This window comes from Lissotriton vulgaris, chromosome 1_2 (assembly GCF_964263255.1).
Source record: "Lissotriton vulgaris chromosome 1_2, aLisVul1.2, whole genome shotgun sequence".
In the NCBI taxonomy this organism is placed as follows: Eukaryota; Metazoa; Chordata; class Amphibia; order Caudata; family Salamandridae; genus Lissotriton; species Lissotriton vulgaris.
In genome coordinates, this window is record NC_141686.1 from 368,169,418 (window position 1) to 368,313,596 (window position 144,179).

Below are 144,179 nucleotides of genomic sequence, written 5' to 3' on the forward strand. Positions count from 1 at the left end.
CTCTGAAGCCGACTGGATTAACCATTTTTCCAACATATATGGTTCAAATGAAACCGTTGAGGCGTTTAAAATACCCCACTCCTTATCGTCACCAACTAAATTAAATTTTAGCAAATCAGAAGTAGAGCTGGCAATTCTAGGCTCTGCTGCAAATAAAGCCCCGGGCCCAGATGGGGTACCCCTGGACCTATACAAACTTAACTCTGAGATGTGGGCTGAGATTTTAGCTAATGTTTTTAATTGTGTGTATGAGGGGGGTCTGCCAAAAACGTGGGCTTGTTCTATTATTGTACCCATTTTTAAAAAGGGGCAACGATCAGACCCTAAGTGCTTTCGACCAATCTCGTTATTGGATTCTTCTATGAAGATTTTGGGCAAAGTCCTACTAGCTAGAATTAACACCTGGTCCCTAGATAATGATATTCTAGTAGATGCTCAGTATGGGTTCCGTGCTGGTAGGGGGACTGAAGACCAATGCTTAAATCTTCATATGTTAATCTCGAAATACACATCTGTTAAAAAAGGGTCAATTTTTGTTGCTTTCATGGACCTGTCCACGGCTTTTGATTTGGTGAACAGAGCCCGGCTGTGGAATATGCTATTGAAGTTGGGTCTTGATCCTCCCCTTGTATATTTTTTGGCAGAACTACATAAGGACCTAAAAGCCTCAATTAGAATGGATCAAGATGGCAATTGTACTGCCTGGTTTACATCCAGTAGGGGCGTGCGGCAGGGCTGCATCCTTGCCCCCATGCTGTTTACTCTGTATATAAATTCACTTGAGGAGACGCTTTTAACTGCTACCTTGGACATTCCGCGTGCAGGGGACACTAGAATTCCCGTTCTCCTGTACGCGGATGACGCAGCTTTAATAGCTCGGACTCCCATAGGTTTGCAAAAACTTTTAAATGCTTTTAATGATTTTATGTCATCATTAGACTTAGTGATAAACAACTCCAAATCTCACGTCATGGCTTTTGGAGCTGGTAAAAATAATTCTAAACAGTTCTACTGCAATGGTGACGTCATCACTAATGTAAAAAAATTTACGTACCTGGGTGTAATTTTTGACACTAAGGGGAGCTGGGCTCCACAAGTTGTAGCCAAAACTAAAGCGGCCAGGAGCTCAGCCAATGCCATTTTAAGTTTTTCCAAGAGACTGGGCGGGAAGCCAACGGGTGCCTTAATTAACTTGTACAGGGCGAAATCAGTAGCAATAGCCAGGTACGGCTCGGGGTTGTGGGGCTATGTAAATAGTGATTCGGTCCAAAGGGAAGAAAATAAGTTTCTGCGTTCCACCTTAGGGCTTCCCCAATCGACAGCCACGTTCTCAGTTCACCAGGAAGTTGGTCTTGGGTACATATCTGACATCCTTCAAATGGCCCCTATCCTGTTATGGATAAGGCTCTGGACCAATAATAGCCTAGGTCTGAATCACAAAATATTGGTGGACTGTCTAAAATTGGACAATTACAAAAACATCACTTGGCTCTCATACATTCAAAAGTGTTCCCTGGACCTGGGACGTCCTGACATTTTCTGGGCCCCTCAGGGTCTAAAGAAATCGGATCTAAATTGGGTGAAGGTCAATTTTATTAAACTTAAAAATGTGGGGAGGGAGGAACGTCAATTACTTAAGCCCACGGTCAGAGCCCATTACCTGACTATTACCAGCCTTACTATACAATCGTATCTTACCATCGTCAATATCCCCTTTCATAGGTGGCTCCTGGTTAAACTTCGGTTTAACCAGATTTACACAGTTCTGTGTGATAGTCAAGGCTGGTATAAGGAGGAGGACGCCCCTGTCTGTAATTGCGATAATTTCTCTTCGCAAGATAATATGCACTTTATGTTGTTTTGTAATTTTTATATTGCGCCCAGACAGAAATACCTGATACCATTATTGAAGGATAAAGCCTTCCATCAGGCAAAACCTGCCCTCCTGTATCTTCAATTATTGGATTCGGCGTTGGCTATGTTTAGCGTGGCCAGCTATCTAGTTGCCGCTGTTAGGATCAGGAGGAGAAGACTTAAAAATGTAACACTAGGGTTTTGTACAGAAGACTGAAATGGAAATGTTGTTTTAAATTACAAACTTCGTTTTTATTGAATATTTATTCTTTTTATGAAGTATTTTTTATACATTGTATATTAATTAATTATTATTGATGTTTCCTCATATCATCTTTTCCACCTTGAATATGTAAATAGTAATGATTAATGATTATTGTATTTTCCTATGAATTTGCATTGCCCTTTTTGTGATTGTAGAATGCTTTTATGATTTTTAACTAAATCGAATAAAGTGGTTTTGACTTGACTTGACTTCTTTTGCATTAGTGAGACCCCTGAGAATGAAGACTTGAGTTTCTTCACCACCCCCTTCCCAGGTCCACTCATAGGAGGGACCTAGCAGGTAATCCAGCCCCTAAAATCAGTATAAAGATAGGAGTTGTGTCCCCAGGACTTTAGATTATCCTGGAATGAAACTCTGATATGAAACTCTTGGACCTTCGACGTTCTATTTCGACCAGAAGACTGAAGACATCTCCCTTGTGGTCAAGGAGTGACCATCCTGTGCAAACAGGCACCACCAGTAACTTGCCGGTTTGCTTTCTCGATGTTCCTACTGGAACACGAAGACTCAGTGACACAGGAACTGGACTTCCAGACTTCTCTGACTTTGATCCACCTCTACAGAAAAGCTGAGACCCGTGACAGACGCGAGAGACGTGGGGCCAGACACCATGGACTTCCTGCATTTTGCTAACTTCATTGACTCCTGAGGTAACTCGCAGTTGTGCAGTGGGGTACAAGAAGCCCCAGACCAGAGCGCCATTTGCACCAAAGCTCAGCCCTCCACAATCCATGAGTGCCGCGTGGGGCCTGCTCCTGCATTTCAGCTCGATACGTCTTCCCGGTTGCTAGCCCGCTGGCTAGTTAGCCCTCTGAAGACTTCTTTTTGAATTTACACCACAGGCCTAGTTGCTCCAGGCTTGCTCCAGCTTCCCTCCAAAGGAGAAGCTCCCCAGACCTTGCTGGTCTCACTCGAAGCCAATCTTCACTTCCTGCGTGGGTTGTGTTTGCCAAGGCTTGTTGGGTCCAATCCGGATACTGATGCAGCAGTCAACTAGATCCTTCATGGGCAGCTCGAACCCAGCTCCTGGTCATCGTTGACGTCTCCTGGTCCTCGTGGCTGCAGAGACAAGCTTCACCTCTTCACCTGAAATCGACTCGACATTGCCTGGTTCCTTCCTGGTTTCTTCCTGGTCACTGGCTAGTGACCCAGACTCTGTCCCCTCTGCTTTCAGGTTCTTCAGTTCCTCCATCCACCCTTGGATCCACCCGGACACTTTTCATCTGGTCGCCTGCAGCACTTCTTTGCAGATCTCCATTGAAACGATCGACAAAACCCAACATCAAAAGGCACCTATGCACCCGGCTTCCCTGGGTGAGGTAACACGAGTACTCCGGTGCTCCCGTGGATCTTGACTCTCGAAGTGTCCTACTTTAAAGTGGTTTTGTTGTAGGCCATCCGGAAGTGCCCTAAATCTTTAACTTTGTAACTTTTACGTTCCCATTATAAGTCAATGGTATCTCGCGACTGTGTTTCTGTGGGAGTCGACCTGAGGGCTCAGTCAGAGCGAGCAGCTGGAGAGGCACACTGACAGGAAGACTGTGTGCAGCTGAAAGATTAGTTAGAGCAACTCTGCCACGTGAAACAGCGGCCAGGAAGTCATTGCGGGCGGTGAAGTGTGGTCTGAGAAATAGCTCATGTAAGGCATCGCCACGAAGTGAGGAGCCACCTGGAGTGATCCTGTAGGCTCCAAAGTAACCCAAGAGATACGCGACCCAGGAGATATGGATGCAAAGGAGAAATCCCATGCAGTGCGGTCTGTGAGTATGAGGTGAAGCAGCGGTGGAACCAACATCGGAGTATAAGCAGGGCACGGATCGCAGGCAAAGCCCTACACGACAGACATATGCTTAGTGAATTGAGCAGTTGGTTTCTCCACGCGCGACGCTACACGCGGCGGCTGATAGGTACAAGGTGGGAAAATAACTGGACAGTACATTGCGTCTGCAAAGGTCACTGCATGAATGCATGGAGAAATCAGAATTGCAGCCCGGAATTTCTGATCTGTGGATTGAGCAAATATACGCCCAGTGGCAGAGGAACATAATTTTTCAAACAACAGTGGTCCCGTACACAGGCGATGTTAAAAATAAATAAATATAGACACAGTGGATTCTATATTAGTTTAGACATGTCCAGCCGAACAGGGGTCGCAATCTTTACTTTATGATAAATGACAGAGGAACAGCCTGGGGAAAGCAGATAAGGCACAGGCCAAGTTGCAATTTGAACCACAAAAGTCTAAAAAGCAGATACACCAATTCTGATGCTGCTGGCTCCAGGCCTGAAGTTAGTGACCTCCTGCGGATGCAGATCTTCAAACAAATATTGGTAGCCATGCAACACAGTTCAACAAAAATAGATGGGAAAATAGGCACGCTTACTAACCGTATGGACAGAATGGTGGAAAGACTAGACAAAACATGCAGAGAGACTTGACACTGTAGAAAGAAGAGTCTCTGACATGGAAGATACGATCAGCGAAGAAGTGACTAGGAACAAGGTAATGGATGGAATACTCCACACCCTGCAAGCAAAGACAGAGGATCTAGAAGCACACTCCAGGCGGTGCAATATACGTATAGTGGGTGTTGCGGAAACAGCCAATATAATGAATATTGAGGAATTTGTGGAAAGCACACTGGTGAGCATAATGGGCAGGGACACTTTTTCAGAGATCTTTAGTATGGAGTGGGCTCACAGTGCCTTGGCCCCGAAGCCGGTCCAGGGGGCCGCCCCATACCCAATAATTGTCAAACTTTTAAACTATGGGACCAGGGATGGCGGCCGAGTGGCACACGACACAGCGAGGGGACGCGACGTAGCAGTGATCCCCAGAGTAGGACAAGGCGTTTGGAATCCTTGCCCCCCTGGTATGTGCCGGTGTGGTGTGCTGCTCTCTCCGGTGCTGCGGTGAGTGGGCTGGTCCCCCGGGGAGTGGATGCAGAGAGGGCAGGCCAGTATGGCGGCGCCCCTACCACGTGGTGGAACAAGGCGGCGGAGAGGACTTAGAATCCTTGCCTGCGGGCCCAGGATATGGAGGCAGTGGGGCGCACTAATTAGTGGAGGTAGCAGCGGCAGAGGCCCTTGGTGACCACTGTGCCGAGGCCGGGGGCGACAACAGACGATGGACCGGTGGGAGAGGTGTGGGGTCCCTGCCGGGCGGCACTAACGATTGGCAGACGACCGGCCGGCATCAGTGGGCTTGTGCTGAACTGACAGGGGCCACCCCTGCCTTTCCAGGGCGAGGTGGGATGCGGACGGAGGTCAGAGGGCCCAGTGGCATGCGCCCTATATCACACACTGCCATGAGAAACAAGAAGTCCACGGTGACCCAATCCAACACTATGGACAACTACGAGGCGGAACAAGGAGGGGGAGCCGAACCCCACCCCGGGACTTCGGAGGAGCCCCGTGAGCCATCCTGTCCTCCATTAAGTAGGTCATACAATCTTTAGGCACCACTCTGGAGACCAAAATAGATAAAATGTCTATCGAACTGAAGCTTCAATGGGCGGACTTGAACAAGACGTCCAAGAAAGCTACACAGAACGCCGCCGCCATTACGGAACTACATGGTGCTACCAAGAAGTTACAACAACAGGTCCAACAGCTCACACACCAACAGAGACAGATGGCGGCACAGCTGGAGGACCAGGAAGGGAGGGCTCAAAGAAACAACCTGTGGGTGGTGGGAGCGCCAGAGAAAATGGAAGGGGCTAGCATGGAACTGTTTTTGGAAGATCTCATTTTAAAACGCCTGCAACCCAAAAGACTGTCTAAATTCTTCGTCATAGAGCGGGCACATAGGGCACCGATCCCGCCGCCACGCCCGGAGGCCCCACCGCGCACCATCAACGCGCGGATTCTCAACTACAGAGACAGGGATGCAATCGTAAAGGCGGCCTGGCAACATGGGGACAACGCCAGGATACGTTTCTTCCCAGACTTCACACTTAAGGTCCAGCAGGAGCGCCGTTCGTTTGACGCCACCAAGAGGGAACTCTGGGAACGCGGAGTCAAGACATGATGTTCTTCCTGGCGTGGCTCAAGGTCTTGGCGGAAGGGAAATCCTTTTTCTTCACCACCTGAAGGTACATACCTGGCTTGAAGAGCGTGGCCAGCAGCAGAGGGGCCCGGAGCATGGGGGAAGTTGGAGAAGCGCGGCGCCCCAGTCTCCGGCCTCATTTGTGGGATCAGCGGGGTGAGCACGACAATGGCAGGAGAGCCAGCACCAAGCTGACAGGCGGAGGACCCGCAGCCTTTCGGCGTCTCCGGACCAGGGGTGACAAGAAGGAATACATTGGTTTGGACTGGCCGGAAATCGTGGACATGTAATGTATACGGGGGCTATTGATACTGGTCCTACAGGGTCACTGAGGGATGGGGGGTCTCAGAATGTATGGGGGTCCTGCGAGGGACAGATTTGAAGGCCCGAACATTATTTGCTGTTACTCCTATACCGTACGGGCAGTGAGACCCCGGTTGAGTCTCTTGGAAGTACTCTTTCATAATGGGACGCTGCTCCAGATCAGGGCAAATGGTGGAGTACATAATGAACTGTAGGAAAGGGTCGGATGGGAGCCCCGGATGCTGGACCTGGTTGCACCACTCGCCCCTGAGTTTTTCGTTTTAAGGGCTACAGGCGCTCTGCTTGTAGGGGATGTCTGGCGCGGTTGGCCGGCGTAGCAGGGTAGCAAGGTGAGGGGCTGATGATGGGGGGAATGGGGGTTTTGTTCTAGTTCTTACTGTTTGTTTTTATGCTATATGTCTGTTCTGACTCCATTGACACAATCAGCTGGCAGGTGAGAGGGGGTGGAGGGGAGATTTGGTTGCTCACCCTTATACTTGGCGGGAACGATGGCTGTGTTACACACGACACGGACTCAACACATTGATATAGTATCCTGGAATGTGAACGGCCTGCAAAACAAGATCAAACGCACTGTGGTCCTTCAATACCTTCGCAGGCACACCCCTCATGTCGTACTCCTACAAGAGACGCATCTGTTAGGGAATCGCTGCAAGGCCCTAGACAGATTTGGTTACACCTGACGTGCCCACTCTGGCTTTACTACGGGCTCCAGGGGGGTAGGGATCCTTGTCAAAAACTCCCTGCCACTGGTCCTGGGGCAGTGTTGGTTGGATCCCCTGGGTCACTTTGCGGCGTTGTCTGCACAATGGGAGGGCCGAACTCCGAACCTATGCTCACTTTACATTCCTCCAAAGCTCCACACGACTACTCTCCCCGATAATGGAAAGTTGGTGTTGGAAATGCCCACGGGGACACTGATCCTGGGAGGGGATATGAACAACGTGAAGATTAGCGAACTGGACCTGTTGCCGCCTCAACTGAGTAAGGGAGGTCAAACCACCTTAGGGACTTTGCACAAGCGCTGGGTTTGGTGGATCTCTGGAGGACACATAACTCGCAGGCTAAACAATACACACATGTCTCCGCGGCCCATGGATCGTCCTCCAGGATCGATTACATATTCACACGGACAGACTGCATGAGCCTCTTTAGGGACGGACATCATAAAGCTAGAGGGATATCTGACTATTCACCGGTGGGGGTTCAGATGGTGGGTCCCAGGCGAGATTGGAGTGTCCCCCCTTGGCTCAATACCTTTTTATTTAAGGACAGGGAGTTCCAGGAGAGTTTACGGGAGAGGGTAGATCATTATTTCGAGGACAATGTAGGCTCGGTGAGCTCCCTCGGGTTAGTCTGGGAGGCGTACAAGACAGTGGCTAGGGATTTCGTGCAGGCCGAGGTGGGGAGACGGCGCAAAGAAAAACATGCACAGGTGGAAAAACTGGAATTGGAGCTTCGTGCTCTGGTGGATAAGACGGGGCTTACCCAGGAACAGGAGCAGGACAGGCAGCATAAGGCACGCCTCCTAAGCAAAGAGTTAAGGGACGTTCTGATGGAACAGGCACAATCACATGCACTTGCTACCCAGCGGAGGGTGTACCACTTGGGAGACAAGGCAAACAAAATGATAGCCTGACTGGAGAAGAGAGATCGGGAGCGCAGTTGGGTACCGGGAATAGAGCGACCGGACGGGTCGGTGAGCACCACGAGTGTGGCGATTGCAGAGGAATTCACACGCTATTATGAGGAGGTCTACCGATCTCAAACGGCTAGGGAGGTGCGGGAGTGTCGCGATTTCCTAGCCCCCTTGCGGTTGCCCCTATTGGAGTCTGCTGACAGGGATATTCTGGAAGCAGATATCACGGTCAAAGAAGTGGAGGAGGCCATGGGGGACCTGCCGGCGGGAAAGGCCCCAGGACCCAATGGGTTCCCAGCAGAAGCGTTTGGGTGTGTGGCAAGTCGCACTGCACCACACATGTGCAATATGTTCCTCGAGGCGCGGGATACTGGACAGCTTCCGAGGGATTTACGGCTGGCAACGATCGTAGTGATCCATAAGGCCGGTAAGCCACAGGTGGAATGCAGCTCATACAGACCTATGTCCCTCCTTAACTATGAGATGAAGGTCCTCGGGAAGATCCTGGCCACACGCCTGGGTGCGGTGGTACAATCACTGGTCCATCCGGACCAGTCGGACTTTATGCCCCATAGAAGCACGTGGCTCAATCTGCGATGCCTGTTTGGGGTCCTGCAAGCAGTAACTAAGCGCCCGGGAGTGCCGGCGGCATTGCTATCTCTTGATGCCCATATGGCCTGGATAGCATTGAATGGTGTTACATATATGCAGTTTTGCGGAAGCTAGGCTTTGGAGACAACTTCTGCGCATGGATGAAGCTACTATACACAGAGCCACTGGCGAGAGTCCGGGTTAATGGGGCTATGTCGCGGGAATTCCAACTGGGGCGCGGCACGAGGCAGGGATGTCCCCTTTCCCCAACTCTCTTTGCCCTAGCACTGGAGCCACTGGCGCATTAGGTTTGAACAGACCCTGGGGTATGGGGCATAGACCTGGGGGGAGGATGGGAGGAACGAATACCGTTATATACCGATATTTTGCTGTATGCCCAGCGACCGCCTGAGTCCATACGAAGGCTGATGGTCATACTACGCACATTTGGGGAATACTCCGGATATCACATCAACTGGAGCAAATCCCTGGGCTATGTTCTGGCGGGACCCCAGCCTCAAATCATGGACGAATGCGAGGGCCTCGTCTTACGTACGGAGTTGCGGTACCTGGGAATATGGGTCACACCATTTGACACTGAATTCCTCTGTTTAAATGTGCAGACGCAACTGGAGCGCCTTCACAGCAACGTGATGCACTGGAGGACCCTCCCGGTCTCCCTAATGGGACGTGCCGTATTATTCAAAATGATGGCCCTGCCTCGGTTGCTCTATGTACTGCAGAGCTCGCCCTTCCCGATCCCGGAGCACATCTTTAAAACAGTGGAGTCAGAGCAACGCTCCTTATTGTGGAGTGGAAGGTGCCCGAGAATAGCTCTTAAAAAACTGCAGCGGGGACCATATGAGGGAGGGCTGGCGGTGGCCGACATTCATCTATACTACTGGGCGACACAGCTGGTCAAACCCGCATATCAGGTGGACCATATGGCCCTGAGGGAAGAATCCTACTTGGCGGCTCTATACCAGAAGCAGCCAGACCTTGCCTCCCCAGACAGCGGTGGTACTAGGGGTGTAGAAACGGGCAACGAAGTTGCTGAGGTGGGAGGCGAAACGTACAGACCATATGCCTTTGTGGAAAGGCGACTTCCTTTGGGAGGTTGTGAAGCTACGAGATCTGCGCCAGTGGAGTCTGATAGGCATAGACACGCTGGGGGATGTATGGAAGAGGGGAAAATTGGTGGATTTCGCGACCCTACAGACGGAGTTCCATATGAGTGATGGTGAATTCTTGCACTACCAACAAATCAAACACGCTTTACACGCACATCTGACGCAGGGGAAACAACTACCTGAGTATGCCCCACTGGAGGATAGGCTACTGTTAGACCCTATGATTGATAAAGCTATCTCCCTTACCTATAAAAAGCTCATTAATAACCTTCCGGACACACTGGGACCATTGAGGGAAAAATGGGAGTCAGATCTTGGCCTATTGGAAGACGATGACTGGAACGAGGCCTTGCAGTGCCCTAGAGAGGTTGCGATCCGGGCTAGATTCAGGCTGGTCCAGCTGCGTATCCTCCATAGGTCTTACACCCCACGGATGGCGCAATATAAGATGGGGTTTGCGGCTTCACAGTTCTGCTTGCGGGGTTGCGGGGAGGAGGGCACCTTCTTTCAAATTCTATGGGACTGCCCCAAAATCCGCACGTATTGGTTTAGACGGAAAGAAATCATAGAAGAAGTGATTGGGGCAGAGGTGCCGCTGGAGGCCTGATGGCACGTTCTGGGGGTGACGAGTGACGTTACCTGGCCCAAGTGGGGCAAGATATGGCTAGCTCTTGCAAGTATGGTGGCCAAGAGGAACATAGCCCAGCTCTGGGGGAAGTGACCTGTCATCAACGGTGGAGGAATGGGAGCGGGACCTGGACTGGTGCCAAAGGGCAGAGAAAGTTATTTATAATAGCCGGGGCTGCCCCAAGAAATGGGAGAAGATATGGCTGTCATGGAGAAGATACAGGGGGGACTGGCTGAATACCTCAGATGGATCACCACTGGGTTGAGGGAGGCCCTTATTGGAATTCCCCCTCTGGTCGGCACGCTCTGCGTGAATTTAATGAACCCCACTCTCTGGGGGACCACTCATGCATGGTCGCAAAAGGGAATGGTCACGAAGCAGGGAGGGGGGGTGGAGGGATGGGTAGGGGCACAGATCGGGGAGGGGGTTCTAGACAGGGAGGGTAAGGGTGCCTAAGCATAGAATGTTGAATTCTGCTAGGGGTACGCTGTGGGGGTAGGCCACAATGGATTTCGCCAAATGGTTTTTGTATCTGTGTGTTGTAACTTTACCAATGAACTTCCACTGCTATCTGATGTGTATTTTGATGGAGCTGTTATGTTTCTATAAAAAGATTTTTTTTTTAAAATAACTATAGGGACCGGGATGCTATATATATATATATATATATATATATATATATATATATATATATATGCTCGAAGGTTGTCCACCATGTTGGGAAGCACTTTGGGACCAGCAATACCTCTTGGACTGAGCAGCTCCTGTAATGCGGCATAAGGAGGATCTTACAATGTGCTGTGTCCGGGGCTCATTGGAAGCTTAAAATGCATTGATTATTGGGCACCGTTTTAAGATGGACTTCATCATCCATAATGCAACGCATAGACTTATAACTGAGCAGCCAATCATGGCGTGCGATCGAGCATAACAGAGAAGGTGGGGCTCCGATGGTGTCCACGAACTGCAATGCCGCCGAAGAAGGGAGAGACCCGAAACACGTCCGGATGTGCAGCCCGATGCTGAATTTACTGGCGAGAGCTATTGTTGACCTAATAAAAGCCTATGGGGAAAAGCTCTTGTGTGCCTGAGTGCCTCTCGTTTGTTGGACATCCCCACGAGCATGAATGTTAAGCGGCCATCCTGCCGCTGAGGGGCACCACTTCGAAAACCAAAAGGCCACGAAGTCACGAAGTAAGTGGCTCCACTGTGGGGCACATAAGGAGGATCTTACAATGTGCTGTGTCCGGGGCTCATTGGAAGCTTAAAATGCATTGATTATTGGGCACCGTTTTAAGAAGGACTTCATCATCCATGATGCAACGCATAGACTCATAACTGAGCAGCCAATCATGGCGTGCGATCGAGTATAACAGAGAAGGTGGGGTTCCGATGGTGTTCACGGACTGCAATGCCGCCGAAGAAGGGAGAGACCCGAAACGCGTCCGGATGTGCAGCCCGATGCTGAATTTACTGGCGAGAGCTATTGTTGACCTAATAAAACCCTATGGGGAAAAGCTCTTGTGTGCCTGAGGTGCCTCTCGTTTGTTGGACATCCCCACGAACATGAATATATATATATATATATATATATATATACATTTCTATATTTATATATATATCATATATATATATCAGACAAGGAATGATTGATCCACACACAAAGCCGCAGATTAGACTCCATACATTGAATGTTAGAGGGTTGAATGACCACAGGAGAATACGGAGGTGATAGAATATCTCAAGCGCTACAGTGTAGATGGAGCAATATTACAGGAGACGCACCTGGCCCCCAATAGTGATGAATTGACGCAACGTAGATTGCAAGGTCAATCAATCAATCAAAATACTTTATTCAGCTTTTGTATAAAAAACATAAAAGTCCAAGTTACATTGTAGCGTACGGATCCCGTCCATGAATATCTTTGGTCAATGGTTACAATTCATTATAAAGTAGATTTAAAAAGTACATAAAAAAGGTATCTACATCATATATAAAAATCAAGAATGATCACACTTTCAGGACTACATCATATATGAAATGTAATCTCAGCTAGATCTAAGCTTAACTGTTAACTTTAAAAAGCTGAGAACGTGCCATAAAGTGGACCCCGAAAGCATGGCTAAAAAGGTAAAAGCAGGGCACACTTACGTAAAGTTAGCTTGTTTTAAAACGAAGATTACAAACATCTTCCTCAGCACCTCATAATAACTATAAAACATTAAAAAAAATTGTCATATCCTGAGGGGATTTGCCATCGCAACCACATGGCAACAGAGTCTCACCTTTTCTACTCACCCGCGGGTCGGCAAGGAGAAGGTGAAATAAATCAAAACGTAATCTTGATAACCTCTTCGCTGCTGGCGTTGGACAATGGCCGTCGAGCGCACAACCTTCGTAGTGCTGTGCACGTCCGTTGGCTGCCGCGGACCCGCCCACTGCGCAAAACCGCTGCACCGCGGCTGAATTGCCGCCGGGGTTAAGCAGTTCATAAAAAACGGTTATGCGTTTTGGGAAGCCCTACGAGATACGGTTCTATTGTGGGGACATCTACGTGGTTAAACCAGGAGCATGGCGTTTATAAATCCTTGTTTACATGAGTAATAATATGATAAAACCTAAAGACAAATCCCTGATAAGAATGCTGTTGTAATTTTAAAAAATAACAGCACTAGGTGGTAGATTACAATAAAGACCACTGAGAGAATGTCAATAAATAGAAGTAAGCTTTTTTATAAATGACAGAGAAACCATAATCAATACTCTTTCTTTTTCCACCAGACAATGTGAAAGAAAAACCATGCTTAACAGATATATGAGCAAAGAAAGCCAATTTAAAGGGCGTTTGTCAACTATGTGCCAGTCAATAAAATCTGGGTAAGAGGATTCATAATTATCCATGTAGACCACTAGGAATCACTCCAGCTAAAATATTATAGTTATATTTCGCATTTTTTTCGCAGCAAATTTTACTAAACAATATCGGTGGTTCCTATTACCAGAGCGTGAGCCCCATTACCAATAAGCAGAAGGTATGGGTATTATTTATTTACCAATTTTTGTAAACACCTCCAGACTTTTTTTCCCCTAATGGAATGAATCAAAAGAATAGTCATGATACTTGAATATGTTGTTGTCATTGACCTACAGATACCAGAATTCCTTCAATCATATTGAGAATTCTTAAAGCAAGCAGTACACCTAAACACGGATCATACAATCGGGCCCCTGTTCTTCCCTGATTAATCTGGAGGAAACATATAATCTCAGGTAAAAATGCAATTGATATATGTCACAATATAGCTGAGTGACAACACTATGGAGATATACTATTAGAATTACACAATCTGGGATTTAGGAATTGTGCCTTTTAGTATAAATGTTTGTTTTTGATGATACCAATACAGAAAACACTGGTCCTGAAGAAGGTTGTTCATTAGTTTCTCCAAACCAAAACGCTGCGTCGACCCCTGTTCTTGTGAACATTTTAACCAAAATTGTCTTTTTTTGTGTATATGTTTTGACTTTATATGGTTTTAATCAACTGAATTTTTTTTTTTAATTAATGTAAGAATATTTCTCTTTTGAATAAACGCACATATGTATTTTTGATAACACCTCTGCCTGTCTTGTCTAAATTTCATTAATAATGAGTAATTCTATGTGATATGTATTAATTGCTTTACTGTGTGGGTATATATTGAGTTGGATGTCTCTGTAAATTGTGAGGTTTTGATCCATTGTGAGATTGGTATTCTCAAAAACAGTTTGGGGGCACTGCCAGATTAACAATAACCATCTTTATGGTTAGCCAAGGGGACTCTTCTTGTTCCTCATATTCTTGAGAGCAACCTTGTGACGGATTGGAGTGGGAGAAGTATTTCAAAAATTGGTTAGGACACTGCAACACAAACCGGTGGCACATATTCATATTGGTGCAACAACCACGTCCCAAAGTCCAATTACAAGAGGCACCCGTTAGGGCTGCCCACTATTGCGCCTGCTATAGGCTCTCAAAGTCGAGCTTCTGGCGTGCGTGCTCCGAGAATATCATGGTCACAGAGGGCCGCGATCCCCGAACTACAGACTAGTCATATCAGCATACGCTGACAACATGTTGCTGTATGTTCGGGAACCAGGGAAGAATCTTACGCTTATGTTAAGAGAAGTGGTACAATTTGGGGGTCTTTCAGAGCTAAAGGTTAACTGAGATAAGTCCATCATTTTTCCACTTACCCCCATCCACGACACCACCAGTATTGGAATTCCCCTTACGATAGACGACAGAAGCAGTACGGTATTTGGGAATACAGATTCATACAGACCCAGCAATAGGTATACTTGAGAACTATGGTAAGGCAATACAAATGTTAGAAGATGTGAACCGCTGGGTCAAACCACCACTCTCTCTCATTGGGTGCATAGCTCTTATGAAAATGGTAGTCCTCCCTAGATTTCTGTTTCTGAACATACCTATTCTCCTGCCTAAAGCGATTTTTGCGACATTATGCAGTTTTCCTACAAAATTAGCATGGGCGGGAAAGCAGCCAAAGGTTCGGTGAGAGGTCCTCACTCTAACTTATGACATGGGGGGTCTTAAAGCGCCAGACCTAGAATTGTACTATAAAGTGGTGCAAAGCTCCTTCGCCTACTACTGGATTCATGGCCCACACGATCTGCCTAATCAGTGCCTGGAGAGAGACGCCGCACACCCCCAAACACTCCCACAGAAACTTTCAAGGCTCCAACCCGCCAAATTGGAGTCTTTGATCTACTGAACACTACATCACATGCACGGTGGAGCTTGTGAGAAAAACAAGCGGGCACACTCTTGTATTCCCGCATGTTGAACTGGAGCGGTGCACCTGGGTCTCGTTAGTACTGGTAACAAATACGAGAACTGCCCTGCAAACGCAAGGGGTAACAAAGATGGGAGATCTTTTTGACAAAGTAAAGGTTGAGAATCGGAGGAATATTCCTGAGCAAATCCAGAGCGGTCAATCACATCCCATCATAATCACACACCCACAATTTCTACTCAATAGAACACCTGGATGCAGTACAGTTTACAGTATACACTGCACACGTGCCATGTGTTGCATACTATACTACTACACAACATTTGGAAACACAAATCCTCTAAGGTAAAGCAGGATGAAATAATGTGTCACGCATCCAGTGTATTTTCTTTTCGGAGGACTGGTAATGGTGAGCCGCAGCACAGTGAACATGAAATGCAAAGTGCAAAGTGCTACAGAAAGAAAGTGCTTGTAGCTACTAAACAAAAAGGTTAAGACGGCCCTCTAAACCAAAACGTTTGTTGATCCTCAGTTACAATTGACAAACATACAGCATTGTTCCTGTGTCTTAGTAAGCATGTAAGGTAGCGCAGATGGTTAACGCATCCACTGCGGACATCTGCAGCATGCAGAGCACAGGCTTGAAGCCTTTTAAGATGCAACACGTCCTCGACCCTTCTTTTGTGAAGGCGTCCCCTCCCTGTGATGGGGAATGCTATAAAACACGTGGAGTGGAGTATAATGGACATAAGGTGTGCATATTCTTAAAAGGGTTGATGCGTGTGTGTGTCTGTTTTGTATTTCCAAAACGCTTGCAGGTATAATCCTATGTGCTGTTTATCCCACTAAAATCTAACTTTGCCATTGTATTTAGGAAGCAAACTGTGTTGTTAAATGAAACATACAGGAAACTTGTTTTAGGTAGAATGAAGTCCTGCATGAACCAAGAAGAGGTAGACGAAGGGTTCCTGCTGCTTAGGCGTCGGTGCTGCAGTGACTCGTAATAATGATCGTTTTATCTGAACATGGTCCTGAGAGATCGACTCTCCTTCCAAAACGTACAGCCCTCCATCAGTGCTAGCAGTGACGCCCAGCTCGGGTTTATGCATATTTTTGGAAAGATCAGGATGCCATGAGCCCAGGTGCAAGCGAAGGAAATCACCTATTTGACTATTGTTGGGCGGCTAATATACAGTAATTTACAAGGTTCAACGGGCCCCTCACAGCCCTGGGCCCTGTGCCACTACACCTGCTGCAACAATGGTAAAGTGCACAGAAGCATAAAGAGTCAGCAAGCACCAGCAGGAGTGTGTGATGGATGGACCAAGTACAGCAGGAGCTTCCAGCCCGGAGGTGGAGATTCCAGCCCGGTGGTGGGGATTCCGGGCCGGAGATTCTGGCCCGTTTGTAGAGATTTCAGCCGTGGCTAAGTCTCTGCCACCAGCCGGAATCACTGGCCCGAGTGGGGACATAAAGTTAGTAGTTGTAAATCTATTCTGTGAATATTGAAAGTAGTAAGTTTAGGATAATGTCTGAAGTTAGTTCTGTGAATCAGGCCCATTATCTCCAAGCCTAAGGCTGAAAGTGACATCTTCAATCATGAGAGCACAAATAAATAAATGATTGCAGTGATGAATTATGTTAGACCTGACCTCATTGGCGTGGGCCCCCTTACATCCTTTTCCCCTAAACCCCCGTGTAGGCCCCATTCTCCCCGCTAAAACTCCCTCATGCTCCACCCCAGAATACTGTGTGAGGCCTCACGCTAGTAAGTTAACCCCTGTCCCCACAGATTTACCAGACCCTGTGGAAGCAACCGAAACTCCAGAGAAGCGCCCCCATCCCCCGGGACCCTGAGACCCACAACCAGTAAAGAACCGTAGCGCCCCCCCAGTGTAGGACAAGCCTGGTCCTGTAGGATCCCTGACTCCCTACCCCCAACACCAAACCATGGGAGCCCGAAACCTCCTGCCAAGTGATCTCCCCGCCTGGTGTTAGCCTGCAGGCGCTAAGTGAGGTGGGTGGAGGAGTTTCGGCAAAACGTCCTGTCTCCCCCGAGGCCGAATCCACTCCCCGCTGGTCGTCTGATGACCCTGCCACCAATGTGAGGGATGTGAGGTGCCAGCTGGCAGGAAGCCCAGACAATCAGGACGAGAACCCCCAGGAACCCCCTGGCCCGATCAAAGGACTTCAAAGAGGGGGAGGCCCTATAACTGAAGGCCCTTCCCCACTGACTGCAGCTGTCTTTTCGGAACCTGGAGAGCCCTGCTGACCTCGTCGCGGCTCGGTTGCCTCGGACCCCCAGAGCCCTGCTGACGTTGTCGCGGCTCTGCAACTCGGACCCCCATAGCCCGGCTGACATTGTCGCGGCTCTGCCACTTGAACCCCCCAGAGCCCTGCTGACATTGTCACGGCTCTGCCTTGTGAGTACGGCTCGGACCCGTGCCCGCACCCGCTGGTGCGCCTCGTGGATTCGCAGCTGCTGGTACGCTCTGTACCCCTGCAAGCACCCGCTGGTGCGAACCGTGATTTCCAGCTTGTGAGTACGGCTCGTACTCGTGGCCGCACCCGCTGGTGTGCCTCGTGGATTCGCAGCCGCTGGTACGCTCTGTACCCCTGTACGCACCCGCTGGTGCGCAACTGTGATTTTCAGCTTGCGAGTACGGTTCGTACTCTTGGTCGCACCCGCTGGTGCGCCTCCGTGATCCGCATCCTGCGAGTACGGTTCGTACTCGTGCCCGCACCCGCTGGTGCGCCTCTGTGATCCGCATCCTGCGAGTACGGTTCGTTCTCTTGGTCGCACCCGCTGGTGCGCATCCATGACCTTCACCCGGCAAGTACGCCTCGTACTCCCGGACGCACCCTCCGGTACGCAGCGCGGCTGCCCAGTTAGCCTGAAGGATTACCCCGACCAAGGAGTGCGGGCTGTACACTGGGTACGCCTCACCCGTGGGCACCTTCGTATCACGCGGCTCAAGGATTGGGAGCCGTAAGCCTGATACGCCTGCAGCAGCATTCCATCAATACCCCCATGGTTCAAGGATTGAGGGCCAGCCGCCAGCCGGCCCCACCACTGCTGATCTTCACGGTCTTGTGAGACCAACCCGGGCGAGAGACTTTCGGCCCGTGGACTGTGAGCACTGAGAACCTATCGCAGCTATATCCTGTCCAGACTATCCCCTGGATCCTTCGGGCCGAGGGAGGCCCCCACCCCTATCCTGACAACGTAGTGTACTTGTGGACCTTTTGATCTCGAAGACAACTGTTATATAAAGAACCTCTTTGACCTATAATTAACTGGTGTGTTGTTCTTCTGTGGTATAGTGGGATCTCTCTGTGTGCAACTATAAATGCCTAACACTCACATCTGAGGGTCAGACCCCAAACGCTTAGCAACGTTCCTGGGAGGGAGAGGCCCCTGTGTGGTCAGCAGTACCTATCACTGCCACCCAGGGACCACCCCCATCCAACAAATTATTATTTAATTTTTTTAACTAAGTGGCAGTGCTCAAGCCACCGCTGTTGCTGCACACGTGCAAAGTTGACGCTGCACCATTAGTTTAGTGCCCTATTGGCTAGTTCTGCTGCTGGGGTAGTAAATCATTAGGGGCCACTTGTGCGAAGCATTTTTGCAGTCGGAAACATCCAACCGCAAAAATGCTTTTACAAATGTACCAAATACAAATTGTGATTCTGTAACACGCTACCTACTCGCAATTTACGTCTGCGATTTGTCATTTAAAAGGGGCGTGTTTACAGCATTTCTCCCAATTACTGAATCCAAATGGGCTGTATGAAAGTTTTGCGACCGAATTAAGGTCACATTTTACTGACTACTTGAAGGAGGTGGTAACCCATTTGCAAATAGATAGAGGTCCTTTGAAGAATGGAAAACAAATATTTTTAGCAGGCAGCTGTCCCACGGACCCCACTGTCTACTCTTAAAAAATTAAACGAAAAAACTTATTTTTTTTCTTTTTAAATGCATCCCATTATCCTTTAAGGCAGGGGTCTCCAAACCGGTCCTGAAGGGCTGGATCCATGCCACAATTTTAAAATTACTACATGTATCTCAGTGGGGATATCCAAAAAATCTGGCATGGATCCGGCCCTCCAGGACCGGTTTGGAGACCCCTGCTTCAAGGAAAACGGGCTGCATTAAAAAAAAAAACTGACTGCTTTATTAAAAACCAATCATAGACATGGTGGTCTGCTGTGCTCAGTAGGCTGCCATCTCTGTGATGGCTGTGATTCCTAATGGGTCTCAAATTGCGACCTACCACACTAATATGCATGAGGTAGGTCTATTTGTCACTCCCTAGCAATCGCTAATGAAACTCAAAAGAGTTTCCTACATTAGGAATTCCGATTTCCAAATTGTGACTCAAGGAGAATCACAATTAGGAAATCGGCATTCCTGATGCTAGTACATCCTGCCCTAAGTCTTGTTGTATTTTGCATTCTTCGAATGAGGAAAGCAAAAAAGGGCTTGGATGAAAAAAATTAATTAAAAAATCAGTCTGGACACAGTACTAACTTCTTACAAGAGGTAAATGAACTTATACCTGGTGGTACACATAGATACGGAGCTGCTTGGTGGGTTCGCTGCTTTCCAGTTGGTTGCGGCAGAACTCTTCACTACCGAAGCCTGAGCGCTGTAGAGCTTACAGAGCGACACAAAAATAAATGCTGACTCAAACCATTTAAAATGAAAGATACAGCAGGATTTATTTAGGAAAAGATGTCTACATACATCTGCAATAAACACAGTTCAACTACTAACTCTTAAACATATGTGGTAAAAGGTATGATGGGAAGGGAAAAGAGCCCACGTTTTTTTCTGCAGCTCCAACGTTAATCAGGCACCACAAAGAGCGAGCAGCACCTGGGCTGAGGATGGAAGCAAGTCCGTTCCGCGAGGCGAGTACCTCTGTGCGCTGCAGAGGGGATACGGGCTTCGATTTGTTAGGACTTTGGCATCTGCGAATAGGGCGCTGTGCTGAGAGCCCTAGCTGTGAGCTCAAAGTTGTTGTGACGTGTAAGTAGTTGTTTAGTGTGCATTTTGTAAGACGGCGTGAGAGCGTTGCGGCTGTGCCCTCATGTAATGCATGAGAGAGGTGGTAAATGAATCCTATATTTGGTTGGTGCAATAGAATCAACTAGCAGTGAGAAACGCTCAGCACATTTATAAAGAAATTAGATTAGTTGGTGCGTTTGTAGATTTTCCTTTTGATTGAAGGTCTTCTCGCACACAGTACAGCGAAAAGGCTTTTCTCCTGTGTGTGTTCCCTTATAAGCAAAGCGCTGGGAACACTCAGTGCAGTGATAAAGCTTCTTTCCTGTGTGTACGATTTGATGCCGTACAAGGGATCCCTTATGAGCAAAGCGCTTTGAACACTCAGTGCAGTGATAAAGCTTCTTTCCTGTGTGTACGATTTGATGCCGTACAAGGGATCCCTTAACAGCAAAGCGCTTGGAACACAGAGTGCAGTGATAAGGCCGCTCTCCTGTGTGCGCTCTTTGATGCCGTACGAGGCCTTCCTTTTGAGAAAAGCGCTTTGAACACACAGTGCACTGATAAGGTCCCTCTCCGGTGTGTATTAGTTTGTGCTTTAGTAGAGTTGTCTTTTTATTGAAGCTCTTCTCACACAAGGTGCAGTGATAAGGCTTTTCTTCTGTGTGTATGCGTTGATGCTCATGGAGATTATGCTTTTGAGTGAAGCTCTTTGCACATACAGAGCAGTGATAAGGCCTCTCTCCACTGTGTGTTCCTTGATGCTCTACAAGGTTACCCTTATGAGCAAAGCGCTTTGAACACAGAGTGCAGTGATAAGGCCTCTCTCCTGTGTGTGTTCTTTGATGCAACACAAGGGTTGCCTTCTGAGAAAAGCGCTTTGAACACACGGTGCAATGATGAAGTCTCTCTCCAGTGTGTACACTTTGATGCCGTACAAGGTTTCCCTTCCGAGAGAAGCTTTTTGAACAGACAGTGCAGTGATAAGGTCTCTCTCCAGTGTGTATTAGTTCGTGCTTTAGTAGATATGCCTTGTGATTGAAGCTCTTCTCACACATGGTGCAGCGATAAGGACTCTCCCTCATGTGCATTCTGTGCCGTTTTTTTAAGTAGATATTTTGAGTAAAATTCATCTTGCCTCCGGAACCTTTAAGGCTTTCTTTCCCATTCATACTTTCTAGATGTGTTTGTTGTGCTGCAGAAATAGAAAAAATATTGAAAATTACACATCGAAAATATTTCTTGAAAAAGCTGCATTGTTATAATATGGAGAAGTGAACAGTTACAATTCAGGGAAAAAAATTATGTTCTAAGAAGAAGAGTCAACTTCCCTTAGAGGCACAAATGGTCGCTAGCCCTCCTACACAGTGCAGTGACATAGTTCTGCAGCAGGAGCATGCTGGGAAATCAAGTGATTCACAAGAACCACTGTTGGACATGGGGTTTCTGGTTGGCTAGGGTAGGCAACTAAGCCAGGCAGAATCCACCACTTTAGTCAGGGTAAGTCAAATACACACCTGAGATAATCTGCGCTCACCCTCTGGTAGCTTCGCACAGAGCAGTCAGGCTAGTTTAAAGAGGCAATGTGCAAAGCATTTGTGCAACACACTCGTACAGCAACACAGTGCGTAAACCACAAAAGGGACTCCACGGAGGATTAAATAAAAATAAATTCTATATTGTACATCAAACAAGACTAAAATGACTTAAATCAAACTGTTAGTGCAAATAATGCAGGTTTGTCAGGGAAAAACACATAAATTACTATGAAAACATAGGTCACAGCACACCTGCGCTCCTATTACACTTCATATGGTAACTGTAGTGAACGTGGTTGAAGTGATTGCATTTAGAAACCAAACGTAGGGCGCAGGAGCACCTACTAAACGCTAAACAGTAATTGAGCTTGAGTCTTCCATCAGTTCTCCTCTATGGACGGCCCTGCGCCATTCTTGCGGTCATCTCCAGAGCAGAGACAATGCTGAACAAGAAATGCCCCTCACGCTCTTGCGAATTTGGAGCCCGCCGGGGCTGCTTGAATCGCGTCTCTTTTCCCAAGGGTAACAAAGCCACCCTTGAAGGAGAGTAGGGCGGCTTTATTATTATTAAAAAAATTTTAGAGCGCGTAGTCACCCGGAGGTATCCCAGCGCTAAGATCCCTACGTCTGCGGGTCCGGAAGCAAAAAAAAAGGGGGGGGGGGAAAGCAGGATTAGGGGGGAGAGAGTTAAGTTAAGGGAACAGGTGAGTTTTTAGCCGTTTCCTAAAACGTAAGTAGTTAGGTTCCGTTCTCAGGTCTCGGGGGAGAGCGTTCCAGAGGCGTGCGGTGTGGACCGAGAAGCGTCTTCCACCCAAGTGAGCTTTCTTGAATCTGGGGAGGATGATAAGAGCCTCCTTGTCCGATCGGAGGGATCTTGAGGCTTTGTACGGTCTGATAAATTTTCTTAGAATAGGGGGGCCTTGGTTCTGCAGTACTTTGTGTGCCAGACACAGGGCTTTAAATATCACTTGTTCCCTCACTGGGAGCCAGTGAAGGAGCTTCAATGCTGGTTTAGCTGAGGCTCTGGCAGGAGTGTTAGTGAGGATCCGGGCAGCGACATTTTGGATTCTCTGCAACTTGTTCAGAGTTGCCTCGGGTGCGCCCGAGTAGATTGAGTTGCTATAATCAAGCCTGGAAGTACTGAAGCAAGTCCCAGCTACTTTTTTTGCTTGCGTGGTGAACGACAGGTCGGTTTCAATCCATACACCAAGGCTTTTTACTTCCTGTTTTGGGTCTGGGGGGGGGCCAGACAGGGTGGCCAGATATTCTGAGGGTAGGTGAGCCCTTTCTGACCAAGGAGGAGAATGTCCGTCTTTGAACCATTCAGTTTTAAGGCTGAACTGTTCATCCACCCTTGTATCTGCGTCAGGCAGTTGAATAAGTCCACAGGTTGTTGGCTAGGGTGGGATACGGAGACAACTAGTTGTGTGTCATCCGCATAGCTGACGATGCTCACTCCGAACGGGGTGACAACCTCCTCCAATGGGGACATGTAGATGTTAAACAATGTGGGGCTCAGGGAGGAGCCCTGAGGCACCCCACATTGGAGGGGTGTTTCGGAGGAGCGGGTGTTATTCTCCCAGATCTGGAAGGAACGTTGGGCCAGAAAGGAAGAAAGCCAGGATAGAGCGGTACCTTCCACACCGACCCTCTTGAGCCGTTTGATCTGGAGTTGGTGGTTGACGGTGTCGAAGGCCGCGCTAAGGTCGAGGAGGATCACTGCCACTGATCCTCCTTCGTCTAAGAGCGCTCTGGCCTCTTCCACCGCTGCCAGGAGGGCGATGTCAGTGCCCTGCCCTGGGCGGAAACCTGTCTGTGAGTTTTTTAACCGGTTATTGGATTCCAGAAACTGGGATAGTTTCTTATTCACCAGTTTCTCAGCAATCTTGCTGGTCCCGGGGAGAAGGGAAATTGGTCTGTAGTTGGGCAATTCCGTAGGGTCCAAGGAGGGTTTCTTTAGTAGCGCTTTGACAACAGCCGCTTTCCAGCTAGGGGGGACAACTCCCTGTTGGAGAGAGGCGTTGATCAGATGGGTGAGGGGAGGGATGATTATGGGAGCCACTTCCTTGAGGGTCTGTAGCGGGGCGGGGTCCCTAGGCGAGCCGCTTTTGATGGTTTTTAGCGTATTTCTGACTTCTTCGGTGGTTATTAGTCCCCAGGAGGATAGGCGGGGGGAGGTAGGAGTGTCGGGGGGGTCGTTTTTCTAGGTCGAGTTTGTAGGGGGGATCGAGTCGAGGATTTTTTGAATCTTTTCTTGGAAAAAGCTGGCTAGCTGCTGGCATTTTTCCTGATCTGCTTTAGGGTCTGGGGGGTTTCTAGGGCCGGGGTCTGGGACCTTAAGAAGATTCTTTGCTAGAGCAAGCGGACTTTTCTGTTCTTTCCTGAAAGAATAGACTTTTTGTCTTGCCAATAGTAGGGAGGAGCGATAGGCATCCTTGTTTGTTTTGGATTTCTCCTTCCTTTACCACTCTTCTGGGCCCAACCCGCCTCACAGTATCTTTGTGGGTGCAGGGTCACTGTCCTCAGGGCATCTGTAACTTGCTAACAATGTTGTCATGTCTCCGGAGTGGGACCCGACATTGGGAGCTTTGTGCAGTATACGCATTAAAACCAGGGGGCGAGGCTGGCTGGAATGAGCATCAGAATGCTGGGCCGCCACATGTTACAGAACAACGTGTCGTCGAAATGCCTGCCTTAAAGGGTATGTACAGCTCCTGTAGCTCTGCCGCCTTAGACGCTGCACTGTACCACCTCAGAGCAGTACAAGTCTTACGGGGGCTGTTCCTCGAGTCCCACAACCAGAGGGGCCACACTAGTTTGTTCTTGGTGGCATCTGACGGTGGCAATATCTTGCCAGACTCCGGGGGGGAGGTTCACAATCCAATGCAGCTGCAGTGAGCACGCTGGCTCAAAGACGTGGTTGTTTCTCAGGTAATGACTCCAGGCGAAACAACATTGTTCTAGCTAATCTTAAACATGCAATGATAATCCTGCCTTCATAGCCAGACACTCCTGCCAACGCGGCCGGCCCGACGGGTTGTAGGCGGCATGCTGTGTACTCCCCTGCCCTCATACTGCGTGATTCTTGCATATTCGCTATGCCGGCCAATTTCTGGTTGTAGGCAGTAAACGTAACTGTAATCTCAAGTTGGTCTTGAGTAAAGGTTTTATTAAAAAAAACACTAAAAAAAACGTTGTTCTAGCTAGAGAAAAAAACGCTCACCACATGCTGGGTTGTAAAACATGGAGCATTTCCCTAGAATGCACAAAGGCACTCCCCTGGAGAGCGCTGCACTGTAGGCCCGTGGTGCACTGTCCTGTAATGCACAAAGTTTTAACTTGGCGCAGAAGGGAGCACTGGCGACATGCTAGCCATTGAAAAATGGGCTCTCCTAGCAGAAGTCTTGGAGAAAAGAGGCAACAAAGTCTTTGACGGCCCTGAGACCACGAGAGAACAGGGGGAAAGCAAACAAGGCGGGTTGTTGTCAGATTTTAACATTGCAGGTACAAGTCATGACGCAAAGATGCCATCTAGTTTTTGAATAACCCTGCTCATGTGTAGTGGATGAAAGGTCTTCTACTAACAGAAAATGGGAGTATTGATCAACAATAACTAGAAGATGATGTCCATTCTCTGGAGGGCCATAAAAAATAAATAGTAATTATCTCCCAAGCATGATGTGGCAATTCTGACATAATCAAAGGTTGCTGACTAACTTGAGATGAAAGACAGTTGCATATGTGACAAGTCTTCAATTCTTTTTTGACCCTTTTGTCAAGGTACGGAAACTAGACTCGATCACGGAGAGCTCGCTTACTGGCAACTTTTCTTCCATCTCCTTGGGAAAATGTGACTACTTGTTGTCAGAGACTTTGGTGAATAACAATCCCTGTACCTTGCAGAATGAGGCCTTCCTGCGTTACTGAAAGTTAATCTCTTACATTTCTGAACTTCATATACTCGCTGTCATTAGTGAGAGGTCTAGAATACTGGTTCCACAACTTTTAATCTTGACATGCCACTACCTCGGCTCGAGGCAGTGACAATTTGCTCTAAAGACATGGCAGTTGGTGTGCTCGATTTCACAGTAAATTTGATGTAATTCTCCACCGTCTTAGATGGGGTTCCAGGGCAAATCAGCCCGTGTCTGATCTTTCCCTGGACGAGGAAGAATTGTGTAGTTCTACTCTTGTAACCTCAAACCCCTGCGCTCAATTCTAGAAGGCATTTTTGCCGTGGGATTGCCAAATACCACCAACATTGCTTGGTGATCGGCCACTAATGTGAAGGGCTTTCCATACACAAACACATGGAAATTATTCACAAGCCCAAACAAGTGCCAAACTTTCTTTCACAGTTTTTATTAGCATGTACCACGATATGTCTCGGGGAATTTGGTTACTTTATTCCCCTGTGAGCAGAGTCTTCTCGGAGCCCCCCTCGTCTTGCTGCCGGGCTGCTTCTTAACACCTGCCCGGGATTTGTTTGGTTCCGTGGGTTCCGCACGGCGCTCTGGGCAGCACACACACAGCGGTCAGCGGTATCTGGAGCCGCGCAGCCGTGTGGCCGTGGAGAGCTGCGGTGTGTTGGTGAGAGGCGGGGTGGAAACCGCAGGAACCGTAGAGAGCGGCGAGAGTGAAAGCCGCTGAGAATATCATACCGGGGCAGAGGCGGAGGCGGAGGCAGAATGCAGAGGGAGCGGAGGTGTGCGAAGGTTTGGAAACGCTGAAGACGCTGGTTTGAAGGCGCTGGTTTGCTGGAATCTGCCTCTTAGAGCTGCAGGGCTGCAGCGGGGTGTGCGGAGAGCCTTTTCGCCGGCAGAAATGGAAGCAGCTGAATGAAGGGCAAGAGTGAGAAGCTGGGATACATTGATACAAAGACTCAGGCGGTATTGCTACTTGAGCAGGATTGCTATTACTTCTCGCATTTATGTCATATGGATGGAATATCGGTTCAGAACCTCTCTAGTGGCATTAAGTAGCTGCAATAAGTCTCAAATAATAATTTGCTGTTACTGCTGATTTCTTTATCTGACTGTTTCTCGGTGCTGCTATATATTATCATAAACTGTAAACTGTTATATGCTGCTATATATCCATTCTAAGCAACAAGCAGGCAGCAAGAAATTCAAAACCTCTAAAAACTTCAAAAATTTTGCGAAACAGCAACTTATAACAACTAATTCATTCTTGTTGCTCCTATCGGCTTAAGGACATCTGATATAGCTACTTGTCTAGGGTGTGAAGAACTCATTTTCTACTTTGCCTGCCACCATACCGGAGAACCTAGCCCTGACCTAGCCCTGAACCTGACCTGACTTTTGGGGTCGGCGGAGCCGCGAGGCATACGGCGGCGGCTGCTTCATTCACCAATTGCAGAGCGGGAGCGCTGGGAGATTCCCAGCCCCGCAGGACCACATCCCCCAGCAGCCTCTGGGGCGGCGCGCTCGTGACGCGCAGAGAGCGCCCGGAGGCGCCACTTAAGGACAGTCCGCCCTCTCGCCCCGCGAGTCGCGCGCTGGAGCGCCCGGGCTAAGCCCGGGACAAGGGCGGGACAGTCTGTGACAGTCCGGCACTGGACTGGGCCAAGGAGTCTGCTCAACTCTTCACTTGTGAGTCTCCATTTCCATTTCTATTAAGCATTGTCACGTAATACCTGTCTAACTTTGGACAAAAAGTCATCCTTACTGATACATTCAAGGGTTATAACTTAGGTAACATAGAGACACATCTGTCGAAAATGTCAAAACCTAAAACACCCCAAACTGTCAATACTATTGACAATATCTCGTTCAAGTTGTCGCAAAAATAAATCACGATAGGAGATCTTCCCTGAGTCTGAGTTTAAGCCCCCAAGCACCATCATTAGAAATTATGCCCCTTGTTACACCTAACCTTAACACTAGTAGTGAGGCACTCCACCAGCCATCCCAGGAGAATAGCTCTTTAACACAGCTAGTAGCGGTCCTAGCTGAGGTAGATGCTGATGCTATACCAGATGAAGAAATCATACTACTAGAAGACGAGCCCCCAGTACCGGTACCAGCCCCTAGAGGCTCTAAGGGGGGAGACAAAAATCTGCCAAAGAGGGGTGGGCTCCGCTCAGGCAAAAACGTCTTGACACCTCCCCAGGTAAAAAGAGTAGTGAAGATGAAAGGGGTCGTATTGAAGGGAAGGTAACACTGGACGAGGATCAATTCAAGAGGATGGTAAGCACCCTAGAAACCAAAATTAAGAATATAACTAAACCCCTCCAGACTAAAATTGACTACCTAACCGAAGAGGTAACTAGACTAGGGGGCCTCCTGGAAAAAGCTACTCAGGAAAAGGAAAATCCTCCTAGACAGGAGATCCTGAGAGTTGAGTCGAAAGAAACTTAGACACCACACAGGCTAGAACCCTTGGTTAACATCCCCCTCACTTCTACGCTGGGCAATGCTCTTGGAGGGGGGGACCCGGGAGGACTGGGTGAAAGCGGGGCTTCTGAAGGGTTGGGGAGAAGGAACAGATCCGAAGAGGGTAATATAGAAAAGGGCCCAGTAGAATTGATCGTTGAGGCATCGCCACTTGTACTGGTCCTAGCCAATGTCCCTCATTTGGAACCTGGGCACATAGAGAATTCATCTTCCCTGATTAATAAATCATTGTACTGGCTTTCGCGTAATATGGCCTTTTGGGGGGTATGGATCAACTGGCCCAAGAGGTGGTAAAGGCTAGAAGAGTAGAGTGGATCGGGGGAAGTAACAAAAAATTTAGAGGGGCCTGTGTGATTTTGCACTTCACCGATCCAGAGGTGTTGCCAAATGTCCTGGCTAATATATATCCCCCACAGCGTAGATCCACAGAGATAGTCCCACTGACTTTGGACTTCTTTTATGCAAGGACACGGAATAAGCTTAATCCTTCTGTGCTTAGAACGAAATGGAACACGGTGGTACGGAGAGGAAAGCCCTCTGACGCCAAAAGTAGCTGGGGTATGCCCTTGGACAACAGATTCTCAGCTCTATCAGGCCTAAACGAGTGTGATTGACTGCATGAGGAGAGTGCCTTGAAGGACCGCGCAGCCAACATTCCTTCTGAAGAAACTGTCATTGCAGAGAGGAGAGTACCAAAATTTATCCCCCTACTTGCCACCAAATCAGCAGAAGGGAGTAAACACTCTCGGGGTATGGTGGTGCATGGCCCAGCTAGGCACCCAGCCTCTGCTGCCAGCGGTTCCAATGATCGTAAGGCGTGTAGTCCTCCACTTAATTCACAAAATCCTCTTTGTAGTCAAAATTTGTTCTCATCAGAAGAGAGGGTTGCCTTAGCTAACGAGGGCCTCCAACTTCTATCATGGAACCTGGCGGGAATTTTGAGCAAATTAGAGTCCCCAGAATGGGGGGAGTTCATTCAGCCCCATGATATATTCATGTTACAGGAAACCTGGGCAGTGCTCCCTGTTCATCAGCAAGGGTTTCTAAACTTCTTTATTCCCGCAAAAAAGAATCCCAAGGGGCGCCCTTCAGGGGGCCTAATTATATGGGTACGGCAAACTCTGCAATGCACCATAAGAGTAAGGCCCGTGAATAACTGCGACATACTGGCAATTGTGATTACTTTGGGGGATGGATATGAGATGGCCCTTTTTAATATTTATGCTAGGGGAGTTCCTGGGGGTAAAGGTTCTGATGTGGTAACAGTACTAGATAACAACATGGAAGCCCTGCCACAGCACATTACAATCATGGTGGGGGGTGATGTGAATACCACATTTGAACCTTTGGGTCCTGAAGATAGTGAACTATCCCGAGAAGAGGATGCCAAATGGGGAATACCGCAGCTAGACTTACCTCCGATAAATAAGTGGTCTGAGACAGCCGTTCAATTGAAGAGTATGTGCTTATCCAGGGGATTGAGGGCTGCAAATGGACGCACTCTTTCTGATCTACATGGTGCTCCTACTTTTGACAACCTCAGGGCAAGTAGCAGGATTGATTACATCCTTGTAGATGTCAGAGCCTGGAACAGGGTTAGGGACATGAGGGTCACCCCTAGAGTGGAGAGTGACCATAACCCGTTGTGTTTGCTCTTCCAACTAGATCATGGGATAACAGTGCCAGGCTTGGGTATGGGTTTCCTGACCCTCGACCTAATCTCCACTAACAACTTACGCCATATAAAGTGGGCTGTACTGCTAGATAGGCCTGAAAAACTGCATGATTTAAAAGAGGTGGTGGCAAATGAAGTGAGTGGACTGCAGGACCGATGCAACGATACTGATTTCTATAAATTAATTAAAGAGGCACATCCCAAATTCTTCTTAAAGATTCAAGGGTTCTTCTTAAAGGAAGCCAAGCAGAAAAAGGGTGTGTATCCTTTGAAAACGGCAGGATGGTATGACCAAGCCTGCAGAAAGGCGAGACAGAACCTAAGCGTGGTACTAAGAAGCAAAAATAGAGGAGAAGTCCTGAAGGCTAGGGACGAGTATAGAAAAGCCCAGACTAGGGCAAAACGATCATGGGATGAAAGCCAGTGGCAGGAATTAAAGAATGCTTGTGCAGCCAAACAACAAAAAGAATTTTGGGCAATCATAAAATGGGATAGGGGCGGAACAGCTGAATGCCCAAAAAACCATGTGGCAAAAGAATGCTGGGTTGACTTCTTTAAGCCGCAATATTCCTGTACAATGCCCCTTGAGTGCCAACCCACGCCGCCCATAGTATTTTATAAAGAGGACGTATTCACAAAAAATGATGTAAGTGTAGCACTGGACGGGGTGACAAGAGGGAGGGCGCCGGGCATTGATGGCATACTGGCCGACGTACTTTTATCGGACCGGGACAATTGGTGCCTGTACTTTGCCTGGCTCCGAAACTCTATAGCACAAGGAGCAGCAATACCGGCCTCGCGGAAAGGCGCAGAGATCATTCCAGTCTATAAAAAGGGAGATAAGGCCCTACCATCTAATTACAGACCCATCAGACTTATCGACGCAGCGCAAAAACTGATGGGTAGAATGATTCAAAATAAAATGCAAGACTGGATAGATGAAAATAGAGTCCTCTCGCCATACCAAGCTGGTTTTCACCCCCTAACCAGCTCTATTGATCAGGTTTTCCACTTTCTAACCCTGTATTGGAAAAATGTCACCCTTGCAGATGGCCCACTGTTTGCTGTCTTTGTAGACTTAAAACAGGCATTTGATTTAGTTCCTAGGCAAAAACCAAGGAATTTGCTAGGTGAACTTGGAATTATCCCTGAACTGTTGTCACTACTAGTGCGTTTGCATGAGGGCAACTACGCCAAGATTAGATGGGGGACACAGGGCGAAGTCACTAATTCCTTCCCCGTAGAGCGTGGGGTGAGACAGGGATGTGTCCTGGCCCCCACCTTATTCTCTCTTTATATTAATGGAGTAGTGGACCATCTTAGGAAATCACCAACCGATGCCCCTATCCTAGATGGGGTGCGGGTCCCGGTACTCATGTTCGCGGATGATACCCTGCTCATATCGCGAACGCCTAGTGGGCTACAAAAGACAATTAACGCCTTTGGGGACTTTTGTAGGATTTGGGGCTTGGAAATAAATACTGCAAAAACCAAGTTCATGAATATGAACCCTGCTAAATCGTTTAAGGGGGCTATGTACTTTAATGGGTCAGCTCTAGAAGAGGTGGATGCCTTCACATATTTGGGTATCAACCTGCAGGGGAACATGCAGTGGAAATCGCATATTATTTCCACGGTCCTAAAGTTCCATCAGTTGTCGGGGGCCATTGCTCTGAAGCATAAATCTTCATTGACAAAACCTATTCAACCTGTTATGGAGATTTATAGCATGAAAGTTCTTGGTGCATGTCTTTATGGAGCAGAACTATGGGGGTTCGCCAACATCAATGAGTTGACAGTTGCAGAGAATAAATTTCTACGTAGGCTGATTGGCGTTCCACAGAGCACTCCATCCATTCCTCTCCTCTATGACTTAGGGAGGAAAAAAATCGAGGACCAGGCTCGGCTGCGCCCACTATTGTTTTGGAGGCGCATAAGGACTACGCCTGAACTGGGCCACTACGCTGCTGCACTGACGGACATTGCCAACTCTGATCGGTTCCATAAGATTACGTGGTTAAAAGAAATCAGGAATCTATTAAACAAGCTGCATCTTGATCACTTATGGACTATTACTGACCCTGCAGCTTTTCCTTCCAAGGACTTGTTAAAGAAAATGTACTGGGATATGATATACAGCTCGGCTTTGTCATCTAACCAGTCTTCGGAGTTAACATCCCAGTATTTGGAACATAAATTAGTTCCAACCTTTGAACATTACTTGGACTTGATCACTAAACCATTGGACAGAAAGTTGTATTTTCAGTTAAGGGTGGGCTGTCTACCGCTCAATGTATTTACATCAAAATGGTCTCCGGGTAATTTTAACACCTGTGCTCACTGCAAGGATCTTGTTGAGGACATTCCACATTTTCTGTTCGCCTGCCCCCTTTATGTGGCTCCAAGGCAAAGATGGTTAAAACCTGCATGTAGAAATCTAGGGACTAGAATACACCAAGAAGCGCTTAGAATCTTAAGAACAAATTGTTCCCCATGCCTCGCCATTGCACTAGACAAATATTTGGGCTAGGCTTGGATTATACGCACCCGCACTTTATCTTAATGAATTGTGTCCAAAGAAAGCAGAATGTTTTTAGATGATGTTTTATTCACTTTTTGTAACAGGTTTTCATTTCTAATGCAATCGTATATTTTAAATATGTTTCCGACAGCACTTCATGTTTAATGAGTATTTTAATTGTTGTAAAATAGAATAGTATTTATTATGTATAGAGTAGGGTAAAATGCTTTTATGACACTGCTGTCTAATAAAGCTTTGAAACTTGAAAACTTGAATGCCACTCTCAATGGCTTGCTTGTTGGCCTTTACCAAGCTCCTGAAAACCCATCTCTTCAAGGGATCGCTCTAACATTGCTGTTCCTCTGTCGCTCGGTTCATAAGCGCTAGGAGGCCCAAGGGTAACTACACGCTATGTAAACTTAAATTCATTCATTCATTCATTCTTCTCACACTCATGTGACCAATGAAAGGACACATACATTTTGGTTAGTTCTGGTGCAATGAACATAGCAAAGTCTTGTATGTATCTAGAACAGTATTTGACCATTCCAAGAAATGATCGTATCATAGAAATGGGGGATTTGCAGTAGACAATGCTTGTACTCTAGATGGATCAGGTTTCATACCCCCATCAGAAAAGACATGGCTGTAGAATTTCAAGCTTTTCTTGTGGAATTCTCATTTGTCGGCATTCAGAGTTAAGGCTGCATCATTCAGCAAACGACATACTTGCATAAGAGCTTTGCAATGCTCTTCATGTGCAGCCCCAAAATACCAATATATCACTATAGTTAAATGCTTTTACTACAGGCTATATGATACGTCAAATGAAGTCTTGGAAAAGTTCTGCAGCAGAGGATATACCAAAACTCAATTGCTTTTAGCAAAACAAACCAATATGCGTAGAAAAGGTTGCAATCGATTTTTCTTCAAGTTCCAATTGGTAAAATCCTTTAATTAGGTTGAGTCGAAAGAAGAACTCTGCACCATTCAAATTAGTGATTATATCAGCAATGTGCGGACTGTGAGGTTTCTCTCACTCAGTTGCCTTGTTGACCTGACGCATGTCAACACTTATGCGTACAGCTTCTTCACTGTTTCTTTTAGGTACTGTTACAATGGGAGAAATGCAGGGTGCCGGACCAATGGAGCGTTCAATGATATCACGTATAAGTAAAAAATTATGTTCTTCAACAGATTTTTGCAATTGAAACGCGACCCGTCTGTGTCTTTGATGAAAATTCTCATTTATGTGTAACCTTACTTTCATTGTTTGAGTTTTCCTAACCAATGAAATAATGAAGGAAAATGACTTACAATTTCATGATGAGCATTCACAGTGTAGTTTGCGGATAACAGTCCCATATCAGCAGCCCTGTGGAAACAGCAAACACAAAGCTGTTCCTTGAAGTACATGAATAGGCGCATTCACCACAGTTTCCTTATGTTTCATCATGGCTACAAATTTTTAATTTGACTTTTTAAGGGGCGTTGAGGCAGCCCATGAGTATACTTTAGTCTTTGACTTTGTAAGTTGTGGTACCGGAGATAATTTGTGATACATCTCCAGAGGCATAATATTTATCAATGTACAGCTATCTTCATGTTGAATTCTCTTCAATTTGGATTTGTACGACTAGCCAGCCATATGTGTGCATGCCTTTTTGAAGTAAAAATCGATATTGCACAATTTTCATTGTCGGTTTCATTGTGAACAGAAACGGAGGAATTCATTCTCGATGATTTAGACGATTATCAACTTCATTTTGCGTCGATTTGCCTCAATTGATGTGACCGCTTATCCTTGTGGGAATACATCGAATGTCATTGATGTAGCGTTTGGTCAGCCATATTGTCTTCATGCTGCAATGCACTTACTTTTATCTTCGCTCTGCAAGTCGTCACAAAATGATTAGCTTTACCGCAGTCTATGCATATATGTCCAATTGTGGGACATTTACCTTTGCGTGGAAATAACAGTCCATATCTGTAACACGTTTCCTTTTCTGTGGAGACAGGACATTGTGTCCCTCGGCCTTGTACCTTGGCTTACTTTTCGTGCTCATGACCGACGCACTTTGGGCGCCCACGGCCTCCATGTCAGTCACTTGGCGATAGGCACGCTTGTCAGCGCAAGCAGCCTTGAGGACTTCATACAAGCTCGGTTTCCATCAACATTCATCGTTGAAAGGCATGCGACAGACATCCATTGATTACTCCGAGTTAATTGAATTTACAGTGCTTTACCAAACATCCAGTCTTTCAACAAACTCATCAATGGTCTTACATGGTCTTTGGCATTCTTTTTTTTAATCCTCATTTGCCTTTTTGCCACCCATTACTCAGCGAAACCACCCCATGCTTTTTTTACCTCATTTACTGGCTTTAAAGGGAGGGCATACGCAATGCTATTTAGATCTGAGACACCCCTCCGGGAATAGCCCACCATATGAGAGGGACAGGAAGTCTTCCTACAGAGCGTGTCAACCCTTACCCCAAATCTTCACGGTGACTGAGAAGACTTTGACCAGCCGAGGTAGGCGAAGGCTTAATCATTGAATTTGTAGTCTATCAAAAGCAAAACACCCTAACCTTCACCCAAAACACACCAAAAAAGGAGCCCAAAATGTATATCTCTTCTTAGTCTGATCCGAAATATCCAATTTCGCAATGAATCTCGTAACTCGTAACCAATCCAGTTCTGTTGAGGGGACGGTGAAACCCACAATTTACAAATCTCTCTTCGTGCAAAAAGTATAGCATAAAAAATAAGCTTTGCATTATAGTCTATGCCCTTACTTTGCAGGTCAAGTCTTCCTAATATAACTAGCTCCGGACTCACCTTGATCTGCAGGCCTAGGGCCCTCGACAAACAGCTACTCAGGCCTCCCAAATCTCTTTGATCTTCGGACATAGCAGAAACATGTGCAGGTCATCTTCATTGGGGCTCTTGCACTTGGGACACACCACCACACCACCTGAGCCAAATTTGGAAAGTCTTCGAGGAAACCAATACGCCCTATGGATCGTAAAAAAGTGATTACGCCTTAAATTTGCAGGCTTCACTATTTTATAAAGCATAGACATTGTTACTTGCCATTGGTCTTCTGTAGCAATCTCCGGCAAGGAATCTCCCCACAGGATCTCGGGTAACTTGAAAGGGCTGTCCTCCATCTCTAACATCAGCCAGAACCACAACGAAACTTCTTTTTAAATGCATAATTTGAGAAAAAATTCTCCTCCAACTCGTTTTACATTCCAATTTGATCCTCCACTTCCGCCAGACAGCTCTGAATCTGCAGGTATTTTAATCTGGAAAAGCTACTGCCCCATTCTTGTTCGCAATATCCCCAGGAGACCAACTTCCCATCCGGAAATAGCTCCTTCTCTCTCTGAGGACCCATCTCCTTTAAAGGTCGAGCCAGCGTGTCCTTTCACCAGAGGGGAGAACCTGACGCATCCCAAATCAAGGTCATCTGGCTATAGTAAGTGATCTTTAATGCCCTCATAATTCTAAACCAAGTTTCTGCTAAGTCCCTTAAAACCTTTAACTTGACCTTTTTAAACAATTTCGGATCAGCAAATTTGTATAACAAAACATTTTCATTAAGGTTTTGCTTTCTGAGCATTGCATAGAACATTTTCCCAATCACCGTGTTAGTCGGAATCTCCAACAGCATTCTGCTGTTTTTCAACAAAAAGGCCCATGAATAAAATTTCAAGTCCGGGAACGATAAACCTCTTTTAACAAGTCTTCTCCTAAGCTTCTTCCAAGACAAATGCGGACCTTTTGATGCCCACAGGAAGGAACTGATCTCACTCTGTAAACTTGCAAACCATTCCTTCTTAAATTTCAGAGGAACGGTTTCAAACAAAAACGTTAACTTCGGCAAAATCATCATTTTCACCAAGTTTGTCCGACCAAACAACGTAAGTGGTAAATATGCCCAACCTCGCAAACTAGCACTTATATCCTTTTTAAGCTTAGTGAAATTGACTTTAGTGAGTACCCCAATATTCTGAGTTATCCTAACTCCAAGATATCTCATCTCATTTTTGCATACAATTCCCTCCGGATTTATGTTCCAGGCCATAACTTCTGTTTTCTCCTTATTTATATCATATCCTGAAACGGCCCGAACCCTTTGGTTATATCTAGAAGACATTCCATTGAATTGTCTAAATTAGAGGTATAAATAATTATATTGTCAGTGTACAGTCCGATCTTTTTAGACCAACCTTCAAATTCAAAAGTGTGGAAATCTAGTTTGTAGCATGAACATTACCAGCACCATCTTGTCCCTTCCTAGGCCTGTACGAGCGCGTAAGCGGCAGCCATTTTGTGCACCATGGCCTCTTTGTCCTTTTGCCGATCGCAAGCACGTCTCTCTGACCCTGCCTGCATCCCTTGTGCGCTGACAACCTGGAGTTCTGGACTTTTTGGTTCCGTCCAGAGGTGTCAGGGTACAACACCCAAAGACCCCGGAGTTCCACCTGCCTTGGTGCACAAATGAACAGAAACACGGGCTTCTCGATGGTGGCGTCAAAGACCAAAGGTTTATTACTGCAGGGACACAGAAGTCACAGAATCTACACACGGGCAGAAACTAGGAGCCTGTTCGATTTGTACAAAGTGGGTTGCTCCTTATATACGAAATTTTAAGCTGGGGGCGAATTCTTTACATGTAATACATTCCCAAAACCTTTGTGTCTAAAACAATAAATATTTGGTGTTACACAGGAACCGTCGATAATATCTGAGGCCAAACATTGCGAAGAGAGGGGTTCCCACTAGTTTGTCACAATTCCCTGACAATATTGCATTCAGGACCCGGACCGCCTCATCGTAAAGTTCGTTACCTCCCCCTAATAAAGATTCAGAAAGAAAGAAACAGAGCCAGGTGTGGAAGATAGAAAAGCGGGATAAGGGATGTTTGTGGGTTGTAAATGGGCAAGGCTACCGGCTTCGGCCGCCTAATCATGATCAGATACAATGGACACGAAGACCAGTTTGGCAGGGCTGGCCTCGGGCAGAGGAGGCAGCCTTTGTCGAGTCATGCAGCTACAGCGTGATCTGGTTTAAGGTGCACGTGTCATGTAAGAGGTGAATCTCCGGTTAAGGCTACGTGTCCTTAATCAAAGTGGAGTGAATGAAGTGATCCGAGGCTATTGCATATGTGAGGGCAAGGAAACACAAAATGGCGGCCATGGTCTAAGATGGATGCCGTGGGTATATCAGAAATATGTCAATGGAAGGAGTGCTCTTGCTCGTAGCGTAGCGAAAACACTAGGATATACTAAATGGATCATTTGCGGTTCACTGATACCAATATTAGGTATTTCCGACAAACTTAAAAACACGGGTTCAAGTCGTCACAGAACCGTCACGGAACCTCAGACCCTCCTTTTGCCCTTACATAGGCAATTACTCAGTCTATGTCAGAATCTAGTTCTATGCTCATCAGGTCAGTGACATGTTGTTGTATCATCATCCTTTCTCGTGTCTTTTCTCCAAACGCAGGTGGTTTTCTGAGACAAGTCGCAGCACAAAGACTACACAGAGCAGGACCACACTGGATAATCAGACAACATGAGAATAGGAATACTAGGATGACACCAATGACCATTAGAACCTTCCATCCCCACGCTGAGATCAGAGTCCAAAACCACTCCATGAAGGACCAGTTTCCCTTGTCTACATGTATGGAGTCTGAAATCTTGTGCAACTTAGAGATCGCCTCATAGACTGTTGGAGCATTATTAGGAATAAAGACACAGCAGCTCGATTGGATCATTCTGCATACCCCACCTCGATCTGCAAGTATAACGTCTAGAACCATACGGTTCTGCAACGTCATGAGCCTATCCGCCTGAAGCTCAGCTGTCAGATTGCTAAGGGCACCAGCAGTTTCAGTAATAGTAGATTCAACTACCCGTGTTAGCTGACGTATGTTTCTACTATTGGCCATAGGTCCCCAGAACGGAAGGAAGCCTTTGAAGAAGTCTCCGGCTTCCTGACCAGCGGTATCTTCCTTGCTGAAGACACCTCTCGCTACTCTTGTTCTGTGGTAATCAGGTGAAGCAGTGTATGTCGGAGGCAATAATCGAGCAATATAACATGATCCTGAGAAGTCGGCAGGCAACCATGTATAAGCTCTGTCTCGACAAATGAAATAGGTACCCCTAGCAGTAAGAAAGGCAGGGGAAGAGTTAGCCGGAAACACATAAGTCTCTACGCACTCACTCCTCCCTAGCTGAGCTCTCGGATTTCTCCCATTACCTTGCAAACAGACCTGACCTCGGTGAGGTACGACCCAGATTGGAGTTGAGCTTTTACGCTTGCTTTCTCCTAAACTAAGGCGATACTCTGAAGTATTCCAACTTAAATATACTCGCAATTCGTCTCTAGGGTATGATGGAGTATTATTGACGTCCTTGACCATGTCAATAATTCCCTGGACTAAAGCTTTGTTAGCAGAGTTATATTTAGTGGAACGTGGTGGACGTGGAGGATAGGTTTCAAGGGCATAAGCAAAGATGGTTTGGAAGGCCTGAAATGATCCATTATAGCTGTAAGGCAAAACCAGATATGGAATACCTTTATCCATAGTGTGAGGTATCAAGCCACACACCCAGCAGTCTGTAGTGTTAACTACCAGTTGGTGTTGGTGCAAGAGCTGTACAAAAGTGTTGTTGGTGAATTCTGAGCGTCTGGCTTGCTCATGTTCCGGAAAAGGGTGAAAAGAGTGTATAGAGGAAACAGTAGAAATAGCAGGGTCAAGGGGAGGTACTGTAGAAACTGGAACAAAAATCAAATTTATGCTAAAGACGATTCCACCCACCAATGTTGCTAAAACAATCAAAAATGTAACAGCACATTGCATCAAGAAACATTTGCTGTGAAGAATTCTATTAAGTCTGTTTCTGCGAACGTAAATCACATTCTTTCGTTGCAGCGCAGGAAGCTCCATCTTCTACAATCCGCTCGCGACCACTGATGATGTGTACGTAGATGAAAATGCCTCTATCAGCCCTGGGAGTTCCCAGAACTAACAGAAAGATCGACCTTGTGTCAGACCCCTGCAAATTCAAACTAGGCACACAGCCACGACCCTACGGCTACCCAGACGGCAAGGCAATTTTAAAAAACAATAAACAATAGCAAACTTCCTGGCTGAAGGCAAAAGGTTCAATATATCAAAAATCACAATATGCAGTTGCCTGCTTTATTTGTCCTTTTTATGGCTTCTAAGGTTGTATCTCTTCTTCGCTGGTACTGTCTGATCGGAAAATAGTGTATTACTAGCAGTTGTTGCAGTGTTTAAGTTCGCAGATAGCAAAGTTTCTTCTGATGCCGGAGTCAAATGTTCAGTGTTCAAAGGAGTTTTTTCAGGAGGAGAGTCAGGTTTCAAAGTGTCAGTAATCAAATCGGCATCGCTGAAAGGGATAAATTTCGGAGTTATTTCAGATTCGGAGGCACCAATTCCCTTCTTCACCCAGTTGTCGTAGGGCAGCGGCAAAGGAACACGCTTTACGTGAGAGGCGTGAATCCAATGCTTACGGCCAGCGACACGTACGGCTGTCCTCGTTGCCAGTAGGACCTGGAAGGGGCCGATGTAGCGAGGTTGAAGATTCTTTGTCCTCGCAAAATTTCTGACCACCACGTGGTCGCCGGGTTTCAGCTGATGCCCTGGACTCTCCGGAGGTTTTGGCAAAGCATCGAAGACCTGTTGATGAATAAGACTCAATTTAGCAGTCAAGTCGTAAAGGTAGTCTATCAACATAGGATATTCAATGGAGCACAATTGTTTAGGCCTTGGCACACCCCAGATATTTGCCGGGCGGCCAAACACAATCTCATATGGAGAAAGCCCTATTCTAGAATGCACTGTTGCTCTTGTTGATAACAAGGCCAAAGGAAGTGCGTCTGGCCAGGCTAAACCTGTGGATGCTTGTATTTTGGCTATCTTAAGCTTCAGAGTGCCATTATAACCCTCGACTAAACCAGCAGACTGGGGATGGTTTGCACTGTGGAATTTTTGTTTCACTCCTAGACCAGCACACACACTCTGCATAACTTTCCCTATAAACTCACTTCCGTTATCTGACCATACAATCCGTGGCATTCCAAACCTAGGGAAAAATTCCTTGAGAAGAATTTTGGCAGTTGATAGGGCAGTGTTGTCTTTTAGTGGGTATGCTTCTATCCACCTGGAAAAAGCACAAACTACCACCAGGACGTACTTTAAATTGTTGCAGCGTTCCATGTGAATGAAGTCTAACTGAATCACTTCGAAGGGGCAGGAAGGAGGAGCGAAATGGCCAGCTGGAGTTGGAGTTCCCTTGCCAGGATTATGCATCACGCACACCATGCAGTTTTTCACCACTCTCTCTGCACACTTACTGATTCCCTCATTCTTCCAGACCGGAGCTAACATCTTACATATCCCTTTAGAACTTATGTGCGCAACTCCATGTGCCATCGTCACTACTGCAAGTACATATGCATCAGGCAACATCCAACGCTGCTGTTCTGTCAAATCAATCCAACATCCATTTGAGTCCAATTTGCCCGTACTTTCTCTCCATACACGTTTCTCTTCCTCAGTCGCTTCTTTCTGAATCTCTTTCACACTTTCCATAGTGTCCTCACACATTCCAGACTCAGCAATCCATCTTGCAGACGTAGCAACGTACATTCTACTCATCGTGTCTCTAGCTGTCTGCTTAGCAGTTTCATCAGCAAAGGCATTCCCACGACCAACATCATCCGTGATTGCTTTATGAGCACTGCACTTCACAATCGCAACTTCAGTCGGCAAGGTTAGAGATTCCAACAAGTCGTTAACTAGCTGACCATGTTGGATCTTAGTCCCATGGGACGTAATGAAACCTCTTTCTCTCCACAACCGGCCAAAACTATGGGCCACGCCAAATGCGTACTGACTATCTGTAAACACATTCACTCTCTTTCCCTTAGCTAAAACACACGCTCTCGTTAGAGCTATTAATTCTGCAGCTTGGGCAGAATTCTGACTCACTCTCGCAGTCTCCACAATCGTCTTCAAAGTCGTTACCGCATAAGCAGCAGTCACATCACCATTCTCCAATTTAAAACATGACCCGTCCACATACAGCGTACCATCTGGGTTGGATAGAGGAGTATCTTTTAAATCGATACGTCCTTTTGTCTCTTCCTCCGTTTTGAAATAACAGTCATGTGGCTCAGAATCACTCGACTCTTGATCAGTCGGCAACAATGTTGCTGGATTCAATACATTGCATCTTTTGATCTGAATATGACTCGCTAATAATGTCAGCTCGTAACCAGATAATCTCGCACTAGTAAGGTGTTGTGTCTTCGTTCGGTTCATGAGTGTATCCACTGCATGAGGAACCATGACCACTAACATATTGTTCATCACCAAACCAGCAGATTGTCGAATGGAAGCTGCAGCTGCCGCTGTAGCCCTCAAACAACTAGGTAACGCTCTGGCTACCGGATCTAATGTTGATGAAAAATACGCACAAGGGCGTTGTTTATCACCAAATTTCTGTGTCAGAACACTCAACGCGCAACCTTCTCTTTCGTGAACGTAGAGCGTGAATGGCTTGCTGTAATCAGGTGTACCCAATACAGGAGCTGAACACAATGCTTTTCGCAATTCAGTAAAACTCTCTTGACATTCATCAGACCATGGCACCGGACTCGGAACATTTTTCCCAGTCAAAGCTACCAACGGTTTTGCTAACAGAGAAAAATTTGGGATCCACTGCCTACAGTAAGAGGTAATACCTAGGAAGGCACGTACTTCTCTCTGTGTGCGTGGAACACTCATCTGCGTAATTGCTTTTATTCTTTCTGGGGTCAACTTTCTTCCCTCCTTTGACAAGAGATGACCTAGGTAGGTCACTTCTTGGCAGCAGTATTGCATTTTTGAAGGTGACACCTTATGATTCAAATTAGACAAATGATGCAATAGGGAAATTGTAGCTGCTTTGCAAGTTTCCTTGTCATCTGCAGCCACTAAAAGATCGTCTACATACTGCACTAGAGCCGAACCTGGAGGAAGGACAAAAGAATCTAACTGACTTTTTAAAGCTTGACTGTAAATGGATGGACTTTCACAATAGCCTTGTGGAGCGCGTTTGAATCTGAAACTGCGACCTCCTAGACAGAAGCCGAAAATATCCCTACTTTCTTCGGCTATCGGAATGCTAAAGAAAGCATTCTTTAGGTCTATAACTGAGAACCATGTAGCTGTAGCAGGTATCAATGTTAACAAGGCAGTAATGTCTGGCACTACAGGAAACTGCGGAATTACAATCTTATTAACTTCTCTAAGGTCTATGACAAATCTATAAACTGGAGGTTTTGTAGGGTCAGTTCGCTTCAGAATCGGTAATACAGGACTGTTACAGACATTTCCTCTAGTTTCCTCAACCACACCCTTCTTGATCAAATCTTGCACAATCAATAAAAGTGCACGCTCACCTTCACTCGATATTTTATACTGGGGAATTCTTGGAAATTTCACGTTTGCTTTCAAAGTTACCACATATGGTGGAATTTCTAGGAGACCTACATCATTAGGACCAGTCGCCCAAAGAGAATCAGGGAGTGAACGTAGCTCCGGCGGGAGTGCGTCCATTGACAGGTACATCGGAGAGGTGATATTTTTACCCAGTGTAAGCTGTACCCCTTCCGGAGAACAGTACAATGTCGCATATAGTCGTTTTAACAAATCTAAACCAAGCAGATTTTCATTACAACCTGTCGTCAAAATCAGGGGTGCTTTCAATTGGCACGGTCCAACAGAAATAGACAAAGGACCAGATATCGGGTTGTACACAGGGGCGCCTGAAAAACCTACGGAAACATTTGTTGAGCCAGACAAAGGTGCGCCAGGGAGTTTCGCATGCATGATAGAACTTTTTGCGGCACCAGTATCCAACAGAAACGGTTCGACCACACCTGATGTTGCTACTGCGACATAAGGCCCACTCTGATCCACTGGAACTGATACTACTCCCTCTCTCTGTCCATGGCTGTCCTAGTACCCATTTTGTTGAAAACCCTCTTCTACTTCACAATAATCTTCAACAAGATATTGCTGAGATCTATTTTGCTGAACAGATTGTCCATTTCGCTGATCAAAGTGATTGGAGGGACGATCATTCGTTTGTGGAGGCATAGCACCTCGTCCTCGACCTCTAGAATTCTGCACAAAACCACCACGACCTCTTTGAGCTGCTGCTGCATTATTCTGCGCTAAGATCGGACATTCATTTTTATAGTGACCCTCTTTCTTGCAGTACGCGCATTGATTCCACTGATATTGAGGTCTTGATGTACTATAATCTGTCCTTTGGTATGAGTTTTGCTGCGTATTAGTCTGATTCGTGCGAGGCGGATACGCCTGCTGCAAAAGAACTTTAGTTTTTAAATCTTTCGTTTTCTTTTCTGATTTTTCCTTTTCCTCTTTATCCCTATTTTCGTAGTACTGCGCAGTCGCAAGAATTTGCGCTGTCGTAGATACAGCCCACGCACTTTCTGAGTCTTTTAATTTATTGCATAATTCAGGTAACAAATTATGCACAAATTTATCGACAAACAATCTTTGTCCTCCTTCTGTACTCATGTCCTGACCACTATGATCCACAAAAGTCTCTTCGAACCTCGTGAAGAAGTCCGAGACACTTTCGTCTTTCTTTTGCTTACATGCTGACAACTTGTCCCAATTAACACGCAATGCTGGCATCAGAGTCTTCATTAGATCAATTATTCTACCTGGCAGATTAGCGATCAAAGGTTCAGGTTTCGCACCACCTATTTGTTGACCATCTGCTGCAGTGATAGCTGCCCAATCACCACCTAAAGCAGCCTGATGATCTTCTCTACGAATTTTAGCCCACACTGGTTGCGGAACTACATTACCAAACAACATATCAATGTCGGCTAAGTTCATTATACAAGCCTCAGCTGTCTGTGTTAATTCTTTGTAATATCCGGCTGGATTCTTACGCGGATCTGGCAAGGCCTGTTTCACTGCTAACACTTCTGCTCGCTTCCATGGAATGTGTATCCACACTCGTTGGAACTGCGCTGGAGCACCTGCAATACCAGCATTATCATCACGTGCCACTGCTTCGCGCCAGATTGGAGGAACTTCCCTCATAGGATATTGGCGACTTAGCTTCATTTTACCTTTCTCTAAATCTCTTGGTGAACGAAGAGATGGTTCATTCCTAAAACTTAGAATGAGTTCCATCGCTTGTTTTATTTTCTCACCCACTATCATTCCAGCAGCAAACTCCTTTTGAACCCTAATTAAATCTTCCAAATCTGATTCGACATCGTCTTCTTCTATCTCTTCACGTAACAACGAGCACATCTCATCAAAGACGTATCGCTGCGTTGGTTCTCCCCACTGCATAAATGTGTCTAGCACATCTCTCGTACTATATCTTCTACCCTTCGAAATCCATCTGAGAGCCGTGGAGTCTAAAACTCCCCGTTCTTCAGTACTCGGAAGCTGACTCCGTCTCTGTACAGAGTCAGGAGTAGGAGTCTTAATCAAAGTTTTATATATAGGAGACAGCATATTAGTAACTGAATCAGTGATTCTTCGACGAACAGAAAGTGGAGTTAGTACACTCGCAGACATAGAGAATGCAGTAGAGGTAGGAATAGATGAGGAAGCAGTAGGAGTATCGAGGAAAATAGTTTCTGGAGCAGTAGGTACAGAGGTAGGTATAGTGGCTGGCAGTGTAGGAAGAGGAGGAGCTGTAGGAACATTCACATTCATCACAGGAAGTACAGGAACTTGATTCTGAGGGATAGGAGCAGGAGCACCAGGTTGTCCAGCAACCGGCAATTGAACATTCGGGACGAGTGGAGTCGTAGCACCTTGTGCATACGGTGGAGGTGACCGTAACAGATAAGATAGCAGAGGATCGTTTTCGGAGTCCTCCAGTATCTTAGCCATTTTCGATGGCAAGACAGGATAGCACTTGTCAATCGCTAAGTTATGTTCTCTAATGGCTACATCTATGACCTTCTCACACTCGTTAGCTTGCAACTGTTTAGTCGCTTGCTCTAGAGTTAACTCTTCTTGTTCTTTCTGCTCTTTCTTCAACCTTCTCATTTCTCTCTGTTTGGATTCTTTCCGCCAATAACGGAAGGAATCAAACATTGCCGGCCGGGCTTTCTTCTTGAACAATTTCGCTTCCAAATTGTCGAGAATCTCTTGCTCAAAACTACCATGCAGTGGCCAACTAAGGACACCATCCTTCTTACAATAGCGAACCCATATCTCATTATAAGTTATAGGACCCACGCCATACTTACAATATAAATCATATAGGGGAGTCCCAATCGGAGGAACCAGACAAGAGTCCTCCAATCGTGAGTCACTGTTGCAACTAAAACAAGACAACATTTTCCGACTTACCATTTTCAGTCCGGAACACAAAACAAACAAAACACGGAACAAATATGTGCACTCGAACCAAGAACTTAGGCCTACCAAAACGAACTGATGTATCGATACCCAAAACTAAACCAAATAGATTATCGTAACTAGAACAACCAGTGATAATCTGACAAAATCAAACCAAACCAAGAACCGATCAAGGATTTTTAACAATCCTCACAAAAAGTAACCAGCTAGCTATCACTAAATACTTAACTGAGTCACTGAAGACGTCACCAAGGAGAAACCCGTCACGTTTCGCCGTACTAAGGACTGCACCACTTCGGGTCCAAGACAGGGCGACGGTCAAGGCAACGGCCCACTGCAGCCGTCCTGAACGGGAAACCCTCGTGGAAGAGAACTTCGGGCCACTTTTGCGATATGCCGGGATCGATGAAGTGGGGCGCCTCCCTCAGGAATCTTCACACGAAGCTTCTCGAACTCTTCAGGCTTTTGGACCGGTACCGAATGACGTCGCCCCACGTTGGGCGCCAATTGGAGTTCTGGACTTTTTGGTTCCGTCCAGAGGTGTCAGGGTACAACACCCAAAGACCCCGGAGTTCCACCTGCCTTGGTGCACAAATGAACAGAAACACGGGCTTCTCGATGGTGGCGTCAAAGACCAAAGGTTTATTACTGCAGGGACACAGAAGTCACAGAATCTACACACGGGCAGAAACTAGGAGCCTGTTCGATTTGTACAAAGTGGGTTGCTCCTTATATACGAAATTTTAAGCTGGGGGCGAATTCTTTACATGTAATACATTCCCAAAACCTTTGTGTCTAAAACAATAAATATTTGGTGTTACACAGGAACCGTCGATAATATCTGAGGCCAAACATTGCGAAGAGAGGGGTTCCCACTAGTTTGTCACAATTCCCTGTCAATATTGCATTCAGGACCCGGACCGCCTCATCGTAAAGTTCGTTACCTCCCCCTAATAAAGATTCAGAAAGAAAGAAACAGAGCCAGGTGTGGAAGATAGAAAAGCGGGATAAGGGATGTTTGTGGGTTGTAAATGGGCAAGGCTACCGGCTTCGGCCGCCTAATCATGATCAGATACAATGGACACGAAGACCAGTTTGGCAGGGCTGGCCTCGGGCAGAGGAGGCAGCCTTTGTCGAGTCATGCAGCTACAGCGTGATCTGGTTTAAGGTGCACGTGTCATGTAAGAGGTGAATCTCCGGTTAAGGCTACGTGTCCTTAATCAAAGTGGAGTGAATGAAGTGATCCGAGGCTATTGCATATGTGAGGGCAAGGAAACACAAAATGGCGGCCATGGTCTAAGATGGATGCCGTGGGTATATCAGAAATATGTCAATGGAAGGAGTGCTCTTGCTCGTAGCGTAGCGAAAACACTAGGATATACTAAATGGATCATTTGCGGTTCACTGATACCAATATTAGGTATTTCCGACAAACTTAAAAACACGGGTTCAAGTCGTCACAGAACCGTCACGGAACCTCAAACCCCCGCACCCACCCGCTTGAGCCATAAACCTACTCTTCAGCATGTCCTTGCCTCGAAGCCATATCCCGTGCCGAACTCACATACCCTTTCATCCCTTTGATACGAACTGGCCCTTTGATAACCTATTCCTCCCTGCCCGATTGTCCGAGCTGATCCCAGGCCATCACCTAGCCCTGCGGATGCAGTTTATTGCCCCCTACAGTAGAAACTCGCCCTCTTCAAAGGAGCTGAGGTTAATCAATGTCTTCACACCACGAGATCCGACCGATCGCACACATTTCTGTTCCCAGCGGAATGTCCAGCTGTGCGATAGCCATCACCTGCTGAGATTGGGGTGGGGAATTCTACTGTAGATATTTGTGGGAACGGGCCTGAAGTGGGGATTCCAAGGATGTCTTTCCGTACTTCAAAGAATCATTAAGAATGTGTTGTATGTAATAAAGCAATAAACCTGTGTATAAGAGGCCAGGCCACAGAGATGCAGTTAGAGCACCCCAAGACGATACCCTGTTTGTCTGATCTGACGTGTTCTGCTCCGGAGAGAATTAAAACCTGTTTCCTGCTTTCCAATTTCCAGCGCCTGCCTCTTTATTTGGTAATCATCAAGTGGTTTAGAGACGGCTAACGCCGGGCAGTGTTCAAAAGGGTTGACGAGAGAAACTGCTTTTTCCACAATTTGGCGTCCCAAACGTGGGGCCCATCGGCGACACGTGGATCCAGTGGGAGAGGTCCTGACGACAAAGTGAACAACTGCAACGATCGGGAAAGTGCACCTACCTGAAAGAGACCCTCGTCTGGCAGCCAATCATCCGAACTTCACTGGTTCCGAGCAGACCTCTCTCGAGTGATCTACGGTCCTGACTGGGAACCCTCAGGAGTGCCGCGGCCATAACGGAGAGTAGATGACGATCGGGCGCTGGAAGTGGAAGACGAGAAACTGTCCATACAGTCCGGGTAAGGTCGTGCAGCACGACTCTTTTTGTTCGATTGATTGTTTGAAAATACTAGTTAAATTGTTTGAATCGCTTAACCTCGGTTGTTAAGAGAGATTGGTTCTTTTTGAGACATTCTCTGCTTACAAACGGTGAAGAATAGAAATATTCTCTCTCCCTTTGCAGGTAGTGAAAGATAGGTAGCACGTACTTTTTGTCCATATCGGTAAGGGCTGATAATACGCTGCGCCTATCTTCTCCCCACTGATTGTTTGGTTCTATTGGTTCTCTTGAGATATTCCCTATTTGCAAATAACGTAAAATAGAAATATTTTGTCTAGTCTTTGCAAGTAGCGAAGGATAGGTAGTGCGGACCTTTGTCCACCATTGTTTGAAATCTTCTTTTGACCGCTATACGCCATGCCTATCGTCTCCCCACTGATTGGTAGTTGGTTTAGCCCGGACCGTTTATTAGAGGTAGATCATCCAGCTCCACTGGAAGGCACCCCTAATAAGGACATGTTCACGAAATATGGATTAGTTGCTGTAGCCTATTGTAAGCTATGGCATAAAAATACCAAGAAAGATCGAGAAAATCAGTGGCCACTGATATGATCTTTTAATATGAATAAAATAGAAGCACTAGAAATAGCCTTTCGTAAACATAAAACCACGCCAACCATGCTTGATAGTCTTGGCATGTGGCGCAAAAAAGCAACGCAACGTAGAAAGAGAGACAAAGCAAAAGCAGATAAAGAACTACGAAAGGCAGCTCACCTAGCTGGTAAAAAGCTAGAAGAAGAGACCAAAGAAAGAGAGAAAGTAAAGAAAGAATTAGAGTCAGAAACATCGGGCCAATGCCCTGTTAGAACACCCTCCGTGCTCTACCCTGAGCTACCTTCAAAGCAAAAGGCAAACGATGATTTACTCTTAGGTTCCCCAATCATCTATATGCCCCCTCCATATGCCGCCTCCCATCCTGTAGCACAGCACCAACTACCCCCGAACTTAAACGAAGATAGTGCCAGGGCCTCGGTACCCACGGCCTCCGCGCCGACCGAGCCTCTCGTACTAAATAGCACATCTACGGAACCCTAGAAAAAGAAACTACAAGATCAAACCGCTTGAACAGCCATGAACGAGCGGGTATCGACAATATAGTAAAAACGTTAATAGAACGAAAGGAAACGGAAGAACATATTTCAGAACTATGCAACTCATACACCAACAGCCATAGACGACACTTTGTTGTGCGCTTTTGCTACCGCACCCTCACAGCCTATTAGGAGAGGTACCAAGGCAAGAGACCTGAATGCCTTGCAGACTTGTACAGGAAGGTAGACATCAGGACGCGAGGGGAAGGGTGGTTTATAACTGGGTGTATCAACCCTGGGATCGACAAGACATCCTGACCTTCCGAAAATCCTTGCCGGATCTACGGAAGAACCCTACTGCCTTTTATACGGAACTAGGCACTGCCTTAGGATCAACAATCATGACTTTAGCAGACATCGACTTGTTTTTCTGGTTGTGTCTACCAGCTGATGTGTGGAAGCAAATCCAGAAAGTCAACCACTTTGAGCTGTTTGGACATACCTGGATACAACTCGATGGCATAGATAAACAGCGAGAGCCCGGACAGAAACCCCTTAAAGTTATTCTATAACTCCCAGACAAAATTGTTCAGAAATTGAAGACACTAATCCCTGAGAAAAAGGTAGATTGGTCGATTGTAACGGCTTGCCGTCAGAAACCCCAAGAAGATGTCTCTGCATACTTTTCTCGATTCAAGACGGTGTTTTCTGACTACAGTGGTCAGGATACGACTACTGCAACCGGACATCACTTGTTTATCCAAAATTATGTTAAAGGTCTGTTGCAGGAAGTCTCACAGAAACTGCAGGCCAGCGAGAGTAGTTGGGCGGCCTCCAAACCTGCGGCTATCCTTCAGATGGCCCAGTACTATGAGCATCAAAAGAACGAAAATGATAGGGCATCGGAGAAAAAGAAGAAAGACCTAAAAGAAAGGGTTATGATCGCACAGTTGCAGGGAGTAACTATAGGAAAGGAGCCCTACAAAGCAAACTACCAACCGAATGCCCCTAGAAACCCGCCCCCTAGAGATAATACACCCACATCCTACACTGGACGTAGGGATTTGGGCGAGAATCAATGTGCGTTCTGTAAAGGACTCGGACATTGGAAGTTTCAGTGCCCGATCCTGCAAGAAATGATCAAAAATAAAGACACAAGAGACTCAACGAATGGACCGAGAAATAGAGGACGTAGACGAGGGTACACAAACGACACTAGCGAAGAAAGGCCCGGTAAAACGAACACATTTGACCGTCCCCGACAGAACCATTGCCAACAGACTGACTAAGACAACACATACGACTTTGCATAGGACTGCGGAAGGCAAGGGAGGGATCCAGTCGAGCTCTATGTTGACCAACAAGGCCCTTATGTCACCGCTAAGGTCCGAGGCACGAAGTCTCCATTTTTGGTAGACACAGGAGCAACACGTAGGGCTTTATTTAAACGACTGATTCCAAGGGCACCCTTGTCTGGCTCACATATAACATTGATAGGTTTCGATGGAACACCCTCCACTAATCCCTTGTCCACTCCGATCCCCTTCGACTTGGAAAACAACACCATTGATACAACATTTCTTCTCTCCTCCAACACCCCCGATGCCATTATGGGTCTTGACTTGTTGAAACATTTCCGAGCCACCATTAGGTGCTCGCCGAACGGAGTACGAGTCATTTTATATGACAACCCCAATCTGCTCAGACCTTGTCCCACACAACACATGTTCTCTGTGTCTGACGCCGACATATCACTGCTTGACAACTTGCCCCTGTACCTATGGGCAAAAACTGATTCGGATGTAGGGCGGATGATGATCGATCCTGTGCGCATAACTGTGCGGCAGGACGCAACACTCCCAAAACTCCCACAATATAGGATATCACCCGAAGGGGAGAAGGCATTGGTAGAGATTATTCAATCCTTAGTAGATGCAGGAGTGGTGGAGGAAGTGGTCAGCAACGTCTGTAACAGCCCAATCTTACCGATCATCAAGAAACAAGGAGGAGATGAGAAAGCGTACCGCTTCATCATCGACCTGCGGGAGGTTAATAAAGTAGTTGTACCGCAATACCCCGTGGTCTCTGACATCACCAGCATTCTGACCCTGATCCCGTCCACTGCCACCACTTTCACTGTCATTGACCTTAAAAACGCCTTCTTCTCTATCCCTATCCACCCAGACAGCCGCTACTTTTTCGGATTTACCCTAAAATCCCGCTCTCACAGATTTTGTCGTGCACCTCAAGGCTACATTGAGTCTCCCAGCATCTATAGCCAGACCCTCAAGAGACAGCTAGACGCAGTCCAGTTGCCAGACGGAGTAGTGCTGATACAATATGTTGATGACATCCTCCTAGCAGCTGACACCACTCCCCTTGCAGTCACGGCCACCATCCAGCTTCTACACTACCTTGCGGAGAACGGTCACAAGGTCTCCAAGAAGAAATTGCAGTTCTGCCAACCCCAGGTTACATACCTAGGCCACCTCTTATAGAAAGAAGGGAGGAAACTTACGCCCAATAGAATTCAGACCATTTTGGAAACTCCTGTCCCTAAAACCCAGAAGCAGGTCCGCTCTCTGATAGGCCTCACCTGATTCTGTCGACAATGGTTGCCAAACTTCATCCTTATTGTTAAGCCATTGCTTTCCCTCCTGGCCAAAGATGTCCCCTCCCCACTCCCCTGGACCCCTGAATGTCAATCTTCCTTCAAAGAATTACGAGATGCCCTTTGCTCAGCTCCCATCCTAGGAACCCCAGACTATTCCAAGCCCTTTTCCCTTTTCGCCCACGAAAGAGAGGGATGCGCTTTATCTGTCCTAACACAATCCATTGGCTTTAACCAACGCCCTTGTGCCTACTTCTCTGCCACTCTTGACCCCGTAGCCAGAGCCTTGCCTGCCTGCCTCCGAGCTGTCGCTGCTGTCTCCATACGACAGAGTGAAGGAATTGTACTTTCTAATTCCCTCACCGTGCTAGTATCCCATTCTGTTGACACCCTTCTGAACCAAACCAAAACTCAACATCTGACTAGCATGCGACTGACTGGGTACGAACTGACTTTACTGGCACCCCACATATCTTTGAAAACAATGCACCACTCTGAATCCATCGACCTTGCTACCCTTACCAGAGGATGACCCCAATATCGTTCCCCTCCACGACTGTGTGACCCTCACTGACGAACAGACTAGGAGCAGAGTAGACCTCCGAGATATTGCCTTCCCAGAACCCGACGGAGAACTTTGGGTAGATGGTTCATGCATTAAACTCCCCGACGGCACCACCTCCGCCGCATACGCCGTCACCACAGCCCGAACTATTATCGAGACAGCCCGCATCACACAGCGATCCGCACAAGCGGTGGAACTGATTGCCCTCACGCGAACGTGCATCCTAGCAGCAGGGACGACCGCTACCATCTACACAGACAGACAGTATGCCTTCGGGGTGGTTCATCACTTTGGGCTCCTTTGGAAGGAGAGGGATTCCTGACCTCACATGGCACACCGATTCTGCATGGAGATCTAGTCTCCGCCCTGACTGAAGCAGTCCTCCTCCCCAAACAGCTGGCTGTAATCAAGTGCCAGGCACACAAGAAAGTCACTGACATTGTAGGACAAGGAAACGCACTAGCCGACATCACTGCCGAACCACAGCTCAAAATAGGACGACAACCCGCATGTACGTGACCAGGTCACAAGCAGAAAAGTGGATGAACGCTAGGGAGACCATAAAGGATATACAAACGACTAGCACACCACAAGAATTGACTGAATGGGTACGGGTGGGACTAAAAGACGATGAAGGCTGCTGGCGGACGAAAGACTCAAACAAATGGCTGTTACCCAATTCCTATCTGATCCCCATACTGACCATGGCACACTCCCCTGCGCACATAGGATCTGCCCCCATGGCTGAGCTCGTTTCTAGAGTTTGGCACAATGACAAAATAGCAGACACAGCGAAACGACTGGTTTAACAATGCTTGATATGCTTACGACAACCCCGGGAAAGGAACTGTAGTACCCAGGGAAGGGTTTGGAGTCCCTGATCACCCCTTCAAAGTCCTTCAAATGGACTACATTCAGATAGAAAGGTGCCTTGGTCTGAAATACGTGCTTGTCATTGTATGCGCGTTCAGCAAATGGGTGGAAGCCTATCCCACTCGAGACAACACTGCCATCACTACTGCTAAGGTGTTGTTGAAGGAATTCTTCCCGCACTACGGCCTTTGTCAAATTTTATGGAGCGACAACGGCCCCCACTTCGTAGCCGAAGTTATCCAACTCATATTGAAAGGGTTGGGTGTAAAACAAAAATGTCATGCAGTCTTCCACCCTCAATCTGCAGGCTTAGTAGAACAACATAACGCCACACTGAAACTCAAACTAGCAAAGATAGTTGCCACCACAGGACTGAAGTGGCCAGACGCCCTCCCACTGGGGTTACTATCAATGCGCTCCACTCCTACCAAGCACCACTTGACACCCTATGAAGTCGTTTTTGGCCGACCCATGAACCTCTGTGCCGCGCCAAAACCGGCTTCCATCCATGATGTCCCGGATATCCTGATGTCTGACTATTTGTGCCAATTAACCAAGACATTGTCTGCCATTCATCAACAGGTGCAGCAGGCCATCCCCGACACTTCCAGGGGCCCCGGACACGATATCCAACCTGGTGACTATGTCCTCGTGAAGAACTCCCAGCGTGCGAAGAGTCTGGAACCCAGGTGAGGTTCCGTGACAATTGTAAGTGGTGTTTCCGACTCGCACGAATATGGTCGAGTCTGGTATCTATGAACCGCAAATGACGAGTTTAGTAAGTATGCGCAGTTTCGCTGTGCTAACTTAAACCGTTCGTCTGTTACGTGGGTATTTCTACTAGTACCCACGGGTTCCATCTTAGATACGGCATCCATTTTGTCTCTTGCCCTCAAGTAGCCAGCGAACGGACGTTGTCCGCTTCGCGACCCTGGGACTCCCAAGATATTTGCGGAAGACACATGTCCTTTGTAAGTGTCTTTATGACGAGGGGGATGCTACTGTAAAGCAGATGGCGCCGCTCGAGGCTCATCTTGCCGCACGGACTTATTGTCTCAGCCGTGCATCTCATTAGGCACGTCCCTTTGATGCCTGTATCTCGTGTTTCCCGATACCTCCCCTTTTACACCCTTTCCGATCTCCCCACTGTCTCCGTCTTCCTCTGCACCTGTCCTTGTTCCTATTTCGATCTGTTTTATTGCTGATTGGAATTCGCTAATGGTGGGAAGATGGGTTTTTACAGTTGGGAATCACCAAATGTTTCCGCACTTATGTTCCGGACCTCATGTGTATCAAAGTGACCAAAGCGACCCCTCTGGGGGATAATGGTGGGAACCGGGTTGTAAACTTTTGTGTGCCATGTTGTTCTATGGGTAAAAACTGTATAAAAGGAGCGATCCACAGAACCAATTTGAAGCAGTCTCCCCGAACTACACTCGATGTACTTCCTGTGATTTCTGTGTTCCCTGCAGCAAATAAACCTTGAATCTTTGACGCCGAAGGAAGTGTCCCGTGTCTTTGTCATTCGTACGCCGGAGCAGGTTACCCATGAAGGTTTCAGGTGTTGTGCCCTGGCACCGCTGGGTCTTAAAGAACCCAGTCCTTCAGTTGGCGCCCAACGTGGGGCTGCATCAGTGGTACCGGTCCAAGCCCGACGATCGTGAGGAACTTCGTGTGAAATCTCCGAGGGAAGGTGCACTCCGCTTCATCGATCCTGTTGTCGAAACAAGTGGCCCGAAGACTTTTCCCGCGAAGATTCCCGCCTCCTGACGGCTGCGACGGACTGCTGCCCTGACTGTAGACCTGTTTTGGCGCCTGGCGTAGACCTTGGTATAGCGAGACGATTGACGGGCCTTCCTGGTGACGCCATCGATCTTTGAGTTAAGTATTTGTGGGTCGCTCCCAGAGTTCTTGGTTGTTGACACTTTCGCAAGTGTTTTTGTTGTTAACGCTGTGTGAGTGTTTTTGTCGGTGACACTTTGCTAGCGTACTTTGTTGTGTTGTTTGACGACTGCAGCCGCCAAAAAACGAGGGTTTTGTTCTTTGCTGGGACTTGGTAAATCCCGTAACCCTTGAAGTTTGTGAAACTCGGCTAGTGTGCAAGATGCCTGGCCGCAGTACTTTGTTTAGTTGTTTCAGGCCTTGTGGTACGGATTCCCGACTGGAGGACTCGTGTCCGAAACCTCCGGTTGGAACTCCCACGTATGAACTATATAGCAAACATGGGCTAGGCCCGATTACTTTTAATGAATACTGGATCAAATATACGAAGAAAGATGGTGACCTTCGCTGGCCACCACATGGTAGCTTCGAGGCACCGATCTTAGATAATCTAGAGGTTAAATTGTTCGCGAAAAAGTCAAGGCCGGCCATGTTTGATGCCTTTCGGTTGTGGCGTAAAGAAGCCCGACAGAAAGAAATCAGACAGACTAAACGAAATCAGCGAGATAGTGCTGGTACCATTGTAAAGAAAGCAGAGCAGTTCCAGCATGATAAGGAGGTTAGGGAAAAGGAAGTGTTTGACAGATTACAGCGTATGACTATAGATAAATGTTATCCTACTTTGCCTACGGAGTCGGAAAAGAAGGATGAGTCAGTTGAGGATCCTTTAATGTCCTATCTTATGAAATCGCCACCTCCGTACGTACAGGGTACCACAGCCCCTGTGATTCCCCCTGTACCTGTTCCTGCACCTATTCTTCCTTTGCCTGTTCCTCAACCTGCACCCGTTCTTCCGACTGTTCCTGCTCCTTTATCTGTTTCTATTCCTACTGCTCCTCCGCTTCCACATACTCCTGCTCACGCTACTGCTCCTGTTTTGTTAACCCCTGCTGTTGTTTCTGCCTCTACCCCTTCACTTGTTAGTCCTGTGTCCTATGCTTCTCCCTCTACTCGTAGTCGTAATTCTCCTCTTGCGGCTAGCTTCTTTCATTCACTCGGACCTGTTCTTGGGTCCGCTGGTTCAGATGGTCCTCAGAGACGTAGTCAGCTTCCTGGTAATAGGGAACGTGCTTCGCTATACAATATGGCGATGGGTTGGATGACGCACCCCCTTAGAAATCCACCACATGTTCTACTCGACACATTTTGCCAGTTCAATATACCAACCCAGAGATTTGTGTTCGAGGAAATGTGTAAGGTTCTTCGTGATCAGATATCGGCCGACGCGCCTGACGAGGTGCTGACCGCTTTGTCTGATCTACAGCTTCAGTTCTCGACTGGACTGATAGTGGATACTAATGTTCGACGTGCTGTTGAACGGTTACTGTCTTTTCGTCCCACTCCTATACCTCAAGCCTTGTTTGTTGAGGATGTTGAAAGACAATCAGATGAGTCTGGTCAATTTCTTATGCGTGAAGTTCCGCCAGTTTGGATGCCAGGTAATCCTGCAGCTAACCCTCCGATCCCGCCGTTTTTCCAGAGAGTATGGATACATCTCCCATGGAAAAGATCGGAAGTGTTACAGGTTAAGCAATCTTTGCCTGACCCTCGCAAGAATCCTGCAGGGTATTACAAAGAATTATCGCAGCTCGTAGATGCTACGGTAATGAATCTTGCCGATATCGATATGTTGTTCGGCAATGTCGTACCGCAACCGGTATGGGCTAAGATTCGTCAGGAAAATCACGCAAACGAATTAGGTGGTGCTTGGGCTGCCATTGTAGCGGCGGATGCTCGACAAGTTGGTGGTGCTAAACCCGAGCAGTTGATTACTGCCCTTCCTCAAAGAATTATAACATTAATGAAAACTCTTATGCCCGCTATGAGGGTAAATTGGGACAAATTGTCAGCTTGTAAGCAAAAGAAGGACGAGAGTGTCTCCGACTTCTTTCCGAGGTTTGAGGAGGCATTCATTGATCATAGTGGTCAGGATATGAGCACTGAGGGTGGTCAGAGGTTGTTCGTGGATAAATTTGTTTCGAACTTACTGCCCGATTTGAGCAATAAATTGAGGAATTCAGAAAGTGCATGGGCCGTTTCTACTTCAGCTCAGATATTGGCTACGGCACAATATTATGAGAACAGAGAGAAAGAAGAGAGCGACCGTGCTGATAAAAAGACCAAAGAGCTAAAAACTAAAGTGCTGCTTCAGCAAGCGTATCCCCCACGCTCAAATCAGAATAATTCGCAACAGAATAGATCGCAGCCGCAATCGAACAGATCCCAAACTCGTAATGACTCCTCCTCCCAAAGATCTTCGTTAGGGTACAATCAATGTGCTTATTGTAGACAAGAGGGTCACATAAAATTCAATTGTCCTGTTCTAAATGAACGTAATAGTGGTAACTCGTCTAGAGGAGGTCGGGGTGGTTCGCAGCAGGCACCACGTGGTAGAGGTCGGGGTGCTCAGAACGATCGCTCAGATAACTCATCAAATTCCGATAATTGTTTCGATCAACGTGGATCGTCGCAAGGACGATCTGCGCAGTACAATGTAGACGATTATTACGTCGATCAGGGAACTGACGACTGTAATTACTAGGACAGCCATAGACAAGGAGAGGGAGTGGTATCAGTTCCGGTTGATCAGAGAGGGCCTTACGTCGCAGTTGCTACATCGGGCGTCGTTGAGCCTTTTCTGTTGGACACTGGTGCAGCGAAAAGTTCCATTAAGCATTCGAAACTCCCTGGCGCACCTCTGTCTGGCTTAACAAATGTTTCCGTTGGATTCTCTGGCGCCCCCGTTAGCAATCCAGTTTCGCGCCCTTTGCCCCTTAAAATTGGGCCACGTGAGCTAGAAGCTCCGTTGATTTTGACTACGGGTTGTGGTGAAAATCTTTTGGGCCTGGATTTGCTTAAACGTTTGTATGCGACTTTGTATTGTTCTCCTGCGGGTGTAAAGCTTACGTTAGGAGAGAGGGTTGTCTCTCCCATGTACTTGTCCCTCGATAAGCTCCCACCGGAATTGAGTTCTCTTCCTGCGTCTTTGTGGGCAACGGGTCCAAATGATGTGGGCCTACTTGATATCTCACCATATGTTGTTCAGTTGAAATCTAATGTGCGATTGCCACGTATTCCCCAATATCGTATCTCCCTTGATGGTGAACGAGCACTGTTAGCGATCATTTATGATCTGATCGAGAAGGATGTCATTGAAGAGACTAGGGGAAACGTGTGCAACAGCCCTGTACTGCCCATTCTTAAACGTACTGATCCTTCAAAACCGCCTGTTTACCGCTTTGTTATCGATTTACGGGAGGTGAATAAAATTGTGGTTCCTCAATTCCCTGTTGTGCCTGACATCACGGCGCTACTGACTCTGATTCCAGCTTCTGCATCATGGTTTTCGGTGATTGACTTGAAAAATGCGTTTTTCAGCATCCCTATTGCCGAGGAGAGCAGAGACCTTTTCGGTTTCTCTCTTGGTGGACGCAGCTTCCGGTTCAAACGCGCTCCTCAGGGCTACTGTGAAAGTCCATCGATTTACAGTCAAGCCTTGAAGGGTCAACTGGATGCGTTTAGGTTGCCGGCTGGTGCGGCCTTAATCCAATACGTCGACGACTTATTGGTAGCTGCTGATACTCAGGACATTTGCAAAATTGCTACGGTGTCGTTGCTGCAACATCTCTGTGAGTTGAATCATAAGGTGTCCCCTTCTAAACTCCAATATTGTTGTCAAGAAGTAACCTATCTAGGTCACTTATTGTCAAAGGAGGGAAGGAGGTTGACCCCAGAGAGAATTGCAGCAATTGCGCGCATGGCTGTGCCAAAAACCCAAAGAGATGTGCGTGCCTTTCTAGGTATCACGTCGTACTACAGGCAATGGATTCCTAATTTTTCATTGCTAGCGAAACCATTGGTGGCTCTTACGTGCAAGGATGTTTCAACTCCTTTACCATGGACGGAAGAATGTCAGAAAAGTTTTTCTGAATTGCGTGATTCATTGTGTTCGGCTCCTGTGTTGGGTACTCCTGACTACAGCAAGCCGTTTACATTATATGTTCACGAGAGAGAAGGTTGTGCTTTGAGTGTCTTAACGCAACCTTTTGGTGGTAAGCAACGTCCATGTGCATATTTTTCCTCGACTTTGGACCCGGTAGCTAGAGCATTGCCGAGTTGTTTGAGAGCAACTGCGGCAGCCGCGGTCTCCATCCGACAATCAGCAGGATTGGTCATGGATAATATGCTTACGGTGATGGTTCCGCATGCAGTCGATACTCTTTTGAATCGGACGAAAACTCAGCACTTGACGAGTGCGAGGTTGTCTGGGTACGAGTTGACGCTGTTGGCAAGCCACATTCAAATAAAACGTTGTAATGTTCTGAACCCGGCAACTTTGTTACCAATTAGCACAGAGTCAGATGAAGTAGCAGAACATGATTGCTACTTGAGGACAGAGGAAGAAACAAAAGGTCGAGTGGACCTTAAAAACACCCCATTGGATGATCCGGATGGTACATTGTATGTGGATGGGTCATGCTTTAAGCTGCCGAATGGCGATGTGACTACTGCTTATGCTGTTGTAACGTTGAATACTGTTGTTGAGACTGCAAGATTAAATCAGAATTCTGCCCAAGCTGCAGAGCTGATCGCTCTTACTAGAGCGTGTGTGTTAGCGAAAGGGAAACGTGTGAATGTGTTTACCGACAGCCAATATGCGTTTGGCGTCGCACATAGTTTTGGACGATTGTGGAGAGAGAGAGGTTTCTTGACGTCGCATGGTACGAAGATTCAGCATGGCCAGCTTGTGAATGATCTTTTGGATGCATTGACGCTGCCTAAGCAAGTTGCAATTGTTTAATGTAGTGCGCATCGTAAGGTGACGGATGATGTTGGTCGTGGTAATGCGTTTGCGGACGAGACTGCTAAGGAGACTGCCCGGAACCTTAGCACTCGAATGTATGTGACGAGTTCGGTTAGGTGGCCTACAGAATCGAGCATGTGTGAAGACACTATCGAAAGTGTGAAAGAAATTCAGAATGAGGCCACCGAGACTGAAAAGGCGAAGTGGAAAGAAAGTACGGGAAAGTTGGATGCGAATGGTTGTTGGATTGATTTGTCTGATCAGAAAAGATGGATGTTACCGGATGCGTATGTGCTGGCCGTTGTGACAATGGTGCATGGGTTAGCACATATTAGCGCGAAAGGTATTTGCAAATTATTGTCTCCTGTGTGGAGGAATGATGGCATCACGAAATGTGCTGAACGTCTGGTGAAGAATTGTATGGTGTGCATGATGTACAATCCTGGCAAAGGAACCCCAACTCCTCCTGGCAGTTTTGCTCCCCCTTCATGCCCCTTTGAGGTGATTCAATTGGACTTCATCCATATGGAGCGATGCAATAACCTGAAATACGTTTTAGTTGTGGTTTGCGCATTCTCCCGATGGATCGAGGCCTATCCTCTCAAAGACAATACTGCTTTGTCTACTGCGAAAATCCTGCTGAAGGAATATTTTCCTCGGTATGGAATGCCTAGAGTCGTGTGGTCAGATAACGGAAGTGAGTTTGTGGGTAGTGTGATGAAGAGTGTGTGTAAGGGCCTTGGAATTAATCAGAAATTCCACAGCGCCAATCATCCCCAGTCAGCCGGATTGGTTGAAGGGTATAACGGCACCCTCAAACTAAAGCTAGCGAAGATTCAGGCTACGACTGGTCTTTCGTGGCCTGACGCTTTACCTTTAGCATTACTGTCAACTAGGGCGACTGTACACTCCCGAGTAGGGCTTAGTCCCTATGAAATAGTGTTCGGCCGTCCTGCGAATGTGTGGGGGGTTCCTAGGCCAGGAATGTTCTGTGATCTTGAGTACCCAATGTTGATCGATTATCTTCATGACTTGACTGCTAAACTGAGGTTAATTCACCAACAGGTTTACGACGCATTGCCGACGCAGACGGAGGGTCCAGGCCACCAGCTCCAGCCCGGAGATTGGGTGGTGACGAGAAATTTTTCACGCAAGAATAACCTGGACCCGAGGTTTACTGGACCCTATCAGGTTCTCCTTGCCACGAGGACTGCTGTTCGTCTCGAGGGACGCAAGAATTGGGTGCATGCCACCCATACCAAAAAGGTCCCTATCCCTTTGCCGACAGACCCGTGGGTAAGGAGAGGCATTGCATCAACTGAAACCGAAGGATTGCCGGCGTTTGTACCTTTCAGCGACGCGCAGCCTGTTGGAGAATCCTCAGCGCAGCAGAAAGACACTGTTGAACAATTATCATCAAAAGACTCAAGACCAGAACACTCAACTGATCAGCGGGACGCTGTCTCTTCAACGGGTCCTTTGTTTGACGAGCAGACACGTCCTGGGAAAACTCGATACTTTCTACGATCTAGCACTAAAGACTAATAAAAGATCCTGCTTTGCTGTATTGATAATTGCATTACCCCGTTTTCCACGATCAGTTTGAACATTCGTACCACTGTAATTATCTTGTACATATATTGAGCTTCATTCCTTATACTTTTTGCTTTCACAGCTGAGAGACTTTGTTTTTGCATATATACATATTGTGCATTAAAGGCCGTAGGGCCGCGCGCGTACTTCCTTCTGGATAGCAGGTCTTGACGCTAGGTTAAAGGCCGTCGGTTCCTGGGAACTCCTAGGGATTGACTATTGCTACACAGAACGAAGTGCGTCAAGAAACGTTGCGGACGGTCGTAGGGAATGGCATTCTCGAAGCTGAATGATTTGGAAGGAGCTCAGGCTCATAGATTCAAGCTGCAGCAACTCAGTCGTACCAAATGTTTCATATTCCAACTATTTGTATTGTTTTTGACTGCTTCTGCATTATTGGCGGGTGGGGTGTATTACACGATGTCTTACTTCTTTCCTTCTGCTACACCTACTCCTACTTCTGACCCTAAACTCACCTCCACTGCTTCCCCTCATTCCTTTCATATGTTACCCGAACACGAGCAGGCTAGACGCGTAGAATTCCGCAACAATTCCTTTATTCAGCTCCTTCATCAGCATCAGTTAGTGGTTAACACTACTAATTGTTGGGTGTGTGGGTTGATGCCACATACTACGGATAAGGGAATTCCATATCTGGTGTTACCGTATAGTTCCCAAGGGTCTGCTCGAGCATTTCAGACAATGTTTCGAAGCGCACTGGGTTTCCACCCCATTCGAGAACCACGTTCCCCCTACTCTGGTCCTACCTCGTATCAAAAACCTTTGTCGATAGCAATAGAGGATTTAGATAGCGATATCTATGATCCCTCGCTTATTCCCGAAGAAGAGATACAGGCCTATAGGGTCCTAAGTAGAGGTGAATATAGTGCGTTCACTAGCGAAAAGCAGCTTAAAAGCTCGCCTCCGATATGGGTCGTACCCCACACTGGTAATTTTTGTCTCATGGGTCGTGGCCGAAGATCGCAAGCCCGACTTGGAGCAAGTGCTTGCACTGACAATTACATACTGCCAATGGTCTCGTCCCCTGTGTTTCTGGCTGCCAAGGGTACATACTTTATCTGCTATGATCGTGCATATGCATGGTTGCCCGCTGACTTCATGGGCTCATGCTTCATTGCAAATTTGTTGCCTCCGACGTTCACTGTAGATGCCGATTATCATAAGACTAGAGTTGTGCGAGGCGTAATTAGCGAAGAGGATACTGCCGGTCAAGAGGCAGGAGACTTTTTCAAGGGTTTCCTCCCGTTTTGGGGACCTATGGTTAATAGTAGGAACCTGAGACAGTTGACTCGAGTGGTAGAATCGACAGCTAATATTACTGCCAGTGCCCTTGGTAATATCACCACTGAACTTCAGGCGGATAGACTTATGACGTTACAAAACCGTATGGTTTTAGATGTCATCTTAGCAGATCGAGGTGGGGTATGTAAGGTGATCCATTCGAGCTGCTGCATTTTCATTCCAGATAACGCTCCTACTGTCTATCAAGCCATCTCGAGGTTGCATAAGATCTCCGAATCCATACACGTGGATGTAGGGGATTGGACGCTACTTGGATGGTTTTGGGGCCTGATGTCGACTTGGGGTTGGAAGATTCTGATGATCATCGGAGTCGTTGTAGTGTTCCTGTTCACGTGTTGCCTTTGTGTGCAGTGTGGTCCTGCCTTATGTGGCCTCTGTGCTACAACGTGTATGAGACAACCACCTGTTACCAAGGGGACTCGGTTGGACAGAGCTATGCTACAGCAACATCTAGATGGTCTGATGAATATCGAATATGATTCCGACTAGTGCTTGCCTACATGAGGGCAAAAGGAGCGTCTGAGGTTCCGTGACAATTGTAAGTGGTGTTTCCGACTCGCACGAATATGGTCGAGTCTGGTATCTATGAACCGCAAATGACGAGTTTAGTAAGTATGCGCAGTTTCGCTGTGCTAACTTAAACCGTTCGTCTGTTACGTGGGTATTTCTACTAGTACCCACGGGTTCCATCTTAGATACGGCATCCATTTTGTCTCTTGCCCTCAAGTAGCCAGCGAACGGACGTTGTCCGCTTCGCGACCCTGGGACTCCCAAGATATTTGCGGAAGACACATGTCCTTTGTAAGTGTCTTTATGACGAGGGGGATGCTACTGTAAAGCAGATGGCGCTGCTCGAGGCTCATCTTGCCGCACGAACTTATTGTCTCAGCCGTGCATCTCATTAGGCACGTCCCTTTGATGCCTGTATCTCGTGTTTCCCGATACCTCCCCTTTTACACCCTTTCCGATCTCCCCACTGTCTCCGTCTTCCTCTGCACCTGTCCTTGTTCCTATTTCGATCTGTTTTATTGCTGATTGGAATTCGCTAATGGTGGGAAGATGGGTTTTTACAGTTGGGAATCACCAAATGTTTCCGCACTTATGTTCCGGACCTCATGTGTATCAAAGTGACCAAAGCGACCCCTCTGGGGGATAATGGTGGGAACCGGGTTGTAAACTTTTGTGTGCCATGTTGTTCTATGGGTAAAAACTGTATAAAAGGAGCGATCCACAGAACCAATTTGAAGCAGTCTCCCCGAACTACACTCGATGTACTTCCTGTGATTTCTGTGTTCCCTGCAGCAAATAAACCTTGAATCTTTGACGCCGAAGGAAGTGTCCCGTGTCTCTGTCATTCGTACGCCGGAGCAGGTTACCCACGAAGGTTTCAGGTGTTGTGCCCTGGCACCGCTGGGTCTTAAAGAACCCAGTCCTTCACAGGTGGACGGGCCCCTGGCAAGTCTTGATCACCACCCGAACTGCACTTCGAGTGGAGGGGAAGCAGAACTGTCTTCACGCCCATCATTGTCACCGCATCTCCACGACGCTGACGATGGCCGGAGAAGTGGACACGCAAGAAGAACTCCTGCACAAAGACCGACCAACCCTGAATTGTTATCCGAACACAGAGACTCTTGAATTGGCAGAATTTCCGGACCCCACTGTGCCGTCTAGAGAAGGGTACAGCCTACGACGAAAGGAGAGTTTTTTGGCTAAGCAGACCACTAGCTGAGTCATAAATCTCAGAGCGGTAGCCTAACACTACAAAGGTTATCAGGAGAGAAGTCAGACGAAGTTTGTGGCTCTGCCCGCTACCGAACCTCTTGAAGATGATGGAAGCGCCCGATATGAAGATGATGGAAGCAACCGGATGTCGGAAGACCCTCTATAGAAACCCAAAGACTGACAAAATGCACAGCTCAAAGACAATTGCCCTTATCATTGCTCTTCTCTTTTGCATCCTCCTCATGGCCACTTTCTGGGCCGTGGAAGAAAGTATTCCTGTTCACGAGACTTTGTTAACAACGGCACAGCCTACCACTATGAAGGAACATCATCTGATCTCCTTTTCCCCTCAACTCCGAGAAAGGCGTAAGGAGTTTTGGAACAATTCATTTGTGCAGTTGCTACATCAACACAAACTTGCCACTAATGCCACGAATTGCTGGATCTGTGGGCTGCTTCCACATGCCACCGGACATTCCATTCCTTTCATTCCTTCACCTTTCTCTGTTCATGGTTCCTGCCTTGCTTGGCTGATCCTCTTGCAAGAAAGCTACAGAGTCAATGCAACAACTGGCGACACTATTTCTCACTTTTATCATGGGTTCTGGCTGAACAAGGCCGGAAAAACTTCTGCTCCCTTTTGCCCACTAACTTCAACTGCCACTTTTCAAATGGACATCCCTGGCAAAGAACGAGTTGAAATGCAGGTGTTCAATAATCCAGCCAGACCCACCTTCTCCTACCTCCGGAAGCGAACCGCAGCCACCCTGACTGTGGCCCTGTCTGTTGTGAACGTCTCAGGCCTTGTTTGCATTGGTGGTCATGAGACGAAACTAGTGGGCCATAGCTCTTGCCACATCACCAAAACTTTGGACACAGCTGATCCTCCCTCCTTTGTTGCCTCCCCGAATATGTACTTCATCTGTGGTACTAAAGCCTACACTTGGCTCCCGAAGGGCTGGGGAGGCACCTGCTACATCGCTTTTGTACTTCCTCCTACTTATGTGGCACCAGCAAACCACCACCGGCAAGGGCGAGCCAAAGACATTGAGCAAGCAGACTCCAACACATCACAGTTCCTTGATGCTGTAAACGGACTCGTTCCATTTTGGGGCCCGATGGCAAACAGCCGTGCCATCCGGCATCTCACCCAGGCAGTTGAAACAACTATGAACATCACGGCTGGCATCCTCACAAACAATACAGCCGAGCTTCAGGCGGTCCGCTTGGTGGCCCTTCAAAACCGCCTTGTTCTAGACGTGGTTCTGGCGGACCGTGGAGGAGCATGCCCCATCATCGGATCTAGCTGCTGCACCTACATGCCGGACAACTCATCCTCAGTCTACAAAGCAATAGAACACCTCCACAGTCTCTCCTCAGAGGTTCACCAAGAACAAGAAGGATGGTCGCTTGGGAGCTGGTTCTGGAGTACTGTAAAAGACTAGGGCTGGAAGTTGCTAATGATCCTATTGATACCAATTGTAATAATATGTGGATGCTGCCTGGGTATTCAATGTTTGCCTCCTCTGTGTTCACTCTGTGCGAACTGTATCTGCCCTAAGACTTCGGACTACAAAGCTGAACGTATGAAAGCCATATACGAGCTAGAAATACGAAATATGATGGGGATTGATACAGACTGACAAGCTGGCGGGATATGTTCAAAGGGAGAAGTGTGGAAATCTAGTTTGTAGCTAGAACATTACCAGCGCCATCTTGTCCATTCCTAGGCCTGTACGAGCGCGTAAGCGGCAGCCATTTTGTGCACCATGGCCTCTTTGCCCTTTTGCCGATCGCCAGCACGTCTCTCTGACCCTGCCTGCATCCCTTGTGCGCTGACAGCCCCCGCACCCACCTGCTTGAGCCATAAACCTACCCTTCAGCATGTCCTTGCCTCGAAGCCATATCCCGTGCCGAACCCACATACCTTATCATCCCTTTGATACGAACGGGCCCTTTGATAACCTCTTCCTCCCTGCCCGATTGTCCGAGCTGATCCCAGGCCATCACCTAGCCCTGCGGATGCAGTTTATTGCCCCCTACAGTAGAAACTCGCCCCTCTTCAAAGGAGCTGAGATTAATCAATGTCTTCACACCACGAGATCCGACCGATCGCACACATTTCTGTTCCCAGCGGAATGTCCAGCTGTGCGATAGCCATCACCTGCTGAGATTGGGGTGGGGACTTCTACTGTAGATATTTGTGGGAATGGGCCTGAAGCGGGGATTCCAAGGATGTCTTTCCGTACTTCAAAGAATCATCAAGATATGTGTATAAGGGGCCAGGCCACAGAGATGCAGTTAGAGCACCTCGAGACGATACCCTGTTTGTCCGATCTGACGTGTTCTGCTCCAGAGAGAATTAAAACCTGTTTCCTGCTTTCCAATTTCCAGCGCCTGCCTCTTTATTTAGTAATCGTCAAGTGGTTTAGAGGCGGCTAACGCCGGGCAGTGTTCGAAAGGGTTGATGAGAGAAACTGCTTTTTCCACAAAAGAGACAATATTCTCAGCAGACCTTATATAGATAGAGGCTCTATGTATAAGTGAAATAAAAGTAGTGACAAAGGGCACCCTTGTCTGGTACTTCGCATGATTGGCACTGGCTGTGTGAGTATCCCATTCACTAACTCCCTTGACGAGGGAGCCTGATATATGGCTGAGAGGGATTTACTAAAATTCTGTCCCAGGTTAAAATGTTTTACTAGGGCATGCAGATAAGCCCAATTCACATGATCAAACGCCTTGGCGGCATTTAAAGCAATAACTGCCAAGGGAAGATCATGGGCCGAAGCCATATCTATGGTACCAATAAGTGAAAAAGTTAACTCTTTCAAATATCTGCCCTTTATGAAGCCTTTTCGGTCCTCGTGGACTAACTGTGGGCTGACACTATTCAACCTATCGGCCATAATTTTAGCAAAGAATTTATAATCAGAATTGAGTAATGAAATGGGCCTATATGAGTCCATATACTTTGATGATTTCCCTGGCTTCAGTATTCGTGTAATATTTGCCTCATTCCAGGCAGGGGGCAGAGACGCGTTGCCCCTAAATATCTGATTAAACAGCTGACAGATAATCAGTGTTAATATCCCTACCATAGATTTATAAACTTCAGCAGAAAGGCCATCTGGCCCAGGTGCTTTGCCTCTTTTCCCCCCCTTAATAACCTCTTCAACCTCCAACTCAGTTATCTCCTGATTTAAAACACCCTTAAACTCATCCGGTAAAGGCTCCAAGAGTTCCACCCAACCCTGCACCGCCTGCTCTTCGACCATCGTATCCTCCTTATAGACCTTCACAAAGTTCTCATGAAAGGCAGCAACTATTGCTTTATTATCTGTAATCATCAGCCCCGTCTCCACATTCTTTACTTCTTTAATCAAATTCTTTGTCTTCCACGCTAACAGTTTACTGCAGCCCTCACCGTATTCGAAATGCGCCAGTTGACTAGAAGAATCCCACTTCTCCTTAACCCTCTTTCTCAGGATTCCCACTAGATCTGACTTTAACTCCACTAGCTCTTGAAGGACCCTTTCATTTGGAGCATTTCTACCAGGATTGACCATATCTGCCTCCAGCTGACGGATCTTCTTCTCCAGGTCTGTAACCCTTCCATAATAGAGTCTCCTTTTTTTCGCCCCCAAGGATCCCAATCTCCCTCGTAGAAATGCCTGGTACGTGTGCCAAACAATCTCTATCCTAGCTGATCCCAGATTCTTCTCGAAAAAAAATTCTGTCTCCTCCTTCAAAAGCTCTAGTGCTTCCTGATCAGAGAGTATAGTAGCTGAATGGTCAGAAAGGTGTACTCCAACATGACCCACCTGAACCACTGAATCAACAAGCCTAGAATCTACCAAGAAGTAGTCAATTCGAGATTTATGATTGTATTTTTTATTATAGAACGTAAACCCTTGCTGCTGTCCAGACCTAGATCTCCAAATATCACACAACCCTAGCTGGGACATCATCAACTTAATTCTGTTTGACATTTTAGGATTCACAGCGGCTCGGCTCTTTTCAGAACAATCTAACTCATGATCCAACACAGTATTAAAATCACCTGCCAAAATGATCTGTCCTGAAAAATTGAATAGTTCCCTAGCCAGGTCATCTAAAGGACCTATATTGTCCTGGTTTGGACCATAAAAACCCACCACAATAAACATTTGCCCACAAATCTTTAACTTAACAATCAGCCACCTCTCTCGCCCAACGGCCACTTTCTCCTCAACTGAAATGTTTAACCCTGCTTAATTAAAACTGCAACCCCTTTGGTAACGGCTGTCTGAGGAGTATAGACTGCATGAGCCAACCACCGCTGCGACAAAAAAAGTTTCTTACTTTCATCCCCTGATAAATGAGTCTCCTGTAGTATTATTATTTGAGCCAAAGAGTCCCTCAAATATTTCAAAATCAAATCCCTTCTTCTTTTCACACGCATTCCATTTATATTCCAAGATAGGATTCTTAGCTCCTTTAAATTACCCCCACTCATCCCAACCTAAGCCCCCAGTCTCGCACACCCTGACTTCCATTAACAGCAAAAAAGCTTCTGAGGAAATGTTCTCCCATTTCCCTAATACCCTCCCCTCCCCTACCCCACAAACAATCTAGAAACCCCCCACTTTCCGTGGAAAACCCACCCTGAATACTCATGGCCATAAAGCCCTAAGGGTGCCATACAGCGGACGGTGTGTATAGACAATATACCAACTTAAATGAAAACTATGATGTACCTGCCAAGAGTCCCTTTTTTTAAACCAACATAAACAGGCCAATAAACACGGTATATAACAATAGCGCCTCCTACCTTACAAACCCCCAGATTGGCACTGTTCCAAAAAACTATCAACCTCATCAACAGAGCGGAAAGAATACATCTTATTATTCCACATGACCTTTAAAAACGCCGGAAACTGCAGCTGAACTGAATCTCCCAGTTTTCTCAACGGCTCAATCATCTTACCAAGCTTCCATTGTCTGTCGGCAGTTACCGATGACAAGTCTGATCTTACCTCCACCCTGGCGCCGTCTACTTCAATCGTTTTTTTCTTAAGGGCACTTGCCAAAATCTTTTCTTTCAAGGCATATATCAGAAAATTAATCAGAATTCTCCTAGGCTTAGCACGGTTCGGGTTCAACCTGAAGGGGTCGCAATACACTCTCTGAATATCCCTTGAGATCTCCTCCTCTGTCTCCTCCAGCTGCAGTTCGCTCTTCAATACCTGCACTACATACTTCCTAATATCCATACCTTCTTTACCTTCCGAGAGTTTTAAAATCTTCAAATTATTTCTCCTCTGCATGTTTTCCAACCTTTCTACCTTTTCCTCGTGTTCCCTGTCCTTAATCTTAATTGCCACTACCTCCTTGCGGTTCACCATAACTTCCTCTCCGAGGTCTTTAACCTCCACCTCCAAAGCAATTGTACAGCAGCTCAAATGTCCATCTTTTTCTCTAACAAACTACATGCCGCTCTGATACTGTCCTGGTTGGACTCAGAGACCTCAAATCTTTTATGCATATCCATATTTAATTTTTTTAACAAAATAATAACTGAGAGGTAGTTACTCTCTAATTCCAGACCTGCCTCCACATCCCTCTGTTGGACCATCTGATTAGACTCCCCCCCCCCTCAGCACCTGATATACTCAAGCTACTCGGGTTGCCAAATGGACCTATAATAGCACCAGGAATACTTGGATCACCTATATTAGGAGGCAAAACCTGCTGTTCTGGGCTTGTATTCAACTCTGCCTGAGGCTCTGGGGCCTGGTCGACATCACCCATATCTGACGACAGGACCTGGAAACGATTGGGGCTCAAGTGCATAGACCAGTCAACTGACTCTATATCCAAATCCTCCTCCACATCGTCCCTAACACCCACCGAAATGAACACTGTGCTCTGATAGTCCTGTTTGGTTCTGGGGGGTATTACTGAGCCAGTTGACTTTAACAAATATTTACCCTTTAATATCAAGGTCTTTGGCACAACTTTAAAAAATGAACTGAGTGAGGGAGTTGCCATAAGCTTGCGCTCTAATGAGCCCCCTCCCAAGCTTTTTACAACTTTTACTCTTCTTGATATTCTTTACTGTGGTCTTAGCCTTAATATCTATCACCCTTTTTGTTGCTGGGCTCAGGCGAGCCTATTTGGTTAAACGGAAACTTCTCTGGCCCCCTCCCTGCACTTCTCAGGGCGTATCTAGAGACCCCACTCACACTTCCTGCCTCCTGAACTTCAATCCCTGAGTTGCCCAACACTATCTCTGGTTCAACAAAGTTCACCAAGCCCCCCTTACTCCGAGCCTGCACTGTATTTAAGGTATCTAAAGCAGTTTTCTCTGTGATTACCTCGCTTGAGCTGAATCTCTGCCTGCTTCTCCCACGACCTCCTCCACAAAATAGAATCCTGGCTGCTGCCCGGCGACCCCTGCTGACCTCGAATGCGGCTCTCTCCCAACTGAGCTCCTCTTGCCCTGCTGACTCCACCTCCTCCCCTTCCCGTGTCTCGGAGATCCGTAAGACCGAATCCGCCATGCACAGCCAACGCCGCAATCACTGGTTCTAATGCCTTGTAACCATCGAAAATGTCTCGAATGGATGTAGAGAGCACTCGCGCTTCGTTTCGCTAATCACCGGACCCCCGCAAGGCACATCAAAGCCTCATTCACACCGCCGCTTTCTCCGACACCCGCAGCCTGCAACTATCCGGCCGCCAGGTTTTTCCCTGGTCTCTGGCGCATTCTTGGCTGAATATGTATCTTTTATAATTCACATTTTGCAAGGGCTTATACTTGCTTAAATCAATAAGAGAGAGAGGACTAGATAGGCTAGACCGTATCCCCTGGATTATATATATATATCAATAAGGACTAGCTAGTTAAAGGAGATTTAGGAGACTCAGGTAGGTACGTCAATAAATAAGGAGAAGCATTGTTTTCCTTATAAAGCCCTTACCCACCGATCTAGTCGGTGGCATGCTTCATCAACGGGCCCACCACAGTGGCACCGAATGTGCCCCGGGTGTGCTTCAACGCCAGGTGACTGCAGAGCTGGTATGTTGCTGAGTGTGCAGTGAAAAGGGTGAGAAAGGTGAAATATTAAAAGCTATACAGTAGGTCCCAGCACCCGAGGGTTACTTATCTTTAATAAACTGGGCCTCTGTTAGCGGATAAAAAGGCAAGAAGACGTAGATTGGAGTACTATTTATGACCTCCAACGTCTAGTGTGGTCTACATGTTTCAGCCAGTGCCATGTAGATTTTAAGCTGGCTTTCCTCAGGACCATTTGGTTATGTGAAAAAGTGCATCAATACGCATGCGCTACAGAGCCGCGCATGCGCAAACCGCGCACTACTCCCCAGCGCATGAGCAAACAGGACAAGAATGAAATGACGAATAGCGCGCACCCCTCCCTCTCTTTCTACCTTACACAGGTAAAAACAATCAATTATGAGGTACAAATAAGAGACCGGGCGGCCCTCCTCCCTCATAACGGGCGCCGCAGAAGGACGAATAGGTCCAAGGAGGAACCAGACCGAAATACTCGGTCTCTTTCTCTGCCAGGCGACCCTTGAAGCTTTTTACAAGATAAAACAGAGTGAGGACCTAGCATTATACTTACCTGTACCTCACCTTGTAAATACGCTCTCTAGCCCACCACCAAACACTAACGGTTTCATTAAAATCCTCACCAGCTTCATGCACATGGCATGAAGTCACTATAGCCGATTATAGGTCGCACACCACCTTACAAGTCGGCACTTTGAGGTATAACAATATACAAAACTAATATGACTCTACCCTGTACGTCTTGTCTTTGTCCTATGTGTTACCTGTAGTCAAGCTTGAGGGAATCCCCCTCTAACAGTTATAGCGCCTTAGTGTGCGCTACACATAGCCAAAAAACCACACAACCACTTAAAATTTAAGTTTATTATTTAACCTGCACTTTTTCACATATCCAAATGGTCCTGAGGAAAGCCAGCTTAAAATCTACAAGGCACTGGCTGAAACATGTAGACCACACTAGACGTTGGAGGTCATAAATAGTACTCCAATCTACGTCTTCTTGCCTTTTTATCCGCTAACAGAGGCCCAGTTTATTAAAGATAAGTAACCCTCGGGTGCTGGAACCTACTGTATAGCTTTTAATATTTCACCTTTCTCACCCTTTTCACTGCACACTCAAGTCATAAGCTTTTATTCGATTTGAGAAATACAAATCATACAAGCATAAAACATCTAAAAACAATTCATTGCACACGTAATTATTCTAAACAAAGTGACTCAAATGAACTCGGAAATAATTCATAAAATAAGAAGGGAACATACTCTGGCGTACACTGGACAACAATGCATAATTAAAGGTATAAAATGGAGCTAAAAAGCTAAAAAAAAAGAGATCATGCATGTACAGACAGGAATAAATATAATTATCACACATAGTGATTTTCCTGGCAGCTGTACATTTTAAAGCAATGTTCCAATATGGTTCAGGCAAAACACGAGGACGTTAATTTCATGTGTAAACAAGGTAAAAAACCGTGCATTTACATGCAGTGGGCATAATACAAGATTAAAATACAATAAACAGTTAAAAAAAGACATTTATGTACAGACAGGAATATATAAAGTTATAGCAGCACTATGCTCTTCCTGGCAGCTGTACATTTCAAAATAAAAGTGGCAACAAAGAAACAGATATCCACGTTCTCTAGGGAAGATAGTAACTCTAGAGCGCTCTTTGAAGATCGAATATTGTATTTGAAAAGGATGGGTTTTAGATACCTTACCCTTAAAAAGTGATAACATTTACAGAAAAGTAGAAAATGACAGCAGCTCTGGCGTGAGGTGTTATCACACGGGCAGGGAGTCTCAGATCTTATTTTCTGGTTTGGGAATTCGACAAGATGGTGTACAATACCCAACCTGACTCGGGTTAGTACAAATCGATGGGAGGGACGAGAAACATTCGAAAGGTAGGCTTGAAACCCCGGGGTTTGCACACTCAGCAACATACCAGCTCCGCAGTCACCTGCCGTTGAAGCACACCCAGGGCACATTCGGTGCCACTGTGGTGGGCCCGATGATGAAGCATGCCACCGACTAGGTCGGTGGGTGAGGGCTTTATAAGGAAAACAATGCTTCTCCTTATTTATTGACGTACCTACCTGAGTCTCCTAAATCTCCTTTAACTAGCTAGTCCTTATTGATATATATAAGGGCTATATATAAGGGCTTATACTTGACATTAAAGGCCTTTTTGATTTTATCATATGACTTTTCACCTTCTTGTAAATTCTTTTTCATGGCTTCTTTCACTCTTTCGCCGGCCATGTTTCTCAAGATACTTTATACTCTTTTTCATCTATTGCATCTATGAACTCTTCAAAAGTCTCTATCCAAGCAGTCCATGTATCACCAATATTCAGTTGGCAGTATCAAACTCAATTGGCGGTTTTAAGAATGCAGCAGCCGTATAAACATTGGAGGACAGTAGTGGTCTCTCAGGCGCTTCCTGTGGAACTTGATCAGACAGAGCTTCTCTAGCGCCTTGTGATTTGCTGGCTTCGGGGTCACCTTTAATGACCTTTGGAGCTTGGATCTCGTTCGGGCTCTTCATCGGAGCTGTGTATGTTATGGCTGTCTGAGAAGTTGTTCTGGGCCCTCTAGGCAGCAGCTTTGGTGGTGGGCCGCTTCGTCTGGGGAAACTCGGCAAACCCAACCCGACCCTCTTTCTGGGACTGCTCTCCAGCATGTTGTCAGACGATGATTTGTTGATGGTTTCGGAAGGAGATAAATCTTTTTACACTACAAGTACATGATAGCAGATAACACTGGTCAATTGTGTGCTTAAATGTTTCTTCAAAAACATCTGGTTAATCTCTGCTTCATAGCATGTGAATTTCAGTGTAATGTGTACTGAACTATTTCTGTGTGCTTTCCTTTTCCACCTTTAGTTTTCTTACTCCGAGTAGCGTAATGGCATTAATTCCGCTTCAACTGAGGCACATGTGGCACGCACGAGCAGTGTGCTGGACCTCGCAAACTCTCTGGAAGAGCGCTTTCAGTGTACGATCTTTATATCCACTAACTTGTCACCAGTTATAGCATCCTTCCAGCCCAGGTACTCACCAATAACCAAGCCACACACGGAGAGTAGTTGAGCACGTCTTCATTACACTGCGTGTACGTCAGAACTCAACATTCTACGCCGGCCTTTTCCCCATCTCTCTAGCGCTTACAACCTTACCGATGATATACCTTGGAAGTCACTCATGAAGGATCGATGCTACTACTGCAAGAATAAGCTTGTTAGTTGCCCTTGAAGAAAACAGCCACTAAATTTGTTACACTTGGCCCTCTCTACAGGGTCATCCCAAAACTGGTGCCTTCACCCTTCCTATTTTTGCTCAATTTGTTTCTGTTGGCCTTAGAACTCTATGCACTTTAGCTGACCAGTGCTAAAATGCCTGTGCTCTCTCCCCAAGCATGGAAAAGCGGGTGGAAGAGGAAGGAAGGAAGGAAGGAAGGAAGGAAGGAAGGAAGGAAGGGCAAGAAACAAGAGAGGAAAATGGAGAATGAGGTGGATAAGGGAGGGAGGCGGTATGGAGGGCCGAATACGAAAGGAAGAGAGAGAAAAGGGGGTGGACACAAGGAGACAAAGAAGGAAGAGAGAAGCGAAGGGGGAATGTTGGACTTGGCCCTTCTGGCCGGTTCACCCCTAAACTTTTTGCTTTTAATGGTGACCTGGTGATGGTGATTTTTGGTTTCTGCGCACTTTCACTGTGTCCCAGTGGAAAGTGCGTGCGCACTCTGAGTGCATGTGGTGAGATAGGCCTGCCCTCTCATAGGAATGCATGGGTAATGTATGTGTCCCCGGTAGTTCCTGATGCGTGGGTGTGCAGGCTCGAGTCTGGTATGTACGGAATCGTGTGATTGAATGCTGCGCAATGATGTATGCAGCGTGTATGAGTCTAGTGTGGAAGTGCTGGCGTGTGATTGGCTGGAGCTGGCTGGGGTGCCAAGCTCCATGAGTCATGATGGGTCTGCTCTGTGGTGCGTCTAATGTACCTAGCCCTGCCAGTGAATAGAGTGAGGGGCTGAGCACATCAAGAGTGCTCACAAACCAGCTGCGACTGGTTTTTCCCCCCACCCTGAGCAAAGACAAAGGAATACTGTGTATAAAAAGGGGCTGTGTCCCCTTACATCTGAGGGGGGCTGCAGCTGCTGCTGGACGCCAGGAGGACCACCACTGGTGACTGCCTCCCTGCCTGGAGGCCCAATGAGCTGGCTCTGGGCCCAGCCTTGCCCCCCTGCCTGCCTAAAAGTACTTTTCTGGAGCTTTACTTTCACCTCCAAGCGCCTGGTAGCGCTTTATTTTGCCCCTAAGCGCCTGGGAGCGCTTTATTCTGTCCATTAGCACGTGGGATGGCTGTAATTATTCACCTAGCACAGGGAGCGCTTTATGTGTATATAGTGCTTTGGAGTACTTTATTTTCCTTTTGGGGCTGCCCACGCCGCGTTTTGCCGTGTGCCAACCCCGGATTGAGCCCAAGATTGTCCCCGCCGCCGCCCGGACCGCAACAGGAAGTCAGGCAAGCCGGGGACGGGACCGAGTGACAACAGGAAGTCACTGTACTTCCCCTGGGGCTCCCAGGAGGAGGGAGAGCCCCGGAGTGCTGCAGGGAGCGAGGCTCCCGTGTAAGGGGAAGAGCGCTGTGTCCGCCAGCGAGTCCCCGGAGGAGAGGAGCCCCGCCCACGGCACCGGCACGCCCACGCTCGAGGAAGCAGCGCCAGGAGGAGAGCCACCCAGGAGCCGCCACCGCACAGGGAAGCCAGTGAGTGCAGGCGTCTCGGCAAGGAGCTCCACAGCTCTGGGGGCAGTTTGCTTTCGACATAGAGCGGCCCCGGTTGGCAGTGGGCCGCTCCACAAGTAGCTGGGGCATTGCTGACAGCCCGGGCCGAGAGGCTCCACAGTTGTTTACCCCGCCATTTTCTTTCGAGCCCACGAGGGCTCCGGGGGCATTTTGGACATTCCTTTGTAATCAAGTCCCCCGAGCGGGGCTCCCGCATTGCGGCCGCATTCCTTCTTAGAGCCTGTGAGCTCTGGGGCATTTTGGTGTTTCATGTCCTCCGTGGCTCTGGAAGGCTGCATTTGGTTCTTTAAAGCCCAGAGAGGCTCTTTGTTGCCCATTTGTTCTCGAGTCCCCCGAGAGGGACGCCATCACTTCGGGGACATATTTCTATTCAGAGCCTGAGAGGCTCAGGGGGACATTGTATTTGTTTAGGGCCACGAGGCTCCAGCGTTGGCCCCATGGTCTCCCCAGCTGCCTACCACTTAGTGGGCAGCTGCTCCGTTTAGGCCCCCGACATTTGGGACAGTCACAGGTTGTGACCTTATGTGATTTCTGCGCAATTGTTCCTTGCTGCACCGCTGAAGGTATATTTCTGCCTCATGTGTTCTCCTGCACTGCACCTCTGAATGTGTTTTGATGCATCATGTGCCTTGTTCTTACACCGCTGAATGTATGTTTATGCATCATGTGTTTTCCTTTCCTACACCTCTGAATGTTAGAATGCATCATGTGTAAAATGTTCCTATGCCTATACCCCTAAATGTATGATGATACTTAGGTGGCTGTTCTTCCTAGTACAGGTGTTGCTAGGGAGGTCCTGGTTCCCTGCGTAACATTCTCCTAAAGTGGTTAGGGTTGCGTAGGTGGTACTTACCTGTTCCCAGTGATTACTGGATGTGTGCTCTATTTTGTGCTACAGTGATTTTATATTCTAGGTCCTAAGTGTAATTCTACCAAGTATTCAAAACCTAACAGTGCTTATTCCTGACAGTGGTCCAGGTGGCCCTGTCTTGTACATATCCCCTATAAATTCTGCCCGTGCCTGTTGACACATTGTAAGGTGTGTGTTTTTATCTAATGTGTTTTGGTGTAATACAAAGGCTATTTTTATACATAACCTTGTGTGGAGTTTCCTTTGTGGTGGGCCTTGGGTGTTGTTGCTGGGTGCGCGCGCAAACACTTAACTCACATTGCCTCCGAGTTTAGCCTTACTGCTCCTGTTACGTTACCTAGAGGGTGAGCAGGGGTTATCTTGGCGTGTAACTCCCTTGCCCTGACGTGGGAATGGTGGTCTCTGACTGACTTTGGCGCAAGCCCTTGCCGGCCAGGGATCCCATTTCTAACAGGGAAGTAGAGAGCAGCAGAAAGGGAAGGAGTAAAATGCAGGGGACTGGCGCACAGGGCAGACAGAGAACACAAAATGAAGGGGGGTGAAGACAGTAATTGCGAGAGTCAAGATGAGAGAGGAAGGTGGACAGGTAGGGGAGGGGTAGAATGAGCGCAGACGGGAGAAGGCAAAGCAGAGGAGGGACTAGAGAAGAAAGGTTTCAAAGAGGGGGTCTAGTTGGAAAGAAGGGATGAGGAGGGCGTGCAAGGTGAATGAGAGGAAAGTTCGGTTGAGGAAGAGGGTGGAGGGCAACTGAGTTTGAGAGTGAGTAGTGCTGGAGCAGAGAGGGAGAGCGCAGGTTTAGCCAGGAGACATGGGGAGGGGAGATGCGAGAGTAGAGAGGAGTAAAGGAGGGCGTGAGAAGGGTAGTGAGCCTTATTGAGGGAAGGAGATGAAGATGGAAGGGATGAAGAAGAGGACTGTGGGTAGTCGTGATGAAAGGGCAAGATGAAAAAATGTGAACAGATGACAGCAGGGGAAAGGAGTGAGGGTTGTGGGGGCAGGTTCATGTAGGAGGGAGAGGGGAGAGTAGTGGAGGAGAAGAAGGAGAAGGGATGGTAAGCAAGACAGGAAAAGAAAGAGGAGTGTGGAGGAACAACTTCTGGCCCTCCATCCACTGGGCAGAAATAGTTTGCCTCCTACCCTCTCTGCACAGACCCCCCAATGCCCTTAGAACCTGAAGAAAGAGTCCTGTAGAAAGTTTGACTGGAGAGAAAGGCCTGGCCTTCAGGCTTTTTCGTGAGCTGCAGGCACTTCTCGCACAGGAATTCGGCTACAGAAGTGAGGAAAGCCCTGAGTGCTGAACGCAAACAAAGCAATGCCCCTTGCAAGACAGACACACTCAGACCTCTGTGAGTGAGTCTCCAGGGGCAAGCCCTGGTTCCTGGTGTGTTCTCGAGTGGAAAGGGGGGTTTGTGGAACCTTTTCCACAAACTTCTCCATTCACTGGATTGTATGTGTTCCTGTAAGGTAGACCGGATGGGCTGTGGATTCCTTCAGGAATGTTGTGTCTGCTGAAGGAAGGCTGGTCTGATTCTCCCCCGCAGCACCCCGCTGTAGCGAGGCGAGCAGCAGTGATGGACTCCCCAGCGAGGCAGAGGAGGGCCGCTGCAGATAAGGCTTAGTTAACAACCCCTCCTTTCCCTGGATCTTGGTGGGGTGGACCCTTCTTAGGCGGGTCGCTCCCCAAGCAGTACAGCACCACCTGTGTTTCACGCCCTTGATCCCCAGTTGCTGCTGCTGATGTGCCATGTTCGAGGCCCTCCTCTCCCCGCAGGCTACCACCTGCACCTCATGCCTGGTGGCCAGTGATAGGCCATAGGTTTGCTTGCTGTTTTTGCACTGTATTTTGCTTTGTAACTGTTGTATTGTGTTCATTTTATCTTCCTTAATTTCCCTTGTATTTTTTGCTTGTGCCCTTTTCCCTTCTGTTCCCTTCGCCGTTCCCGTTGTCCCGCTGTGGCGTACCCTGCGGCCCGCCCCCCCGCTTCCATTCCCCCAGCTGCTCCTCCATCCCGCCTCCCCTTCTTATGGTGGCTGCGCGCAGCAGGGTGCCGAACCCCTGGCCCAAGCGAAAGCCATAATGCCAGTCTCCGCTATGATGCCAGCACCCTCCACGCACTCAACAACGGACGATCACACACATACTTCCTGGCCACCCGAAGCGCACCCATGGACCCTTCTCCTGTCGGAACTGCAGCTTCACCAGCATCCGATCCAGCAACCCACCCACCAGAACAGGACACAACCACCTCAGATGCATACTCCTGAACACCCGCTCCGCACGCAAACACGCCGTCGAACTCTGGGACCTGCACAACACATCCTCTCCAGACATTGACTTCCTGACAGAGACCTGGATGAACGACTCCTCGGCACCCAACATTGCCATAGCCATCCCGGACAGCAACAAGATCGCCCGCAGAGACGGCACCAACGGAGTAGGAGGTGGAATCACCCTCAAGGTCTCGACCAACTCAGATTACACCCTCAACACCGCCGAACACCTGCACTTCCAGATCCACACTGATCCCAACACCACCATCATAGGAACTCTGATCTACAGACCACCCGGACCCTGCCCAAAGTTTAGCGACTCCATCACCGACTTCGTCAGCATGCACGCCCTCGCCTCCACAGACTACATCCGCCTCGGAGACATGAACTTCCACCTCAGGAACAACACCACCAACTCCACCACCCTAATCACCAACCTCGCCAACCTCGGACTCAGACAGCTCGTCACAACGCCCACCCACTTGACCCCATCTTCTCTGCAAGCTCCCACATCTCCTTCAGCCACACCACCGAATTCCACTGGACCGACCATCGATGCATCCACTTCACCTTCCAGAAACCCACAACGCACCACCGCGCCCAACAGATCCCACGTCGCAGCTGGAGCAAAATGACCGAAGACCAGCTAAACACCGCCCGAAGCCCGCCCACAGACCCCACCGATCCAACGACGCCGCCAGCAACCTCAGACGCTGGATCAACGACTGCGCCAACACCCTCGCCCCGATCAAGAATCCCTCCAACAGTTGCGCCAACAAGAAGGCCAGCTGGTTCACCGCGGACCACCAGACCTCCAAACAAACCTGCCGAAAACTAGAGAATGAATGGCGCTACAAACAGACACTGGAAAACCAAGCAGCACACAAGAACGCCATGCACCAACACCATCATCTCATCTGATCCGCTAAAAAAACCTCCTTCAAGGAACGCCTCGACAACAACCCACACAACAGCAAAGAGCTCTTCAACATTGTGAAGGAACTCTCCAAACCCAGCTCCAACGACATCCCACCATCGCAAGACCTGTGCTACTCCCTTGCCTCCTTCTTTCACCGCAAGATCGCAGACATCTACGACAGCTTCAGCAACCAGACCAGCCAACAACACTTCAGACCCCACGGCCACCACCCGTACCAACCGCCTGCTCGCCTGGACTAACATCAACGACGACAACACCATCAAAATCATGAGCACCATCCACTCCGGCTCCCCGTCAGACCCATTATTGGTGATCTGATACACCCAGATCAGTCCGGGTTCATTCCGCACCGTAATACGGCTCTCAATTTACGCCACCTCCATGGTGTGCTTGCAAGTGCAGGGTTGCTCGCGAGTCGGCCATCTTGGTCTCGTTGGACGCCTCGATGGCCTTCGATACGATTGAATGGCCGTATTTGTGGGCGGCACTCGCTAAATTCGGCTTCGGACCTCATTTTATCGGCTGGGTCAAACTCCTTTACGAACAGCCAATGGCCCAAGTGGTTGTAAACGGTAGGGCTTCGGAGCCTTTCGTCCTTGGCAGAGGCACACGACAGGGATGTCCATTATCACTGCTCCTTTTTGCGCTTGCTCTTGAGCCCATGGCAGCGTGGCTTAGATGGGAACCGTCGCTTAAGGGCATTAGATGGTCCTCTGATTTTGAGAACCGTATATCCCTGTACGCGGATGATATTCTGTTATATCTCACTTCCCCTCGTAAGTCCCTGGGAGTGTTGTTTGACGTGTTGCGCTCCCTTGGAAGGAACTCGGGTTTGGCCATCAATTGGTCCAAATCCTGCATTTACCCGCTCACTGCGGAGATGCCACTGTTGCCCTGTGTCTGTCCGATACCGGTATCGCATGACGGCTTTAAATACTTAGGGATTTATATCTCCCTGGACTCAGCCATAAGATATGAGAAGAATCTGCTCCTGCCACTCCACCGGCTTTGGTCTGACGTTACAGCATGGTGCGGATTGCCGTTGTCCCCGGTTGGGAGAGCAGCATTGTTTAAAATGATGTCCCTCCCTCGCTTTTTGTATGCCCTCCAAAACAAGCTCGACCTGGTGCCTGCTTGCTACTTCCGGGAGATTGAGGGTCTTCAGAGGAAGCTGGTATGGGGCGGGCGGCCTCGCATTGCGTTGGCGAAACTGACCCTACCCTGGTACGACGGTGGTATAGCGTTGCCTGACATAAAACGGTAATACTTGGCATCGCAACTGAGTGCCATAAACCATGCAATGTATGGCCCGATCCCTAACCCGGCATTTGAGATGGATAGATGGCAGCTCCCGGGAGGAGACTATAACAGGGCGCTGTGCTCCAGGTCGGCGGGAAAACATTTAACCGGGCCTACCAGGGTTGCGGTGCGAGTGTGGGGCGTGGCGACTGCTGCTACGGGATGGACAGATCGGCTGACTAGAGCCACTTCGCTTTATGCGGCTGAGAGACTGGGCTGTCTTTGGAAAACGAAGGGGTTTGCCAAATGGGATCTTATTGGGATTAGCAAGGTAGGAGACCTCTGGGTCAAGGACAGGACCAAATCCTTTGTGGAACTCCAACAAGAATATAAACTGGGCGATAGGGAGCACTTCCGTTACCTGCAGGTCCGTCATGCACTCTTATCCGTCTTCCCTGCTGGTACTGATATCCCAGAGTCCTCTCCCCTCGAAGACAGGGTGCTAGACGGGCGTGTCCCGGACAGCACCATCTCCCTCATTTATAAAAAGCTGATTAATAACCGTTCAGATCTTCTTGTCCTGCTTCACGGGGCCTGGACTGGTGATGGGCTGGAGCTGGACGATGAAGATTGGCAGGCCTCCTAAGGAAGTAGCGATCCCGGCGCGTCTCCGACTGGTGCAATTGAAGATCCTCCACAGTGTGTATGTTACGGGTCCACGTTTGCTGCGCATGGGTTATTCTTTGGATGGGTTGTGTAGGCGCGGATGTGGTATGCTCGCTACTTTTCTTCATATTTTGTGGGAATGTCCTGATGTGGTGGCATATTGGAAACGAGGGCATGAGGTTATGGATGAAGTCACAGGTGTTTCGCTTTCGCCAGAGGCCAGGAGATGTCTGTTGAATGTGTGGGAGCCGAATGACTATAGCGTAGCGCAGACTCAGTGGGCCACCCTCGGCAACATGATTGCGAAAAGAGACATTGCCCAGCTGTCGGGGTCTCAACGGGCACCCCTGGTTTCCACTTGGGAGGACAACATGGATTGGTGCATGTTCCGAGAGAAAACTGTGTACATCGCCCGTGGACGACCTAAGAAATGGGGGAGGATATGGGGTCAATGGAACTCGTACCGTGGAGAAATCTGTAGCCCCTCCCTTCGTAGAAACGACTGCTGTCCCTCAGTCCCCGTGACCGAACATTCCATACGTCCATGTTCTGTTGTATTTCACCTGGTTGTTTGTCCCTGACCCCTTCATTCCCCCCTTATGTTTTCATATCCTTTTAAAGTCGTCTTCTTGGGTTGCTCCCCCTGCTATTCGAGACAGCCACACACCCTTTACACATCACCTAGGGATTAGGTTGTTATGGAGAAGTGTGGCTCACTGGTTAGAGCAAGCAGACCCAGAAGCAGAGGTCAGACCCGGGACAAGGGTTCAGTTCCCGACGCGGCAGGGTCTTGAGCTCAAAATGTCCATGGACTCGATAATTCTCGCTTCGGTGCCTGACCTAATCATGGGTTCACACTCTGCAACTCTGGGCATTAAGCTTGCTTAATCTCCACAACGCCCCCCCGTGGCGGGATGCCTGGCTTTCACCTTGGGGATGCCCTGTAGGGGCTATCTCAAAGGGAAAAGCCAGGACGGGTTCCCAAGGCAAGCGCGGAGATACCCCTTTGGGGGTCGATTCTGGCGCTATATAAGAAATATAATAATAATGTTTGTTTTCTTCAAAATAAAAAATGTGAAACCTTTCATTAATCCTCTTCTCATCACAAGGATATGTTTGGGTGTATTTTCTCGCTGCCGGACCCCCGGGTTGCCGGCTGATGAGCTGTGTATTGCTTCTGGAATTCGATACTAGCTGTTACTGACCGGCCCCTGTGGTTGTAGGTCTGTATTTGTATTGCTCTGTCGAAATAAAGGTTTAAAAAAAAAAAGAAACCCAAAGCAGACCAGAGGGACCTCAAGAACTTCCAGCCCATCTCCCTGCTCCCGTTCCCGGCGAAGGTCACGAGAAAACCGTCAACAAACAGCTGACCCGCTGCCTCGAGGAGAACAACATCCTGGATCCGTCCTAGTCCGGGTTCCGCAGCAACTACAGCACGGAAACGCCCCTCATCGCCGCCACCAATGACATCCGTGCCCAGCTGGACAACGGCGAGACAGCGGCCCTCATCCTCCTGGACCTATTAGCCGCCTTTGACACAGTATGCCACCGCACCCAGCGCACCCACCTCCATGACGCAGGAAATCGAGGCAAAGCACTGGACTGGACCACCTCCTTCCTCTCCGACAGAACACAGAGCGTCCACCTCCCCTATTTCCGATCCAAAGCCTCCAAGATCATCTGCAACATACCCCAAGGATCATCCCTCAGCCCGACATTGTTCACCATCTACATGGCCCGCTCGCCCACGTCGCCAGACTGCACGACCTCAACATCATCTCCTATGCCAACGACACATCGCTGATCCTCTCCCTCACTAGGGACCCTCTCATTGACAAAACCAACCTCCACCAAGGAATGAAAGCCGTCGCTGAATGGATGAAGAATAGCCGTCTGAAGCTGAACTTGGACAAGATGGAGGTCCTCATCCTCGGCTCCAAACCCCTGCCCCCCGCCCCCCGCCCCCCACCCACTCCCCTCAGCCTGGGACGACTCCTGGTGGCCGACTGCCCTGGGAGCAGCACGTACACCCACCGACCACGCACGCAACCTGGGGTACATCCTCGATTCAACACTCTCCATGACTAAGCACGTTAATGCCATCTCATCCTCCAGTTCAAACACCCTCCGCATGCTCCCCAAGATCTACAGATGGATCCCAACCGACACAAGAAGAACGGTCACCCAGACCCACGTCCGTAGCAGGCTGGACTACGGAAAGGCCCTCTACGCGGGAGCACCGGCTAAACTGCTGTAACGACTGCAACGCATACAGAACACCTCTGCACGCCTGATCCTCGACATCCCTCGCCACAGTCACATCACACCCCACCTGGGAGACCTGCACTGGCTCCCCGTCAACAGGAGGATCACCTTCAAGCTCCTCACCCATGCACACAAGGCACTCCACGACACCAGACCAGCATACCTCAACAGATGACTCTCCTTCTACACCCCGAACCGCCAGGTCCACTCTGCCGACCCGTCCCTGGCCACCATCTCTCGCATCCGAAGAGCGACCTCCGGCAGCAGATCGTTCTCCTACCTCGCCACCAAGACCTAGAACACCCTCCCCATCCTCCTACGGCAGACCGAAGATCTACTATCTTTCAAGAGGCTACTCAAGACCTGGCTATTTGAGCAGTAGCAGCACCTCCCCCCCCCCAGGGCCCCGAGACCCTTACGGGCGCGCACTACAAATGTCTTGATTGATTGATAAACAGCAAAACAGCACTTTGTCTCTCCTGTATCTGTGATAGATGAGTGGTTGCTCAAAGTGTGAGACCTCTACAAACGTATGTGAAGAACTAGTGCAAGCAACCTTATGAACTCGAAGTAATGCCAGAGGAAAAGTGGGCAGAGCCTAGGGTCTTGGGGAGAGCGGGCAGCGTGCTCAGCTTTAAAGTAAAAAAAAGAAAAAAAACTAATGGCACGGCTGCAGTGGCGAAAGGAGAGCGGGTTGTTTGGAATGTAGCTTCTACAGCATGCGGCGGATGGGGGGGAGGATTCATAACGCAAGGCGGAAGGGAGAAGCCAAACTAACCAAGCAGTGACCGGGGTAAGAACATTTTTGAAAAAGAGTTCTTGCAACCAGCACATAAAGTATGTAGCGCATGGAAACTGTATTTAGCAGGTGCTCCTCGCCCTTAAACGGAAGTGAGGTATCGGCTGCAGGAATGAATTAGGAGGCAGGAAAGAAGACTGACACTGCACCAAGCCCACAGTGAGCAGCAGGCGGGAATAGTGTAGTAGTATTGATTAATAACCTTCAATTTGTAGAGCGCATAACTACCTCAGAAGTGGTTTCCCGGCACTGGGGGCCCTCGGGAAGATTAAGCAAGCTATTGCCCAGAGTCACATGGTGCTGGGCTGACCTGCCATTGGCGCCGGGGATCGAACAGTGAACCCTGTGGTCCAGAGTCAGGCACCGTGTCCGCTGCGCCACACCTCTTCCACAGGAGGTCTTGCAGACAGCGCATGCGGCCTGCCTAGGCTCGACCTAAAAATGGCATGTATGGAACATGGTAGTCGAAAAAGAAATGTCTTGTATCCATGCAAGTAACAATCTAAAAACAATTAATGCGCCGATATAGAATAAAAAAATATCCCCAAATTTGCATCAACACAGTGTGTGATCATATCAGTTCTCAAAAAATGGGCAGCAGCTAGCTGGCTAGCCTAAAACATACCTGGCATGCAGCAGGAGGGAAGAAAATGTGCGTAGACTGATGGTAACAAACTGTTTACCTTGGACTTCTGTTCATTATCTACTAGTATCCCCAAATCTGAGGGATTGCCGCCATACAGTATTTTTTGGAAATCGGATACGCCCCTTTACTTGAACATTCTGAAAGGCTAACAGATTTGATCACTGGTGTTTTGGATAACAATGTCTTCATCCGGGGAGTAGTATGATTTTACAGCAAGTTGCAATAACTTAGCATGGCCAGATTACCAGGCACAATCTGTTCTAGGATTTCACTCGATGCACTTGGCTCTTCACAAGGTATCCTTCAGGATCACAACGGTGTTCTTCTTCTATCTGGTGGTGGTGACTTAACAGCTGCATTTCTTATCCCTATGTCATTGTTACAATTGTGTAAGATACTTTCTATATCCTCTTGCAGCCTTGAAAAAGACTCTATTACAAAACACCTGACGGCTGCCTGTCTGTAATTGATTTTACGTCTCAGACACAAGAAAGGTGAATAATTGTGGAAACAATAAATCACAACAAACATCTCTGATCTTGCAGTACTTCTTTACTGGCCACAAGGCATGGCCATTGGACGTCGCTGAGTGCTTCGGTATTCCTCTGCTCATTTTGAAGCGAGGTGCTGGCAGGATAGGCCTCTTTGACTTAACGAGGGGGAGAAGCTGTCACTTATCACTGTTGCACATCACAAAGGCTTTGGATGAGCACTCTCACAAAGGAATTATCACTGGTCTTTTGTGACTACAGACTCACTGGGCCCAGGGCAGGGAGGAAGGGGATGTCCGACAACTCATGGCCGTGGAAGTCTCTAGAAACTCCTACTTCAAAGTGGGCACCAGGTATAAATATTGAACTCCAGACCGCAAAAGAATAAATGAGGTCCCAGTCCCACCTACTGTCCCTTCTAATACTTCATGCCAGTAGAAACAACTCTCAACAAAGTCCCACAAAATTATAGTGTCAGAGACAATTTACATCACTGACATCTAGTGACCCCTCCTACAAATCTAGCCGGAACAATAAACTCTCAACCAAGTTCCACAATACTACAGTGTAAGATATTATCTTGCACAAATACTGAGCCTTTATGTCTACACTCGTATTCTATGTCTACATGGTGATTGTTTTGCCCATCTTAGGCCAATATTGTTATCTAGTACATATACTGTTATCTCAAGTTGATGCTGCTTCCTATCCTACCTTGAGCCTATAGCAGTGACCCTGCCTTTGCGATGTCTACTAGTCCATGCTGATATTGATATCCTACCTATGCTGTGGGTGTATATTTTCTATCCTGCCGCAGCACTGTCATGGAAAGATGCGCCCCCAACTCATTTCTGCAAAACCTCTCCAAACATGCCACTAAAAAATACAAAAACAAAATCCTCAAAGAACATCCAGAGACACTAATAACAAACCTCTTCTTCAGTCCAACAAATGGAGGCCTTAAAATGGACTTCATCTTCTACACTAAAAAACCCTGCAAAAGGAAAGAAAACTTAATTCAACATCTTCATGTAACTAATACTACCATCGTCCCTTATGGCTCTAAACTATATCGATATCCCACAACTTTAGTGGAGATCTGTCCATAACCATTTACAGAAATGCATACATCCTCATCCAAGCCACTGAACAAAACCTATTTATTTTTTACTTTCCGGCTCTCTGCGCCGCCATGCCATTCACTCCCACCACCCCTCAACCCTTTCCCAGAATACTCACCCATGCACCCCCTCATCTACTAGCTGAACCTTCTATTCTCAAACCACCTCTCACTGCCCCCACCGCTACCTCCCTACACCCTCTCTGAACCCCAGATGCACAGAAGCTTCTGTTTCGATACCAAAACTACTTGCCCCCTCTGCATGGCTCACCTCCACAGCCCAGCTTGACTTATCTATCCCACCTGAATCATCTCAGTCCTCCAACCACAGCAGGCTGGATACTCCATTAGCCCAGGAGCGGCCCGTGCAGGTAAGAGTGGTGAGTCCAGGTTCACAGGGGGAGGAGGGGGAGGAGGGGGGAATCCTACAGTGGACACCGCTCTTACCTGCACGGGCCACACCTGCATTAGCCTCCGCCCCAACCTCTGACGAGCTCCATCACGCATCACTTCCTATCACTGACCCAAACGCCACTCGACTGATCACTATAACAGCACAGCTTGAACTCTAAATCAACACTATTCTGGATTAAATCTCGTCACTACGTAAGAATGGAAAGATTACCTACTTCCTGCCCCAGCTTCACACATCTATGACGAACACTGATCCTGCCACAAACATACACTCTGATCCCTTATCCTTTACCCCTAGACAAACTATCCCCTATATCCATCACCAACTCAAACATAGATGCACCACAACTGAAATGACGCAAAGGGAAGCTGAAATGCTGAGCAACACGTAGGACAATACCCTGAGCCAACCTTGGCACCGCAAGACCCCGGTCATCCTTGGCACGAGTAGAACCCTGAACACCACTCGCCCGCCCAGGCGGCCTACCCGAATATCAACCCTCCAACCCCGTCAGCCTGGTCCAAGATCACTACCTACGCGTTGCTGCATGCTACTAAACTGTCAGTGCTCTTTGGGGCTGATTCACAGAACTAACTTAAGACTAAATCCTAAACGTACTACATTTGGTATTCACAGAAGTTAGGATTTTGTCTTAAGACAAACTTAAGACAGACTTGAGACAGACTTGAGACAGACCTAAGACAGACTTAAGACAGACTTAAGACTAAATCCTAACTTCTGTGAATATCAAAAGTAGTAAGTTTAGGATTTTATCTTAAGTTAGTTCTGTGAATCGGCCCCTCAGTCAGCAGTCAAACATGCCACTCAAATAGCCAAAACCATCCTAGGACACAAAATTGACTTCTGCTTTCCAACTGCAACCCAGCTGAACGACCACTCATCCTCTTTTATGAATTACCTCAACCCACAGGGCTTCTCAATCATCCGTACGAATGCTAGTATCGCATTGGCGGTGGATTAACCATTATACAAAAAACTGTCTGTGCTTAACTCCATTCCACAACATGAAATACCCTACCTTTGAATATGTAGGAGTTCAACTCTCGTCGAAAGTCCCCAACTCTATCAAAATTCATGTCATCTCTCACCCTCCTGGTGAAAAAAGAAAAATCTTTGAGGACTAAACAAACCGATTAACGCAAAACTATCTTAAAGGCAGCGCAGACGTTTTACTAGGAGACCTGAAACTGCATTTGAACAATGCTGATGATCCAACAGTACAAGCCCTATCCACCCTCCTGGGAGCGAACAATCTCACCCAACACTACAATAAACAAACTCATACCCTTGATGCAATCATCTCTAAGCAAAACACCTTGTCCCTCTGCCCTATCCTACCCACGGATTGAACTGACCACCACCAAATTCTTTTCAATCTCAATGCCATCAAACCAAAGGACCACCCCCAAAGTACCCGGCATAAGCACTGGGCGAGGAACAGACATTGAATCTCCAAGGCAGAGTTAGAAGCATTAGTCAGTTCCAAAATTCTAAGGTGATGACCTCACTGCCCACTACAACACATGTTATCGATTATCACTCCCAGACTTTTAGCAGTAGGTTTAGACTCCGGTAACAATTTAATTTTTAGGGGCAAGTAACGTTGGTTCCCAGGATTGGTCGTATTCTTTACAATTACAATCTCAGTTTTGTCCATATTAAGTTTTAGTCGATTCAACCTCAGTATTCATCAAATTGCATATTTTGAAACTGGAGTGGCAACGCTGGCATTCTGCCTAACTATATTAACAACTGAGAATCGGTGTAGTTATAACGTCTGTAACCTCTTGAAGACAGTTCTTACCGATTACCGAGAACAATCATCTCTGGGGTACCCCCACACTCCACGGTTGTTGCACCTGCAGTAAGGTTTGCCAAATTAACTGCCCAATAGCGATCAGCTAGGAAGGATTTAATCCATTACAGGGCGGAGTTCTGACAGCCAGCTTCTTCTAAATGGTCAACCAACATGTGATTGTCGACCTTCGCAAAAGGCGGCAAACACACCTACAAGCACAAGAGCAGAGATTATTTCTAGATTATCATCCCATTTTAAATTATCAACTAAAGATAGGATTACCGATTCCCTGCATCGGACGAAAACCTGCTCGGAGGGGGTGGAGAAAGTTTGTGGACTGAAGGTGATTGCACTTCTATTAAGCAACGTGGGATTGTAAGATTTTTGCAGGTTAAGGGAGCAGAGATATTGGCCTATAATTCTGGAGTATATCCATCTCACTTCTTTTTCAGTAACAGAAGCACTATAGCATTTTTAAATCATTTTTAAAGCAGTTTACCTTCCAAATCCCCTCCGCAAACAAGAAAACTTTTTCGCAACAAATCAAGCTGAAACAATGGATAAGAGACACAAAGAACATCAACCAGAACAACCTTGCCTCCCAATGTGAGAAGGCTCTTAATCCCCCCCCCCCCCATAACATGGCAGATGTCAATGTCCTAACTGGTTACTATAACTCCACGATGACCAAAGTTTTCGACCAAGCCGTTCCGCCAAAACTCAAAAGAATTCCGGACAAAGATAAAAACCCATGGTTCAGCCGAAAAATGAATGATGAGAGACACAAACTCAGATCAACGGAACCGAAATGGAGGCAACATCCCTACCACCTCCATCTTTACTGAAAGCCAGAAAGTCATACAATAAAAGTATTCTACAATCAAAAAAAAAAAAAAACTAGAGAATGTCAAAAATAGACCCCAAAAGTCTTTGAAATTCTGAAACAACAATCGAACAAATTGGCCAAATCCTCACTCTTAACATCGACTTCACAGCTGAGTAGTGAAGAATGTTCCTCATTCTTCGCAGCAAAATCAAATTTTCTCCAATTTGAACTTAGTACGGCGGCAATGAACTCAGCCACCCCAAAGATCATTCAAGCCACTAACTCAGTACAACATAAGCTAACTCTGCCAAAAATAACTCTCACTGGTCTACTTTCAAACTTTACAATCTCAATGGCATTACCAAATTTCTAGCGACTACCAAACTGAACAACCACTTCAATAACCCCATCCCATCAAATTGCCTAACCCAGATCTACCATATCATCTCCCCTCTCTGGAGTCTGGACCAAAATCATCAATGCCTCGCTAACACAGGTCACACAGGTCACTTCCCGGACTCCCTAAAAACTGGCCAAGTCACCCTTATCCTAAAACGACAGCTAACACCTCCAACCCCAACAACTTCCGGCCAATAACCAACATTCCCATGCCAGCAAAGGTCTTGGAAAAACGTGTTCAGCAACAACTGAACCAACACATCACAAACTTCAATCTACTGAACATCCACAAATCGGGTTTCAGACCTGGCCATAGCACAGAAACAGCCATCCTGCATATAGTAGACATTGCCCTGCTAGCTCTTGATCGCAATGAAACCAGCCTACTAGTCCTGCTCGACCTCTCATCAGCCTTCGATATGGTCAATTACGACAAACTTCTAAGAAGACTAGAAAACAGGATGGGTTTATCTGGCACAGTCATTCTATGGTTCAAATCCTTTCTGGAAAACAGAACTCAATCGTTCATGACCAACAAGATTCTTTCTCTCTCCTCACCTAACCTACTAAGAGTACCACAAGGGGAGCGTGGCTTGGATGCCGAGGAGGTAGGCAGCGTGAGCTCGGAGCTCCGCGCCCGATCCCGGAAAATATCCTGAAAATCTGATCGGACCCCGACGTAATTGATATCATTTGACACTGGAAGGTACCACGGAGGGTCCGGTGCCCACGGAGGACGACACCGGGCCATTCCAAGCCAGTTATCCGACTCTGAGAGTTGGACTCGGGCGCGAAGTCATCGACCTAAAATGGCGGCGGTGGCATGAGATACGGAGACGACGGAATCGCCGGACCGGAGCCCCCCTAAGAGCTGCTACCCCTACAGGTCGGAGGTGCTAGCGGTGGCGTCGCACCCCTCCCTGGGTGTTGGAGTGGACCCTGGGCGCACCCCGGGCGGTTGGGATCCGCCCCCTGGTAGTGGAGGCGACAGTGTGGCTATGACCTAGTGACGGCGACCCCGGGCCTCTGAACACGACTGGCGCCATCCGGGCTAGCGGTGGATCGGAGACTTTGACCCCTAGAGACAACCTTGGATCCGGAGACCTGAGCAGCTCCCCGGGCACGAAAAGGACAGGCTTTTCCGTTGCGGCTGCAGGGACCCTTCCCGAGGGCAGTGCTTGGCGACGCGCGGAGAGAGAGCAGGGACAGAGTTGGAGACCACCGCTCGAGCCGGCCCAGATGGGGAAGCCAAATAGGAAGGGAGAAGGTGCGACCGATACAGAGGCTGCGGAAGGAGCGGATCGAGACCAATCGGCACTACAGCGGATGCAAGACCGTATCCTGGAGGCCATTGCCACCACAAAGGACGCTTTGCAACAGGATATAGCTCAGGTGGCGACGGGATTGGGCCTCGTGAAGGCCGACCATGATAAACTTAAGGACAGAGTGAAGTCCGTGGAGATCACGGTTAAGGAATTAGCCCCGGGCCATGCAGCGGTGAAGGCGCAGATGTCGGAGGTGATGGACCGCTTGAAGGTGCTGGAACGGAGGGCCGAAGATGCGGAAAACCGGAATAGGCGCAACAACGTACGCCTCGTGGGCCTGCCGGAAAAAATTGAAGGCGACGATATGGTGGGCTACCTCGATAACTGGTTGCAAACGGAGGTGGCGCCGGAGGGACTGTCCCCCTTCTTCTCCCTGGAACGGGCGCATAGGGTTCCAGCGCGCCCGCCGGCCTTGGGCCTCCCACCTCGCCCAGTGGTGTTCAAGTTGCTCCATTACCGGGACAGGGACTGGCTTTTGCAGAGGGCGAGGGAGGCAGGGCCCTTTCAAGTGGACAACAGCAGGGTCACTATGTTCCCGGATTATACGTTTGAGACGCAGCGGCTCAGGGCGAACTTTCTGTCCCTTAAGCGGGAGCTCCGCGATGAAGGCATCAAGTACTCTCTGCTGTTCCCCGCCAAGCTGAGAGTGGTGGTGGATGACCAATCTCTCTTCTTCACGTCCTCTGCGGACGCTTGGACCTGGTGGGACACTTATAAAGCGGGAACGGACGGTGCTAAGGCCAGGGAGGAGGAGGCCAAGGTGGCGCAACCGGTCAGGAAATCCCAACGGATCAGGAAGAACCGCAGGAGGACCGGCAAGCCTTCGGTGTCACAGACTGAGGCGGAGAGGCAGGCGGCCCTACAGGCGGTAGCGGACTTATCCAGGACCAGAAGCCAGTCCGGGAAGGGTACGGGCTCAGAGGACCCGGGCACGGGCTCGGAGACGGGACTATCGGAATTTGGTGGAGCCCGGGGCCCTATTGTGACGCCGCAGACTTCAGAGGAGATACTTGAGACGTGTTGAACTGAACTAGTGAAGTGGACTCGCTGGTTGGACACCGGGGCATTGGGCCCGTGGCAGTGGACCGCTGCTACTTGAGGTCTTGGGGCGCTATAATGTGGGGATTGTGGGGTGGAGTGCACGGGGTTGATTTGCTTTGAGGATCTAGCACATCGAGCCACGCCTTACTGGCCCCTAAGGTCACCGCAGTGGAGACTGCGGCCATTACTGCCTTTCTTTGAGGGGTGGTTGGGAGTGTTGGTTTGGATGGGGGTACTTCCAGTTGCGGGGGGGCCTGTCCTGGGGGGGAGGGCGTTGCGAGCAGTTGGGGTTGCTCAGGGGGTAGTTGTTGTTGAAGGGGTTTGGCTTCCTGTTCGGAGAGGGTGGGTGGGGTGGCCCGTGGTCGCGGGACAAGTGAGGACATTGTTCTTTGTTGTCTGGTCCAGTTGTGTGGGGAGGGATGGCTAGTACCAGGGCATTGAAATGTGTGTCCTGGAATGTGCGGGGTATGCAGTCAATGACACGCAGGCATAAAGTTCAGGCATACCTCAAGCGTAGAGGGGTTCATATAGCGTTCCTGCAAGAAAAGCATCTTAATAAGCAAGAGGGGGCTGCTCTGCAGAGACGCTGGAGGGGACAGCTGTTTTACACGACGTTTTCAGCTTTTGCAAGGGGGACACTGATTTGGATACGGGCGGGGGTCCCCTTCCAGCTGACAAAAACATTGGTGGACCCTGAGGGCAGGTATGTGGCGGTGGAGGGGAAGCTGAGAGGCAGGGTGATATCTCTCTGCAATGTGTACGCCCCTAATGTAGATCTGCCCGCATTTCTGTCTACAATCTCGGGCAAACTGGCGGGTTATTTAGCAGGGCCGGTCCTCTTGGGGGGGGATTTCAACTCAGTCGAGGATGTGTTATTGGATAGGTCCCATCCCCCACTGCGCGCGTCCCCAGTGCATAGAGTCGCCAAGCGCAGGTTGGAATGGCAGGAGAGCTGGGCCCTCAGGGATGCATGGAGGGCGTTGCACCCCACTACTAGGGACTACTCTTTTCACTCGCATCTGCATGATCTGCACGTGAGGCTAGATGCGTGTCTTTGTTCGCCATGCGTGCTCCCTGCAGTGGGTGGGGCGGAATACCTGGCCAGGACGCTATCGGACCACAACCCTTTGTTGATATCTCTGAACTGGATGGTGACTGTTAACTGCGTGCCAACATGGCGCCTGCAACCCGACACCCTGGATGATCTGCTGTTTAGGGAGGCTCTGGGAGAACGCATTGAGAGTTACTTTGAGGAGAACAGTGGTTCGGCCTCCACGAGGGCGGTAGAGTGGGATGCGTTTAAGGTGGTGGTGCGGGGACACTGTATTGGGCACACGGCTGTGGCTCGCAAGACTTTGATGGACGATTTGGACAAGGCTGAAACGCGGCTGAGGGAACTGGAGAAGAGACGCCCGAATCACCCTGAGTTGCAGGAGGGGCTTAGTGGGGCGCGGGAGGGGCTGGCTGTTGAGCTGGAACGGCTGCGCAGCTTTGATCATAAGGCGTACATGACGAGGGCACATGCGGAGGGTGATAAGGCGGGGTCTATGCTGGCATGGCTCGCTAACCCAGTCGGGAGGGGCATGCCGATCATGATGATCCAGGAGGTGGGGGAGGAGCCCTGCCATACCCAGCCCGGGATCCTGAATAAGTTTCGTACTTACTACGAGGGGCTTTATGAGAGTGGTGGGACAGGAGGGGCGGATGAGCTAGGAGAGTTCTTGGACGGCTTGCAACTGCCAAGGGTGGAGGACTCAGAGGCAGAAGAGCTGGGTCGGCCCATCACTCTTGGAGAGATAGGGTGTGCAGTAAAGCAAATGGCCAGGAACAAGACCCCGGGACTTGACGGGCTCCCGATCGAATTCTACAGCAAATATCTAGAATACCTTGCTCCGCGGCTGCGCAAGGTATACAATGAAGCTCAAACGAAGGGTAGGCTCCCGACCTCCATGAGTGAGGCCCTCATGATCCCGCTCTTAAAACCGGGCAGAGAGGGTGTGGCTTTGTCCTCGTACCGTCCGCTGTCCATATTGACGACGGACTATAAGATCCTGAGTAAGATTCTTGCCAACAGACTGCTGGTACACATGACGGGCCTTGTTCATAAGGACCAGTGCGGTTTTATTCCGACACGCAACACTACCCACAATATTCGTAGGCTTACGAGACTGATGGGTGAGGACTGGCCGAGCGCCGTTTCCCCATTTGTCCTTTCCATAGACATAGAGAAGGCCTTTGACAGCCTTGAGTGGGGATACCTGTATGAGGTGATGCGACGCTTCGGACTGGGGGACGGATACATAAACTGGACTAAGGTCCTGTACACTGACGCGGTGGCGAGAGTTCGAGTGGGTACTCTGATCTCGGGGCAATACCCGGTCAGGCGTGGCACCAGACAAGGATGTTCCCTATCTCCGCTCCTGTTCGCCTTAGCGATGGAACCCTTCGCAGTGGAGGCCAGGCTGGGCCGCCACTATGCCGGTTTATCGTTTAGGGGCACACCGCACTTCATTTCTTTATACGCAGACGACCTGTTGATGTTTCTGGCCGACGCGGGCCCCGAGCTCGAGGGGGCACGGCGGCTACTAGGGCGGTTTGGCCGGTTGTCGGGCCTGAGGGTCAACTGGCCTAAATCCTGCCTGTTCCCCCTGAGGTCAGGAGAACCATGCCCACTCACTGCGCAAGAACTTAGATGGGAGCCGCGCTGCCTGCATTATTTGGGGGTCTATGTTTATCACTCCCCGGCTGATTTACTGGAAGGCAACATCACCCGCTGGGTTAATGCCCTACGGGGATCCATGGACTTCTGGTCGACCCTGCCATTATCCCTGGCTGGTAGGATCTCCCTGCTCAAAATGGTGGCCCTGCCCAGGCTTTTGTATTATTTTAGGACACTTCCGGTTTGGATCCCGAGCTCTGTCTTTAAACGCCTGAGATCTCTGGTCATAGCGTTCTTATGGGGCACGGGAAGGAGGCGCATAGCGCTCGACACTCTGCTGCGCCCCAAGGATGAAGGAGGGATGGCGGTGCCGGATTTTGAAGGATATTACCTGGCTGCGCAGCTGCAGATTTTTACTCAGGAGGTTGCGAGAGTGTATAGAGGCCCTGAAGACGCGAGAGTAGATGGTACCCCGCGGCATGTTCTGGCGTACATCACGCTGCACCAGAAGCTCCGGGTGGGAGATCTGACGGTCGAGGAGCAGACGTTTCGACTCTGCTGGGACCGGGCCCGTAAGCGGGCGGGAGTCCGCCTTATGTATGCCCCTGAAATTCCGCTGGGAATGGTCACGGCCCTCCCGCATGGAGGGGACTGGTCGCGCTTGCTAGGTTGGGAGGAGGCCGGGATACAAATGTTGGGTGATCTGTATGAGGATGGGGTGTTGTTGCAGTTTCAGGACTTGCAGGAGCGTTTCGACCTGCCGAGGGGCGACTACTTGTTGCATGCAGCGGTAACAGGCGCTATGCAAGCCCACTGGGGGGAAGGGTTGCAGGAGCCGGGCGTCTCCATGGCCTGCCAATACACGATGATGGCGGCGGGGACCTTTAAGGCTGTCACTTGCTTGTACTCTAGGATGCAGCGGGAGGCCTTGCAACCATTGACGGCCCTGAAGGCCAAATGGGAGCTGGATCTGCAAGTGGAGATACCTGACACGACCTGGGGCCAGTTACTAAGGCGAGCACGGAAGAGCTCGAGAAACGCCAGGTTTCAATTAATTCACTTCTATGTCATTCACAGGGCATACCTCACACCCGGGAAAATCCAACAGTATTTTGGGGTAGACAACGCCGCTTGCCCCAGATGTAATGCAGTCGGGGCGGACCTGGGTCACATGTTATGGGATTGCCCCTCTCTGGGAGACTACTGGCAGGAAGTTGGGCGGGCCCTTAACAGCGCGACGGATAGAGCTATCCAGTACACTAAAGCAGTTGGCATCCTCCACTGGTTCCCGCACACGCCTAGAAACAAGACTACTAGCAAATTTATAGACCTGGGACTTATTCTGGCCAAGCGGGAGATTACGAGGAACTGGAAGTCGAGAGTGGGGCCCACATATAAAAGATGGTATGGGGAATGCCTGAGGTGGACCGCATGTGAAAGTACCTTGAGATACCAGGTGGCATGGAGGATGAATGACGAGAAGGCTCTGGAGAGGGCAACTGCATGGGAAATGATGGTGCAGGCGCTCCGTGACATGGACGCTGAGGAGTTGGAGGGCGAGGGTGAGCTAGATGGGGCAAGCCCTGTCACTGTACAGGAGAGCACACCTTAGCGAATGTCTGTTCCTCCTACAACGCACCAGGCACTTTTATACTACTGATACGGCGCAGAGCGACCACGGGGGAGGGTGGGAAGGAAGCTGGAATTGGCGGGCTGTTGGGGAACCGAAATCGGGGGAGGGGGAGGGGTGAAAATTGTAAAAGCAACTCAGAAATGCTTGCCTACTGCCTCTGACAGACAATGTAAGGTGATACGAGAAGCACCCATGGATGAGAACACCCACACCGAAGGAATGGGTGGACCTCCCGGATAACTGAAAGACTGGTTAATATTACTCTTGTGCACAGTGAAATAATATTGCTGCTTATCTTGACTGTACAATTATATTGATGTTGCAATAAAAATGATGTTAAAAAAAAAAAAAAAATAAGAGTACCACAAGGCTCTATCCTAGCCCCACACTATTCAACTTGTATGTCGAACCCCTTACCGATCTACTACAGCAGGCGAACATCTCCTACCACATGTATGGGACGACACTCAACTTTACATTAAGATCACCTCCATTGAAGAGATCCAATGGTTAACGACCAACTTCCTCAAGGTAAACTCCCAAAAAACAAAATTTCTTTTAATCCCCCCCCACCCCAATAACTCCCGGCAAAGGAATGGACCAAAATGATCACTGCTCTGAACTGCACGCCAACCTTGGTGGACTCCACAATATCACTTGGAATCACAAGGGATAAGAACCTTAACAAGCAAACTCACATCAACTTGATGGCTAAAAATGCCCGCTTTCACCTAAGCTACATCAGAAAAATGAAGCCATTCATCGAGAACCCGGACCTCAAAACTGCAGTCCAGTCATTAGTCATATCGAGGCTGGAGTACGGATGTTCTACCCTCCCAGGGCTTCCCAAAATCTCTACCGCCTCTCTAAAAGCCTGCCTTAACGCCACAGCAAGACTCATAACAGGATCGAGGAAATTTGACCACATATCGCCACACCTGAAGGCAATCAACTGGCTACCGTATGAAGCTCGTATTCACTTAAAGATGGCTTGCATCACTCACAAGGCGTTACACCACAACACCCCCAGTACCAAGCCCAAAAACTTATCTTATCTGGAAGAAAAAGACATTCTAGGAGCGCAGATATTCTACTCCTGAATCCCTCGCGGTTCAATAAGACTAAAACCTCCAACAGAGCTGTTTCTGGAGTGGCGCCAAGAATTTGGAACTCGCTTCCGCCACTCATCAGAAAAATCACCTAAACACCTCTCTTCAAAAAGGAAGCAAATGTATTCTTGGTGAGCAAATTCCTCCAATAAAATCCACACAAACACCATGCCAGCTTACAACCTCAATCTTGCCTATACTCTCCGTCCACTGATATTTCGAATATAAGACGTGCACAATCTCAAATTGATTCTTATTGCTCAGAACAGTTCTCTACTCTGCTTTTATCCCCCATACTCTGTTATGCTATGTTGTTACTTTGTATGTGTTGTTTTTGTATACCATGTTTTTACTAAATGTGCTATTCAGACCTTGCTCACTATGTAAAGCGCTCTGATACCCTACCTTGGGTCCGGTTTGAGCCATAGAAAACTCTAAAAATAAATAAAACGCACTTGGGACGATAGCTTGAGCTACTGATTTGCTGAAAAGGCACTGCGGGGGATTGCTGAGGTCAGAGGTTTTATGACTCCTGCAGGGCAAGTGTCAGATGGTGAGCGGATTTGACCTTTTTTTTTTTTTTTTAATATTTTAAGACCTTTATTAATCAACGGGAGTGTTACACAGCGTTCCGCTTACAACCCATCAGGGCCAGCCGCATGTATACTGAGTTGTTTCACAGGTATTGAACGAACACAGCCTTAGGGCCGACAACCCTGAGGTTCGGCGTCGTAAACGATCTATTTCAACATTATACAAGCATACAAATATTTGGTTACGTGGAGGTGTGGGTCTGTAGAGTTTTCTTTTTTTTGTAATATGTGTGAACCCATGGGTATAGGGCTATATTAGCGCTCATCAATGCCTTCCAATGGATTGTGGTCCGGTGTGACACACGTGGGGAGGAATGTCAGTGAAGCTCCCCTTCCAAGAGGACATAGGAAATTAATAGTGAGGGATGAGGCTATTCAGTATCCTAGGTGTGTCGGTGAGCGAATAACTATACAGCTTAGCCATTCTGATGAGAGTGTCTGGTGTTTGTACTGGTATTCAGAAAGGATCACTTGGGCCATGACTGCTACTCTCAAAGGTCCCATGGTGTAGCGTGTACAATATCCAACTTGGAAAAGCCTGGTCCAGAGGGGAATGGGACCAGTATATCAATAAACTTTAGAACAGTAACATGGAAAAGATATGCTAAAAGGGGGGGGAATGAAGGTAGAGATTGCCATGGATTTAAGGAGGGAAGTGCGGCGCCAGCGCATCGGTAGCGGTCCAGTGGGCGGGTGGGCAAGAGACCATGGTGGGTGTCTCGCCTGTATGCCAAGTATTCAAGGGGAGAGCACCGACATAGGGGCGCGTTAGGTGTCGTAATACAGTATTGTTCGTCGGGCAATCGGTGGCAGAACCCCCTGCGATGGTCGGGCTTGCGGGGACGTGGGTGCGGGAGGGGCAACACACTCGACAATGCGGGACAGCCAGATTCGTAGCGTGTGGCGATCAAGGCATAGGGGTCATGTAGGTAGCGAGCAGTGTGGTATATGTGAAGTTTCAATTATGCGTAGGTGTTGGGGGAGGGGGAAGAGGGAAGATCGTATGAGTAGGGGAATCCATTGGGTGTGGACGTTCCTCATGGTGCCCGCTGTAGGGAGGGGAAGGGAGGGCAGTATATATCTCTTTACGTGATACCCTGTTCCACACATTTCTGTTGAAAGGACTGGAGGATGTCATCCCAGTATTGTGCGATCTGGAATTTCCTAAGGCCCGCTGTCTCTTCCCGCCGCAGGACAGTGCTCTCCTCTCGCGCCCAGTTTGTGAGCGATAGGTACCAGTGTCGGATGTGTGGGGGTGTGGCAGCCTTCCACCGCTTGGTAAGCAGTCGCTTGGCCGTGATCAGTCCAAGATCCCAGTACCGGACTGGGGCCTTGTTCAGCCGTGTGCGTTTGTATAATCCCAATATGCAGGCCTCCCAAGTCCTCGGCACTTGTTCTTTGGTGCAGTGTGTAAGTAGTGTGGTTACCCCATCCCAGTAATGTTGAATGGCAGGACAGAGCCAGAGCATGTGGAGGAGGTCTGCTCCCACCAAGGAGCAGGGGCTGCAGGCAGTATCCGTAACCAAAAAGTATCTATTTATTTTGTCCGGGGTGAGGTATGCACGGTGTAGTATGTAGAGCTGAATGATTTTGAAGCGAGGGTTACGTGGGATGTTAACTGGGGCAGCCAGGACCATCGCCCATTCCCTATCCGTCCAATCCCTTCCCCTGTCCGTCGCCCATTTCTCTCTCAGCTGCGCAGTGGCGGGATGAGTATGGAGAAGGAGAGCTTGTGCCAGCCAGTGGATAATGTGCGTGCCATTGCCCATAACATGGAGGTATTGTATAAGATGGTGTGTGGGCAGCTCGTCAGATATGTCGCCCCAGGCGGCAGTCAGCGTGTGGGTGAGGGACGCGTGTAATAGGAACTGCCCAGCTGGAAGAGATGTGTCTTCTACGAGATTGGCGAAGGGGAGGAGGGCGCCATCAGAGTATAGGTCCCCTAGTGTTTCCACTCCCACAGCAGTCCAGCTGTCAAGCCCCACGGCCGTCAAAGACCCCGCTGTAGTCGGGGTATCCAGTAGCGGGAGTATCGGGGCATACGGTATTGTCTCCCGGGTTAGGCGCAGGCAGCGGAGGAAACATCTGCGCGCCCCCGCAAGATACAGTTGTGAGGGGCGGGGAGCTTGGGTCAGCGGGTGAAACAGGACTTGGATCTGTAACTGGGACCAGACAGTGGTGTCCGAGGCGGTGTCCCCCAAGTTCTTACCATCCAGCCATCCCGACACCCATTGCATTTGTGCCGCTAGATAATATAGCTCCATGTTGGGAACAGCCAGTCCCCCGTCTCGGTAGGCATATATAGTTTCGCCAGCGCGGGCGACCCTTATTCCAGATCAGGTCGCGCAGTAGGACTTCAAGGTCGCGAAACACCCAGTTAGGGACGTAGGATGGAATATTGGCAAAGTAATACAGTAGCCGCGGCAGGATTATCATTTTTGTTAGAGCTACGCGGCTGGGAACGTTCAGTGGTAATGTTTTCCAGAACCCTATTTGTGATCGGATGGATGCGATCGCTCGTCCCAGGTTTCCCTCCAATATATCTGCAGGGTCAAGGTAAATGTGGATCCCAAGATATCTGAATGCCGTGGGATACCATTGTATTCTCTCGCCACCGATGCGTATCTCGCTCTCGGGAGCATTCGGGTCAAAGGAGTAAGCTCCTGATTTGGTCCAATTTACTTTCAAGCCCGACATTTCCTCAAAGGTGCAAAAAATGTCAGTTAGGGACGCCGGAACATCACTCAGGTCCTTGATATAGAGGAGGAGATTGTCCGCATATAATGACACCGCATGCAGGCCATCCACCATTGGTATACCCCACTCCGCCCCTCGGGACCTGAGCATCGCAGCCAGGGGCTCCACAACTAAAGCAAACAGTAAGGGCGATAGTGGGCAACCCTGTCTGGTGCCCCTCTGTACACGTATTCGGTCAGAGAGCAGTGTGCCAGTGCGGACACGGATGTGGGTCTGCGGTATAGGAGGCCAACCATGGTCTCATAATTGTCCCCCAGTTCAAATTTGTCCATGACTGCTCGTAGGTAAGGCCATTCCACCGAGTCAAACGCCTTCTCTAGGTCTAGTATCAGGCACTCGGCTCGCGGCCACCGACTTGTGACGTACTCTTGTATGCGGAAGAGACGGCGGATGTTATGGGACGTGTGGCGCGTCGGTACAAACCCGTTCTGGTCGTGGTGTACCAGTGTGGGTAACATGGGGGCTAGACGTCTGGCAAGCGTGGAAGCGAGAATTTGATAGTGCGTGTTGAGGAGGGCTAAAGGACGGTAGGAACCCATGCGCTCGCCATCTCTGTTGGGTTTGAGCAGAGATACAAGGGTAGCTTCATCAAGTGTCGGGGGCAGGGAGAAGTCGTCCGTGGCCGCAGCGTACATTTTCATCAGGTGGGGGATAAGGATGTCCGAGGTGGCCTTGTAGAATTCGGCTGGCAAGCCATCCGGTCCCGGAGATTTGCCATTCGAGAGATTGAAAATGGTGTCGCGGAGTTCCTCGGGGTCCAGAGGTGCTCCAAGGTCATCTTGCTGCGCAGCCGTGAGGGTGGGCAGCTGCAAGGTCGAGAGATATTCGGCTATGTCAGACAGTGGGACGCGCAGCCGGGAACGATACAGCCCCGAGTAGTGACCAGTAAATGCCTCGTTTATTTGGCGCTGGGTGTAAAGTGAACCACCTCCCTCTTTTTGTATTACTGAGATGGGGGTCGTACGATCCTCCCGTTCAATCAGCCAAGTCAACAGTTTGCCAGGCCTATCACCCTGCCGATGCATGCGGGCAGAGTGCGCCGCGAAGTTAACGTTACGTAAGCGTTCCAAGGTGAGCGGATTTGACCTTGATCATAAATTATGGAGCTTGTTTATTTCTTCAAAAAAGGATAGGGTTCTTTTCACACTCACCTTCAGAATTACTGCTGCTGTAATGGTTTATACTATCTTTAAAGCAACCACAAGAAGATGTTGGACGGAGAACTGAAACTTTTCAGACACTCACCCCCAGTTGCAGATCTGGGTTGAATTTATCATCGTTCTTTAGCTCACTCTGCCACCCTAGTTCAGACCCAGCCATATGCAAATCAGTGGTGACCCTGTTCCTCATGGGGCCAGTCCAGGCTGAACTGCCAAGCCAGGTCTTCCCTGGACTGGAAACAAGCAGCCTGGGACCGGTTTTAGGGTAACACCCCTCATCAGCTAGGCTTGCTTGAATCCAGTGGCAAAGTGAGCAAGGGATCCACGTCTGGGCATACCCTGCCAACTTAGGGTGAATAAAACAACCACAAGAAGATGATGGACGGAGCGCTCAAACTTTTCAGACACTCACTCCCCAGTCACAGATCTCGATTGAATTCATCATTGTTCTTTAGCTTGGGTTGGGACCAGGACCAAAGTTCGAGCAGGAGAAGGTCGGTAGCGTCCCGGATCGTCCAGGAGCAGTGGTGCAGAAGATGAAGGAGGCCATTCGAAAAGCCACTGCACAGCGGGACTTACAGGTAAGTCAGGTGGTTCTCCTTCTAAGGAGGAGGTCGCAAGGGCCTGGGAACTTCAGGAGCAGGACCGGCTGGACGCTGCTGGGTCCGGGTGCAGAGCGAAGATGTCAGCCAGGCGTTGTGCACCTTGAGGTCCTCACGGTGAGGATCAGACAACTCAGAAAGGCGATCTCGGGACAGTTGGGTCACTCAGGAAGTGGGTCTCGGGTGTCTTGACGTCCCTTGGCAGGTGCTTGCTTCTGGTACAGGGGAAGCAGGTGGTAGCCAATAGGCTACTTACGTTTAGAGTGTCTACACTCTCTAATGACCATTTCATCTGGGTAGAGGCGCTACTCACGATGGTGGAATTTCAGGAGAGGGGTTCACCTTGCCTGCCCTAAAGGTGGTGTAGGCTAAGTGGGGACCCTCCTTCTCAAGGCGGCATTGCCTTTGAAGCTTCCCGCCCAGAAAGACCATCCTGTCCTGGAGGAGGTGTGAAGCACCTCCGCTTAGAGCAGGCTTTGTTACTGGCCTCTGCGAGTGCTGGCTCTCACCCCATGATGTCAGAAACGTGTGTGGTGGTGGTAGACTGGCTAAAACAAGTCAGGAGCCACACCAGTGCTTCAGTGCTTAGTAGGTTTTCAGGGGTTCCTGTAAAAGGGTCTCTTGTCTGAATCCATTATGAAATCTACCACTGGCATCAGTGAGGATTTATTAAGATGAGATGTTTGGTCCCAAACATCTTTCCTTTTTTTTTTGCAGAGTTTTAAATAGAGCGAACTTGACCCGAATAGGGTATCATAGCGCTTTATATAGCACCAGTAATGTTACATGAGGACACACATTCATTTTTGTTAGGCACGGGGAGATTGAGTGATTTGCCCAGAATCACAGGATGTTCAGCGTCATTGCCGAGACTCGAACCCAGTTCCCCAGATTCGAAGTGGACCACTCTAGCCGTTAGGCCAACTCCCCTTCTTAGAAATCAACGGAGACATAATGGAGCTAGGAAACTCGTTTTGACAGGTATCCACCACATCTACTCTTTATGGCGTCCCTGTTCAATTCAATTACAACATCCCCAAGTAGGCTGGACATTTATTTATTTATAAAGTTTTATATAGCGCGAATAAGATCCCGAAGGATATCAGAGCGCTTTACAATAGGTTGGAAGAGAGGACAAACATGAAATGTACACAGCAATTGTAAAAATAAAACGATAAACAGTAAACAGTGGTACACGTAAAGAGTATAGTATTAACAAGACAATCCGTGACTGTTAGTTGTGCCATGGAGATAGAAACCAAGAACAACCACCTTATGAATGCCTCCACCGTTGTAGGGGCATATCTGCTCAAGCTGATATGCCCACATATAGGATATAATGCACCCTGCCTTAGATCCCAAGGCCTGCAGTAGCAATGACTTACCTATACCTTATGCGGTGTATGAGGGCATGGCACACAGGGCTGTGTGCCATGTCCCATCTTCGGATATTCTCTGCACCAAGAATGCAGCCTGCAATGGAGGAGTGCTTAGCCTTAGTGATGGGTCCCTGGGGTGGCACAGTCAGTGCTGCAGCCCCAGAAGACCCTTTTCAGTACCCATGCCCTCGGCACCAGGGGTACCATATAATATTAGGAACTTACAGGGGCAATTGAAGTGGTGCCAATCGTGGTACAGATTTAGGAAACAAGATCTGGCTCCAGGTTAACAGGAACCTAGTGCACTTACAGTTCAAAACTACATCAGAGATCAGCAAAAACATGGGGGCCTACCATGTCACAAGAGGCACTTTCCCACACTTGCAAACTTGTGTATCTTTATTGGACACTGATAGGGTTTCAGACCAAGCACCAGGTCTCTGAAAATCACAAATGTCCACCAGGGTCCAAGGCCAATTGAATGGTTTCGCAGTCATTTGTCCAAGGTTTGCAGACCTCATGGGCCACAATGTGGGTCCCTTGCTCACTTTCCCACTGGATTCAAGCTATCCTGGCTGATGACGGCTGATTAGCCAGAAACCGGTCCCAGGATGCTTGTTTCCGGTCCAGGGAAGACATGGCTTGGCACTTCGGGCTGGACTGTTCCCATGAGGCACAGGGTCAGACTGATTTGCATATGGCCATGTCTGAACTGGGGTGGTGGAGTGAGGTAAAGAATGAGGATGGATTAAACCCAGATCAGTTGACAGGGGGTGAGTGTTTGATTTGCTACAACGCTCCGTCCATTATCCCCTTGGGAATCACAATGTAGAACCCAGATTCAGTCTTAAAATCAGCATTTTTTTTCCAATGTTAACATTAGGCAGCTCCTGTTCCAGGAAGAGACAGGATGGCACCACATCTCCTTAAGGCTTTAGTATTAATACGATGGGAGGAACAAGTCACTTTATCCTGTAATGGTTCGATTTGTAGCCAGCCAATCAGGGAGCTTCAGGTCAGAGGACCCAACTTTGGGTTTATGTAAACGAAATGGACGACAAGAGAAAAAGCTCCTCAATCCAATCGGATTTAATATATTTTTACATTTGGTCCTCAAGTTCAGATTCACTGACCATTTCTAGGCTAAAGATCCAGCTCGCTTTAATTTAATTGACGAGTGTCTTGATTTGAAGCCCACAAAAAACACACTTTTCAAATGCTCAACTTCACAAACACAACTGATGGATTTGTAGCAAATGAATCAAAGGCCCTTCCATGAGTAATGTTTGTTGTAATTTTGTTCAGCCTTTTTTCTGTAGCTCTATTAATAGCTTTTTCAATGGGAACTAAATGGAAAATGGCACTTGGCACCCACTTGACAGACATGCATAAAACTAGCCAAGCCACACCCAAATAGGTTTGTGCAGATTCACTGCACTGTCCCAAAGTTATTATATGTTCATATATTTATATTACATGGGATTCTGTAATCCCTGTATAAAAGGCAGTCTCATAGGGCCAGATGTACGACTCTCAGAAGGGTGGTAGAGCACTCGCACACGGGTAGGGGTCCCTAAGGGACCTCTTCCTTTTTGTGAATGGATGCACAAATATTTTTTAAGGGCAGGCAGTGGTCCCAGGGACTACTGCCTGCCCTTAAAAAACTTAAACTGAAAATCTTCATTTTCCTTTTTTAAATGGATCCCGTTTTCCTTTAAGGAAAGCGGGCTGCATTTTTCTTTTAAAAACTACTTTGACAAAGCAGTCCAAGACAGGGTGGTCTGCTGACCCCAGCAGGCCACCATCCCTGGGAGTGCCAGCCATTCCCAATGGGGTCGCACATTGTGACAGCCTCATTAATATTCATGGAGCATGCAATTTGCGACCCTACTGGGAATCGCAAACATTGTCTGAGACAATGTTGTACGTTGGGATTTGCGACTCGGAATTAAACGCAATTTGCGAGTCGCAAATCCCAATGGCCGTACATCTAGCCATAATTTCTTTATAATCAGCAACTTGTGACGCAGCAAGTCACTGAATAAAAAGATTCAGAGCTCAACTATTATAAGTTATTACCGTCGAGTTCTGAGGTCAATGCCTGCTGCAAGAGTCAGCAGCCAGGGTGAATGGCAGGTCAGGTCATGAAACATGTTAGAAATGGGGGTCTCTAGTTGGCAATGGCTGGCGCCAATGTCCAAATATGGACCCTTCTTCCCAAGTCAGGTCAAGTGGCCTACCCCCTTTGACAACCCCTGCTCAACCCTGTGGTAACGTAGCACGAGCAGTTAGGCCTATCGCAGAGGCAGTGTGTGAAGCATTTATGACGATGCACAATAAGGCAGTAACGACACCACAAAAGGACACAACTCAAGTAGGTATAGAAAAATAATATCTTCATCTAAGGTTTAACTCAAGACTCTCAAAGCGTTTTAGCAAGCTACAATGCACGTAAACCAGTAGGGACTCAAAAAGCCAATAACGTATTCACAAGACGTGACACTGACTGAGTACAAGGTCGGGGCCCACGCGACCCATTGCGCACCAGATACCTGCCGAGTCGGTGACAGGCGGACTCCTGGTGACAAGTCATGGATGCAGGTCTCCGCAGCGTGCACACACAATGATTCGGGCACTCGGGGACATGCGGGCTCTCAGCAGCACGTAGCTGTGGCGGCCCAGGCTGGTGGTGGTGACTCTCGTCTTGCAGCTCAGTGGTGGTCTCACAGCGGCAGCAGCTCTCGCTTAGCTGCAGTGGCCCACGAGACGATAGTGACAGTCCTCGACAATGGTGAACAAGATGCGGGCACTCAGCGGCAGCAGCTCTTTCTTAGCTGCGACGGCTCACAGGACAAATCACGATGAGGCAACGTTGGCAAAGGTGCGGGCACTCATTGGCAGCAACTCTCTCTTAGCTGTGGCGGCCCACAGGACATATCCCAATGATGCAAAGTTGGCAAAAGTGCGGGCACTCAGCTGCAGCAGCTCTCTCTTAGCTGCGGCAGCCCACAGGACGAATCACGATGATGCAAAGTTGGCAAAGGTGCGGGCACTCAGGGGCACCAGCTCTCTCTTAGCTACAGAAGCCCACAGGACGAAGGATGGTCTCGACCAGGCTGGCACAACGTGGGAAATCAGCGGCTACAGTCTCTTAGCTGCAGCGGCCCACACATATTCAGCGAAGGTTCTGAAGGTTCAAATTCAGGCAGGCTCGCAGCGGCCCGCACAGATGCAGCGAAGTTTCCCAGTCCGTGTTCCACACAGTAGAACTAGAGGCTGCGGATTGCTCGACAGAGGATTCACCCGTAAGCAGAATTCCTCACACAGGAATTCTGACGGCTGACGGGGTGAAGTCTAATGTTCCTGATACTTCGGCAGAGGCCGCTCTCGATTCAGGCCCTCTGGAAGTTTTTTCAGCAAGCTTGGTGAAAGCTTCGAAAGTCCTTTCCTCTGTTCACTCGGACAGAGTTTTGTCTTGACATCCACAAGGAACACACCTGGACAAGGTTCCAGGGCAGCGTTATACCTAAAAAGTCTTTGTTCTCTAAAGCCACAAATCAATAAATCCAGTCAGAACCAGTTTGGTGGGGTCGGGGAGCACTTGGTTTACGAGGCGACATCCTGCGCTTTCAGAATGCGGAGGTCTGCTATCAGACGCCCAGATGGAGCCATCATTCACCTTGCCAGGCACTGCCTTGCTCAGATCAAAGAGTCACCCCTCCCTGAATACCAATCTCTCTCTCAAGCAGGTCTGACCAAGCTCGACCTGCTGCTCCAAAACCAGACGGCCAATACACGTGCTACCAAAGACTACATGAAACTCAGGCAAGAAAATACTGCGTTTCCAGAAGAGACATTTTCAAACATGGGATATATAAATGGTTCTTACTAAAAGGTGTATCTCAATGTCCTGAGCATAAACATATCAAACTTGAAGGTCATATCAGATTATGGGGGTTAGATAGGATTATAGAAGGTAATCGTAAACCTGCCCATTCTGGCCTATGAGATCGAACAGCTTCATGATAGTAACACTGAAATGGAGGGTAACTCGCTATTAGAACATGCTACACAGACCTAGGCATTACGGTTATCCTAATTCATACAGTCATTTTACACAAGGAGCATTCGCGCTGTGGCACTGATTAGCAGTGGCACGGCGCCCAGAACATCTAAATCCAGCCAACATAAAAGATAGGAAGCGAAAAGAGGAAGGGAGACCCACGCCAATGATGCCAGGTCTAACAAAACATAATTAAATCAGCTGTTTAAAGCAACAAATGGAACGTTGATTTTCTTCCTTCTGCTCTATTTTGCTAGCTTACTCTGACAAGCAGAGAGAACATGCTTATTTATTCAACTCCTTAGATAGAGGAAAGGTGGAATCGTGGAATCTTTCTGCATGTTTCTACATGTTCCGAGGTACTGCAGCTTTTTTTTATGATTTGTATTGAACAGTTTCTAATATTTGTGTGCAAAAAATATCCCACAGGTTTTTGATGCGTTTAATTTTGTATTAGAGGCTTTATTTTTATTCTTCTTGTTTGCAAACATGTTTGCTTTTTCATATGAAAGAGCTTCGCAACAAGGTTTTAAGTGGTTTGTGGGAAAGATGATGGTGTGAACATGTATTATATGAGATAAAGTACCACCTGGCGCACATTATAAGATTACTGCGAGTCACCTCGGAGTCCAATAACCTTATAAAGTAACTCTGCCTTCGGCCTCATTCGTCTATATAGTTATGGAACTCCTCGCTGTATGCAATATCCTTATAATGTGTGGCCGGAGGTACTTTATCCCTAATATATTTTCACTGAATAAGGTTAAAGTGAAATTATTGTTGGTTTTGTTATAACACCTTAATGGATCTTTAAAAACAAAAAACAAAAAAAATTCTTAAAAAACAAGGGTAAAGTGCATTCATAGTTAAAACTTAAAACTGATCAAACCACTGCAATATGTAAGTTATAGTTAGAACCACAATCCATAACTCGCACTACCGGAGTGCAAACCCTAACTCAGAATGTTACGTTTGATGATGCGATTACATTTTACATTGTTAAATTAAATCAGGCTCCCCTCGTGATCCCACCACTCCTGGACGCCTGATGGGCAGTTTGCATGTCTTGGAGCCTCATATCCGTCGTCTTCTGGATCTCTCATTCGAGACTCATACTGTCCCGGATGCTTGGAAACGAGCGGTGGTTCTCCCCCTTCAAAAAAAGCCCAATGTTAGCTATGATAGGCTAGACAATCTTCGCCCCATCTCCCTCCTGCCATATATGGCGAAGATTGCCGAAAAAACCGTGAACCTCCAGCTAATGGGTTTTGTCGAGGAAGCCTCTCTACTCCATGACTCTCAATTTGGCTTCCGCCCTTGCCATTCGACGGAGTCAGCATTGCTCATGGCAGTGGAAGCTCTGCGACAGGGAGTGGATGAGGGCCAAACCATGGCCCTGATCCTCTTGGACCTAAGCGCAGCATTCGACACTGTAGCTCACTCCACCCTGCTACAGTGTCTGAATGATGGAGGGGTGGTAGGAGCTGCGCTTGGATGGATCCGGTCCTTCTTGACAGGCAGGTGTTTCCAAGTTCGCCAGGGAGAGTGTTACTCTAGGGAGATTGGGTTGGGCCAGGGAGTGCCGCAGGGCTCGTCCCTGAGCCCTACCTTGTTCAATCTTTATGTCTCCCCGCTGGCGACCATTGTTGAAGGCCACGGACTACGTCTTGTGTCCTATGCTGACGACACTCAGCTGGTGGTATCCCTCTCACGCGCACCTGGTCTAATGGCGGACAAGTTCAGAGTCTGCATGCAAGAACTGGCAGCCTGGATGTCCGCCAACTGCCTAAAACTTAATGGCAGCAAGACCGAGGTGCTCGTGGTGGGGGGGGGACCACCTGTCTGGTCGTCGGCATGGTGGCCACCCTGCCTGGGAGAGGTACCTGCTCCATGTCATGAAGCAAAGAATCTGGGTGTATGGCTAGATGAGGATCTTGCTTTTGACTCCCAGGTTAGTCGAGTGGTGGGGACATGCTTCGGCATTCTAAAAACCATGAGGAAGATCCTGGATTTCCTACCCATTGATGCTCGACGGACGCTGGTGCATGCGTTAGTTACATCTCGCATGGACTATAGCAATCTGCTGTATCTGGGGGCAATGGAAAAGGTTTTAAACCGCCTCCAGGTGTTGCAGAATGCTACCGCCCGCCTTGTTTTGAGGCTTCCTAGAAGATCCCCCTCCAGGGCAGCGCTCCAGGAGTTGCATTGGCTTCCGGTTAGGAGTAGGGTGGAATTCAGGGCTTTGGCCACATGCCACCGCATTCTGAGAGGAAAAGCGCCTGCCCCATTACAAAGTCTGGTCACCTGGTATGAGCCCACCAGGAGCCTGCGCTCGTCTTGCACAGGTCTTCTGAAAATCCCCAAAATAAAGAAAACACGAATGGGGGGTAGATCATTCAGATACCTGGCCGCTAAGCGGTGGAATGATCTACCGATGGAACTACGCATGGAGTTTTCGGAAACCCTGTTCAGGCGAAAACTTAAGACCTATCTCTTCAGACGCTAATTACTGTTGACTGCTCACGGACACCCTACCTACCACAGCGCGGGGACACGCCTTGGGCGTAAACCAGGCGCTTTACAAAACTCCCTAATAATAATAATAATAATAATAAAGAGTTTACTAAAGCAGAATGCTGCTGTAGGGAGATCATGGCTACTTTTATCTTTCCTTAAAACCATTCTAGCACACTTGGGACTGAGCTAGAATTCGGGTGGGTGAACTCACAAGTCACATACAACAAATCACGTAGTGTATCTGTCTTTCACAACGAGGCCGTGTGCACTCTTGGAGAACCCTGCAGTGGCAAGAACATCCCTGGTTGGCCCTGCTGTTGAGGCAGAATACATACTAGGATTTTTATATCAGAAACTGGAGACGACTGCGTCTTACCCAATGTAACTGTGCAACTGGAAACACAGTTCCCTCTCTATACTGCGCATGTCTGCTATTCTCAATGAACACCACATCACTTGTATCCGACTATTACGTATGATTCTGGCTAGTCATTCCTCTCATGAATAGCACTATGTCCAGTTCCTCAGCCTGGAATAGGGACCGACAAGGAAGGCTAGAGCTACTGACCTACTTGTCTCATGCAGAGTGCCTTAACCAGGCCCGTGTCTGCACAGGAAGTATGCAGTCCTGTGTGGAAACAGAGAAGAATGCAGGGACACTTCTGCACCCACTGTACTCTGGGGGTCAGTATCGCTCAGTGGGTTCCACCCAAACCCAAAGGATCCCCTCAGAGACTTTCTAAAATCTGCTAATATGCATTCTAAAGAGGTTACGTGTGTTTGTATACCCTCCGCATGTCCATGTATAGCTAAACACATACCTGGGGTGGCTTTGGACGGCAATAAATGTGACTGTGTTGGTCCTGTCTCTACTGAGTCTGAGGGGCCGTCTTCGTCTGCAGTAATTGTGTCCAGTTCTAGGCATGATGGGGGCACAGGCTGACTCCGCTCTTCAGGACAGAGCAGTCCTGGCTTGCAGTTCTGATGTGGACGCTGTGATTCAGGATGCAGTGGTGCAAGTATGTAGCTCTGATCTGAGCCTTGTGCCTCAGTACAGGCTGGTTCTAGCCTGTACTTCAGATTTGAATCCTGCTCCTCTGGGTGCAGTTGTTCCACCGTGTTGTTCTGATCTGTTTTTTGTGCTTCAGGAAGCACCGATTCTCTCTCTCGATCCAGTGCAGCAGTGTGCAGTGGTTCCACCGTGTTGTTCTGATCTGAACCCGGTGCATCTGCACAGGTCTGTTCTAGCTTGTCCTTCTGCTCTGGTTCCTGTGCTTCAGGATGCATAGATTTTACCTCGTAGTTCATGTTTGGGTCCTGCTCATAAGGAAGTTCCTGCTGCAAACATACGTTTTGCTGTAGGCGCTGGGTTTGTTGTGAACCCAACTCATCAAAGGACAATAGCCCAGACTCTAAGTGTTCGTCTGATGACATCCCATCAGGTGACAAGGGTTGTAAGCTGCGGTTCTCCTGGGGATCAGAACACATCAATTCTTCCTCCAAAGGATCATCAGGTTCCTTCTCATTTGCTAGCACAGGTTGTACACAGTAGTTTGGCTGTGGTTCGTGTCCTAGAGGAAATAGTGGGTGTGGGCAGAGGTTTGGTTGCTGGGCCCAGCTTTTACTAGATAATGAGGATGGTTCTTGTTTCAGCGGCTCATCTGGCTCCCTCTCTTCTGCGAACGCTGACTGTACGCTCTGGTCTTGCTCTGGTGCCTGGCCAACAACAAATTCTGAGGGAAAACACAGGCTTGCCTCCAGTGGTCTGCCTGGAGGATCTGTCTGAGGGCATCTGGGTAGAGTACAATCTTGCTGTAGTCCATTTCCATCTGGAAACCCAGGTTGCATGCACTGGTCTCGCTGCGACTCGTGTACATCTGGAAACCCAGGCTGCATGCACTCTTCCGCCTGCGACTCGTGTACATCTGGAAACCCAGGCTGCATGCGCTGGTCTTGCTTCGACTCATGTACATCTGGAAACCCAGGTTGCAAGCACTTGTCCTCCCATGGGTCACGTCGATCTGGGAGCACTGGCTGTAGACAAAGGTTTGGCTCCTCTGGACGCCCTTGAACACTGGTCTTAGAAGAGAGCGTACACTTCTGCTTTGGTGCATGCCCATCAGAAAACACTGTCTGAGGACACAAGCTGGGTTCCACTGGCCTGTCCAGTTGCGGTGTCGCAGGAGACCAGCTAACAGCACAATCTCTAATGCTCGCCGGACAGATCACCTCCAAAGACACTGCACCATTATCTAGGTAACCTTGATCCTTTTCTATCCAGATTTTCTTAATCAGCCCAGCGACTCTAGAAGGTACGCCCTCCACAGTATTCATCAAGTTATCCAGTTTGGCTTCCAACTCCTCCAGCATGGATAAAAGGATAATGTTGGGTGGGTTCTCTGAAAGCGGTTCCAGGTCCTGGTCCTTCTGAGCATCATTTTGAGATGCCGAAGCAGAGGCGTTATGGAGAGGTAAAGATGGGACTGTGGCTCTTACGGATTCATGTGAACATTGCGCTGTCACTTTCTTTCCTGGAGCCCGTCTTCTCTCCATTCCAGTATTTTGATTTTCAAGTCTCAAGTGCCTGCAGAGGAAAGGAAAAGAGAAAAGACAACACGTTATCACTGGACAGTTAGGTCAAAATATTCTTTCCTGTCTCACCAAGTCCGGTGTGATCAGAGAACATCGCTCATTTCTAAAACCACCCAAAAATTCAATCATTAAAATTTCACAATGCCCATAACCTAGTCCATGTATTATGAAAGAAACTGATTTGAAACGTGTTTCCAGCCCAATAAGCTTGATTTCGATCTTGGCAGTATGGTTTAGCCATCACTTTTTCGACTTGCATGCCTTCTTGGCAGTCCATCCACTCCATTTAGATGTTGGCGGGTCCATAGACAAAAGAACGCCAGAGTTCCACCGACGCCGCCAGGAATTTTCAACTGAATTGAGGGTGTAAGAGGCAGAAGCGGCTGTTGCAGGCACTCCAGTCAAGGTGATCGGCAAGCTAATCACGCTGTAGCTTTCTGTCGAACCAACCATGCCTGGAATCCCTCCTAATTTTAGTTGGAATCAAAGGAAATGACGAATAAAAACGTTACTTTTTTGTGTTTTCCATTACTGTTTCTGTCTTTAATCCCTTCTTCAAGGTTCCACCTCTCCTGCTTCGACAGCATCACGATGCCAAATGACTCTGTTGTCGCCGGGATCTGAGGTAAGCTACTTATACATTTGTCTTACTATGAATCAATCAATCAATCAATCAATCAGAGTACTTGTAAAGCGCGCTACTTACCTGTGAGGGTCTCGAGGTGCTGAGGGGAGGGGGTGCCGCTACTGCTCAAAGAGCAAGCTCTTGAGAAGTCTTCTGAAGGAGAGTAGGTCTTGGGTCTGCCATGGGTGGGTAGGGAGGGTGTTCCAGGTCTTGGCGGCGAGTTAGGAGAAGGATCTGCCGCCGGAGGTTTTTCGTTGGATACGGGGGACAGCGGCGATTGCGAGTCTGGCAGGGCGGAGCTGGCGGGTGGGGGTGTAGAAGCGGAGTCTGCTGTTCAGGTAGGCTGGTCCGGCGTTGTGGAGTGCTTTGTGTGCGTCGGTGAGTAGCTTGAAGGTGATCCTCTGGTCAACGGGGAGCCAGTGTAGGACTCTAAGGTGGAGGGGTGATTGGCTGCGGACGAGGAGGTTGACGATCAGTCGGGCGGTGGCGTTTTGGATGCGTTGTAGTCATCGTAGGTGTTTCGCTGGGATTCCTGGGTAGAGTGCTTTGCCATAGTCCAGTCTGCTGCTGACGAAGGCCGTTGTCACCGTTCTTCTTGTTTCGGTCGGGATCCACTTGTAGATCCTGCGGTGCATGCGGAGGGTGTTGTAGCAGGAGGAGGAGATGGCGTTGATCTGTTTAGACATGGAGAAGGAGGAGTCGAGGATGTATCCTAGGTTGCTTGCATGGTCGGTGGGAGTTGGTGCTGTTCCCAGTGTGATCGGCCACCAGGAGTCTTTCCAGGCTGAGGGGGTGGTTCCGAGGATGAGTACCTCCGTCTTGTCTGAGTTTAGCTTCAGACGGCTGTTGCTCATCCAGTCGGCGACGGCCTTCATTCCCTCGTGGAGGTTGGTTTTGGCGGTGTGCGGGTCCTTGGTGAGGGAGAGGATGAGCTGGGTGTCGTCGGCATAGGAGATGATGTTGAGGTCGTGTTGGCGGGCCACTTGTGTGAGGGGGGCCATGTAGACGTTGAACAGCGCCAGGCTGAGGGATGAGCCCTGGAGGACGCTGCAGATGAGGTCGGTGGCCTCGGATCGGAAGGGTGGGAGGCGGACGCTCTGGGTTCTGCCAGAGATGAAGGATGTGGTCCAGTCAAGGGCCTTCTCTTGGTTTCCGGCTTCCAGGAGGCATGTCTTTAGAGTGCGATGGCAGACTGTGTCGAAGGCGGCTGACAGGTCCAGGAGGATGAGGGCTGATGTTTCGCTGTTGTCTAGTTGGCGCCTGATGTCGTCTGTGGCGGAGATGAGGGATGTCTCTGTGCTGTGCTTTCGTCTGAACCCAGACTGGGACAGGTCCAAGATGTTGTTGTCTTCCAGGTGGCGGGCCAGTTGCCTGTTGATGATTTTCTTGATGACCTTTGCCAGGAACGGGAGCAGGGAGATGGGCCAGAAGTTCTTGAGGGCCTTGGGGTCCACCTTGGGCTTCTTGAGGAGGGAGTTTATTTCGGCGAGTTTCCAGCTTTCCGGGAATGTCGCTGTTTCGAAGGAGATGTTGATGACCTTCCGTAGTTGGGGTGTGATGGCTGCGTCTGCTTTGTTAAATATGTGGTGTGGGCACGGGTCTGACGGAGATCCTGAGTGGATGGAGTTCATGGCCTTGCGTGTCTCGTCATTGTTGACGTTGCACCAGGAGGTCAGGTGGTTGGAGCTGGTGGTGTTCACAGGGGAGGTGGGGTCTGGCGTAGGCGGGGCGTTCATGGTGTTGAAGCTGTCATGGATGTCAGCGATCTTGCGGTGGAAGAAGATGGCTAGTGAGTTGCACAGTTCTTGTGAGGGCTGTATGTCGTTGGCGTTGGCGCTGGGATTGGAGAGTTCGTTTCCGATGCTGAAGAGCTCTTTGCTGTCGTGTGCTTTGTTATCCAGGCGGTCTTTGAAGGAGGATCTCTTGGCTAATCTGATGGGGTGGTGACGTCTGCGGGTGGCGTCCTTGTGGGCCTGGTGGTTGTCTGGTGTTCGTTTGTGGAGCCATTTCTTCTCTAGTTTCCAGCATGTGTGTTTGGAGGTCTGCAGCCTGTCAGTGAACCAGGTGGCTCTCTTGCTGGCGTGGTTGTTGGAGGGTTTCTTGAGTGGGGCGAGGGTGTTGGCACAGTCGTCGATCCACTGTCTGAGGTTGCAGGCTGCGGTGTCTGGGTTGGTGGGTGGGTATTGGACGAGGGTGGTGATCAGCTGGTCTTCAGTGACTTTGCTTCAGCAGCGGCGAGGTAGCTGTTGGGTGTGGTGGTGTGTGGTTGGTTTCTTGAAGGTGAAATGGATGCAGCGGTGGCCGGTCCAGTGGAATTCGGTGGTGTGGTTGAAGGAGACGTGGGTGCCTGTGGAGAAGATGGGGTCCAGCGTGCAGCCAGCGGCATGGTGGGTGCGGTGACGAGTTGTCTGAGGCCGAGGTTGGCAAGGTTGTCGATCAGGGTGGCGGAGTTGGCATCGTTGTTGTTCTCGAGGTGGAAATTCAGGTCCCCGAGGAGGATGTAGTCCGTAGAGGAGAGTGCGTGGGTGCTGGTGAGGTCGGGGATGGAGTCGCTGAATTGAGCTCAGGGTCCGGGGGGTCTGTAGATGAGTGATCCTCTGTGGGCGGTGTTGGGGTCGTTGTGGATCCGGAAGTGCAGTTGTTCTGCAGTGTTGAGGGTGTCGTCTGCATGGGTGGCGACCTTGAGGGTGGACTTGTGGAGGATGGCTATTCCTCCTCTGATTCCGTTGGCACGATCCCTGCGGGTGATCTTGTAGCCATCCGGGATGGCTATGGCGATGATGGGCGCCGAGGAGTCGTTCCACCAGGTCTCGGTCAGAAAGGCCACGTCTGGGGCGGAGGTGTCGAGCCGATCCCAGAGCTCGGCGGCGTGTTTGCAGGCGGAGCTGGTGTTGAGGAGTATGCAGCGGAGGTGGTTGGGTCCAGTCCTTGGAGGTTTGGTGGCTCTGTTGCAGGTGAAGGTGCAGGTGTGGCAGGAGAAAGGTCAGGGCGTCCGTTTCGGGGAGGCTTGGAAGCAGGTGTGGTTGCGGCCGGCGTGGAGTGCGTAGAGGGTGCTGGCGTCGTAGTGGAGTCTGGTGTTGTGGCGTTTGCAGGGTCCTGGGGTTCTGGCGCGGGGCGCGGTCTAGGCGCAGACGGGCTTGCCTTTGGCGCGCCCGCTGCACGGCCTCCATAAAAGGGGGAGAGGGAGGGAGGAGCAGCTGGGAGGCGGAGCAGGGTGGCCGATGGAAAGCAAGGGGGGAGGGCCGCAGGGACGCAGTGGCAGGAGGAGCGGGAACGGCGGGAAAACAGGCGGGCGGCAGAGAACAGGCACGAAGCAGCTGGTGGCCGTGTGGTGGCGTGGTGAGCGACCTGCCTGGGAGCAGGGACAGAGGTCGCTCCTACACCACTGCGAGGTCTCCATAAGAGGGGGAGAGGGAGGGAGGAACAGCTGGGAGGCGGGAGCGGGGTGGCCAATGGGAAGCAGGGGGCGGGGACACAGCGGCTGGAGGAGCAGGAACGGCGGGAAAACAGGCGGGCAGCAGAGAACAGGCACGAAGTAGCTGGCGGCCGTGTGGTGGAGTGGGGAGCGACCTGCCTGCGGGCAGGGTCAGAATCATGAATCATGTGTTGACAACTGCTGTAGCCTTACGTATTTTTGCATTGCTCTTACATTCAATTTTTTTCTCCTGTGTAATGCAGTAGTGCTCATTTCACAATTTACACGGTCAAATGAATACATCTGTATTGACACTTGAAAAAATATATTGTGGCTGTGGTGCCTGTGGGTGGACATTCAATAGTGTGTGAATGTTGTTTGTGTGGCATGCAATATGTAACAAAAAAAGGGGCATGACACTACGTACATATGTATTTCGAAGCACATACAACATATGTGTATGGACACATTAATAAGTAGTACTTACCAGTCTCTACTCCACCAGGGACTCACTCCGTCAGCAAACTGAAGCTAGGACAACTCCAGCACAACGGGGATATCTAAATAGGCTTGGCACAGTACGGCTGGCCTGATGGGGACGGAGTTATGTTAGCCAGCAGAGGAGACCTATGCGTCGGGGTGGCGTGCCGCTTATGCGACGGAAAAAAGCCTGTCGGTGTGGAAAATGGTTCAGCCAGCACACACCTAAATACAGCAGAGGGGATACCGGCAACTCAATGGAGTACTTGAAGGTGCTGCCATGGAGTGCGGCGTACCACAAGGATCATCACTCAGCCCCACCCTCTTCAACGTCTACATGAGCCCCCTCGCAGCCATCGCACGCCAACACAACCTCAACATCATCTCCTACGCCGACGACAACCAGCTCATCCTCTCCCTCACCAATGACCCAGCCACCGCCAGAACCAACCTACTCGAAGGGATGAAAGACATAGCCGAGTGGATGATGAACAGCCGCCTGAAACTGAACTCAGACAAGACGGAAGTCCTCATCCTGGGATCATCACCCTCTGCCTGGGATGACTCCTGGTGGCCCCCTGCCCTGGGCAGCGCACCCAAACCAACGGACCACACACGCAACCTCAGCTTCATCCTGGACTCCTCCCTCTCGATGACCAGACAAGTCAACGCCGTCTCATCATCATGTTTCAACATCCTACGCATGCTCCGAAAGATCTTCCGATGGATCCCCACCGAAACCAGAAAGACGGTCACACAGGCACTCGTCACCAGCCGACTGGACTACGGAAACACCCTTTACACCGGAACCACAGCCAAACTTCAGAAGGGACTCCAACGCATCCAGAACGCCTCCGCACGACTCATCCTAGACATCCCCCGACACAGCCACATCCTTGGACACCTGAGAGACCTGCACTGGCTTCTCGTCAACAAGAGAATCACGGTCCGACTCCTCCCCCATGCACACAAGGCCCTCCACAACCTGGGCCCCAGGTACCTCAACAACCGCCTGACCTTCTACACTCCCACCCGACAGCTGCGATCGACCAGCCACGCCCTCGCTGCCGTTCCACGCATTCAAAGAGCCACAATGGGAGGAAGATCCTTCTCCTACCTGGCAGCCAAGACTTGGAACTCCCTCCCCATCCACCTCCGTCTGACCCAAGACCACCTCTCCTTCAGGAAGCAACTCAAGACCTGGCTGTTCGAGCAGTAGCGGACCCCCCTCCCCCGAGCGCCTTGAGACCCTCCGGGTGAGTAGCGCTCTATACAAATTTCTTGATTGATTGATTGATTCATTCATTCATTGACAGCTAAAGCAGCGGAGTGACTCGATGAACACAACAGACATCAGGTAATGATCTGATAGACAAACGCCATAGTTGGCAGTAGAAGGATCAAAAGCGTCTTTAGAGAATCTCGCCCGGGACATAAAATCAGAGGAAGTGCACAGGTAGCTACTTATGAGGTACAAACAGAGGAGCCGAACATGTAGGTACATGCTCCATTTTGGGTCTGTTTCAGGCTTTTACTGGGATAAGGGGAGGGGAGCAGAGCCTTAGAAATCACAACACCTGAAGGCTGCCTGCCCTGAGGGGAAGGTGAGGGACCAGATGTCAGACAATATCATAAAGGGACATAAAAGGATCCCTCGAAACACAGTGGCAGAGAGGCGAAATCGTCAGCCCAGATGGAGAAGGGCTGGGTTCTCCACTGTTTCCGGGACAGTACGTGATATTGAATCTTTCTAAGGTTAGGAGGCCTTCCATATGGTCGGAGCTAAGACATGGAAAGAGAAACCTCCCGTTCTGGCTCTGCTGTGACGAGTGATGTGGGCCAGGTTTAGATTGGTGGAGCGCAGTGTTCTGGAGGGATTTGTAAAATCGCATCCAGGCAGCTAGACTGGGTACTCCTTGGATCTCTGGTTTGATTTTTAGTTAAGTCTTTAAACAGTTGCTGTGCATCCATTAGGCCAACGCTGATATAAATTTTTTAGATTTGACACAAAAGCCAGTCAACTCTGCCGACAGGGAAATAAATAGCTGAGTGTCATCAGCATACGACACTAGTGAAATATTCCAAAATGTTTCACTACCTCTGCCAGAGGTATGATGTGACTCACTGACTGACTGACTGAGGGTATTTGTAGAGAACACTACTGCAGAAGCGTCTTGCTGCTAAGTGAAGTGACTGAACATAACGCTGACTAGTTTAACGCTAAGAGAAGAGCCATGTTTTAATTTCCTTCCTGAAAACCAGACGATTAGATATCATTCTCATATGTACAGGAATAAAGTTCTAAAGCTTAGATACTAGGAAGGAAAAGCATTTTCCTCCACACCTTGCTCTTTTTATCTTGGGGAGTTTGACCAGGCCCAGAGTGGCTGACCTTAGGGAGCGCGTTGGCAAGTAGCGGGAAAACATGGATTATACATCCTCCGCCCTGCCACCAAACAGGGCTTTGTGTACCAGACAGAGTGTCTGTAACGACCGGATTTTCGGACCAGATAGAATCAGCTCACCAAGACACCACCAACCCAGCCGAAACGTAACCACCTCCCTCCTCAGGACCTACTTACCAAGGCACCGGGGTACCTACCTAAGGATGGGGAATTAGCAATATACATGCTTAGATCTTCTAAAACACCACACTCATACCTTATAGTCTCGCGGCAACCTAGGCCCAGACTAGACTACCCTGAGGCAGTTCCGATTACTTACCATTACACACTGATCACAACCAGTGCTCGCACAAGCCTCACTATTTCACACATACACAAGCCACAATCCTGTGGGTATACACATTGACCACGGGCAATGCTCTCACTAACGCCACTTTCCCTAGCAGCGATCTCATTACACACTGTGTCCTTCCGGTGCTCTCTCAAGCCACAATCTTTTGGGTATACACATTGATCACAATCAATGTTCTCATTAACGCCGCTACACAACGACGATCACTGTCCTATGAATACCTTCAGCTCTTTCTCTCTGTCTATGTTGAGAAGTTTCTCTATACTACATTTACTGGTAATATAATATTATAGGTTATGTGATAGATAGACAGGTCGATCCTCTCACACAAGAATGGCCAAAATACAATATGCAAAGGTTAGTCTCTGATTCAAGTGCTCCTCTACCCCCTTGCTCAGTTACCATTTACCCGGACGGGAGGCGCATCCGTCCACATAACAGCATCTGACTAGAAGAAAGGTTAACTTTATTATAAGAAAACAACAATTACACAATAGTTCACTAAGAACTGGGGTCCCTTTATTAGACAATAGTAAATTATAACAACAATATAAAACTGCAATATAACATATAGCCTGAAAAGCAAAAGAAAGAATTAGAATGTGTGTGCACGCTAATAAGAAAGGGTCGACGTCACCTTATGAGAACGAAGTCTGGACTCAGTTGTCATCTGGGTTCCCTTCTCGTCTGTGCCTTGGCTCATCTTAGGATCACCCCTGCAGTCACGGATACCCGTCTGCACCGCTATGCTCTGTCTCTTCTGCTCCCCTCCAAGTCACTGGAACCTTCCTCTTATTCTCTGTTTCGTCTGCTGCACTCTTGCTGTTCTGCACTACTCCTCTCTCCTCTCGATCACGGACTATCTTCACCTTCCAACTTCGATCTTATAAATCAGTTTCTGCCGCTCTAGTATTCGTTCGCTCCGCTAACTTCTTCACTCTGCATGCTCTGATCTTAGTATCAAAGCTCGCCAGCTGCTCCAACTAAAATAACTTCAATCTTTCTGAGAGAGTATCAGCTCTCGGTCTTTTTCGGACTTCAAAATGGCAACTGTCTGCTTTAGGTTGATTAACTGCAATAATGCTAACGACTAGCTGCCGTCTACTAACTGAACTGCTGAACTCTCCGTGCTTTCGCTAATATGGAACCTTGTTCATGCATGGAAATTTCCAGGCAGTGACCTGCCGCCCACCAAATTCTTGTACCACCCCGTGCCAAGGACACGTTATCAGCCGGCCGGCCTGATGTTATGTATTCAACACGAAGAAAAAACAATCTTTCGATAAGGGCCAGCCTGAGCCGGTTCTCTCCAAGCGAACAACACCTTATAACTAAAACATTACATTTGACCTAAAAGCGTTTCAAGCAGCCGAGGCAGAAAGAAAGATGGAGTCTCTCCCGTTCGAGGCCTACAAGGCCCGAAATAAGCATAACTCCATCAGAAATATACTAGCAACCTTACAAAAGGACGGATTAATATTAATACTAAGGAATCTATCCCTTAACATAAGCTTATAAGCCCTAGATTCGAGAAAAGGATAGGGAATTATGTCAAACACCTTGTAAATAGGCCAGGTCTGGGGTTCTAATCCTCCTATTGGAATGATAGCAGGCTAAAGTCACCTTCACTCAAAAAGGGGAACCAAAACACGGTCAGAACATTGTCTTAAAATGTACACGTCGTCAGACAGGAAGCCACTGAAGTTGTTTAATACTGTTTGATGTGGGGTGGTGTTTAGGTAGTTTAAGCAGCACTCTAGCAGCCGCGTTCTGAATTGATTGAAGTTTGGTAAATTGGGCAGCACCCGCTCCTAGATAGAGAGCATTACCGTAGTCACTTCTATAGAGAATCGTAGCAATTATGACTGTTTTCCTCAGGGAGAAGGGAATGAACGGCAGGATCTTTCTCAGGCCTTTTAACATAAAAAACAGGCAGATGACACTTGATTAATATGAGCGGCCCAGGTCAGATCTTTATCAAACATGAAGCCAAGGTTCCTAACTTCGTTCACTGGCACGGGACAATCACCGGCTGTGGTTGGCCACCATAGCTGATTCCAGATTGAAGCTTTCTGACCAAACTCTAGGACTTCAGTTTTTTAGTATTTAACTTTAAAAAGTAAGTTCATCCAAGTCATCAGGGCAGAGGTGCACTTGGAGAATTCAGCTGTCATAACGTCTACGGGGTGGATTACAGACACTATAAGCTGAGTGTCATCAGCATATGACACCAGCGAAAAGCCATGGCCTTTTATAAATTTTGCCAAGGGGGCAATATAAATATTGAATAGTGTAGGGAAAAGGGCAGACCCCGGACGAACTCCACCAGGGAGCAGAAATTCCTCCGATTGATATCCATCCCAGAAAATGACTTGTTTCCTAGACGAAAGGAAGGAGGTAAGGAGGGCAAGAGCTGTACCACTAATACCTACGTCCTGTAGCCTTTGTATTAATACCGCATGGCTCACGGTATCAAAGGCTGCTGTTAAATCAAGCAGGACTAGTATAGCCCTTCCTCCCTCATCCATAACCTTCCTCTGCTGCCACAATCAATGCTGTCTCAGTAGAATGTTTTGCACGGAAGCCATGTTGTGTGTTATCGAGAATGTAATTGATCTCCAAATAAGGTGTTCATTCAGAGTTCATGGCCTTCTCCATGACCCAGGCAGGCACAGGTAAGCAAGAAATAGGGTGATAGTTTTTCTCGTCTTGCGGGTCCAGCTTGTTTTTTTTAAGAGGGGACGAATACAGGCTTTTTTCCACAATGTTGGATAAACTCCTGAAGTCAACACTTGATTAGGGGGCGGAGCTTGCCGCCAAGCAAGATGGCCGGATAAACCGGGGCTCCGCTGATGGTGGCAAATTATCCTGCATAATCCTACACTAGCTTGCATATTGTGATGCGAAACTTACAATACTGAGAAGGCGTGACACTGAGGAATGCGGTGATACCCCCCCGGAAAGAGATCCGACGCCGGGAACTGGCCCATCGAGACGGAGCTGGGGAGACGCAGCAGCGGGCCACACGCCACGCGATTGAGTGAGCACCCTCCCCCGGCTGCGTCACAGTGCGTGCTGCACATCTGAGGCACTTCGCCCGGCGCCAAAGCTGACCGACCCGAACGTTCCCTAAGGCGTATCGGAGCGCTGTCGGGAGGCCCCATTGCACCTGCCTCTGGGCATCGTGTACGGGGGGAGCCGGAGCCTTCTGGAGGGCAACGACGGCCCTGACGGGCGTGGGGCGGCAGAGGGCCTGGAGCTGAGCGCAAAATCAGCCATAACTCCAGAGAGGACACTGGCAGGGAGCGTGGCGTTGGAGTAGCCGCTGCCGCCAACGAGGTACGTCGCAAATCAGCAAATGGCTGCCTCGGACCGCGATTCCGGGAGCTCGGAGCTCACAAGTGCCCACTGACTCCTATAGTTAATGGGGCACTGATAAAAGGCGTTAAACGGCAGCCATTGTTGCATCATAAAGCGGCTGAACCACACGCCACATGTGGAGAAGTGTGGCTCACTGGTTAGAGGAGGCAGACCTGGAAGCAGAGGTCAGCCCAGGACCAGGGTTCAATTCCGGGCTCGGCGGGGTCTTGAGTCCTAAAAATGTCCATGGACTCGACAATTCTCACTCCGGTGCCTACTCGATTCATGGGTTCACACTCTGCGACTCTGGGCAATAGCTTGCTTAATCTCCACAACGGCCCCTCGCGGTGGAATGCCTGGCTTTCACCTTGCGGATACCCTGCCGGGGTTATCTCACAGGGGAATACCAGGACGGGTTCCCTAAGCAAGCGCTTAGAAGCCGCTCAGTAATTTGCGCTATATAAATTTCTGTACATTTACATTTACATTTACGCTATCTACTTGGAGGGTGACGGCGCCATGAGTTGGGTGCCCCGACAGGGCGGCCTGCAACCCCGCTTGCCCAGGGGTGCAGTTGGGAGTGCCACCTGTAAATATACCAGCGAGTGCATATCACCACAGTAGCCCATGGATCTGAGCCTGCTGAGCGGGAGGCACACTGCCAAATATAGTACACAGCAGCGGGCAGATACGTGAGACCTGACAGCCTTTGCAGCGGCAATAGACGAAACAGCAGGGGGCTGACAGGATGGCAACATCCAGAGCCTGCGTTGGGGAGCCTACGACCCGCAATTGGACATTTACAGGGGCACAGCCTGGTGGGGGGGACTGCAAAGAACTGCCGGGCCATAAGGAGAAAGAAGAGGTGTGATGCGACCCCCACCTAACAAGATGGGTCAGGGGGACAAAACGCAGGCGAAGATTTCCTTTGGGAAAAGGCGTGTGCTGTCACACGACGCCACTAATACAGACAAAGACGACATGCGGGCCGAGGGCGAGACATCGGGTGACACAGACATCAAAGCTATGCTCCTGGCGATGGAAAAGGGCCTACAAACCAGTATGGCCGCCATAGGCACGAAGATCGACGCTCTATCCTACAGGATGGACAGGATGGACAGGATGGCGGAGCGGATCGATAAACATGCTGAAAGATTGGACATGCCTGAGCGGAGACTGACGGAGGTAGAGGAGGAGCAAACGGAGCTTGACACAGACCGCAAGAGGAGCGAAAAACTAATGCAAGCCCTACTGGACAAGACCGAGGAATTGGAAGCGCGGTCTCGTCGCTGTAACCTAAGAATTACTGGTCTTCCCGAGACGACGCAGACTGGCAATATGGAGAAATTTGTTGAAAAATTGCTGACCACACTGCTAGGTGAGGACTCTTTTTCTCAGGTCTTCGTTGTAGAGTGCGCTCACTGCTCATTGGGGCCTCACCCACGCCCGGGTGCTCCACCACGCCCCATTATAGCTAAACTGCTAAACTACAGAGACAGAGATGCTGCACTGAGGTTGGCTCGGGACCGGAAAACGCTTCAATATGAGGGCTCGGACATATCCTTGTACCCTGATTTCACTGCCAGGGTGCAAGAGGCTCGCAAACACTTTGCACCTTACAAAAAACAACTCAGAGACCTGGGACTGGACTATGCGATGCTTTACCCGGCAAAGCTGAGGGATCTATCGGCAGGGTCACTCCCACATATTTATGGACCCTCGTGCTTTGCAACAAGCCCTCAAACTCTGGTCTAAGGAACACCGCAGAGACACTGCTGATCCTACTGAAGCAGCGGACGGGAGCAGCCACCTTCATGATCAGGAGTGAACGCCCATTAGCGGTTTGCAGTTTGCTGCGGTAAGATGCAGGGGCTGTGACTCTTATGGTGCGGCAAGGCTGGGAGACAGCAGCGGGTAGCCGCCATAGTAGTGCTGGACATCACAAGGTATGGGATGGGACTCTATAGTTATGATTAGTGCATCCCCTGCTTCTTGAGGCTTTGCATACTTACAGAGAGACTGCAAGCTGCGGCTCAGGACTGTAGAAGGTGAACTCTGTTCTGAGGGCATGTCAGATGATACGGAAGAAACACTCACCTAGCATAGAGTCTAGGCATTTGAAAATGATAGTATCAGCATGTTGGGGTGATGGCACTGATAAGCAATGTCCTAGTATAGCTAGTGTTAAGTTATAAACCACCACGGGAGAAGCACGGGGCAGTTACACTTTGGTGCTAGTTAGCACTAATCATGGGTGACATGGCAACCTCGGCCCCTGCGCACAATGCTCCCGTTTTTTTTCTCGGAATATAAAAAGTTGAGGGTAGGAATTTACGGGAGGAGGGGAGGGAATGGGATCGATGAGGCTGTTGCGCGCTTATCTAGGATCCTGATCGATACTGTGACCATATGCTCCTATTCGGCTATAAATCCATTTATTCCCTATATTGGCATAACCGTTCAAGTGCGATATTCAGAAACTCATCTCTGGCCTCACACGAACAGAGCCACATTCCAGAATAGCTTTCTCTGCCACTTCCTTTGCAACCAATTAGTGCAATGACAGAGCAGAATTCACTATCTGAGATTCCTAGATTAACACTCCGAGTTCTTCAACAAGATAAAAACTCAGCAAACCTGGAAATCCCCCTTGCTGTGTTTTGATTAGTAATAGAACTCTAATGAGCAACTGATAAGCGATCACTTCCTAAGTGACATCTTTATTGACGTCTTATGTCCAGCAAACTTACGTCAAACATGGCACCTTTCAGGTATAAATACTACCAACGTTGCCTTAAGCAATTGCTGCTGTCTGCAGTACGCTGATGCTGCTGCTGTCTCGTTGCTGTTGGTGAAGCTACTGATACCATTATCGCTGCTAAAGCGCGAACGATGGTGTGGTGAACTTAGGAGCTGAACAGCCGTCCCTCTGCGAAGAGCCCAGCAGATGCCAGCTGCCCGCGGACGCTGTCCCCCCTCCTCCTCCTCGACGCGCTGAAGAGAGACGCTGCCTTTCTCCTGCAGAGAAATCCAGCTCCAGCGTTTCTGGTCTACCCTTGCGGGTGACTGGGATACCGAGTTTCCCTGAAGGAGATACCAGACCTCCATCATTCTATTCAGAGGTATGGTGTTGACTAAACCCTTAGTGAGAATTCTTGAAGCAAACCTTGGCAAAACCAACTTAAACTAAAGCTACTTACTTACTCCCCTCCCACGTATTAGGCTTAGGTCAGGTACACTGGGGTAGGCGTAGTTAGAAGCACCAGTTGAGTATTTTAGCCTAATATATATATGACTGTATATATGTTTTATTACTTTTAAACCATTGTATGGCTAAGAAACCATATCAATGCTTTTTACAGTATTATCTCGCAATACTTATCTTACTGTACGTACTTTTTATAATAACAAGTCTTGCAATTGTGGCAATTAATTTCTCTTGTACGAGAAGAAAGACTGTTCAATAAATGTTAACCCTTTATTGACAAACGCCTGTCTCTCTATTCTCTACATATTGTGAAAGTAATCTGCACTAACCTGACTGAGTAAAATAACTGTCTATTGTTTCACACGACCCTAGAGATTGACTCTTGATCTGAGGAGCAAAGTTGTCATGTTGCACGGTTGTTGGAAAACTGAATCCCTTCTTGTCTGTGCCAGGGAAGCTGATCACTTCCTATTCAGAGAAGAAAGTTTCCAGTGACTCTGAGCTAGTTGGTAACAAACCCAATTAAGTTTAGCATAGTCAGTAGAGACCTGGAAGATCCGCACTTCTACGTCGATACTACTGTTTATGTTATTCCAATGCGCAGGGCCTAGTGGGAAACTAGGAACTACACTACATGGCACCCCAACGTTTGGTAAGGCGATAAACTAACGCAAGACGTTAGAGTAACTCAGTTGTGCATATTTCACACAGACCCCTTTCTCCCGTAAATACTCCAATAGACGTCTGAAGTGGGTGAAAGGTTAAAATCCGCCCGACCTTAGTAGGAAGAGATTCCTATGTAAAGCTCTGGTTTATTCAACGTTGAAGGATACAGTGTTCCAAAATATTGTGCACCTAATCTTTGTCTCCTTGGAGACCAACTCTGCAAAACCTGCATTTATATAATGTCAGACAGTGAAGAAGAAAGGGAAGCAGTTAGACTGGCAACCCTACTAATAGAGGAAGACTCGAGTCTCCTACAGACAGACCCGGATGCTAATATCATCCCGGTCCACTTAAGAAAATCTATAACGTTAAAACTTATAGAAAACGGACTGACACCACAAGGTGGTACAGTAATTTTCGTGATAGAGGCACATGAATATCGGCAGACAGAGGTATTCTATTCATGGATAAACTTTCCAGCGGCAAACGCTACAACAAAAGAGTTTCACTATTTCAAAATAGAGGAACCTCCGGAAGAGTACGCTCCTTTCGAGGAGACTGAAATCCCACTAAAATTCCAAGAGCACCTGCTCTGGTTTAATGGCGCCCTAAAACATAATGATCACATAACTAGGCTCGGTCCACTAGGTAGACCAGGAGCAACGTGGCCGGTTCTAGCCAGCTACACACCACATCCTGACATTGCATAAATGTCCAGAGAAGAGCTGTTAGTACAGCTAAAAACACTTATAAAAATACATAGGCAATTAGTCCAATATGTAATGCGGACTGCGACAGTCCAACCAGCTGTTAATGTACCACAGCTGACCCCTCATCAGGGGAACACTAATAAAATTACACCACAGAACATACAGTCATGTCTTGGTAAAACACCCGTAAAACGGGAACAAATTCCTTTCTGGTTAGCACAGAAAATCACTCAAATAGAGGCAGTATTTCCGGATACTACCCCTATTGAGAAACACAGAATCTTGACCATCTGCCTTCCAATGGGAATCGCACCACACGTGGAGGACTGTGACACTTGGGGTACAGTCTTTGCTTCCATTTACACAAAAACACATGGTGTTTCGTCTATGGCGGTAATACCAGAAGTGCTAAAACAGATTCAGAATGAATACGGTCCAGAGCCCGCTTTAACTCTTGGTATGAAATTACTGAAAGACTTCAAGCAGGTCTCGGCTATATTATTAGCCAGCATAAAAGGAGAAGCAGCATCTGTGGCGATCCGCCAGAAGTTGAGGGAAACAGATATAAAAGATCAGCCAGTTGAGCTTGCCAAAATCATAGAAAAATGCTATGAAGAATTAGGTAGAGACAGCTTGGGTGGAAAACCGGTAAAGCCCCAACTGCTCAAAAATCCTGAAAAATTATTTATTAAAAATAATTTAAACACTCCTAAAAAGAGCTGGGATGGAAATAAACAATCCACTCCCAAGGAAAAAGTTTTCCAGCCCAGAGGAAGGTCTCCTCGACGGAGGGAAAGAACTCTGACTCGAGAACACCAGTCTCCCCAGAGGGAGCCCTCTGAGAAAAGATATAACCTTAGAAATAGGGATAATTTGGAAAAACCTGATAGATATCAAAGTATTGATACACGTCCCTCTCGATCTTTTTCGCAGAAATCGGAAAGAAGAGGACGGTCAGACCCAGGAGAGCATACCAAGTCCAAAGACAAGGAACCTGCTCAGAGTAAAAAATCTCAATTTCCGAAAAAGAAGGTAGCCAGTATTAGAGTAATCGAACATGCCGAGAATACTGAGGACGCAGTTGAAAAACGGGGAGTGGGCATTGACAATGTTGGACAGTGCAGCAGAAATCAGTATAGCCCGCAAGATCTTGATGAGTCATCTGGAGACAGTGGACACGAATGAATACATTCAGGTTGAAACTGCCGACACCAGACTTAGCGAGCCCCATAAGATATACGAAATAACATTGCGTATAGAGGGTGATAAGACTAGGAAAATAAAGGGTCTATTTTGGGATAAGCTCTCAAAAGGCTATGATATTCTGTTAGCTGAAAAAGATTGGCCCCCAGAGTTTGTCAGGGAGTGCCCTCGTGGCGAAGAAATGATTATGCCTGCCTTCTCGAATCACATTCCGATTCACAAAAAATATACTTATGCAAGGAAATGGGCAGTAGCCCAGGCACCGGCATTATATACAAATCATGTAGGATGGGATGAGGACTCACCTCCTCACAAAATACAATTAAAAAGTGAACCAACTGCCCAACTGCAGTATCCCATTAAGCAAGAAGCTAAAAAACAAGTCAGGGAGATCTTAGATCAACTTGAATACCAGGGGGTGATTGAAACATGCACCTCTCAAATGAACAATCCTTTGTTTCCTGTCTCCAAGCCAGACAATTCATATTGTCTAGTTTCGGACTACAGACACCTAAATGCATGTTGCAAAACATTTGCAGTACAAAATTCGCATAGTGCAGCCCTAATGAATAATATAGTTAGGAAAAAATATAAAACGACATTAGACATATCTAATGGTTTCTTTTGTCAAAACATTGCTCCAGAAAGCAGCTACTTGACCGCTTTCTCAGCATTTGGGTCGCAGAAAAATTCTGTCGACTCCCACAGGGGTTCAAGAACAGCCCAGGACTATTCTCAGCTAGAGTAACAGAGTTACTACAAATGTATGATGATGAGGCATTATCTTACGTAGATGATATCTATCTCACAGACGACGACTTGGATACTCACTTGAAAAGAGTGAACACCATTATACTTGGGTTCGCAGCAGAGGGTTACAAATTCAACTTTAAAAAGTCCCGAATTGCCCATCTGACAGTATTATTTTTAGGATACGTATTATCAAGTGAAGGGAAAAGCCTAGCGGACAACTTCTTAGAGAAATGCGCTGTACTCCAAGCTCCAAAAACGCTGAAGAATTTACAAATATACTAGGTTTTCTGAATTTCAGAAGAACTTACATCCTAAATTACGCAGAGGGTTAAACCTCTTTACGAACTAATTAAACCTGATTTTAAACAAATCACCTGGACTCAAAAACACACAGAAATTTTGAGATCACTGCAAACAGACATGTTAGCAAAAACGAAATTAGATACACGTGACAACACACGCAATCTAGTAATCCGAGTCATCCCAGGAAGATGCGGATTCACATACCTGACCTCTAATGAGGGAGAAAAGGTACCAATTTCAATTAAATCTCACTTGTACACACAAGTAGAAAAAACATTCAGTCACACAGAAAGAACTGTGAAAGCAGTGCAAATTGCATTAGCAAATGAACGAGAACTAGCACACGGCAAAAGGATTAATATCCTCACAGCGGAATCCGCCTTCGAGGCGCTATTCAGTCCAATAAACCTGCCTACAGTGTCACTGGATCCGAAATGGATACAGTGTGTAGATTCTCTAGGAGCGGAAGACGTGAAATACTATTTCGCCCCGCAATTCGAAGAACTGAATGATTTAGAATATGAAGAAGAATATCCTCTGCCAATCGAACTTCTGCCTCTCCCACAATACGCCTGTATAATCTATACAGATAGATTTGTACAGCATTTCAACGTAGAGAGCAAATCCTACGATGCAGCCTGTGCGATTGTTAAAGGTCGTTGACTGTGCGGTAAATTCAGACCGAAAGTAACAAAAACTGAATCAGTAAAGTACTGTTCGGCTCAGAGAGCTGAAATCAGATGTTTAAAGATGGCGCTCGAAAATGCAGAACGTGAATTCCCGACAGTTATCGTGTGCGATTCTCATTTTTGCGTCAACTCTTACAATAATAAACTGCTGAGGTGGATTGAAAACGACTACAAAGATGACACAGGTGCCACAATAAAGTATAAATTGCTCTGGAAACAGGTAGCTCTTTTACACAAAGAACTACAAAAGACTCATGTGATACACGCACAGAGTCTTCAACGTGATGGCGTTCACGTTGCAGGGAATTCATTGGCTAATACAGCCACAGCGGAAGCAACTAAACCGGCTTCCGTAGCCACAAAAAAGCGTACAGAAAAAGGCATAGACGGGGAAACCATGCTGGCAGTAAAAACGACCGTAAAAGGCGACTGTGCAGCACTACCCGTGAACTATCCACTCAATTATGCATACATAATAGATGCAAACTCCGTTCCTTTTGCTCGAATCCCTGGAGTGGGGGATAGGGTAATTCCAAACACGAACAGGAGAATATTTTTAATAGCAGACGCACATATGGGTCAGAAAGATCAAGGAATCCCTGACTGAATTACAATCAGTATACTGGTGGCCGGGAATGACTGTACAACACCAAATATATGCAAACAACTGTGAAAACTGCAACAGGGATCGCAGTAGTGAACCAGAAACAGCGTAACACTGTCTACACCCCATCCTGCGTCCTATTAATCAGTTAAGGCTAAACACACTTAAAAAATGTGGCCTCCAGCGCTCGGCTGACGCTAGAACGGTTATAAAAGATCTGCGAGTCTTTATCGGCACATACGCAATTACCACGTTCCATTCTGACCAGGGTCCTGCTTTCAGCTCTCGAGCTTATAGGGAGGCCATGGCCAGCATGGGAATATGGGTTGCGGTATTCTTGTCCGTTGCACCCCGAAGGGAATAGTGTGGTTGAAAGAAAAAACCGGGACATAAAGCGATCTATAACAGCGAAGGTATTAGGTTCAGGCGCTGGGTGGGTCAAACATCTAATAAGTGTCCAGTCTAGTCTTAACAATTTGCCAAGAAATTCTCTAAAAGGTTTCAGCCCATACGAACTATTGTTCGGAATTAGAATGAACATTCAGGACCTCGATAGTCAGATATCAGTGGTACAAGAAAAAACAACAGACTTTGACATCAAAGATCGTTTGGCTGTTTTACAGGTACTGAATTAAACAAGAAAATCCTTAAGCAACATAAAGTTAAAGCAACAGCCATCTACCGCTGACGAGGCACCACAAGCAACAGCCCCAGCAAGGCCTGTCTGGATTCCAAATATTGGGGATCTAGTCAGAGAAAAGATCGCGGTGAAGAAGGAATTTGGGCCTTCTTACAGAAAAGCAGTACCTGTCTTGGCAGTCACCGGAACAAGATCAGTAGTACTACCGCCCCTTGCTGGGAAAAAGGAGAACAGAGTCGTGTCTATCGACCTGGTAAAACCACAACCATGTGGCCTATAATCAACAGTAGGCCCAGTGGACTCCCGAGAAACAACAGAATACCCAAACTTGCAACAATCCAAGAGGTTCAAACTGAAAGACTAATCACATTCGATCAGCCTGCAGTACACAGAGAAGGACTATGCAATAATGCCATGGAACTCGTGCCTCTTGAGACACAGATTGAAACAGTTCGTCAAGAAACACCAGTCTACAATAATGTGGCATCAGAAAATGCTACCGAAAGACAGATTGAAAATCCAATTCCAAGAATTGACAGAACTGCCTCTGGTTATTTCATCGACTTCGACAACTTCTCTGAAGATCAAAACGACCCTGAAGTGGTGCCAGAAACAAAAAAGACTTTTAAAGAAAAAGCAACAGAACTCTTTAATCAACTGAAGAAAATCTACCTTGTTTCCCCTTGGTTAGAGTTCTGGTTCGGTCTAGGTGTATTTTTCCTCCTGCTTTGGCTCATCATGGTACTTTGTTTGAGAAAATTCATTGAGGGAAAATATAGTACAATGGACACAGCAAGTCAGAACATCAACCTAGTCCTGAAACCACACAGATCATCCCACGTGAAGAAAAGAGAACTGTCAACAGTAAATGTCACAGCCATTCCAATACCTGGTGGGGTAGTATGGGAGAAAACAGACTATGAGATCTATGGTCCGGTCAAAATCCTGAAGTATCCTCATCAACTGAAGGTTTCCTTAAGTGACTTTGTAAAACCTAGTACATTCTCTGATGATTGGGACTTTAACAGTATTAATGACATGATGTCTGATTTAGTAATGTCAGCTAGATTCACAGAACATGATTATTTACAAGGTTCATCTAGTTATGAGCAAACATTCTGTTATACACATTATGGTGATCATTATTTGCATAAATCTGCACAGCCTAGAAATGTTTTTAAGTATAATCAATGGGAACATTGTGCAACACCACCTAAAAGCAGTTCTAAAGCATTTTTTGAGAAATTCAAGTACTTCTCAGGGTTTAACACCAGTGATGCAGAAACGTTTTATTACAAACTGTTAGATAAAACAGGAATGAAAACAATGCTGACAAATTCTAAATTGATATATTCAGAAGCATTTTATGAAAAAATTATGACATTTGGTTTTGATTATTGGAAAAATAACATTGAAACAAAAACCATTTGGGGTACAAAAGATTGGCAGGTACAGGGCCTTGAAGCACTATTCAGAACCTGCATGATACCAGAACAAATGATGTTTTTAAATGACCCAATTCACCAAACATCCTGTCTTGGCCTAGCTAAGATCAAAGACCTAAACAAACCGTCTATTCCAAAGCCAATACCTGAAAATACAACCACAGATATTGAGTTAGACGTATCACAAATTTTACATTTTAACAGAACACATCCTGATTGGAAAAAGTGGTTAATCTGGCCAACTGACACAAACAACTGTCAAGATAGATTCCTGAACAAAACACAGGGGTTAAAAATGACCAGGCAAGACCCTAGATACTCCCAGAGACAACATCCAGGGATAGTAACAACATACAGTGTAGGGAAACTCTGCCTTGAATGGCTAACATCATCCACAGTGGCTGAAATTAAGCAACACTTGTCTTTACTAAAAGATGGTGCTGATTTGCGCGATTTCATTCTTGGACCACGCAAACAGCGTCAAAAGCGTTTCATAGCGACCAGTATCTATGCTGCGTACAACGAGGCTTGGAAAGTCACACAAATTGAAACAGCCGAAAAAATACGAGAAATTGATCGTATTAATTTGGAAAAATCACTTTCTGTAGTGGACAATGGGTTAATGACTGTTAGACGGACCGGGAGGGTCGGCCGAGACTACGGGGAGAGGTCTCCGGGGACAGCCGTCTCCAACGACTGTACAGACAAGTAACTTCCCCCCCACAGACGGACACCACACAAGGTTGAAGTTTAACGAGGCTTTATATGCAATTCTTAGGTTACGATGATATGATACAAGGAGGTCTGGACTCAGGGGTCCCCTCGGTTCTGGTCTCTGGATTAGGAAAAGGGGTAGCGGGACAGTCTTGTTACCAATGAGTGGAAAATAGCTCTCAATCCTCGAGCTCGGCGTTCTAGATGATCGGGCCGCGGCGGAGCCAGCAGGTCCCGGGATGGACGAAGGAAAAACGACGGTCCGCGGCGGAGCCTGCAGGTCCCGGTGAAGATGACGGTTACAACGGTCCGCGGCCACGCCAGCAGGTCCCGACGACGATGAAGGAGATGAAGGTTGCGAAGGCTGTGGCAGCGCCAACAGGCAGGACGATGGTGCACAAGACAGAGCTACGGCAGCGCCAGTAGTCCGCCTAGGATGAGTTCCTCTTTACGTCTCTCGACTCCAAGATACAACTGCCTTCCTGCTCTGGAGCTGCCCCAGTTATAGGGCTGGTGTGCTTTGATGTCCGGACCCTCGCACTTGGAGGTCGGGAGGTCCGGGATGAGGGAGTCCAGACACCCAGCAGGGGGGTGGAGCCAACGCCCGGGGAGGCGATGGGCGAGCGGCACTTGGTGGGGGAGAGCCATCGACACCTCCTTCTCCCATTGACTTGCCAAGTAGCCCGCTCACCTCCTGGGTGGATGGTGGTGCCGGGATGTCTGAGGCCTGGCCAGGCCCAGGGTTGAGGTCGGCCGGGGACCAGGCGGCCACGTGGGGGAGTGTCCAAGATGGCGCCCCAGGATGGGCGCGTGGGCTGACAGTGGATCGGACCCACGAGGTTGACATGCTCGAGGGCAGGGGTCCCTGAGGGGACGGAGGACGTGCAAGGGTGGTGTGTAGTACCTGCGTGACCGGGCTCAGGCCTGGTCGGGCCGGGGGAGAGCGGCCTTTCATGTGGCCTGTCCAACATGCGTCCCCCCCAGCTGAAGGCGGGGAGAGTTACCCATCCTCTTGGGGACTCTCCTCGTCGAGGCGGAAGAACCGGGACAGGCCATCCGCGTTGGCGTGATCTGGCCCAGGCCGGTGTTCGACTGTGAAGTCCATACCTTGTAGGGAGATGGACCAGCGTAGTAACTTCGGGTTTTCCCCCCGCATCTGCATCAGCCATTGCAGGGGTCGGTGGTCGGTCTGTACCCGGAAGTGTGTGCCAAAAAGGTCGGGCCGGAGTTTCTTGAGGGCCCATACCACAGCGAAGGCCTCCCTCTCTATGGTGCTCCAGCGCTGTTCCCGTGGTAGGAGTCGCCGGCTAATGAAGGCCACCGGTTGATCACGGCCGTCGGTGTTCACTTGAGACAGGACTGCCCCAATGCCATGGTCGGAGGCATCCGTCTGAACGACGAACTCCCGGCTGTAGTCGGGGGCCTGGAGCACAGGGGCGGAACACATGGCGGCTTTCAATTGTTCAAAGGCAGCTTGACACTCTGGGGTCCAGTTGACTTTCTTGGGCTGGTTTTTCGACGTGAGTTCTGTGAGGGGCCCCACTATAGTCCCATAGTCTTTCACGAACCTTCGGTAGTAGCCTGTGAGGCCCAGGAAGGCTCGTACCTCGGTCTGGGTGATGGGGGACTGCCAGGACTGGATGGCGGCAATTTTTAGCTGCAGAGGGGCCACCAGGCCGCTTCCCACCTGGTGCCCGAGGTAGGTTACAGACCCTTGCCCAATTTGACATTTGCTGGCCTTGATCGTGAGGCCAGCCCGCTGTAGGGCTTGCAGCACTGCTCGGAGGTGGTGGAGGTGCTCGGACCAATGGTGGCTGTACACAGCGATGTCGTCTAGGTAGGCGGCGCTGAATCCTTCGAGCCCCGCCAGGACCTGATTGACGAGCCGTTGGAATGTCGCTGGGGCGTTCTTCATGCCGAAGGGCATGACGGTGAAATGGTAATGGCCATCGGGTGTGGAAAAGGCAGAACGTTCTTGCGCCCGGGGTGTGAGGCCGATCTGCCAGTAGCCCGCTGTCAGGTCGAAGATACTGAGGTAGCGGGCAGCTCCCATGCGGTCGATCAGTTCATCTGCCCGGGGGATGGGATGTGCGTCTGTTCGGGTGACCGCATTCAAGCCCCGGTAGTCGACGCAGAACCGGAGTTCTGGTGTGGTGCCGGGGGCAGCTGCTTTGGGGACCAGTACTACAGGGCTGGCCCAGGGGCTGTCTGAGGCCTCGATGACCCCGAGTGTGAGCATCTTGGCTACTTCTTCCTGGATGCAGGCCCGTACCCGATCTGGCACGCGGTAGGCCCGGTGGCGGATAGGGGGGCTGTCCCCCGTGTCCACATCGTGCACACACCAGGAAGTGACACCTGGGGTGAGGGAGAACAGGCTGGCGAACTGTGATAGGAGGGCTTGACATTCCTGGCGTTGCTCTCTGGTGAGGGCCTCCGAGAGTCGGACCCCATCCACGGAGCCGTCTTGCTCCCGAGTCCGTAGGAGGTCAGGGAGGGGCTCGGAGTCTTCTTCAGCCCCAGTGTCTGTGGCCATCAGGAGGCTGAGTTCTGTACGCACAAAGTGGGGCTTTAGTCTGTTAGCGTGGAGGACCCGGAGTGGGTTCCGGGAGGATTCCATGTCGATGAGATAGGTGGCAGGGCCCTTGCGCTCGATTACTTTGAAGGGCCCCGTCCATTTGTCTTGTAGGGCGCATGGTTCGGTGGGGGACATCACCCATACCTGTTGGCCAGGTTCAAATTCAATGGATGAGGCGTTCCGGTCATACCACTTTTTCATGTCCTCTTGACTGGCCTCTAGGTTGGTTTTTGCCAGTTCCCGGAACCGCCGGGTCTGGTTGCGGAGGGTTAAGAGATACCGGAAGACATCTGGAGGGTTCTTTAACGGAGGCATCTCCCAGCCTTCTTTGACTAGGCTGAGCGGCCCCCGCACTGGGTGTCCATATAGCAGTTCAAATGGGCTGAAGCCCAGGGATTTCTGGGGGACCTCTCGATAAGCGAAGAGGAGGCACGGCAGCAGCACATCCCACTGGCGACGGAGGGGCTCTTCCAACCCCCCGATCATCCCCTTTAGCGTGCGGTTGAACCGCTCAACGAGTCCGTTCCCTTGAGGGTGATAGGGGGTCGTGAATCGGTAGGTGACCCCGCACTGTTGCCAGAGGGATTTCATGTATTTAGAAATAAAGTTCGTGCCTCTGTCGCTGACGACTTCTCGGGGGAAGCCCACACGGGAGAAGATCCCCATCAGAGCCCGGCCGACTACCGGGGCTGTCACAGTCCGCAGAGGGACAGCCTCAGGGTAGCGGGTGGCGTGGTCCACTAGCACCAAGATGAATCGATGGCCTTGTTTTGTGCGCGGGTCCAGGGGCCCCACAATGTCTATTCCGACCCTCTCAAACGGGGTAGTGACCACAGGAAAAGGTTGCAGGGGAGCCTTTAGTTTGCGGCCGCTCTTTCCACTGGCTTGGCACGTGGGGCAAGATCGGCAATGCTGGTGCACATCGTTCCTCATTTTGGGCCAGAAGAAGTGGGTCACTAGGCGACTGTAGGTTTTATCTTGTCCCAGGTGTCCTGCCAGGGGGACATCGTGGGCCAGGTTGAGCAGAAAGTCTCTAAAACGGAGGGGCACCACTAATACTCGGTTGGCCCCCAGCTCGGCGATTCTTTGCTCGCTGTACAGCAGATCATTGTCCCAGTAGACCCAATGAGTTCCGGAGGTATCTCCTGCGCTTTGGGCGAGCGCTTGCTGGCGGAGTCCCTCGAGGGAGGGACAGGTCTTCTGTTCTTGGCGAAATTGTTCTTGCGTGGGCCCCCCCTCTTGAGGCCACTGGTCGAGGTTAGCGAGGTCGGAGGGTTGAGCTGGTTCGGGGGGGATGTCACGGTCGGTGGTTTCGGCTGGGGCGACCGGGGGCGGTGGTGCCGGCCATTCGGGTTCTTCTGGGTGGTGGTTGGCACGGGCGGCCATGGACCGGGTGGTGACGCACGCCCAGTCCGGGACGCCTAACATCCCCAGGTGTTCTCTTCGCTCCACGGCTGCCCACGGAGAGCTTTCAAGGTCATTTCCCAGGAGGCAGTCTACGGGGGCATCGTCTCGGACCGTTACTTTCAACATGCCGGAGACCCCTCCCCATTCGAAAGGGACGCAGGCCATCCGACACAGACTTTCCGAGTTATCGGCTGATCGTACAGGGCAGAGAATGTTCGGTAGATACTGTTCTGGGGTCACCAGGTGACAGCGGACGGCTGTTACACTGGCCCCGGTGTCACGAAGGGCTTCGGCCCGGCGTCCATTGATGCTCACCCATTGGCTGTACTTCTGGGTGTTAGCGGGTAGGGGGACCCGCGGGACCATGTCTTTCCCCCCTAAGCATGCTAGAGCCATGGCGGCTGGCTCCCACTCTTGATGCTCTTGTTCGTATTCTTCCTGCTCCTCGGAGATCTGTTCTTCCCCTAGGGCCGCAGCGGCCACTTGGCGGGGTCTTGGGCTCTGGTACTGCGGGCAATTTGGGTCGTTTGCATAGTGGCCGACCCGTTGGCATCGGTGACACGTGACATTGGCTCTGTACCCCGGTCGCGCCGGGGTGCTGCCCCGGTTGGCCGGGGGGGTGGTGCTGGTAGCGGGGGCGACCGGAGCGTTGTCTCTTCCTCGTCCTTGGCCCCCTCCTCCTCCTCTGGGTCGGTGCTGACCATTGTTGTTCCGGTTCTGTTCGTAGGACCCATTCCGGCCCACTCTGGTGATCTCCCACCGGTCAGCTTCGGCTGCGAGCTGCCGGGGATCCGTTAACTTGCTGTCGAGGAGGTGCTGGCGGAGTTCAATGAAGCAATTGTTCGACAGATGCTCCCATACCATCAGATTGAACAGTTGTTCGTAGGTCGTGACGTTGCTTCCTCTGATCCAGCCCTCGAAGGCTCGGCTAAAGTAGGTTACATAGTCCACCCAAGTTGTACCCGGGATGCGGGTGCAGTCTCGGAACCTCTGACGGTACATCTCGGGTGTGAGGCCATAGCGGGTGAGGAGTGCCGCTTTCATATGGTCATAGGAGGTCATCTGGTGGTCCGGGAGCTGTAGCAGGGTATCGCGGCCCTCATTGAGGAATCTCCCCCATAGACCGGCTCCCCAATCGCTTCTATCGATCCGGTGTGCAGTCATAGCGATTTCATAGGCCTTAAACCATTGCTGGATGTCGTCCTCTCGGAAATATTCTCGGACAACATCCTTGGGGATGTGTACCTTTTTCTCTGTGGCCCCTGAGGTGTGGGGTCGCTCGGGCACCCCTACTTCTTTATTCTGCTTGCGCAGGTTGATCTCGGCTAGGTTCCGTTCGTGTTCGTACGCCAGTTTCTTTTCCTCGAGCTCCCTTTGTCTCTGTTTCTCCTCTCTTTCTTCTCGGAGACGCAGGTGCTCTAAGTTGATTTTTTGTTCGGCCAACTTAAGTTCAACGTCCATTTTGAGCCGGGCCATTTCTAGCTCGTGTAGTCGGGTTCTTTCTCTTTCCTGGATCTCGTCTTGCGAGAGACCCGTTCTTTGCCCTTCAGGGGCCGTGGTGGTTTTTTATGCGGTGCTTTGATCGGGGGTTCCGGCAGCCCCGGTCTCTGCCCAAGATTCTAGGGCATGCTTAAAATCGTCTTTGGTGCTTAGTCCGGTGGTAGCGATACCCAGTTCGATGCAGAATTGTTTTAGTTCACGATGGCTGTACTCCTCTAATTTCTCCATTTGGAACTTCTCGGTTGATCCGCTTTCTTTAGTTGTCATTGTGATTTCGTCGTGGGGTGAGCTACTCTCTGTACGTTATGCGGTGATTCGGATCGCGCCGCTGGCCACCAATGTTAGACGGACCGGGAGGGTCGGCCGAGACTACGGGGAGAGGTCTCCGGGGAGAGCCGTCTCCAACGACTGTACAGACAAGTAACTTCCCCCCCACAGACGGACACCACACAAGGTTGAAGTTTAACGAGGCTTTATATGCAATTCTTAGGTTACGATGATATGATACAAGGAGGTCTGGACTCAGGGGTCCCCTCGGTTCTGGTCTCTGGATTAGGAAAAGGGGTAGCGGGACAGTCTTGTTACCAATGAGTGGAAAATAGCTCTCAATCCTCGAGCTCGGCGTTCTAGATGATCGGGCCGCGGCGGAGCCAGCAGGTCCCGGGATGGACGAAGGAAAAACGACGGTCCGCGGCGGAGCCTGCAGGTCCCGGTGAAGATGACGGTTACAACGGTCCGCGGCCACGCCAGCAGGTCCCGACGACGATGAAGGAGATGAAGGTTGCGAAGGCTGTGGCAGCGCCAACAGGCAGGACGATGGTGCACAAGACAGAGCTACGGCAGCGCCAGTAGTCCGCCTAGGATGAGTTCCTCTTTACGTCTCTCGACTCCAAGATACAACTGCCTTCCTGCTCTGGAGCTGCCCCAGTTATAGGGCTGGTGTGCTTTGATGTCCGGACCCTCGCACTTGGAGGTCGGGAGGTCCGGGATGAGGGAGTCCAGACACCCAGCAGGGGGGTGGAGCCAACGCCCGGGGAGGCGATGGGCGAGCGGCACTTGGTGGGGGAGAGCCATCGACACCTCCTTCTCCCATTGACTTGCCAAGTAGCCCGCTCACCTCCTGGGTGGATGGTGGTGCCGGGATGTCTGAGGCCTGGCCAGGCCCAGGGTTGAGGTCGGCCGGGGGCCAGGCGGCCACGTGGGGGAGTGTCCAAGATGGCGCCCCAGGATGGGCGCGTGGGCTGACAGTGGATCGGACCCACGAGGTTGACATGCTCGAGGGCAGGGGTCCCTGAGGGGACGGAGGACGTGCAAGGGTGGTGTGTAGTACCTGCGTGACCGGGCTCAGGCCTGGTCGGGCCGGGGGAGAGCGGCCTTTCATGTGGCCTGTCCAACAATGACTCTGTCCTCCAGAATATATTTGTTGGACAATATTGTATCCTCTGCCTTTGATGTGATAGACAGAGACTTGCTAATGTTACAACATGGCCAATCTCAATTAGGTTCTATTGTACAATTAGGCTGGACGCTGCAAAATCTTCGTTCAGGCTATGTGCCTTGGCGTTTAATCAACACAACGTCATTATTTTCCATCTTTAACCTTACTGATAAACAAATCAGTTTGGCACAGAACGGAGCAGACTATACAATCCTGAGCATCGAAAAACTTGAGAGATTACCATTGACAATGTCAGAGAGTCCTGTCATTGAATGGATAATACACGGAATTATCACTATTCCGATAACAACTTTCCGATTTAAAAAGTGCCTTGAATACATACCTACTGGCCAGTATGAACGATTGGGTAAAGGATATGTAAAATCAGAATGGAAATTACCATACACACATTCTTGCTATAGTGACAGCGACAAAAATGTATTTCTTAGTGGTGAAAACTGTAAACATTCACTAAGCGGTATACTTTTGTGCCAGGGTATTAATTTACACGGAGCTTGTGATGGAAATTCTAACAACCTTTCATGCCACCAGCTTGTCACACCTGCAACTCAGATAGAGCCCTTCTTTATGCAACTCGCGAACGGGAGTTACATTCTTAGAACGGATCACAGATGTTGTGGCCTTGTGCCAGGGAAAAGTTATCTAGTAAGAGTAACATCCATGGTCAAATGCTGTATGCAGGCATTGTTTCCGAGTGGGCCTGCAGAC

At 48.7% G+C, this 144,179-nt stretch overlaps 1 protein-coding gene across 1 annotated transcript; it reads right to left on the minus strand.

The window, feature by feature from the left end:
- Positions 1-20,496: 20,496 nt before the first annotated feature.
- Positions 20,497-114,946, minus strand: LOC147736911 (uncharacterized). Its single transcript, XM_086952725.1, has 2 exons — positions 113,188-114,946; positions 20,497-21,509 (listed from the first exon to the last, which is right to left on the minus strand). The coding sequence occupies exons 1-2, from the start codon at positions 114,917-114,919 to the stop codon at positions 20,497-20,499; spliced, it is 2,745 nt and encodes a 914-aa protein (XP_086808851.1). The 5' UTR covers positions 114,920-114,946.
- Between the last annotated feature and the right edge of the window lie 29,233 nt (positions 114,947-144,179).

What these genes read in the sequence shown, in the direction of transcription:
- LOC147736911 (XM_086952725.1), bottom strand. Translation starts at nt 114,919, where the DNA reads ATGGAGAGAAGACGGGCTCCAGGAAAGAAAGTGACAGCGCAATGTTCA. An exon ending in GCCGTCCAAAGCCACCCCAG is followed by an intron (nt 21,510 to 113,187) that starts GTATGTGTTTAG and finishes CTATTTCTGCAG; the next exon opens with CACAACAAACACATCTAGAA.